This window comes from Rhinoderma darwinii, chromosome 13 (genome assembly GCF_050947455.1).
Source record: "Rhinoderma darwinii isolate aRhiDar2 chromosome 13, aRhiDar2.hap1, whole genome shotgun sequence".
Lineage (NCBI taxonomy): Eukaryota > Metazoa > Chordata > Amphibia > Anura > Rhinodermatidae > Rhinoderma > Rhinoderma darwinii.
Genome location: NC_134699.1, coordinates 13,332,573 through 13,435,553, shown reverse-complemented (window position 1 = coordinate 13,435,553; position 102,981 = coordinate 13,332,573). Strand labels below are relative to the sequence as shown.

General features: G+C 43.4%; 2 protein-coding genes across 6 annotated transcripts; one reads left to right on the top strand and one right to left on the bottom strand.

Annotated features, from left to right (window-relative positions):
* Positions 1 to 2,744: 2,744 nt before the first annotated feature.
* Positions 2,745 to 23,632, bottom strand: SERINC3 (serine incorporator 3). Its single transcript, XM_075845865.1, has 10 exons — positions 23,477 to 23,632; positions 21,871 to 22,032; positions 18,687 to 18,880; positions 17,989 to 18,068; positions 16,781 to 16,918; positions 16,527 to 16,696; positions 15,837 to 15,927; positions 12,802 to 12,985; positions 5,381 to 5,605; positions 2,745 to 3,875 (listed from the first exon to the last, which is right to left on the bottom strand). The coding sequence occupies exons 1-10, from the start codon at positions 23,513 to 23,515 to the stop codon at positions 3,737 to 3,739; spliced, it is 1,422 nt and encodes a 473-aa protein (XP_075701980.1). The 5' UTR covers positions 23,516 to 23,632; the 3' UTR covers positions 2,745 to 3,736.
* On the top strand, positions 23,438 to 101,652 carry PKIG (cAMP-dependent protein kinase inhibitor gamma). 5 transcript variants are annotated; one of them, XM_075845866.1, is made up of 4 exons: positions 23,438 to 23,777; positions 42,208 to 42,350; positions 99,368 to 99,545; positions 100,880 to 101,652. In XM_075845866.1, the coding sequence occupies exons 3-4, from the start codon at positions 99,398 to 99,400 to the stop codon at positions 100,954 to 100,956; spliced, it is 225 nt and encodes a 74-aa protein (XP_075701981.1). In that variant the 5' UTR covers positions 23,438 to 23,777; positions 42,208 to 42,350; positions 99,368 to 99,397; the 3' UTR covers positions 100,957 to 101,652. The 5 variants fall into 5 exon arrangements, with proteins under 5 accessions (XP_075701981.1, XP_075701982.1, XP_075701983.1 ...); XM_075845868.1 differs by lacking the exons at positions 23,438 to 23,777; positions 42,208 to 42,350 and adding exons at positions 82,138 to 82,267; positions 84,981 to 85,026; XM_075845867.1 differs by lacking the exons at positions 23,438 to 23,777; positions 42,208 to 42,350 and adding an exon at positions 70,521 to 70,694.
* Positions 101,653 to 102,981: the final 1,329 nt, after the last annotated feature.

Sequence of the window (102,981 nt, the reverse complement as noted above, 5' to 3'; positions counted from 1 at the left end):
CAGTTTCCATAGGGGAGATTTATCAAAGTGTACGCACGCCATTTGACATTTTTCATCCCTCGCCATTTTTTGAAAATTAGGTGGGGTTTACAGACCGCAAATTAAGTTTTCCTAGAAATTTGGCACAGATCATAGCTCAAATCTGCACCTGCTCACAACAGATGTAGGCTTCAATTTTTGGCATTAGAACAGTAAGATGTGCCAAATTTATTGAGAGGCGTGCAACACTTAATAAACTTTGGCGCATTTCACGCACTTTTTCGTTTAAGACTAGTGTATGAAACTCCAGTCTAATAAATTCCTCCCCATGTCATCTAAGGCCCCATTCACACCACCGTAATTTTGATCTGCAAATACGGATCCATTGATTTCTATGACCCACGGACACCTTCCCGTATATGAAAACACAGAAAAAGGCCATACTTACAAATGGACACAGCCAGGTCAGAAACGCTGATGGAGTGAGCAGGTGCTTTAAATAATAGCCACTCCCACTGGTCTTGAGGGGAGTGGTATGTGGTGCATGGGATGTGTAGTAAGAAATAATAAATGAATAGTGTATGTGCAAGTGTAATACTATAAGTGAAATATAGGGGGCAGTAATGAGTGAAGTGCCTCAATAGAAATAAATGGATAATGGGGTGCAAGTGAGTGAAACATGGAGGGATAGTGTGTACGTCATGAGGCACAACGTGTATAGCCAGGTAGAAGCCTATTTGTGACGCCTTGATAATTCATAGAGCGGGCTACCCTGCTTGCTATGCCAAACAACAACACACCATGCTCTCCCAGCATCAAAGACCTGGCTGTGTCCAAGAGAAGCGAATATACGTAGTAATGAAAAATTCCTTGTCGTGGATTGCGAGCTTGCGTCCTTTTGGCCAAAATGATTACTAATACCCCAGGTATTTTTCATTACTACGTATATTCGCTTCTCTTGGACACAGCCAGGTCTTTGATGCTGGGAGAGCATGGCATGTTGTTGTTTGGCATAGCAAGCAGGGTAGCCCGCTCTATGAATTATCAAGGCGTCACAAATAGGCTTCTACCTGGCTATACACGTTGTGCCTCATGACGTACACACTATCCCTCCATGTTTCACTCACTTGCACCCCATTATCCATTTATTTCTATTGAGGCACTTCACTCATTACTGCCCCCTATATTTCACTTATAGTATTACACGTGCACATACACTATTCATTTATTATTTCTTACTACACATCCCATGCACCACAGACCACTCCCCTCAAGACCAGTGGGAGTGGCTATTATTTAAAGCACCTGCTCACTCCATCAGCGTTTCTGACCTGGCTGTGTCCATTTGTAAGTATGGCCTTTTTCTGTGTTTTTGTATATCTTCCCTTGTTTTTATCGGTTCTGTCTGCACCTTCCCGTATATTTACAGGTAAGTGTCCAGGCCGTAAAAATGACGTCCTATTTTTTTGAATTTGCGGACCGAGTCTGCGGCCATCCATGCCTGTAATCAGGCTGTGATTACGGCTTCGGCTGTGTGCAGGGGGCCCTCAGAGTGAGCACAGATCTCTAGAGAAGGGAGGAGGATAATTTTCCGGATTGGTAGGGGTGCGAGCAGTTGGATCCCTCGATATACTAGTGTTCTACTTCATGGATTCTCCTTTAACACATAAATGATCTAGTTGCATTGGGTGTCCATGTAATAATGAGCGGGGTGTAGGGTGTCATTCACAGCAGTATTAGAGCTGTAGCCATTTAATAGGTCATTTATTAGAACATGGCACCATATTTATTTCGGCCGGATTCTGTATAATTTAGGCAGAAAAAAACGAAATCTCCATATAACATTGGAGGCATCTCGGCACAACACGACTCCATTGATGTCTACGGGTGCGATCGTATAGCTCTGTACAGCGCCATAATACAGCCAAGTGCAAGTCCTAAGCGTAAGGCCTGATTCACATCACGTTTGTGCGCTACATTTAATATATACGTCGGGAAAGCTTGCGAAGTGCGCAATAAACGTGTTCATGGGGCTCCATTAGACAAACAGAAACTAAAACCGTGTCCTTTTGGCCTTAGTCGGTGTACTTTTTATTTTTTTCTTGGTGGATGGAATAATGTAGTAGACGACGCAAATCCATCCTGAGGGATCCCGCTAACTTTTTTTTTAGACCGTACAATATATGTTTTATAAAATAGGAGACTATGCCTGACTGATGTCACTGTATGGCATCAGTAACCGGTATACGTTAAACATATACCTCAGGGAGATTCCCCCCATTGTCGGAGTTCCTGGCCAGAGCATTGGGTAGCACTCGGCCTGGACATTCTGGCCCTGAGGAAGCCCCCAACTTCCCTCTCCATAATATGCTCAGTCACATTAGGGGCTCCCCCGGGAGCTGAGTCCCCAGCCGGGGATTCCAGCATCTCAAAGCTCCTAATGTCACTGCATATATAGACCGGGACGTTAACAGCTTTCCCAAGAGAGGAGCTTCCAGCCAGAGGGGCTGCGATGCTGTAGACTACGGAGCCCCTGGCATCACCATCTATATATGGACAGTGATGTCAGGGGCCTCACGGGGTGCAGTGCTTCGGTTAGGAAGTTCGGGTGACTTCTACCTTCCATCGGAAGGGTAAAAACGGGATATGAATCAGGCCTAACTTTACATTTATCGTCTACAGCAATGACATCACCAAAAGACGTTCTAAGGGATTAAACCGAACAGACAAATCATGAGGACGTGAAGCAAATGCCTCCAGACGTCTTGATTTAAAGGGTAATTTTATTAAATAATCCTTTATTAAACAGTGTATACATTACAGTGCAATTTTGAAGATAATCTAGACACAATGGAGGCAGCACCCCAAAATCTGGGCTAAGACATGGTAACAGTGATGTCACCGATACCTTGTTAAGACTTCATTCTCCGCCATATATCGGCTTCCGCCACCGTGTACAGGCATCTGAAATTTAGGCAGCATTAATCACATATTTTTTTTTAATAGCTACACTTGGGGAAACCAGCTGCATGGCAAGAGTTCGTAGTGAAGTTTTGTAGTGCCCTCAACCACAGTCAGGCTGGTCTCAGCCGGCAGGAACACCTTCACAACACCCCACGGTTCTACTGAACCCAACTTGGGATCATCCTAAAACCCAATAGTTATCTAAAGTTTTATTCCATAGAACCACTGGGGAAAGAAGTGCCCGAAACTTCCCTACGGCTGCGGAACGCAATTGTATCTGGTCCCTGTGAGGCCCGTGTGTTTTTTGCCAAAACCAGGGAACGATCCCACCAGAGTCGAGCAAGAAAACATCTAATCCCAATATATGACTGTGTGAATGTAACCCAAGACCCATACCTTTTATAGTACCCAACTACACAGATATGGCCCTGGCACAGGAGACACCTTTATTACAAGGAGCAGCTGGGAAGTGTCCAGCGAGGGGGTGCAATGCTCTGCATCACAACGCACCATCCAATCAAACACTGAATACAAAGTAAATCTGAGCATAAAAATCAGAGCGATAGACGTGTACGCCTTTATATAGGAAATGTAAGCAATATATTACTGACAGGAAGGTAAAGGACGCTGCTCCTTGTTACATTCCAACTGAAGCAGATGAGCAGCAGGACACACATTATAAAGCTTCAAAGTAAAAGGAACCGTCAGGAAACAGGACAAGCAGTAAAGGAAAACGACTTCTGGAATTGTCTAAGCAGAACTTTGGAACTGGAAATCTTCCAATCAGAGGCATCTAACTGAAGTCTCGGCTGGGGAGGAGGCAGGGGCCGACGAGGGTCCAGGTGTAGATGACGAGACAGAACCAGCTGGACCCCATCTTCATCCAGACTGCTGGCCACTTGCTTGTTATGGTATTTAAGTCTGAATCCGGGCTGTAATTTGAGAAAAAAAAATACCATGTGATACAGTAGACACATCTGACCTGTAGGGGGTGCTCTAACTTAAAAGAAAATACCGGGGCAGATTTAATACGGTCTGCGTCTAAACTTGTAGAAAAATGTGCCAAATTTAATTTGACTAACTTAAGTTTGCGGTTTGTGCCTCATGAGACACTTTTGTAAAGGGGCGTGGCTTAAATGTGCCAAAGGAAAACTAAGCCAACCAGGAGTTGGCATAAGGAAAAGGAGTTTAGCAAGATTCATGCGCCACTGTGCTGAATTTGTCACTTTTTCAGCCTGCCTGGTTTATGGTGTCTATATCTTTGACAGTTTAAGTTCATCTGCTCCACTCTAAGTCTAGAACAGGCCAGAGAGGGCAGAACACCTAAGGAGTCATGCTCCGCCCCCTCAGGCCCAGCACTCTGCATGAAACGGGTTATCTGTTTTGCTGGATTTTTTTGCTAAAATAAAGACCATTCTGTGGTTAAAGCTGAACCGGCGTCTATTAGGGCGCAATCACAGGCGGTAGATTTTGTTGCAGAGATTAATGTAATTGAAAATCCGTTCTATTCATCTGAATGGAACTTTCAGAAATCCCGGCACCTGCTGCAGAAACAACCAATCGGATGAAGGGAACAGGTTTTAATTTACATGGATTCCTGCGACAGAATCTGCTGCGTGTGACTGTAGCCTTAGGGTATGTTCAGTGTGTTTTCAGGGCGTAAAACGCATGCAAATACAGAAGATGAACGCCTCCAAACATCTGCCCATTGATTTCAATGGGAAAAACTGTGTTTCGTTCAGACGTGGCGTTTGTTACGTGGCAGTTTTAAAACACGGCGCATAAACACTCCGTGAACGGTGCATGTCACTTCGAGCCGTCTTTCATTGTGTCAATAGAAAAAAGAAACTCCAAAAAAATGTGATGCTTTAAAAACAGCTGAAAATCAGAGGCGGTTTCCCCCTGAAAGCAGCTCCGTATTTTACAGCTGCTTTTACTTTTGCGTGTGAACAGAGCCTTACAACTCCCACAGAGCAGGTCACCCAGCTTTACCAGTCTCCTGACTTTCACATTATGTAACAATGCTGGAGCAGGAGGATAATCACTTAACACAGTGAGTTTGCTATTTAGAATTCGGAGAAGAAAGGGGACAACCCCACTATGGGAGCAGTAATGGCAGCGATTTTCCCAGAAACATGATTTAAAGGGGTAGTCGTAGTCCCAGCTTAGACTTCTCCATATGATATGCAGTAGATGTGGCTCCCAGCTCTGTGACCCGCACCTATTTAGAGAACGAGAGTCACCCAACGCTCCTTATTCAAGAAAGAATCCATATATACTGGGGATTGAGAGTGCGATAACATTGCAAGTCTCCAACCCTTGTGGTGCTGAGTGACACCGCTGCAGATATCTAAGGAACGGACAAGATCTCTACAAGATTATATGGACGCCAGGATGCAGGAAACGTGGAGAGCCCAATACAATCTAAAGGTCTCACCTGTACCAGTTGGTGAGAGTCATCATAACATAGAGGGAAGCGAGGCACAGCATGAAATGGAAGAAGGAATAATTGTACTGAACCGCTTCCTTCTCATTATCCACAACACGCCGAACCTCTCCTTCCTCCGCATCGCCGCCATTTCCACTGGTGTCATCCAGCATAGCCGTGTCCTGGCCAGACAGGGTCAGCTTCCGTACTTGGCTGCTGCTGGAGTTGCGAATACTGGAGGGAACATAGAAGGGCAAACGTATGGAATCAGGTCAGTGAGAGTATATGACACGCTATAAGAACGTACGGATGTAAGTAGGGACGCACGATGCATCGAAACTGGTCAATACCGTTATTTCATGTATTTCGATACAAAGATGTGAGGCCGCACAGCTTAGCATTGTAACACATGAATGTTGTTAGAGCGGGGCTGCGGCTGTGTAATACAGTCATTGCCCCGCTCCGGAGTCCTGACAAGTGCGCGTGCGACCGACCAGCGCTGCACTAATGATTGGCGGCACTGAAGACAGAACATGGCGGCCGCACACTGAAAAACACCCATGTTCTGTCTTAAGTGCCTGTCCGCCGCTCATTAGTGCACCGCCGGCCGAATCACCTCATGCTGACCGCACGCGCACTTGTTGTCAGGAGCGGGGTAATGGCTGTTTTACCCGCTCGAAACAGCGGAGATCAGAGAAACCTCATCTCCACTGCTATTCCCCTGAAGGCTGCGATCAAAGTGGACCACAGCATCCAGGGGAAAATGAGAAGGGGCGATGCCCTTTGGATAGTGTCACAGGGAATCCCTGTCAAGTGATGGAGGGACATACCATATATGGGCAGACAGCCCAGGGTCCATAGAAGAACCCCAGAGCTGTCTTACCCAATTTCCTGTTAGGACATACTTGGTACACAGGCAGTTGTTAGGACAGACCTAGCAGTATATAGATATATGCCAGTACATTAAAGTTTGTAAAAGAAAAGCATTAAATAAAAACACACATTTTTGTTACAATAAAAATTAAAATAAGTCTCAATACATAAAATATACACATTCAGTATTGGCGCGGCCGTAATAACCTGAACAACTATTTTTTGGGGCATTTTATGATGTGTACACTGTAAAAAAAAATAAAATCAAATCTTTTCTTTAACTTATTAATGTGAGATACGAGGTGTGAGGAATTTAACCTCCATGTGCCTCACATTAATAGTAATTAACCCCATCATGTACCTCACACATTAACCCATTATGACTGAGAAACATGATGGGGTAAATTACTATTAATGTGAGGCACATGGAGGTTAAATTCATCATCACACCTCACATCAGAAAATGGAAGAACTTTTTTTTTCTTATTACTGTTGGCAAAGTATCGTTTTGGTATTGAGAATCGCAACACTACACAAAGTATCGGTGTCCAAATTCTGGTATCGTGACATCCCCAGACGTAAGATCGAGGAATACAGTGAAGGCGGGTAAGTGAGAACTGTTCTGTGCATACGAAAAGTGTGTTTACTATACTACAACTATGTACTACAATACTGCCCCCTATATACAAGAATATAACTACTATAATACTGCCCCCAATATTCAAGAATATAAACTACTATAATACTGCTCCCTATATACAAGAATATAACTACTATAATACTGCCCCCTATATACAAGAATAGAACTACTATAATACTGCTCCTATATACAAGAATATAACTACTATAATACTGCCCCCTATATACAAGAATATAACTACTATAATACTGCCCCTATATACAAGAATATAACTACTATAATACTGCCCCCTATATACAAGAATACAACTACTATAATACTGCTCCTATATACAAGAATACAACTACTATAATACTGCCCCTATATACAAGAATACAACTATTATAATACTGTCCCTATATACAAGAATATAACTACTATAATACTGCTCCCTATATACAAGAATATAACTACTATAATACTGCTCCCTATATACAAGAATATAACTACTATAATACTGCCCCTATATACAAGAATATAACTACTATAATACTGCCCCCTATATACAAGAATATAACTACTATAATACTGCCCCTATATACAAGAATATAACTACTATAATACTGCCCCCTATATACAAGAATATAACTACTATAATACTGCACTCTATATACAAGAATATAACTACTATAATACTGCCCCTATATACAAGAATATAACTACTATAATACTGTCCCTATATACAAGAATATAACTACTATAATACTGCTCCCTATATACAAGAATATAACTACTATAATACTGCACTCTATATACAAGAATATAACTACTATAATACTGCCCCTATATACAAGAATATAACTACTATAATACTGTCCCTATATACAAGAATATAACTACTATAATACTGCTCCCTATATACAAGAATATAACTACTATAATACTGCTCCCTATATACAAGAATATAACTACTATAATACTGCTCCCTATATACCAGAATATAGCTACTATAATACTGCACTCTATATACAAGAATATTACTACTATGATACTGTTCCTATATACAAGAATATAACTACTATAATACTGCCTCCTATATACAAGAATATAACTACTATAATACTGCTCCTATATACAAGAATATAACTACTATAATACTGCCCCCAATATTCAAGAATATAAACTACTATAATACTGCCCCTATATACAAGAATATAACTACTATAATACTGCCCCCAATATTCAAGAATATAAACTACTATAATACTGTCCCCCTATGTACAAGAATATAACTACTGTAATACTGCTCCTATATACAAGAATATAACTACTATAATACTGCCTCCTATATACAAGAATATAACTACTATAATACTGCTCCTATATACAAGAATATAACTACTATAATACTGCCCCTATATACAAGAATATAACTACTATAATACTGCCCCCAATATTCAAGAATATAAACTACTATAATACTGTCCCCCTATGTACAAGAATATAACTACTATAATACTGCCCCTATATACAAGAATATAACTACTATAATACTGCTCTTATATACAAGAATATAACTACTATAATACTGCTCTTATATACAAGAATATAACTACTATAATACTGCCCCCAATATTCAAGAATATAAACTATTATAATACTGTCCCCCTATGTACAAGAATATAACTACTATAATACTGCTCTTATATACAAGAATATAACTACTATAATACTGCTCTTATATACAAGAATATAACTACTATAATACTGCCTTATATACAAGAATATAACTACTATAATACTGCCCCTATATACAAGAATATAACTACTATAATACTGCCTACTATATACAAGAATATAACTACTATAATACTGCCTACTATATACAAGAATATAACTACTATAATACTGCTCCTATATACAAGAATACAACTACTATAATACTGCCTCCTATATACAAGAATATAACTACTATAATACTGCTCCTATATACAAGAATATAAATACTATAATACTGCTCCTATATACAAGAATATAACTACTATAATACTGCTCCTATATACAAGAATATAACTACTATAATACTGTCCCCCTATGTACAAGAATATAACTACCATAATACTGCCTCCTATATACAAGAATATAACTACCATAACACTGCCCCCTATATACAAGAATATAACTACCATAACACTGCCCCCTATATACAAGAATATAACTACTATAATACTGCCTCCTATATACAAGAATATAACTACTATAATACTGCCTCCTATATACAAGAATATAACTACTATAATACTGCTCCTATATACAAGAATATAACTACTATAATACTGCCCCCTATATACAAGAATATAACTACTATAATACTGCTCCTATATACAAGAATATAACTACTATAATACTGCCCCCTATATATAAGAATATAACTACTATAATACTGCTCCTATATACAAGAATATAACTACTATAATACTGCCCCCTATGTACAAGAATATAACTACTATAATACTGCCCCTATATACAAGAATATAACTACTATAATACTCCTCCTATATACAAGAATATAAGTACTATAATACTGCCCCTATATACAAGAATATAACTACTATAATACTGCCCCTATATTTCAGGAATATAACTACTATAATACTGCCCCTATATACAAGAATATACCTACTATAATACTGCCCCTATATACAAGAATATAACTACTATAATACTGCCCCTATATACAAGAATATAAGTACTATAATACTGCCCCTATATACAAGAATATAACTACTATAATACTGCCCCTATATACAAGAATATAGCTACTATAATACTGCCCCTATATACAGGAATATAACTACTATAATACTGCCCCCTATGTACAAGAATATAACTACTATAATACTGCCCCCTATGTACAAGAATATAACTACTATAATACTGCCCCCTATATACAAGAATATAACTACTATAATACTGCCTACTATATACAAGAATATAACTACTATAATACTGCTCCTATATACAAGAATATAACTACTATAATACTGCCTCCTATATACAAGAATATAACTACTATAATACTGCTCCTATATACAAGAATATAACTACTATAATACTGCCCACTAAATATAAGAATATAACTACTATAATACTGCCCCTGTATACAAGAATATATCTACTATAATACTGCCCCCTATATACAAGAATATAGCTACTATAATACTGCCCCTATATACAAGAATATAACTACTACAATACTGCTCCTATATACAAGTATATAACTCCTACAATACTGCCCCCTATATACAAAAATATAACTACTATAATACTGCCCCCTATATACAAGACTATAACTACTATAATACTGCCCCCTATATACAGGAATATAACTACTATAATACTGCCCCCTATATACAAGAATATAACTACTATAATACTGCCTCCTATATACAAGAATATAACTACTATAATACTGCTCCTATATACAAGAATATAACTACTATAATACTGCCCCCTATATACAAGAATATAACTACTATAATACTGCTCCTATATACAAGAATATAACTACTATAATACTGCCCCCTATATACAAGAATATAACTACTATAATACTGCCCCTATATACAAGAATATAACTACTATAATACTGCCCCTATATAGAAGAATATAACTACTATAATACTGCTCCTATATACAAGAATATAACTACTATAATACTGCTCCTATATACAAGAATATAACTACTATAATACTACCCCCTATATACAAGAATATAACTACTATAATACTGCCCCCTATGTACAAGAATATAACTACAATAATACTGCTCCTATATACAAGAATATAACTACTATAATACTGCTCCTATATACAAGAATATTACTATAATACTGCCCCTATATACAAGAATATAACTACTATACTACTGCCCCCTATATACAAGAATATAACTACTATAATACTGCCCCTATATACAAGAATATAACTACTATAATACTGCCTACTATATACAAGAATATAACTACTATAATACTGCTCCTATATACAAGAATATAACTACTATAATACTGCCTCCTATATACAAGAATATATCTACTATAATACTGCCCCCTATATACAAGAATATAGCTACTATAATACTGCCCCTATATACAAGAATATAACTACTACAATACTGCTCCTATATACAAGAATATAACTACTATAATACTGCTCCTATATACAAGAATATAACTACTATAATACTGCCCCCTATATACAAGAATATAACTACTATAATACTGCCCCTATATACAAGAATATAACTACTATAATACTGCCCCCTATATACAAGAATATAACTACTATAATACTGCCCCTATATACAAGAATATAACTACTATAATACTGCCCCTATATAGAAGAATATAACTACTATAATACTGCCCTTATATACAAGAATATAACTACTATAATACTGCTCCTATATACAAGAATATAACTACTATAATACTGCCTCCTATATACAAGAATATAACTACTATAATACTGCCCATTATATACAAGAATATAACTACTATAATACTGCCCCTATATACAAGAATATAACTACTATAATACTGCTCCTATATACAAGAATATAACTACTATAATACTGCCTACTATATACAAGAATATAACTACTATAATACTGCTCCTATATACAAGAATATAACTACTATAATACTGCTCCTATATACAAGAATATAACTACTATAATACTGCTCCTATATACAAGAATATAACTACTATAATACTGCCCCCTATATACAAGAATATAACTACTATAATACTGCCCCCTATATACAAGAATATAACTACTATAATACTGCACCTATATACAAGAATATAACTACTATACTACTGCCCCCTATATACAAGAATATAACTACTATAATACTGCCCCTATATACAAGAATATAACTACTATAATACTGCCCCTATATACAAGAATATAACTACTATAATACTGCCTCCTATATACAAGAATATAACTACTATAATACTGCTTGTATATAGGGGTAGTATTATAGTAGTTATATTCTTGTATATAGGAGCAGTATTATAGTAGTTATATTCTTGTATATAGGGGTCAGTCTTCTAGTAGTTATATTCCTGTATATAGGGGCAGTATTATAGTAGTTATATTCTTGTATATAGGAGCAGTATTATAGTAGTTATATTCTTGTATATAGGGGTCAGTCTTCTAGTAGTTATATTCCTGTATATAGGGGCAGTATTATAGTAGTTATATTCTTGTATATAGGGGGCAGTATTATAGTAGTTATATTCTTGTATATAGGGGTAGTATTATAGTAGTTATATTCTTGTATATAGGAGAATATAACTACTATAATACTGCCCCCTATATACAAGAATATAACTACTATAATACTGCCCCTATATACAGGAATATAACTACTAGAAGACTGACCCCTATATACAAGAATATAACTACTATAATACTGCTCCTATATACAGGAATATAACTAGTATAATACGGTCTCCGTAATTTATATACTTTATTAGGGAATTCTGAGTTAATAGTGGGGTCCTCTGTCCAGGATCCTCATCTCTTGGTCAGAGTGGTGAGCGGTTACATAGAGCGTCTCTCATCTGGAGGACCTGTCCTGTCCAGCATTACAGACAACACATTGATATAAATGGACATCATGTAATGCTTAATATTCCCCATGTGGTGGCGCTGCAGGGAAATTGGAGATTGACTGTAATTTTCCCTACAGATTACAGATGATCGCTGGAGGTCACAGTAGAGGGATGCTTTGCGCTCATCATATTGTCAAGAGATCCTTCTAACAAGTAGGGATTGTCCAAGGTGAGAATACTTTTAATCCCAAAAAAATGAAGCATCGGAGTCTGAATGTTTAGCATGTATGGCCCAGGCCTGGACTCTCACCTGGAATACAGGAGACACAGCACAAACACCACCAGGCCGATGATGCTCTGCGTGTCCCACCACTGCAGGGATTTGGGTGGCTCCGGTGTGGGCACGTGAGGCAGTGCGGTCACATTGACTGGACTTACGGTGGGGGAGGTGATTTTGTTCAGGATGCTGATCAGGCTTGGGTTACAAGTACGATCTAGGGAAAAACAAAACACAGAAGTGTCCGGATAAACGACACTTATGAATATCGCAGTTGACTGCGGTATTGAGTCCGTAGAAGCGACGGAACCCTCGCACAACGGAGACAGACGGAAACTATTTGCACCGGATCCGTCAACATTGAAATCAATGATGCAAACAGAAACTTCTCGTTCATGTGTTCCCCTGATGGAAATCACCAACGGAACCCCTGATCGGAGCCCTGACGCAGATGTGAACGAAGCCTTAGGCTATATTCACACAGGCTATTTTCGCCCATGTGAAAAATTGGAAGCAGAACGCCTCCAAACATCTGCCCATTGAGCTCAATGGGGAAAACGGCATTCTGCTCCGATGGGCCGTTTTTTTACACGTCCGTTTTCAAAAACGGCCGCGTAAAATAACGGCCATGAAAAAGTGCAGGACACTTCTTGGGACGTTTTTTGGAGCGGTTTTCCATAGACTCTTGAAAAAAAACGCAGCGAAAATCGCCAGTGGCTTAAAAAACGTCTGGAAATCAGGAGCCGTTTTCCCTTGAGAACAGCTCCGTATTTTCAGACGTTTTTGACTCAGCGTGTGAACACAGCCTTAGGCCTGATTTACACGAGCGTGTGCGTTTTGCGCGCGCAAAAGGCATTTGACAGCTCCGTGTGTCATCCGTGTATGATGCGCAGCTGCGTGATTTTCGCGCAGCCGCCATCATAGAGATGAGGCTACTCGACGCCCGTCACTGTCCAAGGTGCTGAAAGAGCTAACTGATCGGCAGTAACTCTTTCAGCACCCTCGACAGTGAGTTCCGATCACAATATACACCAACCTGTGAATCAAAAAAAGACGTTCATACTTACCATGAACTTCCTGCTTCCTCCAGTCCGGTCTCCCGGCCGTTGCCTTGGTGACGCGTCCCTCTCTTGTCATCCGGCCCCACCTCCCAGGATGACGCGGCTGTCCATGAGACCGCTGCAGCCTGTGATTGGCTGCAGGCTGTGCTTGGCCTGTGATTGGCTGCAGCGGTCACTTGGACTGAATTGTCATCCCGGGAGGTCGGACTGGAGGAAGAAGTCGGGAGTTATCGGTAAGTCAGAACCTCTTGTTTTTTTTACACGTATATGTATATTGTGATCGGAAGTCACTGTCCATGGTGCTGAACCAGTTTAACTCTTTCAGCACCGTGGACAGTGACTGTCTCCTGCCGTCGCGTACCCGAACATTTTTTGCCGGGTTCGGTCAAAACGAGTTCGGCCGAACCCGGTGAAGTTCGGTGCGCTCATCTCTAATTTGACACTCCGTTTGGATGTTTGTAAACAGAAAAGCACGTGGTGCTTTTCTGTTTACATTCATCCTTTTGACAGCTCTTGCGCGAATCACGCAGTTCGCACGGAAGTGCTTCCGTGCGGCATTCGTGGTTTTCACGCACCCATTGACTTCAATGGGTGCGTGATGCGCGAAAAACGCACGATTATAGAACATGTCCTGAGTTTTACGCAACGCACTCACGCTGCGCAAACTTCACGCATCGTCTACACTGCCCCATAGAGTAATATAGGTGCGTACGACACGCGTGAAAAGCATGCGCGTATATTACGCTCGTGTAAATGAGGCCTTACTCTCGGACAACCTGCAGCCCAGCCTCCACGGACGACGTTGCTGCAGCGGTCACATGGGATAAAACGTCATCCCAGGAGGCAGGCCTAGATGATGCACAGAATTCTGGGTATTTTTAAGATTTATTTTTTTTCCTCAGTTGCGATTTTTGCGGCGGAATCCACCGCAAAAGTCACAACATCTGCTATTTGTTGCGGGTTCTACCTCACGCTTGACTACAATGGGGAAAACCTGCAACAAAAGCAGTAATTGCGCAAATACAATCGACATGCTGCGGATTTTAAAAAAAACGCACCGTGGGTCAATTTGAGCGGTTTTCCATTTACGCGTGAGGATGAGATTTGTCATCCACTCTGCGGATTTTCAGCAAAGAAAGGAGTTGCTGAAAATCAGCAGCATTTACGCAACGTGTGGACTTACCCTTAAGGCTAAATGCACAGGTTGCGTATGTGGACGCATAAAACCTGCATCAGAACCGCAGATATACGCACATAATTCCGCACCTTTTTAATGGTGTTTTTTTTCTGCATTTCTAGGTGCGTTTTTTACATTTTGATACGGAAATAGATGCGGTTTTATGCTGCGTACTTTGGTGCGTTTTTCTTTATAACTAGTCCGCTACAATTCGCAAGCGGAAACGCAGGATAAATTAACATGCTGCGGATTTTAAATTACGCACTGGTCAATTTACGTGCAGAAGAAATCTGCACCGTGTAGATGAAGTCTTAAAACTGTGCTGTATTACATGACGGATGTGCAGCATACAAAATACGCTCGGCAAATCCCACATAATACGCATCGTGTGCATTCAGCCTAAAGGGACTGTCGGCAGGTTCCCTCTGAGAGCGGAGGTGGAGAGAAGACAAATATGACAACTGCTTTAATAGCAGGACCTTACAAACTTTGCTCCATGATAACACTTGCTGTTAGGGTTCAACGGTGTTGTCATAGGGACAAATCCTGACCAATTATAAGGCTGCATGGACACGGATGTTCCGGAGCTCCGTTCTTCCATCCGTCATTACTTACCAAAAATGATAATGTTCCCATTTTTGTTAAATACGGAGAGATGGGAGAACAGATTTCCTGCGGGCAGATCGTCTTATTAGATTAGTCAGTTTCGAGATTTCTATTGGTCTTTCCAATGTCCCTATGACAACACTGAACCTCCAGAACACAAAGGAATTTTCAGCACCAACAACAGGAAGTCGGCTTACAAATCATTAGGTCAGGTTTCCACTTACCGGGCTCGTTGGACATAGCGGACCAGGTCAGGTATACGATATACAATGTAATTATGGAGGACTGCAGGAGGCCGGATCGCGGCTGATACTCCTGCAATGTGAAGAGAACAAACACGTCCATGGATGTAGACAATACGGAGCCTCATAGATCAGTAAATTAAACGGCCATAGGGAGGTCCTACGGTTGGGTTGTGTACTGGTCTGTCCATAATACTCCAATGTAGGACTGCCACCATATCGTGATTCCACCACACTCCGACTTTGGAGTATTTTAGGCCCCACATTACCCTTGGAAACCGTCCTCCAGACTTGCATGGAGGGAGATCGGGAAAGTAAGTACATGCAGAGGCCACCATGGAGCCAACAAGCTGGAATCACTTGGTATGGGGGTTGTCTCAGTACAGACATAGCTGGCATATCCTATTGATATCAATGTCCAATAGGTGCGGTTTCCAAATCCAGTCACCCCTGCTGATCGCTAGAATGAAGTGACCGCAACTCTCGGATAACGCTATGCCACTTTGTCTATGGACGGCTTCACCTGTTTTTTTCATTATAGTCAATGGCCAGTCACGCGCCGCCACCCCACTCAAAAAGCAGAACCAGCCGCGGTCGTTACACAATGTCTATATACTAATATTAAGGGAAATTGGCCGACCGATACAGCTTCACAACCAAAATGGACCGTACCTGTACTCTGGGAAAAATGGAGATGACGGATACGATCAAACACAGGATCATGTTGAAGCTGATGAAGAACTTGTTCTCGTTGCAGCCGCCCGGTACGGTGTAGAACACATAGAAGAGGACGATGCCAATAAAGGAGAGGACGTACAGCAGGCTGGTGACAGACAGCAGAACTACACGGCGCAGAAAATAATAATCATTACATCAGTCCCAGCCACACAGATCACACCGCCCGGTTCTTACTCCGCTCTCCTTACCTGCGTACCAGCACTTAGAATTCCCTTCTTCCATGCGCTCCACCCACGACTCGTTCAGTGAATGAGCAAAGTCAACGAGCAAAACCAACTGGATGACGATGAAGCAGCCGGCCCCAGAGAATCCGATCCAGAACCATGCTGAAATATCAAAGAATGTGAAACGATGACCCCATTACATTACTATGCGGCTACCCTACAGCGCCACAAGACGACCCGCACCAGAGAGTCAACGGACATTGGCAGGCTCCGTTTATGCATCTAATGTCCCATAAGAAAATATTAAGTCCTAGGCTGCACGTGACAACAGCGAAAGTCGCAGCTGATTCCTCGCACTAAAAAAGTGAAAGATACCAAGTATCACGTAGTCCGCAAGGTGGATCCCAGAATCTCAAAGATACTGATGAACATGTACAAGACCATTTACACGTATGGATCAGTTTGGCCATTGGTAGACACACATAGGTCATTTAACTAGGGTCTTTTTTTTCTCCAGCGACACTTTTGTCCATGGGCTGTGCCTGGTATTGCAGCTCAGCCGCATTCACTTCAACGGGGATGAGCTGCAATATCAGACACAACCAATAAACAAGAGTGGCGCCATTTCTAAAAACAAAAAGCAAAACTTTTTACAGTGACTCCAGCAGCAGAATAGTGAGTGCAGCTCTGGAGTATAATACAGGATATAACTCAGGATCAGTAATGTAATGTATGTACACAGTGACTGTACCAGCAGAATAGTGAGTGCAGCTCTGGAGTATAATACAGGATGTAACTCAGGATCAGTACAGGATAAATAATGTAATGTATGTACACAGTGACTCCACAAGCAGAATAGTGAGTGCAGCTCTGGAGTATAATACAGGATGTAACTCAGGATCAGTACAGGATAAGTAATGTAATGTATGTTTCCAGTGACTCCACCAGCAGAATTGTGAATACAGCTCTGGAGTGTAATACAGGATGTAACTCAGGATCAGTAACATTGTATTTACTACCTTATATGTAGATTGTATCTCTGTGAACTGCTAAATACACTATAACCACGGACTACATGAAGTCTTGTATCCCATTGTTTCTAGAGGCAACTTCACTCCTGCATGTAATATGTCCATAAAATACAAGGACAGAGGTCAGGAACACTAATAGGGAAACCATACTGCAATCCCGTATTTCCTAATGAATAAGGACGGTGAAGATTTCTTATTTACCTCTAGTGAAAGGTCCTTCTGGAATGTAGAAAGCTCCCACCATGATACCAACAATCGCCAATATCTTAAAGAACCAAAATCTAGAGGAGATAAAAAAAATATATATAGAACGTATCAAGAATCCCCGCAAGACTAGAAGGAGCACAAAAGTGTCGCTTTTGCAAAGCATAATGTAACCACTAATTCTGATTATATGCATGTACTGAGTATGAGACAGCGCCACACGTGTCCATTGGTCGTGTCTGGTATTGCATTCACTTGGATGAGTTAGTGTTGAAGTACCAAGCAGAGGCCAATAACAGGAGGGGCACTGTTAAACAGCCATTTTTTTTTACTCCGATGCATTTATTTTTTTAAAAGGCTCGTGTAGTTTAGACAATTTTATAAAGGTATTATGGGGTTGGGGGACTCTCCGTTCAAGACCCCCCTCATCTATCAGGCAGATAACTACTTCAAAGAGCGGCTCCCATTCTGTAGAGCCTGATACAGCTGTGCATCAGGGGAATGAGGACTTGCTGGCGCCTCATTGGACACACGCGATTGTGACAGCGCCGCCTCTTTTAGGGCTTCATGGACCCGAAATATAAATGTTATAGGATTGCCCACAACGTTTCTCTGCCCGTTTATTGGATCCATAAAAACTAAGGACTGGGTGAGGCTGTTATTATGCGATACCAACCCAACATCACCCATTTTACCCATTGTGTAAAGCAGCTCGGGGGTCTTTGCTCGACTTGACTCCAATCATCAGCAAGGAAAAGACCAGGAAGAACATGGACATGGCAAAGCTGACGCGATAGACGGCCTTGTATCCAACCAGCACGTTACAGTTCACGTATCCGTTCACATGGGGAAGTTCTGTGCCAAATCCTCCTTCACAAAACCCTGGAACCTGCAGAAGAGAAAACATGGGATGAGACGGGAGACAATCACATCACGATCCGCATATCAACGTGGTGGCCGAACCTTCAAAAACCGTCCTGACGTAGAAGACGTATTTACCAAGCCTGCGACTAGGGAGCTTAAAAGGGGTATTCTCATCTCGGACATTAATGGCCTAGCCACAGAATATGCCAAAAATGTCTATGCGAGTCCCACACCTCTCTCTAAAACGGGGCCCCCTGTCCTACCTTCTGCCGCTGGGCTCCGGCTACCGCCTTACGAGGTGGCCAAGTTTTCGGTAAACAGCCGAGCGTGTTTTGCAACTATTTCCGTAGCTCCCATAAAACAGAATGGACAGAGCCATATACATGCGCAGCCGCCTCGCAATTCATTCCCCGTCTGGATGCTGGGATAGGGTCGGATGATCCCCATTCTGAAAATAGGCACGGGGGCCCATGTCTATCAGACGTTTATGGCATAAATATGCCCTAAACGTATAAAATGGGAATACCCCTTTAAGATTTAATCAAGCTGTAGATTTCCTTTTCTGGTGCATGGCCAGCGATGCTCCCAATTTACTAAGCAGAGTGCGTCTCTTAATAAATTAGGCACATTTTACTCCAGCGCTTTCTAGAATAAGACCTGCATGCGGAACGGCAGTATCATTAAATTCCCCCTATTTTTATACCTGTGTTAGGGTCTTATGACACACCCCGATATGTGCCGTTAAAAGGACCGCCAATCGACAGCTCATCGATTGGCGCTTGTTTTCTCCTTTCACAAGGAGCAATGATTGGTTATATATGGTGACGAGCGATCATTACTACGATCGTTCGTTCGTTCGTTCGTCCCCATACATTTTCATTATGTCGGCAGCACATCAGGGAGATCCATTTGATCGGCCGCATTAACGAGTTGATCAGCCGATGAGCGAGATTTTGCTCGACCATTGGCTTGTGTAAAAGGGCCTTTACTCTTCTTGGTTGCAGCTTTCGGGGTGAAGGAAAACCTAAAGGGGCTTTCCACCTTCTGACAACTGATGGCCTATCCACCAAATAGGTCATCAGTTTATAATCGGTGTGGGTCCAACACCCGGACCCCGCACCGTTATGCCTCTCCGGTGGCCTGCGGGCGCCGTATGTTATGGAGCATAATGCCATGTACGGGGCCGGAAGCAGTTGGCTCCGTACATAGCATAGTGGCCGTGCTGCCGAACTCCAGCTCTGCTCCTATTCACTTGGTGCAGCTCAGCCGCTACTCGGGGGCCGGAGCCAACTGCTGCTGGCATGTACATGCGATGCTCGAAGCCACTAGGCCAGCTGATCTGTGTGGGGTCCGGGTGTGGGACACCCACAGATCATGTACTGATGACCTATCCGGTGGATAGGTCATCAGTTGTCAGAAGGTGGAAAACCCCTTTAATTACAAGGTATTTCCATGAGCCGGTCTGGTATTTCTTGGTGGGGACGTAGATAACGGGATCTGAGAAATACCAGATGGCTCAAGAAAGCATCTCCATTGTGCCACATTCTTGGTCATATATTAATTATTGACTATTAGAATATAACAATAGACGAGGATGTCAGTTATGTCAAATATTCACGTGGCTGCCAAACAAACTTAAAGGGGTTTTCCAGAAATGGAAGTTTATAGGAACGTCTATAATGTTGCAGTAAATATAAAGTGAAGCCACTCATTTGTTTTTATAGAAGCTTCCCCCTACAATCCTCACTGGGCCCTCTTGGTAAATCCAACCGCCACCTGTAAACAACCGCATGTCACCGGTTATACGAAGTGATGTCATACACTGTGGTCATGTGACTTCACCGCATATACAGCGCTAAAGCCAGTAGTCAACTGCTCATGTGATGTCGTCGCACAACAGTCTTGTTTACATCAAAAGGCTGAAAGCCTGTACAGACCTAATACTTCTCACAGCTGAGGGTTTGCTACAATTGTATCCACTGTGAGCCAAAGAGCTCGGATTCCAGCCTGATACATTGTAGCAAACTATCAGGACAGGAGAGCGATGTTGATGTATTTATCTCACAAAGAATTACCTGGAGTGGATACAATGGCATCCAGCTCATTTATATAAACAAGACTGTTCCTATTCACTGAAAGCAAGCAGAGATCTTCAAGAAAAAGTAGATTCTTTAAGAGAGACTTGGATAAGTGAAAAAAGTCAATAAATATCTGTAAGAAAACATATCTGATGTCTGTAGACAGCATGACATATCATGGGCTCCGAGTAATGTCATGGAGTAAGAGGCTCATCATGTGACAGTTATGTAGATTGCGGCTTATTATCTTCTAATCTGGTGAGGTCACTAAAATGTATGGAAGATGAGGCGGAGGGAACGATGATGTCATCACATTCCTCAATAGATGTAAAGTTTAGCTTCACCCACACATACATTAGGCGCTGTGCTCCCCAACATGTGGCTGTACAGCTGTTGCAAAACTACAACTCCCAGTATGCCACGACAGCTGCAGGGAGCCACGCGTTGTAGTTTTGCAACAGCTGGAGACCCAGATTGAGAAATGCAACAGCATATATAGCAATCCCCTAATACTTTATTAATGGGCATGATCCAATAATAGAGCGGGCGGCAGCAGCATCATTGTAACTACCAGCCCGTGTCTGCTGTGCCACAGACAGTTTACCGTGGCCAATAGCGGCCTGCCACAATAATCTCATTTTTGGTGATGTCACTATAACGGAGCACGGCGGTCAGGTGACATCTCACTGTAAACAGCTGGCAGCAGTGCAGGAACAGTGGCCGAATCCTGACGCGTGCTATATATATAAGCCCCATGGCAACCAATAACATCACATCCATTACTAATATGACCCCCAGTGTTGGACGAGCCCCGTCGGTCTAGGCATTGGTGGGATTTCCAGCAGTCAGGGCACCGTCACGCAGCATAGCAGATTTGGGTGGGTACAGCCCCTTGTATGGCATTGCAGGAAGGCTATGGTGACATCATAAAACTTACTCTCTTTAACTGGTCCGATATTCCTGGAGACAACATTATAATGGAGAGCAGCGTCCCCAGAAACATGAGGAACGCATAGATAAGACGGGTCACGGTGGAATTGCTGGAGCTGGGGCAGCAGCGACATAGTACACACGAGGCGCTGCTACACAGGCACGGAATCTGCAAATAAAAGGATACACCGATTAATGGGGTCACATCCGCCAGCTGATACTCACATGTAGGGACGGGAACAGTCCCAGAATACAAACCACATGAGAAGCCGTGTAACAAGACAACCAGAGGCGGAACCTCAGCCCCGAGGGCCCTCACCTACCATGTATAATACTGGTACCTTATGTCCTCCGTCACCAGGGACTGCCACCTCTGATCTCACCCACTGGCAGTTGATTGCAAAAATGTTATATTAGGGAGCTTGTAGGACTTCTTAAAGGGGTAGGCCACGTTCTAAAACGCCCTAAGTTGCTGTGTGTTGACAGCGCCATCACTTAGTTTCAGGGCCCCCTGCTCCCCCGGAATGGCTTAGATAACAGTGGACGGTGCGATTATGCCATCCACAGCTTTCAAGATGGCCGTGGTTAGCTCATATGTGAACAGGGTCTTACTCTCCTTAGGGCACACGGACGTCATAGCGGGGGAGGGCACCCTGACCTATTAGCCAGAGCAGATGCAAAGAGCAGCTCCTATTCTGGAGGACTATGCGGGTATTTAATGGAGGAGATGTAATACCACATTTTTACTGCAGAGGGCACCAGTAGCTTTCCCTGCCGAGAACAGACGATCGCCACCAGATCCTCGTGTAGACAAAGGGGTGTCCAGGTGAGACTTCCCCCTTAATAATAAATTTAGATGGAAACTCCCACTGGTATGCCGACTCAGAACTCCTCTCTATCAGCGCTTTCTGCTCTGGAGGACAAAGTAACTTTCAATAACATGACGCTACACAACGCTGGTTACGGGAGAGCTCACCGGTCTCCAGACCTCTATTCCCCCATATGCTAAATCATTACCCCCTATTAGCGTAATCAAGAGCAAAATAACAGCCGCAGAATAATACTGAAAATATCTGCCACAAAGCTACCCTGTCAAGCTGGGAATTGTAGTCTTGTTACCGTTGGAGACCACTAGATTATGGGATGACGCCTATGTAGACATATCAAAGGACAATAAAGATTTGACTTCACACCGGTCACCATGACGTGCGGATGTCAAGGGTTTCAGCAGCATCATGGAAAGGATTCTTTACAGTTAGAGCAGTCACACTGTGGAACTCTACCCCAGGATGTGAGGACGGTTGATTGGTGTAGACTGGAAGGTCGTTATGCCCCGCCCCCTGTGGTACAAAATGCACAGGCCTTGAACGTTACCCATCACCCCCCTCGGCACCAAACTGCTCCCATACACTACCCCCGCCCCGTATCAACAGGAAATAACCCTGACCCCAAGTACCAGAACCTAACCCTATGGCAGTGGTCACCAACCTTTACCCTCCAGCTGTTGCTGAACTACAACTCCTACCCTGCTGGGAGTTGTAGTTTAGCAACAGCCGGAGAGCGGTTTGAAGACCACGGACCCGGTCACATGACATCGACATCCATTTCCTTACCCAACTGGCGACAGAGCAGATCCCCAGGATTCCCCCCATGGTACAATCCGGCAATCACAAGACTTCTGTTTACGAGAACACAGCACCGTCTGTCTCCTTCCTGCCGTCCCAGATGCTGCGCCTCTCTGCGTAATGACGTCACCTCATCTGCAGCGCGCCGCCCAGAATCTTTAGCAGGGAACACGATTTACGCATGCGTACTGGGCGGATGACCGTGAGACTCGGGGAATTTCTCTGAGGCGTCGTCGTGTCTGTAATGCGCATGCGCATTCCTTTATGAGCGTTAAAATCGCTCAATTGTGTAAGTGCGCGGCTTTTCGTTTTGTGTGGTCTGTTATTAGTATGCGCAGATACCGATAAATGGAACCTACACCCAAATTATATGTGTCATTGAATACAAGCTAGTGATCTGTGTTATCAGCCATTTCCAGTTTAGCTAGGGATGATTGTAGTGTTCTGCAATGGATTCACTAACTTAGCGAATTTGATAATGAAGAAGTGTCACCTACAGATGTGACCCCATAAGTTCCTCAGACATAGATGTGACCCCATAAGTTCCTCAGACATAGATATGACCCCATAAGTTCCTCAGACATAGATGTGACCCCATAAGTTCCTCAGACATAGATGTGACCCCATAAATTCCTCAGACATAGATGTGACCCCATAAGTTCCTCAGACATAGATGTGACCCCATAAATTCCTCAGACATAGATGTGACCCCATAAGTTCCTCAGACATAGATGTGACCCCATAAATTCCTCAGACATAGATGTGACCCCATAAGTTCCTCAGACATAGATGTGACCCCATAAGTTCCTCAGACATAGGTGTGACCCCATAAGTTCCTCAGGCATAGATGTAACCCCATAAGTTCCTCAGGCATAGATGTGACCCCATAAGTTCCTCAGACATAGATGTGACCCCATAAGTTCCTCAGACATAGATATGACCCCATAAGTTCCTCAGACATAGATGTGACCCCATAAGTTCCTCAGACATAGATGTGACCCCATAAGTTCCTCAGACATAGATGTGACCCTATAAATACCTCAGATATAGATGTGACCCCATAAGTTCCTCAGACATAGATGTGACCCTATAAATACCTCAGATATAGATGTGACCCCATAAGTTCCTCAGGCATAGATGTGACCCCATAAGTTCCTCAGACATAGATGTGACCCCATAAATTCCTCAGACATAGATGTGACCCCATAAGTTCCTCAGGCATAGATGTGACCCCATAAATTCCTCATGCATAGATGTGACCCCATAAGTTCCTCAGGCATAGATATGACCCCATAAGTTCCTCAGACATAGATATGACCCCATAAGTTCCTCAGACATAGATGTGACCCCATAAGTTCCTCAGACATAGATATGACCCACTAAGTTCCTCAGACATAGATATGACTCCATAAGTTCCTCAGACATAGATATGACCCCATAAGTTCCTCAGACATAGATGTGACCCCATAAGTTCCTCAGACATAGATATGACTCCATAAGTTCCTCAGGCATAGATATGACCCCATAAGTTCCTCAGACATAGATATGACCCCATAAGTTCCTCAGACATAGATGTGACCCCATAAGTTCCTCAGACATAGATATGACCCACTAAGTTCCTCAGACATAGATATGACTCCATAAGTTCCTCAGACATAGATATGACTCCATAAGTTCCTCAGACATAGATATGACCCCATAAGTTCCTTAGACATAGATGTGACCCCATAAGTTCCGCAGACATAGATATGACCCCATAAGTTCCACAGACATAGATGTGACCCCATAAGTTCCTCAGACATAGGTATGACCCCATAAGTTCCTCAGACATAGATATGACCCCATAAGTTCCTCAGACATAGATATGACCCCATAAGTTCCTCAGGCATAGATGTGACTCCATAAGTTCCTCAGACATAGATATGACCCCATAAGTTCCTCAGACATAGATGTGACCCCATAAGTTCCTCAGACATAGGTATGACCCCATAAGTTCCTCAGACATAGATATGACCCCATAAGTTCCTCAGACATAGATGTGACCCCATAAGTTCCTCAGACATAGATATGACCCCCTAAGTTCCTCAGACATAGATATGACTCCATAAGTTCCTCAGACATAGATATGACCCCATAAGTTCCTCAGACATAGATATGACCCAATAAGTTCCTCAGACATAGATGTGACCCCATAAGTTCCTCAGACATAGATGTGACCCCATAAGTTCCTCAGACATAGATATGACCCCATAAGTTCCTCAGACATAGATGTGACCCCATAAGTTCCTCAGACATAGATGTGACCCCATAAGTTCCTCAGACATAGATGTGACCCTATAAATACCTCAGATATAGATGTGACCCCATAAGTTCCTCAGACATAGATGTGACCCTATAAATACCTCAGATATAGATGTGACCCCATAAGTTCCTCAGGCATAGATGTGACCCTATAAATACCTCAGATATAGATGTGACCCCATAAGTTCCTCAGGCATAGATGTGACCCCATAAGTTCCTCAGACATAGATGTGACCCCATAAATTCCTCAGACATAGATGTGACCCCATAAGTTCCTCAGGCATAGATGTGACCCCATAAATTCCTCATGCATAGATGTGACCCCATAAGTTCCTCAGGCATAGATATGACCCCATAAGTTCCTCAGACATAGATATGACCCCATAAGTTCCTCAGACATAGATGTGACCCCATAAGTTCCTCAGACATAGATATGACCCACTAAGTTCCTCAGACATAGATATGACTCCATAAGTTCCTCAGACATAGATATGACCCCATAAGTTCCTCAGACATAGATGTGACCCCATAAGTTCCTCAGACATAGATATGACTCCATAAGTTCCTCAGGCATAGATATGACCCCATAAGTTCCTCAGACATAGATATGACCCCATAAGTTCCTCAGACATAGATGTGACCCCATAAGTTCCTCAGACATAGATATGACCCACTAAGTTCCTCAGACATAGATATGACTCCATAAGTTCCTCAGACATAGATATGACTCCATAAGTTCCTCAGACATAGATATGACCCCATAAGTTCCTTAGACATAGATGTGACCCCATAAGTTCCGCAGACATAGATATGACCCCATAAGTTCCACAGACATAGATGTGACCCCATAAGTTCCTCAGACATAGGTATGACCCCATAAGTTCCTCAGACATAGATATGACCCCATAAGTTCCTCAGACATAGATATGACCCCATAAGTTCCTCAGGCATAGATGTGACTCCATAAGTTCCTCAGACATAGATATGACCCCATAAGTTCCTCAGACATAGATGTGACCCCATAAGTTCCTCAGACATAGGTATGACCCCATAAGTTCCTCAGACATAGATATGACCCCATAAGTTCCTCAGACATAGATGTGACCCCATAAGTTCCTCAGACATAGATATGACCCCCTAAGTTCCTCAGACATAGATATGACTCCATAAGTTCCTCAGACATAGATATGACCCCATAAGTTCCTCAGACATAGATATGACCCAATAAGTTCCTCAGACATAGATGTGACCCCATAAGTTCCTCAGACATAGATGTGACCCCATAAGTTCCTCAGACATAGGTATGACCCCATAAGTTCCTCAGACATAGATATGACCCCATAAGTTCCTCAGACATAGATATGACCCCATAAGTTCCTCAGGCATAGATGTGACCCCATAAGTTCCTCAGACATAGATATGACCCCATAAGTTCATCAGCTGCAGATATCACCCGTTATGTACCTCATCCACATATGTGTGTTCATGAAAACTCACCACCAGATGGCATCAGTGGGATGTTTCATCATTTTATATCTGCATATCAGCGTCTGTTCACACAGCTTATTTTCAGGCTTATTTTGGAGTGTAAAAGCCTTGTTTACCCTCCAAAATACACTTTTCATTCGCCTGAAAACAGTTTCGCATTGACTTCAATAGGAAATACACTGTTCTGTTCACATGAGGCGTATTTTTACGCTGCTGAATTTAAAAAACGCCTCGTAAAATGAAGTAGCATGTCACTAATCCATTGACACTGTGAAAAACGGCTGTTAAAAAAATACGGCTCAAAATAAGCTTCAAATTAAAAGAAACTTTATTTTCAGCTTTAAAAACACCATGAAATCAGAGGCCTTTTCCCCTTGAAAACAGCTCCGTCATTTTCATCCACTTCTTTTTGTTCGTGTGAACATACCCTACAGATAACAAACACAATGTAAGGGTATGTTCACATGGCAGCCTCCATTACGGCTGAAATTACGGAGCTGTTTTCAGGAGAAAACAGCTCCGGCATTTCAGACGTAATGGCAAGTGCAGGCGCTTTTCGCGGCGTCCATTACGGACGTAATTGGAGCTGTTTTTCTATGGTGTCAATGGAAAACGGCTCCAATTACATCTCAAGAGGTAACAGGCACTTCTTTGACGCGGGCGTCTTTTTTACGCGCCGTCTTTTGACAGCGGCGCGTAAAAAAAATGACCGTCGGCACAGAACATCGTAAAGCCCATTCAAATGAATGGGCAGATGTTTGCTGCCGCTTTGGTGCCGTATTTTCGGACGTAATTCGAGGTTAAAACGCACAAATTATGTCCGTAAATAGGGTGTGTGAACCCAGCCTAAGTGTCAATTTGTCAATTTCAATGTTAAGTGTCAGTATGTCATTGTTCTAGAATCCTAAGGGTATGTGCACACGAGAAGTGCCTTTTACGTCTGAAAAGACAGACTGTTTTCAGGAGAAAACAGCTGCCTCTTTCAGACATAAAAGCTCCTCCTCGCATTAAGCAAGGCGTCTGTGATGCTCGTAAATCTTGAGCTGCTTTTCATTGACTTCAATGAAGAACGGCTCAAATTACGTTGCAAAGAAGTGTCCTGCATATAATGTATATAAGTGTCCTGCATGTAATGTATATAAGTGTCCTGCATGTAATGTATATAAGTGTCCTGCATATAATGTATATAAGTGTCCCGCATATAATGTATAGAAGTGCCCCGCATATAATGTATAGAAGTGCCCCGCATATAATGTATATAAGTGCCCCGCATATAATGTATATAAGTGCCCCGCATATAATGTATATAAGTGTCCCGCATATAATGTATATAAGTGCCCCGCATATAATGTATATAAGTGTCCCGCATATAATGTATAGAAGTGTCCCGCATATAATGTATAGAAGTGCCCTGCATATAATGTATATAAGTGCCCCGCATATAATGTATATAAGTGCCCCGCATATAATGTATATAAGTGTCCCGCATATAATGTATATAAGTGCCCCGCATATAATGTATATAAGTGTCCTGCATATAATGTATAGAAGTGCCCTGCATATAATGTATAGAAGTGCCCTGCATATAATGTATATAAGTGTCCTGCATATAATGTATATAAGTGTCCCGCATATAATGTATATAAGTGTCCCGCATATAATGTATATAAGTGTCCCGCATATAATGTATAGAAGTGTCCCGCATATAATGTATAGAAGTGTCCCGCATATAATGTATATAAGTGTCCCGCATATAATGTATATAAGTGTCTTGCATATAATGTATAGAAGTGGCCCGCATATAATGTATATAAGTGTCCCGCATATAATGTATATAAGTGTCCTGCATATAATGTATATAAGTGCCCCGCATATAATGTATATAAGTGTCCCGCATATAATGTATAGAAGTGCCCCTCATATAATGTATAGAAGTGCCCCGCATATAATGTATAGAAGTGTCCTGCATATAATGTATATAAGTGTCCCGCGTATAATGTATATAAGTGTCCCGCATATAATGTATATAAGTGTCCCGCATATAATGTATATAAGTGTCCCGCATATAATGTATATAAGTGTCCCGCATATAATGTATATAAGTGTCCCGCATATAATGTATATAAGTGTCCCGTATATAAGTGTCCCGCACATAATGTATATAAGTGTCCCGCATATAATGTATATAAGTGTCCCGCACATAATGTATATAAGTGTCCCGCATATAATGTATAGAAGTGTCCCGCATATAATGTATAGAAGTGTCCCGCATATAATGTATAGAAGTGTCCCGCATATAATGTATAGAAGTGTCCCGCATATAATGTATAGAAGTGTCCCGCATATAATGTATAGAAGTGTCCCGCATATAATGTATAGAAGTGTCCCGCATATAATGTATAGAAGTGTCCCGCATATAATGTATATAAGTGCCCCGCATATAATGTATATAAGTGTCCCGTATATAATGTATATTAGTGTCCCGCATGTAATGTATATAAGTGTCCCGCATGTAATGTATATAAGTGTCCCGCATGTAATGTATATAAGTGCCCCGCATGTAATGTATATAAGTGTTCCGCATGTAATGTATATAAGTGCCCCGCATGTAATGTATATAAGTATCCCGCATGTAATGTATATAAGTGTCCCGCATATAATGTATATAAGTGTCCCGCATGTAATGTATATAAGTGTCCCGCATGTAATGTATATAAGTGTCCCGCATATAATGTATATAAGTGCCCCGCATGTAATGTATATAAGTGTTCCGCATGTAATGTATATAAGTGCCCCGCATGTAATGTATATAAGTATCCCGCATGTAATGTATATAAGTGTCCCGCATGTAATGTATATAAGTGTCCTGCATGTAATGTATACAAGTGTCCCGCATGTAATGTATATAAGTGTCCCGCATATAATGTATATAAGTGCCCCGCATGTAATGTATATAAGTATCCCGCATGTAATGTATATAAGTGTCCCGCATGTAATGTATATAAGTGTCCTGCATGTAATGTATACAAGTGTCCCGCATGTAATGTATATAAGTGTCCCGCATATAATGTATATAAGTGTCCCGCATGTAATGTATAGAAGTGTCCTGCATATAATGTATATAAGTGTCCTGCATATAATGTATATAAGTGTCCCGCATATAATGTATATAAGTGTCCCGCATATAATGTATATAAGTGTCCCGCATATAATGTATATAAGTGTCCCGCATATAATGTATATAAGTGTCCCGCACATAATGTATATAAGTGTCCCGCACATAATGTATATAAGTGTCCCGCATATAATGTATATAAGTGTCCCGCACATAATGTATATAAGTGTCCCGCATATAATGTATATAAGTGTCCCGCATATAATGTATATAAGTGCCCTGCATATAATGTATATAAGTGTCCCGCATATAATTTATATAAGTGTCCCGCATATAATGTATATAAGTGCCCCGCATATAATGTATATAAGTGTCCCGCATATAATGTATATAAGTGTCTCGCATATAATGTATATAAGTGTCCCGCATATAATGTATATAAGTGTCTTGCATATAATGTATAGAAGTGGCCCGCATATAATGTATATAAGTGTCCCGCATATAATGTATATAAGTGTCCTGCATATAATGTATATAAGTGCCCCGCATATAATGTATATAAGTGTCCCGCATATAATGTATATAAGTGTCCCGCATATAATGTATAGAAGTGCCCCTCATATAATGTATAGAAGTGCCCCGCATATAATGTATAGAAGTGTCCTGCATATAATGTATATAAGTGTCCCGCGTATAATGTATATAAGTGTCCGCATATAATGTATATAAGTGTCCCGCATATAATGTATATAAGTGTCCCGCATATAATGTATATAAGTGTCCCGCATATAATGTATATAAGTGTCCCGCATATAATGTATATAAGTGTCCCGTATATAATGTATATAAGTGTCCCGCACATAATGTATATAAGTGTCCCGCACATAATGTATATAAGTGTCCCGCATATAATGTATATAAGTGTCCCGCACATAATGTATATAAGTGTCCCGCATATAATGTCTATAAGTGTCCCGCACATAATGTATATAAGTGTCCCGCATATAATGTATATAAGTGTCCCGCACATAATGTATATAAGTGTCCCGCATATAATGTCTATAAGTGTCCCGCGCATAATGTATATAAGTGTCCCGCGTATAATGTATATAAGTGTCCCGCATATAATGTATACAAGTGTCCCGCATATAATGTATATAAGTGTCCCGCATATAATGTATATAAGTGTCCCGCATATAATGTATATAAGTGTCCCGCATATAATGTATAGAAGTGTCCCGCATATAATGTATAGAAGTGTCCCGCATATAATGTATAGAAGTGCCCCGCATATAATGTATAGAAGTGTCCCGCATATAATGTATAGAAGTGTCCCGCATATAATGTATAGAAGTGCCCCGCATATAATGTATATAAGTGTCCCGCATATAATGTATATAAGTGTCCCGCATGTAATGTATATAAGTGTCCCGCATATAATGTATAGAAGTGTCCCGCATATAATGTATAGAAGTGTCCCGCATATAATGTATAGAAGTGTCCCGCATATAATGTATAGAAGTGTCCCGCATATAATGTATAGAAGTGCCCCGCATATAATGTATATAAGTGTCCTGTATATAATGTATATTAGTGTCCCGCATGTAATGTATATAAGTGTCCCGCATGTAATGTATATAAGTGTCCCGCATGTAATGTATATAAGTGTCCCGCATGTAATGTATATAAGTGCCCCGCATGTAATGTATATAAGTGTTCCGCATGTAATGTATATAAGTGCCCCGCATGTAATGTATATAAGTATCCCGCATGTAATGTATATAAGTGTCCCGCATGTAATGTATATAAGTGTCCCGCATGTAATGTATATAAGTGTCCCGCATGTAATGTATATAAGTGTCCCGCATATAATGTATATAAGTGTCCCGCATGTAATGTATAGAAGTGTCCTGCATATAATGTATATAAGTGTCCCGCATATAATGTATATAAGTGTCCCGCATATAATGTATATAAGTGTCCCGCATATAATGTATATAAGTGTCCCGCATATAATGTATATAAGTGTCCCGCATATAATGTATATAAGTGTCCCGCATATAATGTATATAAGTGTCCCGCATATAATGTATATAAGTGTCCCGCATATAATGTATATAAGTGTCCCGCATATAATGTATATAAGTGTCCCGTATATAATGTATATAAGTGTCCCGCACATAATGTATATAAGTGTCCCGCACATAATGTATATAAGTGTCCCGCACATAATGTATATAAGTGTCTCGCACATAATGTATATAAGTGTCCCGCATATAATGTATATAAGTGTCCCGCATATAATGTATATAAGTGCCCTGCATATAATGTATATAAGTGTCCCGCATATAATTTATATAAGTGTCCCGCATATAATGTATATAAGTGCCCCGCATATAATGTATATAAGTGTCCCGCATATAATGTATATAAGTGTCCCGCATATAATGTATATAAGTGTCCCGCATATAATGTATATAAGTGTCTTGCATATAATGTATAGAAGTGGCCCGCATATAATGTATATAAGTGTCCCGCATATAATGTATATAAGTGTCCCGCATATAATGTATATAAGTGCCCCACATATAATGTATATAAGTGTCCCGCATATAATGTATATAAGTGTCCCGCATATAATGTATAGAAGTGCCCCTCATATAATGTATAGAAGTGCCCCGCATATAATGTATAGAAGTGTCCTGCATATAATGTATATAAATGTCCCGCGTATAATGTATATAAGTGTCCCGCATATAATGTATATAAGTGTCCCGCATGTAAAGTATATAAGTGTCCCGCATATAATGTATATAAGTGTCCCGCATATAATGTATATAAGTGTCCCGCATGTAATGTATAGAAGTGTCCCGCATATAATGTATATAAGTGTCCTGCATATAATGTATATAAGTGTCCCGCATATAATGTATATAAGTGTCCCGCATATAATGTATATAAGTGTCCCGCATATAATGTATATAAGTGTCCCGCATATAATGTATAGAAGTGTCCCGCATATAATGTATAGAAGTGTCCCGCATATAATGTATAGAAGTGTCCCGCATATAATGTATAGAAGTGCCCCGCATATAATGTATAGAAGTGCCCCGCATATAATGTATAGAAGTGCCCCGCATATAATGTATATAAGTGCCCCGCATATAATGTATATAAGTGTCCCGCATATAATGTATATAAGTGCCCCGCATATAATGTATATAAGTGTCCCGCATATAATGTATAGAAGTGTCCCGCATATAATGTATAGAAGTGCCCTGCATATAATGTATATAAGTGCCCCGCATATAATGTATATAAGTGCCCCCCATATAATGTATATAAGTGCCGCATATAATGTATATAAGTGTCCTGCATATAATGTATAGAAGTGCCCTGCATATAATGTATAGAAGTGCCCTGCATATAATGTATAGAAGTGTCCTGCATATAATGTATATAAGTGTCCTGCATATAATGTATATAAGTGTCCCGCATATAATGTATATAAGTGTCCCGCATATAATGTATATAAGTGTCCCGCATATAATGTATAGAAGTGTCCCGCATATAATGTATAGAAGTGTCCCGCATATAATGTATATAAGTGTCCCGCATATAATGTATATAAGTGTCCGGCATATAATGTATATAAGTGTCCCGCATATAATGTATATAAGTGTCCCGCATATAATGTATATAAGTGTCCCGCATATAATGTATATAAGTGTCCCGCATGTAATGTATATAAGTGTCCCGCATATAATGTATATAAGTGTCCCGCATATAATGTATATAAGTGTCCCGCATGTAATGTATATAAGTGTCCCGCATATAATGTATATAAGTGTCTTGCATATAATGTATAGAAGTGGCCCGCATATAATGTATATAAGTGTCCCGCATATAATGTATATAAGTGTCCCGCATATAATGTATATAAGTGTCCTGCATATAATGTATATAAGTGCCCCGCATATAATGTATATAAGTGTCCCGCATATAATGTATATAAGTGTCCCGCATATAATGTATAGAAGTGCCCCTCATATAATGTATAGAAGTGCCCCGCATATAATGTATAGAAGTGTCCTGCATATAATGTATATAAGTGTCCCGCGTATAATGTATATAAGTGTCCCGCATATAATGTATATAAGTGTCCCGCATATAATGTATATAAGTGTCCCGCATATAATGTATATAAGTGTCCCGCATATAATGTATATAAGTGTCCCGCATATAATGTATATAAGTGTCCCGTATATAAGTGTCCCGCACATAATGTATATAAGTGTCCCGCATATAATGTATATAAGTGTCCCGCACATAATGTATATAAGTGTCCCGCATATAATGTATATAAGTGTCCCGCATATAATGTATAGAAGTGTCCCGCATATAATGTATAGAAGTGTCCCGCATATAATGTATAGAAGTGTCCCGCATATAATGTATAGAAGTGTCCCGTATATAATGTATATTAGTGTCCCGCATGTAATGTATATAAGTGTCCCGCATATAATGTATATAAGTGTCCCGCATGTAATGTATATAAGTGCCCCGCATGTAATGTATATAAGTGTTCCGCATGTAATGTATATAAGTGCCCCGCATGTAATGTATATAAGTATCCCGCATGTAATGTATATAAGTGTCCCGCATGTAATGTATATAAGTGTCCCGCATGTAATGTATATAAGTGTCCCGCATGTAATGTATATAAGTGTCCCGCATATAATGTATATAAGTGCCCCGCATGTAATGTATATAAGTGTTCCGCATGTAATGTATATAAGTGCCCCGCATGTAATGTATATAAGTATCCCGCATGTAATGTATATAAGTGTCCCGCATGTAATGTATATAAGTGTCCTGCATGTAATGTATATAAGTGTCCCGCATGTAATGTATATAAGTGTCCCGCATATAATGTATATAAGTGTCCCGCATGTAATGTATAGAAGTGTCCTGCATATAATGTATATAAGTGTCCTGCATATAATGTATATAAGTGTCCCGCATATAATGTATATAAGTGTCCCGCATATAATGTATATAAGTGTCCCGCATATAATGTATATAAGTGTCCCGCATATAATGTATATAAGTGTCCCGCATATAATGTATATAAGTGTCCCGCATATAATGTATATAAGTGTCCCGCATATAATGTATATAAGTGTCCCGCATATAATGTATATAAGTGTCCCGCATATAATGTATATAAGTGTCCCGTATATAATGTATATAAGTGTCCCGCACATAATGTATATAAGTGTCCCGCACATAATGTATATAAGTGTCCCGCACATAATGTATATAAGTGTCCCGCACATAATGTATATAAGTGTCCCGCATATAATGTATATAAGTGTCCCGCATATAATGTATATAAGTGCCCTGCATATAATGTATATAAGTGTCCCGCATATAATTTATATAAGTGTCCCACATATAATGTATATAAGTGCCCCGCATATAATGTATATAAGTGTCCCGCATATAATGTATATAAGTGTCCCGCATATAATGTATATAAGTGTCCCGCATATAATGTATATAAGTGTCCCGCATATAATGTATATAAGTGTCTTGCATATAATGTATAGAAGTGTCCCGCATATAATGTATATAAGTGTCCCGCATATAATGTATATAAGTGTGCCGCATATAATGTATATAAGTGCCCCGCATATAATGTATATAAGTGTCCCGCATATAATGTATATAAGTGTCCCGCATATAATGTATAGAAGTGCCCCTCATATAATGTATAGAAGTGCCCCGCATATAATGTATAGAAGTGTCCTGCATATAATGTATATAAGTGTCCCGCGTATAATGTATATAAGTGTCCCGCATATAATGTATATAAGTGTCCCGCATATAATGTATATAAGTGTCCCGCATATAATGTATATAAGTGTCCCGCATATAATGTATATAAGTGTCCCGCATATAATGTATATAAGTGTCCCGTATATAATGTATATAAGTGTCCCGCACATAATGTATATAAGTGTCCCGCACATAATGTATATAAGTGTCCCGCACATAATGTATATAAGTGTCCCGCACATAATGTATATAAGTGTCCCGCATATAATGTATATAAGTGTCCCGCATATAATGTATATAAGTGTCCCGCATATAATGTATATAAGTGTCCCGCATATAATGTATAGAAGTGTCCCGCATATAATGTATAGAAGTGTCCCGCATATAATGTATATAAGTGTCCCGCATATAATGTATATAAGTGTCCCGCATATAATGTATATAAGTGTCCCGTATATAATGTATATAAGTGTCCCGCACATAATGTATATAAGTGTCCCGCACATAATGTATATAAGTGTCCCGCACATAATGTATATAAGTGTCCCGCACATAATGTATATAAGTGTCCCGCATATAATGTATATAAGTGTCCCGCATATAATGTATATAAGTGTCCCGCATATAATGTATATAAGTGTCCCGCATATAATGTATAGAAGTGTCCCGCATATAATGTATAGAAGTGTCCCGCATATAATGTATAGAAGTGTCCCGCATATAATGTATAGAAGTGCCCCGCATATAATGTATAGAAGTGTCCCGCATATAATGTATAGAAGTGCCCCGCATATAATGTATATAAGTGTCCCGTATATAATGTATATAAGTGTCCCGCATGTAATGTATATAAGTGTCCCGCATATAATGTATATAAGTGTCCCGCATGTAATGTATATAAGTGCCCCGCATGTAATGTATATAAGTGTCCCGCATGTAATGTATATAAGTGTCCCGCATGTAATGTATATAAGTGTCCCGCATGTAATGTATAGAAGTGTCCCGCATATAATGTATAGAAGTGTCCCGCATATAATGTATATAAGTGTCCCGCATATAATGTATATAAGTGTCCCGCATATAATGTATATAAGTGTCCCGCATATAATGTATATAAGTGTCCCGCATATAATGTATAGAAGTGCCCCGCATATAATGTATAGAAGTGCCCCGCATATAATGTATAGAAGTGTCCCGCATATAATGTATATAAGTGTCCCGCATATAATGTATATAAGTGTCCCGCATATAATGTATATAAGTGCCCCGCATATAATGTATATAAGTGTCCTGCATATAATGTATATAAGTGTCCCGCATATAATGTATATAAGTGTCCCGCATATAATGTATATAAGTGTCCCGCATATAATGTATATAAGTGTCCTGCATATAATGTATATAAGTGCCCTGCATATAATGTATATAAGTGCCCTGCATATAATGTATATAAGTGTCCCGCATATAATGTATATAAGTGTCCCGCATATAATGTATATAAGTGTCCCGCATATAATGTATATAAGTGTCCCGTATATAATGTATATAAGTGTCCTGCATATAATGTATATAAGTGTCCTGCATATAATGTATATAAGTGTCCCGCATGTAATGTATATAAGTGTCCCGCATATAATGTATATAAGTGTCCCGCATATAATGTATATAAGTGTCCTGCATATAATGTATATAAGTGTCCCGCATATAATGTATAGAAGTGTCCCGCATATAATGTATATAAGTGTCCCGCATATAATGTATATACGTGTCCCGCATATAATGTATATAAGTGTCCTGCATATAATGTATATAAGTGTCCTGCACTTCTTTGCCGAGGCAGTCATTTTATGCGTCGTCGTTTTAAAGCTGTCAAACGACGATGCGTAAATGACAGGTCGTCTGCACAGTACGTCGGCAAACCCATTCAAATGAATGGGCAGATGTTTGCCGACGTATTGGAGCCCTATTTTCAGACGTAAAACGAGGCATAATACGCCTCGTTTACGTCTGAAAATAGGTTGTGTGAACCCAGCCTAAGTGTCAGTGTGTCCTTGTTCTAAAATCCTAAGTGTCAGTGTGTCATTGTTCTAGAATCCTAAGTGTCAGTGTGTCTTTGTTCTAGAATCCTAAGTGTCAGTGTGTCATTGTTCTAGAATCCTAAGTGTCAGTGTGTCATTGTTCTAGAATCCTAAGTGTCAGTGTGTCCTTGTTCTAGAATCCTAATTGTCTGTATGTCATTGTTCTAGAATCCTAAGTGTCAGTGTGTCTTTGTTCTAGAATCCTAAGTGTCAGTGTGTCATTGTTCTAGAATCCTAAGTGTCAGTGTGTCATTGTTCTAGAATCCTAAGTGTCAGTGTGTCCTTGTTCTAGAATCCTAATTGTCTGTATGTCATTGTTCTAGAACCCTAAGTGTCAGTGTGTCATTGTTCTAGAACCCTAAGTGTCAGTGTGTCATTGTTCTAGAACCCCAAGTGTCCGTGTTTCATTGTTCTAGAACGCTAAGTGTCAGTGTGTCATTGTTCTAGAATCCTAAGTGTCAGTGTGTCATTGTTATAGAATCCTGAGTGTCAGTGTGTCATTGTTATAGAATCCTGAGTGTCATTGTTGTAGAATTGGAAGTGTCAGTGTACACTAAGGGTATGTTCACATATGTTGATAGGAAAACAGCCTCAAATTTTCAGCCGTTTTTAAAGCATCAAGCATTTTTTTAATACGTTTTTTTTTAGCTGTTTTTTTTTGCGCTTTTTTTTTCTAAACAGCTGTGTAAAAAAATACCCCGTCAGAACGAAATGCAATCAATGGGCAGATGTTTGGAGGCGTTCAGCTTCCGCTCTTTCTGGCGTTTTTCAATGTGTTAATGCCCTGAAAAACGCCTAAAAACAAGCCGTGTAAACATACATTGTGTCTGTACTAGAATGCTAAGGCTGGGTTCACACGAGCATGTTATGTCCGTAAAGGACAGAACGTATTTCGGCCGCAAGTCCCGGACCGAACACAGTGCAGGGAGCCGGGCTCCTAGCATCATACTTATGTACGACGCTAGGAGTCCCTGCCTCTCCGTGGAACTGCTGTCCCGTACTGAAAACATGATTACAGTATGGGACAGTTGTCCTGCAGCGAGGCAGGGACTCCTAGCGTCGTACATAACTATGATGCTAGGAGCCCGGCTCCCTGCAGTGTGTTCGGTCCGGGACTTGCGGCCGAAATACGTTCCGTCCATTACGGACGTAAAGAGGTCGTGTGAACCCAGCCTTAGTGTCAGTGTGTCATTGTATTACAATCTCAGGTGTCAGGTGTGTTATACAATCCCAAGTGCCATTATTCACCGTGTCTCCATGCTCGTCAGTATATAGGAACATTATAGGATCCTAAATAAAAGCACTTCTCGGACTTCCACTACTTGTGCACAGCTGGATGAGAGTCCCATATATAACCCAGCTGTTATATGATATGTCAGCATCCTTCTATAATATCCTCAGGACTGGTAAATAATATTACATACATTGTGTATCCAATATTTTATCTCTGCCAAAGTTGATGAAAAATGACTGAATTAAGAAAGACTCCTTGTCAGTAAACAATAGCGGTTCAGTGCTGAGAGGGGAATTCCAGCAGTTGTGTCTCCTACTAAAATGTGCCCCTGGGAACCGCCGGCAGAAGAACAAAGTCATCTTTATGGACTCCCTAAATAAGCCACAAGGTGTCCATGGCGCAGGGCATCTGATTGTAAGCACTTCCATCAGAACTATCTTTATTACTGATCTCGTAAGTAAGCCAAGGAAGACTGGCACCCCCAACATACCCTGCCCCTACCCCAGAAGATAGAGGGACACTGATCCTGGGCGGTCACAACCACCAGACCCTTAATGATCAGCTGATCACCTGCGTTACTGCTATAAAAAATGGGGCGATCTTCATTGGACAACCCCTTTAATGACTTGAGAACAGTTTATGACTTCCATAGTAGTTATGGAGCCCCCGCTAATGGGCTGCAGCTCCAGCTTTCTTGGAGCGGGGTCAATGATAATGGATGCCCCCCTTTAATACACAAGTGCAAAGGAAATGTGGAGCTGTTGCCCATAGCAGCCAATCAGGTTCAAGCTCTCATTTTTCATAGGCCCTTTTAAAAATTGAAGAAGCATTCTGATTGGTTGCTATGGGCAACTGCTCCACTTTTCCTTTTGCACCCCTTTTGATAGATTTCCCCAAATGCATTTACTCTACTCACGTCTGTGCCAATAGGTTTTAGTGGTGACATTCAAGACCAAGAATACAGAAGGACAACACAGAAGCCACGGCACCCAAGTTTATTTGTCACCATCCGGTCGGGGACATTCCAAACTAATTATCTTTGTAAAACTTCCTCAGCTGATCTACAGCCAAATCCCAGCGAGGAACCTTTACGGAGCTCAGACAGACGTCGCTGGATCTCTCTGCTCCGGAGTCTCCTTCACAGGGCAATAGATGGGATCTGAGGAGTTTCAGTCACGACTATTGCAAAGACGAGGGAAAAACCCCCAATTTTCTCGGGCCACATTCACACCGTCCTTTCTGTTTGTCTATAGGATTTACGGGGTGCTCGGCCCTATCCATAACTCCCATAGACATAGACTACATAGTCATCAATAGTAGAACCGGGGTCACCCTTCAAATATTTACGTTATTAATGACGGGAATATACCTTTAAAGTTCAATTTTATTTGCGATTTGCCGCGGTTCCTCAGCTGGTAAAAACGCCGGCACAACCGCACTGTGTGAGTATGCCCGCTGTTTTCACACGTAGCGGTTTTAACGCCTTTTCCATTGCGTTTTTATGTCTTAAAAAAATGTAAAGCGCAAAAGTCTACGTAATTGCGTCGAGTAGTTTGACCGTCGCGTTGTTACGCCGTGCGGTTTTGCCATGCAGTTGTGGTCTTTGAAAAACGCTGGATGTCCTTTTCCATCACGTTCATTTGCGGTTTTATCAGATTGACTTAAATGGTAAAAACCGCCACCACAACGGAAACGGCATTGTATTTAAATGTGTGGTTTTCGACTGTTTTCCTTTGCGATTCTGGAAGCAAAATAAATAAAAAAACAAACAGAATCGCAATGGAATTGCGCCAAAAACATATACAATTAAGTTCACATAGAAACCGCAGCTATTATTTCATAAACGCACGCGGTTTTACAATGCGTAAAGGCCTGTTCACATCAGCGTTTGGTCGACTATGCTATTGATTCCGCCCCAAAAAACGGAAACCATTAGCAACGGAAGCATTACCATTGAAGTCAATAGTAACGCAAACGGAAGCGATGGTTTCCGTTTGCCTTTCTGTTAATGGGTTCCTCAGATGGAAAGGTCTGACGGAAACCGCACGCTGATGTAAACACGTTGCGTTTTTAGTGCGGGAGTATTCAGACGTTGCGGTTGAGGCACAGTTTTACCACAAATTACCGCAATTACGCCGCTAGCACAGGCGAAGCTCATTCAAAGTGCAAACCCCGGCAATTCACTGTAAAATCGCATGCGTTTTTTGGCCACGTGGCAATAACCGCACTTCAACCGCCACGTCTGAATACACCCTGACAAACAGAGGATGAAAACTTGTCCTGGTCATGTGCCGCTCGCACAGCTGCTCGGCTCCTTATAATTACAGAGCTGCTGTAACGAGCTGTGCAGCTGTGCGAGCGGCACATGACCAGGATAGTGCAAGTAAAGAAGGTTCCTATTCAATGAATGCAAGCTGAGGTCTTGAGGACTGTCTGTGAGGAATAAGAGATTTGTAGAAACAGGAATATCACGTTACCCAGAAGGAAGACTACAGGCTGTTTTAGGGCAGGTTGCTATAATGGCTGCTGTATCGGATCCCTCATAGCTGCTTCTTTATTTGCTCGCTGGACTATTATATAGTTATTGCAGACGCTTTATTACATTGTGTGTGAGATAATAGTTATTATATTATTTCTTCTGCCTTCCTATTGGACTACACAGAAGATTTTACACTTCGCGGAGGAAGAAGTTTGTCCCACGCGGTGGCCTGTAGCTGCCTCGCTGGTTACTATGGTAACGCGTTGATCCGCGAAGCGGCTCAGTCTGCGCACAGACCGCCAGGAGCCGGTTCTCTGCCGGGAGAGGTAGGAGGACGCGTTGTGTTGTGTGTCTCTCTATAACGCTGCTAATAATGGCGGCTGTCCTGTTGTTATAGTTCATGTGAGGCTGTGAATCAGAATGACTGACAGTCCGCAAGCTGCCTCTTACTACTGATCGTGCTGGCTGTCAATCATCCTGAGTGATGGACCTATCTCATACTGTCCTTATACTGAAGGCCTGTCAATCATTTTGATTGATGGGCCGCTGCATGTCAATCATCTGCACTTCCATGTTTTTCATTGTCTTCCATATTGTGACTTTTCTGACATCCTATGGGTTGTATCAGTGGTTCATGATACATCTGGTCAAAGACTTAACAATTTACTGCCCAGTATGACGGGTACGTGAACATCAATCGCTACGGTCCCCAGACGGCTGGAGATGTAAAGGCGGCCGTAGACGCAGTGATAATACTGACACACGGCTATAGGAGTCGACTGATTAATAATTTATACAGTGGTCATTTGTCTTGACACCGTAGCCACAAGGGGACATGGAGCCAATGGAGATTTAACCCCTGCCCTTTGATTGCCAAATTAAAGGGACTGCAGCACCTGAACTGGGGCTGGGCAATTAATTGAAATTCGGCGCAATTAATCGACGTCGTCTTGCAAATTTCGGTTTGATCACTTTTTTTTTCCTGGTTTAAACTGTATCTGCATCTTCATGACGCAGATACAGTTGAATCCAAAGGTAGAGCAGGGAGCAGTAAGGTCCCTGCTCTACCATTCACTATGTATCGCTGGACGCGAGGCAGTGACCTCATCGCACCTGTCTGTGCCGCGCAGACCAGAGGGATCTCCTCCACTCCTCAGTGGAACGGGGTTAGGGGAGTATGTATATTATTATTATCAGGCACTATAGAGGGCAGCTGTGGGGGCATTATACAGTGTAAAGGATAGTCCTAGGGTCATTATACGGTATGAAGGATAGTTATAGGGGCGTTATACGGGGGGGGGGGGCAGTGTCTGGGTATATTATATACAGAAGGCTTGGGATAAATATGAATACATTTTTCACGTCCGTTTGACGTTTGAACTTATGTTTCAAAGTGATTTATTGAATTACAACAGAAGTCGGATATACAAGAGGCAATTTCCATATGCAGATGATCATGCGAGGCTTCACGCAGGGTATATGATTTAAAAGAACGATATAAAAGCAAACCGTATAAACATGGTGTCTGGTATAAGACGCATGCAGAGAAAAAACATGCCTAGAAACGCAGAGCGTCACGTGGGTGGAGGAACCTGGTCCAAATCACAGTCTTGATAATAAGCAAGGCAAAAAATAGGGATAGGGACCCGAGCACCCCCCCCCCACACCGAGAGAACATTATATTACCAAATAATAAGAGAGGTTTGGGACCGCCATAGCTCGCAGCCATGGGGACCAAATCTTATCAAATCGCGCTACCGTATCGTGTCAAACGGCAAACCAACATTTTATTCATACGATTTTTTTTTTTTACTGCTGTAATTGAAAGTGACGGCCGTCTCCAATTTTGAGCAACGTGTATGCGAGCGGCCGTCATGAGGAGTTGAAGCAATTTAAAGGTAGAGTCCGAAAAACGGTCTGGTTTAACCCCTAGTAAGCAAACCTCCGGGGTTAGTTCTATGTGAGTATTCAGCACGGAGTTCGCCAGAGAGCAGTCACAAGATGACATTTCCCACCATCTTCTCTGCACTTGTGCTCTGGACATGATGGAATAAATAGTTTCCGCTGTAAAGCCGCGGACTAACACCAGGTCACAATGGAATCTGGAATATTTCCCAGCATTCCTCAGTGGAAAGTTTACACCAAGTCCTGCCTAATCCAGGATCAGACCAGACATTCGTCAATTCATAGTGACCACTGTTACTCCATGAGGCCACGCCTTTTTTGGGTAGCCACACCCACTTTGGGTAGACGAATGTTGAGACCGTTTTTCAAATATGTGTACTCTTAAAGGAGCCTGCGACATATCCAGTAGAGACCTTGACATAAGTACTGGGGTGGTAGAGGTAGCAAGTACAACCAGCCACAAACGCCTAGAGATGGCATAGGACACGTGGGCACCAGGAAAGAGTCGTGCTGACATACTACAGTCTATTCATCTCCTATACAGTATCCCACAAACAACCCTTTAAAATGAAAGAGGTGACCGCGATTAGGCTATCGCTGTGGGTCCGGCTCCTCATGTCCCGGGTTCACAGCTGTAGTTGCGGTCAGCTGCTTATTTTCCCTGCAGCAGCCACTACAGGGGAAGTGCAGTATTACAAGTGGTCATTCAAAAGAGCCATCTGGGCTGAGTCCTCCAGAGCAAGAGTCAGGGCTTGTTAGGTGCTCTGGCTGATAGAAAGGGTCTCGAGCCGGAGCACCCCCTCCTCTAAGATGTCCATTTTCCCTAATAGGGTATATGGGAAGAGGTTGTCACGACATTAGGTAAAGTCTCAGTAATCTCATCCGATCATTTTTTCGTGGTAATGTCTTACATTCCTCCAGCGCTGAGGGCACATTCTTTGGAGATTTGTTTATTTGACTGTCAAAACAATCCTATTTTATAATTGTGGTGTGTGAAACCTGTGAAGGATGTTCAATCTCCCGGGGGGTGCGCGAGTGAGATGATGAGACGCTGGTGAATTACAGGAGAAGCGTCACGATTCATATCATAAACCCCCAACAGCGAGGCGGCTCTCCCAGGGACGTGGAAGCCTGGACAGAATGGTTTGTCTCCCACGGCTCTGTGTGTGATGTATTGTATCTGACAGTGATGCCACTATATACAGTTTTTATTTATTTTTACTGTATTTCTCTATACAGAGCAGCGTATACGGTAAAATAAAAAAAAGTACAGTTTTTTGGCATACGGGGCCCTATGGATTTGTTCAGTCCATGCAACGGGAGTTTTTCCTGCGTATATGGCAAACGTAGTTCACAAATGGCATGCGAGCCTACGAAAGAAATATTAAAGGGGTTGTCCACTTTTAGCAAATGTTATTTTTTTGTAAAATTAAAAGTTATACATCTTTGCTATATACTTTCTGTATTAATTCCTTGCGGTTTTTAACATCTCTGCTTGCTGTTATTCAGAAGGAACATTCATTGTTTATTTCCAGTGGATACGATTCTGTCCATGGTCATGTGATGGACACACAGGTGCATGGCTTGTAACCAAGTCATGTGATGGACACACAGGTGCATGGCTTGTTACCGGGTCATGTGATGGACACACAGGTGCATGGCTTGTTACCGGGTCATGTGATGGACACACAGGTGCATGGCTTGTTACCGGGTCATGTGATGGACACACAGGTGCATGGCTTGTTACCGGGTCATGTGATGGACACACAGGTGCATGGCTTGTTACCGGGTCATGTGATGGACACACAGGTGCATGGCTTGTTACCGGGTCATGTGATGGACACACAGGTGCTGGGATCGTTACAGGGTCATGTGATGGACACACAGGTGCTGGGATCGTTACAGGGTCATGTGATGGACACACAGGTGCTGGGATTGTCACAGGGTCATGTGATGGACACACAGGTGCTGGGATCGTTACAGGGTCATGTGATGGACACACAGGTGCTGGGATCGTTACAGGGTCATGTGATGGACACACAGGTGCTGGGATGGTTAGATGACACAACTGATACTGTAACGAGCTGTGAACCTGTGTCCATCACATGACCATGGATAGCATTTTATCCATGGAAAGTAAACTATGAATGTTACTACTTTATGACAACAAGCAGAGATCTTGAAAACCATGAGGAACTAATGCAGAAAGCATATTGGTAAATCGTATAACTTGTCATTTTATAAAAAATAATAATTTAATTAACGTGGACACCCCCTTTAACCTTAAAAGCACTTTATGAAACAGTGTTGATATATTAGGGGTTGAAACAGGACGTTGATATATTAGGGGTTGTTTGGGGGGTCCTCACGCTGTACAGCTGTTTTGCCTGATCCTTTGCTGCTTGTGGCATTGTGGGTACACTGGAGTCACCCAGATTTATTTTCCCTGACTAACGATATTGCGGCTTTGCAGGGTTAATGAGTTAGAAAAGAAAATCCCTGATGACTACAATGTGCCCGCCGTGTCACAGGCCGCCACAAGGACGTAGCTGAGGATCCCATCAAACCGCTCCCCATATCTCCGCTTCCTAGGCCACTGTGAATTGGTACATTAGGGGGTAAGAAGGAGATTTGGGGTTAACTGCCGTCTCACTGAATCATTGATTTGGGTGGTTAGACTTTAAAGGGGTTGTTTTGGTTTAGAAACTCCTATCTATTAAGCTTTATTCAGACGAATGTGTGTGAAATCGTCCATGCGGGATCCATTTTCACGGATCCCTTAGCCTAGAGTCTGTTGAGGGATCCGTCAAAACGGGCAAAAATAGGACATGTCCTATTTTTTCGCGGGACCTTCACACGGTCCGTTAAAACAACGGCCGTGTGAATAGCCCCATAGACATACATGCCGCTGCGTGACGACCATCACACAGACTATTTATATGTTCATCTGAATAAGCCCTTACCTTAAATTCGGAATTAATAAGGGGGGGGGGGGTCTGTTCAGGCCCTTTATTTGTCAGCCAAAGAGGAGAGCAGCAGCTACAGAGACTCTAACTCTGAAGGACCCCACACAGGACGTGCCTACCACCATGAAATAGTGCCCCTAGTGGCCGTGTTATTTTGGAAGTGTGGAATGATTGGCTAAAAGAGTCCAGGACTAGAAACACATGGCTGCTTTCTTCCCAAAACAGCGCCACACCTGTCCACAGGTTGTATCTGGATTTGGAGCTCCGCCCCGTGCACATGTAACAGACTTTCATTTTCATCCTACGGCTGCTGAGTGTTTTCCGTGTGGAAATCGGCGCAATCTTCAGATTTTCAGATCCTACCACGTTCACTTTGTTCTAGATATTTACTACGAGTTTCACCCTTTTCAGTACAAAAGGTGTGAAACCCGCACGTAACGCTGAGGAAAATTACTAATCCACGACATGTGAGCTTACCATAATCGAGCGGAGCTGCAATACCAGAATCAACCTGTGAACAGGTGTAGCGCTGTGTGTGGAAGCAGCCATGTTTTTCTAAGCCAGTACAACACCTTTTTAATGTTAAAACCTTTGCAAGATGGCGTAATCTGGAGGAAAGCTGCCGCTTCTTATTAATATAGGTGTGTACTTTTAACCCTTCCCATTCCAACACACTAAATGCTTGTTTTGATGCCCCGAGCTGTGTCCTTATTGTAAGCCATTGCATTAATATTACGGTGTGCGTGTTTTTCTTTTTGTTATGAAATCGCAGATCGAGTCTATTTTGATCGCACACCACAATAGCTTCTATTAAGCAGGGCGCAGGAACGAGGAAGTGGGGCTAATTATGAGGGCTCGAGGGAACCCCCCCACTGTGCCATACTCGTTGGCACAATACGGAACAAAAGAGGCATTCTGTTCAGGGCACTGGAAGGGGATGTTATGACTCTGTAGTTGGGTTGAATAATAATTCAGATTCCAATTAAACATGACATCAGCTGTATATAGGAATAGTGTGGGTTACTTGGAAAGGGGGGACTGCTCTTCTTACATTACTGATATTTTATTTTCTAGGCCAGTGTTTACCAACCAGGGCTTCGTAGATTCCTAAGATTTTATGGTGGCACCCTAACCTTTATTGATAACGCCAATTGCCGGCATTACCTGGCTGCCACTAATAGCGGCAGCGCTTTATAAATCCACTGCGGAAGACTGTTGCAAGCAAGTGGATGAGATTTTAAAAATCCAAAATACCCGATCCAGCCCTTTTCTTCCCGATACCGACCGCTGTGGGACCGCCCCCATATACATTAGATCTCCTGCCGATCCGGTTGGGTTCATTCTGGACAGTTTTTTTATTAAATCGCGTCTACGTGCACCCCTTGAACTTGGCATGTATCAAACATGATTATTATACCAACCGCCACCATGTACATATCGTCCTGGGGCCCCCAACATAATGCATGGGCTCAGTCTACTCATGATGCTAAGCATCCGAAGACCGTGAATGTACATGATGGTGGTTATTTAGGAAGCACTTTTTGTTTTTTTCTTTAGAGGTGATAGTAAGGACCCCTGTAGCTGTATATGTTGTATGTCCACTCCTGTTTATTATAATTGTATCATGTGGCCGTGCCCCTGCTTATTATAGTTGTAGCATGTGGCCACGCCCCTGCTTATAACTGTAGGCTCTGGCCGCGCTCCCGCTCGTTACAAACTGTAGGATGTGGCCGCGCTCCCGCTCGTTACAAATTGTAGGATGTGGCCGCGCTCCCGCTCGTTACAAACTGTAGGATGTGGCCGCGCTCCCGCTCGTTACAAACTGTAGGATGTGGCCGCGCTCCCGCTCGTTACAAACTGTAGGATGTGGCCGCGCTCCCGCTCGTTACAAACTGTAGGATGTGGCCGCGCTCCCGCTCGTTACAAACTGTAGGATGTGGCCGCGCTCCCGCTCGTTACAAACTGTAGGATGTGGCCGCGCTCCCGCTCGTTACAAACTGTAGGATGTGGCCGCGCTCCCGCTCGTTACAAACTGTAGGATGTGGCCGCGCTCCCTCTTATTATAACTAGGATGTGGCCGCGCTCCCGCTCATTAGAACTGTAGGATGTGGTCGCGCTCCCGCTCATTAGAACTGTAGGATGTGGTCGCGCTCCCGCTCATTAGAACTGTAGTATGTGGCCGCGCTCCCGCTCATTATAACTGTAGGATGTGGCCGCGCTCTCTCTTATTATAACTGTAGGATGTGGCCGCGCTCCCTCTTATTATAACTGTAGGATGTGGCCGCGCTCCCTCTTATAACTAGGATGTGGCCGCGCTCCCGCTTATTATAACTGTAGGATGTGGCCGCGCTCCCGCTTATTATAACTGTAGGATGTGGCCGCGCTCTCTCTTATTATAACTGTAGGATGTGGCCACGCTCCCTCTTATTATAACTGTAGGATGTGGCCGCGCTCCCTCTTATTATAACTGTAGGATGTGGCCACGCTCCCTCTTATAACTGTAGGATGTGGCCGCGCTCCCGCTCATTAGAAATCTAGTACTTGGAGAACATTGTCCTAGCTCACGTTGAGACCACTACAATGGCGCTTGTCGATAAAATTACTTCAATCTCCGCAGACTTCCTGATACTTCCGCTCAAGGTAACATGATGGAGCTTTTTCATATCCCACGCAATAATTGTTAAATTAACCCCATATAGTTTTACTGCTCTGCAAGCCTTGTCTTCAAGGTGCAATTACAAAGCAATTACTCTTTAAAACCGGGGAAAAAATCCTCCCGTCCTCAGCAGAAGGAATATTATGTTTCAAAGCAATTATACCGTAGTGCTGGGGTTGTAATGAAATATTTAAGTCCAGGAATTGTTTCGCTCTTCCCGTGTGATAGCAATTTGGGCTCCTTTACAGCAAACCTTGTAGTGATCACTTAGACCAGTGTGTATTAAGCTTTACAACATCTGTTCTTTTCTGCTGTACTAATGCCATGGTCCGGTCCGTGTCCAAGTGCCTGGAGGATTGACCGGATCTTGCAGTGCATTATTTCTGTAGTGAGGGGCAAACTAATTGCCAGGATAAGAAAAAAGTCACATTTATTTTTTCCCAGAAATGGCACCAATCCTGACCAATGCCTCTGGTATTCAAGTGAATGCAACTTTGCTTTAATACCAAAGGACGAGTATCGCTCCCCCCCCCCCCCTTAAAAATGTAGACCCCTTTTTTTTTTTTTTTTTTTTCCTCTATTCTTGGACAGCCCCTTTAACAAAGACCTTTCCGCTCTCTCAATATGTCTGTTTTAGTAAATACTCGCTTTCTCCATAAAATAACTTATTTTTTTCTTAGAATTCTGAGTTGTACTGCTCCTCTGTTATTCCTCCTGGAAAAGTATGAATACATTTACAGTTGGGTGTTACTATTCTCCTTGTCGATGGGGCGCGTCCCTGCACGTTCTGACACTGTCCGAGCGATCTTGAATGCATCAGATGGTGTACGGTCATCCCCCTACTGGCGGGTATTTGTAACACCCAGTGCCAAATTTATTCATAAATTTCCAGGAGGAGTAACAAAGGAATGCCACAATGCGGAGTTCTAGGAAATAGTTGTTACAGAGTTATTTGATTCGCTAAAAAAGACATGTCAGGAGAACTGACGGGCCCTCTTTCTCCTGTTCTCTTATTTTATGACCTGTCACTTAGACCTAGTCTTGGGTACAGGAACCCTCACTAATTCCTTGAATAAAAGGGTTCAGACGCCCTTGGCTTTGATTGGTCCCTTCTCGTTTATATTTATACCTTGGCATGGCTGAACTTGGACATGAATGTTAAGATCAATGTAGAAAACTTTATGAACAAGAGGCCAGACAGAGTTGAAGAAGTGTGCCCCTGTAGCAAGTGTCAAGGCTTCGTTAGGACCATATAGGGGGGCGGGGGGATTGGTTGTTTGCTCAATCTCCTGCTTCTGGTGCTGTCAGATTCCAGATCATGTTCTAGTTCTGAGGTAGAAACACATGCCGGACTACTAGATGCTGGATTAAAGGACTTTTAGCTTCACTTGTTACTTCTCATGTTTGATAGTCCCTAATATGGCAGACAAAAGTATAGTGTCTCCTTTAATGCAAAACGGCTTACCCCCAGAAGAGAGAGAATTCTTTCTCTAGTACCACCTATAGATGACTACTCTGTAAGTCCATATCTAAGCCTTGGAGTACGACTCGGGTTAATAGCCAAACCAGAGACCCCATCTGTAGACAGAACTATTTCAGAGTTGTTGCTCCTCATCAGTACAGAGTAGGGTTATGGCTTCCAAGGGCTGCTTAAAATGCAACTTAACCAGAACCATTCTACGTACTGATGAGGAGCAACAACTCCAAAATAGTTCTGTCTATAAATAGGTGTCTCTGGTTTGGCTATTAAATCCCAGTCATGTGTCAAGGCTCTATAAAGGGTCGGACATTGACTTACCTATAGGTGGCACTAGAGACAGTTTTCTTCTTTTTGGAGTAGAGCTATTTTGCATACTCTTCCCAGGGAGCATTGCCCTAAAGACTCCATACTAGCTGGATCCCCGCAAGGAGAATAAGCACCTTCCAATTCCAAGAGTTTCCTTCTAGAAAGCTCAATCCAATCTTGGTTTTGAAGAAAGTCCTACCAGAAATACCTATATCCTCCGGTGGCCTCGCACATATACGTTTTCTTCTGACGTGTCTGTAATTACGAGGGATAATTACGCCGCTAAAGTGTGTTACTAAGTACAGTACACTGGAAACTTAGAACAAAGCGATCTTATTAGCGCACAATTACTCATCCTCCACTTGTCACTTGTATCAGCATAGAAAGATAAAAACAGCGCAGAATCTTACAGTACGTTTACTGACTGTCCGTAAAGACGGAGACCTCTAGATAAATGTGCTCCGCAGAACAGGGCAAGCTAATATGGCATAAAATGGGTTGTGCCCACTGCATGGTACAGATATTTGAGACCGTGATGCTTTACTGCAGGTGCTATTAGGGCAGGAGAACTCTGTGTAACCCCTTTTTTGCTCTCTGTGGAAAGGGGTGACTAGTGCTTGCATAACTTATTACAGTATGGTTCTCTGTGTCTTAGCTCCTTGGGGAACCATCTACCAAGCTTTAAGGGGTATCTTCATATAAGACGTTTATAGCATATCCATGGGTGAAGAACCAGTGGCACCGCTAGCGTCTTCAACTGAGACAAAGTGACGGATTTCACCATGATCTGCCAATTATAAATTATACAACATTTTGGCGCTTATGACTTAATGGCCGGGGAGCTTCAGATTGTAAGCACTGGGTGACCCAGAGATGTGACTGTTACACCCAGGTCTTGGTGGCTGCAAAGCTCCGAAAGCTCCTCTACTACATAAGAGACCTGTGTTATAAATGGCACATGGAAGGTGGGGTGCCCTAATGTCGCATTTGGCCCAGGAACTTCTAGTTACGTCTCTGGGTGGCCACAATGTATGTTGCTTTTTTTTTAGTTTCCTGCTGAAGAGTAGAAGATCTTCATTGATGTCTTTGACACTTGCAAATTTTTTTAGATGTACAAGGCTAGGAGTAGGAAAGTAAATATCCACTACGCCACTTATTGGAAGTATAAGATCCGCTGATTGGTTTTGACAAACAGAAGATTGTAGTGGATTGGACTGTACTGTAAATGCCTGTATTTCCTATTTTCAAATACTATATGGGGGGGATCTCTCCCGTTTAAGACCTTGGCTCTCTTGCACAATACCGAGTGACCCTCGGGCCGTTTTCAACTGCATCCGAGTGGCACCCAATAGTTTTCACAGATCATTCACTTAAGTGGGTGACTCTACGATCTGTGAAAAGTTAGAACATGTCCTATCTTTTCATGGATCACAGACTGTCGTGTGCAAGAGCCCTAAATCCATAAGCCATAGTGGCTACAAAGAGTGTCTCTTACTCATCACGACCCATCACATCACTGCATTACACATACAGCCCGTTAATTTCAATGAGATCTGTGTAATGCTTTATTTTCCCTGTGGTGGCGCTGCAGGGGAATTGAACACTTGCTGCCAAGTTCCTTCACATACTCCAACTGATCGCCTGAAGTCCCAGCATTGGAATCTCACACTGTGTCAAAGGAATGAGTGTCTTTTTTTTTTTTGGGGGTGTAGTAGGAACCTGGAGAACATACAAACTCCATGCAAATGTTGTCTCTGGTTGGACGGCAAGGCAACAGTGCTAACCACTGAGCCACCGGATTGCCTACAGTCCCACAACACGGTCGTTTGGATGTTGATGGGGATTGAGCTACAAAAAGGAAAACCTCTTCGCACCATTATGGGGCTTCCAAAGTGATTACCACCATGTTTTCCCCCACAGCAGCAGAGGTGGGCAACCGAGATCCCCAAGCCTGGATGGACGAGTCAACCAGGCAAGGAGACGTTCAAGTGTTATTTCCATCACAAACAGTGTTGGCAATTAGCTAGGATATGTCAATGATTTTAATGGAGGTCTGACCTCTGGGACCCCACCGATCCTGGGAATCAACGGGCCGCAGCGCTGGTTTAGCACCGTAGCCCTTTAATTTTTTCCCCCTGCACAGCTGCGCTGCTGGCCACCTGCAGCACAGCTCCATTAAAGTGAATGGGGTCTTGCTACAGTTCCCTGCACAGCCGCTGGCAGGAAGCGCCGTTGTGCGGCGAGAACGTTTGACGGGGGACGCAGCTCTAAATTGGCGATCGGTGTGGGAACCAGAGGATATGTCATTAGTTTCTGGAGTAACCCTTTAATTTCTATCCTTCTACATGAAGGTTGATTGGAACCAGTGCACTTTGTCTATTTCGGTCATTTCCTTTTTTTGGGAACCTTTTTGTAGACTTTATTTTATGGCAATATTTTTGCTGCTTCTATACTTAGAAATATCCATAACTCTAAAAGTTAGCCAGCTTTTCCCTAGTAAATGCATGTGGCACATCGCTGTCATGCTGCCCATTTTATCTCCGCTTACCAGCTGTTGCCATTTTTTTGCCTGCTCGGCTTGCTCTACCCATCTTGTTGATTCTATAACAAACCAATGCTGAGTGACTAGAAGTATGTTTGTTCCTCGGGAAGACGAGATGTTTGTGTATAGCGCTATTCGCTGATGTGAGTGGAAGCAGCTGTTGTTTTCTTATTTATCACATAGAAATCTTTTGTGCGGGTTCCATGGAGCCAAATAATAATCCTAATGTTCCCACAATACTCAAATTACTCACGCCGTGTTCTGGTGCTTATTTCTGCACCAACATATTCTGCCAGGCCATGCCCTGAGTTTATTCACCCATGTGGGTCATCTATAGGGGTACCCGTAGAGCTCACAATATAATTTCCTTCTCTCTGTACATACAGATTCTTGGGCAGTGTCTTAGGTAACCAAAGCTTTTGTAGTATAGGAGGAAACGCAGAGTGGAAAAGTTGCCCGAATAGCCCTGGCTCTGGCAGCAAAGAAACCCTATAGGCACGCTAGAAGAGTATATGAGGCTCACAGACTGCTTTATCAGGAGCGCATTCAGGACTTCTTTCTTGCAGACGAAGAGGCAGAAATTTTAAAAGATTAGTGTTTTGCCGATTGAGGGCACTGCGGATGGTATTGAGGGACTATGGCTGACTCTTGGGCGTTGTGACTTTGTGGCTGGCACTGTTATGGTGGCACTGTGGGACCATAAAACATCTACATGTTCTTTTTTTGGCATGGATGTCGACCACTGGTAAGGCCCCTGGGAGCAAATGTTTGAGAAGCCCTGGTCCAAATTATAACAGGAAGGGCACTTTGCCACTTGGCCATAAATTCTCTTCATAGGTGGCCACCAGTTAGGAAAACGGTCTCCTCGTCTATAGCCACTTGATAATATAATGCCTCCTAAGGTTCTGTTCAAATCTGTGCTACTATTTCTATTCATATAATAAAGGACATAAACGGCGGAATCTGCAATGGAAACTCCAACGCAGATGCTGCTGGCCACTAAGGAATGGTTGGCATTGGACGTGGTCACCAGAATATTGCCCGATCAATCAAGGAGAGGAATTTTATGGTTCAGAGTGAGATTGGGAATCGGTCACAACTTTTTAGAGGTGTTTGATCAGGACGGGTTTTGTGCTCTCAACTACAGGCGAGTCACATTATAATGACCATCTCCTACTTTCGACGTCTGCAGCGCGTAGCCCATGAAGGAAGTGACGTGTTGGGGGCTGGCTTGGTGGGTATATAAGGTGTGCAATAGGCTGTCTGAACACATCACCCGTTGTTGCCATGGGTGAAAGGGGCGATTTATCAGAGTTGCAAAAAGGGATGATTATTGGCTTTTGGGCCAAGCGTGGCTGTATTTTTCATACAGTGCAGTTTGTGAACTGTTCGCGCGCTGCTGTGGTGACAGTGTATCGTGAGTGGACAAATTCCACCATTGGGAATAACCGGCGTGGAAACTGCGGAGCACCGCGTGCCATTGATGTGAGAGGTGAATGTCGGCTACGAAGGTGCGCGAGGGCCGAATGACACGCTACAGTGGAGCAGCTCACCGGGAAAATCAACCAGGAGGCGACCAGACGTGTGTCTAATACAACAGTTCAGCGAACCCTACTGGGTATGGGGCTCCGAAGAAGACGGATAATCACTGCTCCTATGAAAACAAAGGTGCATCGGAAAAAAAAAAAGGCTTTCAAATTTGCGCGGCAGTATCTGATTTGGACCCCCAATGATTGGCAGAGGGTTGTCTTCTCCGATGAGTCACGTTTTCTGCTTCATCCAACAAATGGACTTCGGCATGTCAGGAGAGAAACATCAGAGAACAAACACTGATTGCTGGAAGACCACGAGCCGGTGGCAGCAGCTTTATGGTCTGGGGGATTTTTTCATGGCATTTTCTGGGCCACTCATCCATATGGAAGGCTCTGGATCGATTCGGGTATGAATCCATCATTGCAGATCACGTCGTCGTCGTCCCCCCCCCCCCCCCCCATACATGCAGTTTGTCTTCCCTGGGGTAGATGGAATCTTCCAGCAAGACAATGCGACAAGTCACATGGCTAGAAATGTCCGACAGTCGCTGGAAGCGCATGACCAAGACTTCCAAGTACTTCCCTGGCCGCTAATTCACCTGTGGGACCTCGATCATCTTGTTCGCTCTATGGATCTCCCCCCCCCCCCCCCCCCCCCCCACACGCGCCCTCCAGAAAATGTGGGATGCTCTGCAGTCAGCACGGCGCCAGATACCTGAGACAGCCCACCAGCACCTTGAGTCACCCACCGCCTGTCTAGCTGCTGTCCGTGCTGCACACGGCGGGTACTCTGGGTATCAGCTGGTGGTCATAATAATGTGGCTTGGCTGTATAGTACAGTGTTACTGATTGGGTTTCGTAGATTTCAGTTCCTCCACTATTCTCACACAGACTAATGGCTGATTTAGGACTACACTCTTTAGAATAATTGAATGTTCTGTGCTTAGTTTGGAGCCTTATTGATGCCAAGAAGTGAAGCGGGACTCAGTCGTGACTCCTGGTAGATGATATTGTGGATTGGCTGATCGCAGAGCGTAAAGCAATCCTGCCCTAACATATCGCATCTGATAAATGATGATCGCCGTACTGTGCATGGAAAGGAAGGAGCAGACGTTCCAGGCTTACACCAGCACACAGCTCATTTTTGTTGCGACAGGTTGGAGTTTCTTGGACCCGTTTTTTCTTCCAGACCGGTGGGATAAAAATGACACTAAGGATTTATTAATTTAAGTTCAGCTAAGGATACATGTATCCTATAGCACTGGGATGCAGGCCTGGTCTGTCCAGTATATTAGTATAAAACAAGGGTACTTAATTATTTTTAGTGAAGGTCCATTTACCTGGGTCTGCTGTCAGATGAAGGTCCAAGCTGAACGCAAACAGACTATATTCATAAGGGTCGTGTATGCCATGGGCAATTCTGACCTGTGCAGCTGCGGCAGAAATCAGAGTTTTATCTTCCACCATGCCGCTTGTAGAGATTGCCACACATAGTACCCGCTGTAGATAGTTGCCAGACAATGCCCCTGTTGTCAATGCCATACAATGCCTCTTGTAGATAGGGCCACACACAGGCCCCTGTAGATAGTGTCCCCAACAAATATAAAAAACTTGTACTCACCTAGCCCCGTACCCACGACAAATGGAGCTGCACAGGCTCCTCAGCCAGGTTAGGCCTGTAGCCTACAGTATGATACGCCAAGACAGGACCCTTGCATAGGCTGGCACAATGCAGTGACGTCATTGCCCTGGCCTGCGCAGGAATCCTGCCCCGGCGTCTTATAGGCTGCAGGCCTGACGTTGCCTGGTGAATGGTGGAGCAGGGAGCTGATAGCACCCTGCTCCGCTGTAGTATTGATTTGTATCTGCATCCTGATAACTTGCATCTTGGTAACTTGCGTCTAGATATCTTGCAGACTCTAACCTTATGAGCTTTTTCCAGAAACGGTGACGCTCTTGCCCATAGACTGTCTGGTATTTCAGATCAGCCCCATTCACTTGAATACCAGACCCTCCCTTCTTTATAATTTTAGACAACCCCTTTAAAGCGGATCTGTCTGCATAATATGCTGTCCCCTTTAAGGGTAGCCTTGTTCTGGATACTTCTATTAGCACAAGTGGCACAAAAAATATTGGGCGCGTTGGCCAATAGAAATTATCCAAGAATAGAGCGGACTAAGGCTGGCCCTCCATTTTAGATAGCGGTCTGCCAAAAATAATCTTTTTCTCTCTCCCCCCCCCCCCCCCCCCAAATTCAGATGTTAGGGTTTTGCTGTGTCCATAGACGTTTGATAGTCACCAGATCCTACCAACTTCATCAGGACCTGCCGGCCAAAGCATAGTGTTTATAGCCGTCTTTTGAGCCTTTGCCTGATTAGACCTATGACATGGAAGTTCTATCATCTCCTACCATGAAACACATTCATTTCATTGTCTGATTGGCCTCCGGTGGACCAAGGGACAGTCGTTCAGAAGTCACGTTTAGGCCGATATGCTTCTCCTTTACATAGATTCACTGACCCGTCCCCTCATGACGAAGACCTATATAAAGCACCTGCTGGCTTTCTTGCTGTATCCACAAAATTATACACGTTTTTGCATAATCGCATGCAAAATAATTGTGGTTTCCTCATGTGCTTTCCATAAAAGGATGTGGTCTACCATAAAGAGTGGTCTGATGCGTTGCAGTGTTACACCTTCTTGTCTATAAATCGGGCTCGTCTCCCACCTAGCCACAAAAGGCTTAATTCTCCTAGATTACAGGGAAGGGAGAGGAAATGCTACTAGTCGTGGTTTCGAAAGCAAAGTTATTATTCTGCTCTGGTCGGGGCAGTTTGATTTAATGTTGTGCCAAAGGGCCAGCAAATGCACTGTGACCGAGGTTGTGCGAGCCTGGCCTTCCAAGTCACTTGAGTTTTTCCCACCCAGTAGTCAAAATAGAGCCCTCCCTAAATGGTAGTCCCTGCAGCTGCCCCTTGTAGTACTAAAATGTATGTCCTCCACTCGCCCCTTGAACGATCACATCAACCCCCATTTCTCTAGTGATCTCCGTTTCCCCAGTAGTCACAGCAGGGGGTCTCCGTTTCCCCAGTAGTCACAGCAGGGGGTCTCCGTTTCCCCAGTAGACACAGCAGTAGTCCATTTCTTAGTTGCCAATTTTAGTTGTTTGGTATGAACTGGCTGGTCAGACCATTGTGTAGTTTTTTTTGTTTTTTTTTGCTGTTCTATTGCTGGACCCACGAGAAGATGGCCGGATTAGGTTGTAAGTGGTCTCTATGAGAGCGCTCCTTCCCTTTTTGTGCGGCTGACATTCCTACAGAGTCACACTTGTCTTTTGAATGTTTTATAAAATAACATGAACATTCCTGGGCCCTGCTGATAACTTATATTTGGCTTTAGGAGGAGCAGGCGGCCATGCACCTGTTTGCATGGGGTACAGGAGGATGTCCCGTCCTGTCTGCTTGTCATCTAGAAGAATAGGGCACCATATGAAGGGGTCTGGGATCCTCCTAGTTCATCTGGTACGCCGGTTTTAATTCTCTAAATTTATATTATTAAAATAACTAGACAAGCAAACCAGAAAATACCAGGATATATGTCACCGGATAATAGTAGAAGCTTCACTACAGCCCTCCCAGGACCGGTCATACAGTGATGTCACAGTTTAGGCGGAGTTCACATCTGCGTCGGAGTCTCCATCAGAGTCCGTCATATTTGTCAGATAAAATAGCGCTGCGCTAATTTGTCCAGCAAAATGATGATGGGACAGAATAACTGAAGTACGAGCGCAGATGTGAACAGAGCCGTAGCCGTTCGCTTCCTCTGGGTTGTGACCATTAGAAGCAGGTCACCATGTGAATGACAGGTAGGGGGCGCCAATATCAAGCTCGGGGTCGAGGGTCCGAGCACCCCCTCCATCCTGCTTCTGGATTAGGAGGTAGAAGTCTGTATATGATTTCCCATCGTTATGGGCCGTTCGCATGATTAACCCGAGATCTTCTATAAAATATTTTTAGATATGCATTTATATATTTTTTTTTATTTTTAAATTTAGTGGCGCAAAAATAAAAAAGACCTCAATTTCTGGTGACCGGTCTCCTCCTGTATAAAATACTAAGTAGAGTAAGTGATGGATCCGATCGCCCGCGTCTTTGGCCGGATACTGCGATAATTAAAGGCAATCATCCCTGTCTGTTACAGAATGTCCTCGAGGCTCCGACACCAAACTCATCCCTGTATTGTGTTATGCAAAAGGGTAAAGACGTTTTGACGAAAATGCAAATCCTGACAAGCAATTTCAGGAAGGAGGTGAAGAGCCTCATCCAAGAGGACAGAACACCATGTTCTAATCAGGAGATAATCCTGATTCATAATGGGGGTCTATCATAATGGGGATTATTATCCCAATATGATGGAGCTCACAATCCAAATGACAGGAGTCCTATCTGGCAATAACAGGGGTCATAATCCTTATGTAATGGGGTCAGAACAGTGATCAGGATATCTCAGAATTATGACTACCTCCCCTTTATATCCCGATTTATCAGATTACTAATATGACCCCCTTAATTTTAGGATTAGGACTTCTATATAACAAAATAGTGATCTATAGTGAACGGGGGAAGACCTAATCCTAAAATTAAGGGGGTCATAATGGTGAAGTGATCGGGAAATAACGGGGCGGTAGTCCTAATGCTGGAATAAAGGGCGGTAGTCCTAATCCTGGAATAACGGGGCGGTAGTCCTAATCCTGGAATAACGGGGCGGTAGTCCTAATGCTGGAATAACGGGGCGGTAGTCCTAATGCTGGAATAACGGGGCGGTAGTCCTAATGCTGGAATAACGGGGCGGTAGTCCTAATCCTGGAATAACGGGGCGGTAGTCCTAATCCTGGAATAACGGGGCGGTAGTCCTAATCCTGGAATAACGGGGCGGTAGTCCTAATGCTGGAATAACGGGGCGGTAGTCCTAATGCTGGAATAACGGGGCGGTAGTCCTAATCCTGGAATAACGGGGCGGTAGTCCTAATGCTAGAATAACGGGGCGGTAGTCCTAATGCTGGAATAAAGGGCGGTAATCCTAATGCTGGAATAAAGGGGCGGTAGTCCTAATGCTGGAATAAAGGGGCGGTAGTCCTAATGCTGGAATAAAGGGGCGGTAGTCCTAATGCTGGAATAAAGGGGCGGTAGTCCTAATCCTGGAATAAAGGGGCGGTAGTCCTAATGCTTGAATAAAGGGTCGGTAGTCCTAATCCTGGAATAACGGGGCGGTAGTCCTAATCCTGGTGGTTCATAATACTATATAGGAGGGTTATTATGTTGATATAATGGGATCATAATATTGGTATATAGGAGAGGCTCATAATTGGGATATATATGGGGGGCCATTATCGTGAAATCGAGGATGTGGGTGTTTCAATCCTAAAATCCGTGTCATAAATATAAGGGGAGACGGGTTATGTAAAAAAACAAAAATAAACCTGTGGAGAATAAAAAAAAAAAAGTGATGTTACCGGTGACAACCAATCAGATTCTACATCTCGCCAGTGACCGAAGGAACCTGATTGGTTGCTTTGGATTATTTTTCGTTTGCTAACCCCAATCCCCTATTTCATAATTTTACAGTGACAAATATTTTTGTATTTCCTTCTTTAATTCTGTATATACAAATATTTCTCAGTCGGATGTAGTGAAAGCTTCGCCTTCGGTGCCGTGTACCCTTGAAACGTTGCGGGATACTTCTCGGATCTGCATGGCCTGTGTTATGTAGAAGTCTATGCCCGTGACCGGGGCCCATGTCTTGTAAAGGCATTCAGCCTGTGGGTGAATTCCTCCAAACAGATCTATAAATAACCAAGTGCCGGCTTATTATCTGCTCGCAACGCTCTTCTTAAAGGGCCCCGACATAAGTTTCTGAACTATTTGCAGAAATCTTTTATAATTGTGCTCCGGAATTTATCTGCAATGTGGGGACGTCCAAGATTTCTGGATCTTACAGCACTTGCGGCAATCGTCCTTCCTAATATAGCTTGCACTTTTTGGGGTGTTCTCTATGGAAGTTCTTATTGTCTGGAAACTAGAAAATGACACTGGCTCCGAAGGTCTATATAATTATTTTTTTTCTCCATCCCTAAATCTCAAGATTCGTCCCGTACAAAGGGATTCCGTAAAGAAACAATGCCCTGGAGCCATGTTCCCTATGGTGCTGACCGAGTGAGACTGTGTCGGGATACACCCCATTGATAAGGGGAATGGTAACGCCCAGTTGCCCTTTTATTTATATATTTCCAGGAGGAATAACAGAGGAATGGCAATTCAAATTTCTAAGAAAATATGTTACAATTGGTATTTCACGGCTAGTATTCTAATGGGGTTGAGCTGCAATTCCACACACAGCCCATGGACAAGAGTGGCGCTGTTAGTTAAAGCGGCCATGTTTTTCTAATCTCGTACAATGAATACATCTTAGAGGGTACAGTTCAGTGTTAATGTGAGTTCTCCTCCTAACAGCAGAATATGAGGGCAGTGATCACATCCATTCCTGTTCTCCCCGTAGCCACGCTGCCTATGGAGCGTCCCTTTAAACTTGATTGCCACGTTTTTTGTTTCTGTTCGCTGTACAGCGCTGGGTCTGTGATTTGAGTGGTCACTGACGTGTTGTGCACTAGCAGAGACCCTCATTATATCTCCGATTCCCCCGGGAGAGGGTTGTACAGAACGGCTGCTTGTCACATTACATTGTACATACTCTGGTTCTGTCAGAGAATGGAAATGTTTGTGCTCTGCTGCGTGCTTAGGGATGTTCAGGGACCTGACTTTATATGGGACTCATCCAGAACGTTTTTGGAGGCCAGGCGAGAATCGGGACTTGTAGAGGGAAGATATTGAGCATTTTTGACAATCGGGGTTGCTTGGTAGCACATTAAAGGGTTTCTGACATTTTGGGTTGGGTCATAGTGCCCCCCCCCCCCACAAGCACCAGTCCTTTGACATGTGTAGTCCCTGCGTTCCCAATAGTTACCCCATTGCTACCCTCCATTGATCAAAGCGTGTGCTTACCCCGGACCAGTGTCCTTACACCAGATCTTCAATTCATAGTCCTCCGTACTTTTTGTTGCAGCGATGGTAGCGCGTCCAGCTCTTAACAATGGGCCCGAAAGGTTCTGCCGAAATCAACCTCATTTGCAGGTGACTTTGGAGCCACTAGGATTGATTTCTTATAGGGTTCACATTGAACTTATTAGACCTTATTGCTGGGGGTTCATCTAGCACCCGTTACTTAAAGGGGTTGTACAAAATTAGAAAAAACATGGCAGCTTTCTTCCAGCCACAGCGCTACACCTGTCTTTAGGTTTTGTGTTGTATTGCAGCGTCGCTTCATTGAAGTCAATGCGGCTGCGCTGCAATATCACACACGACCTGTGGACCGGTGTGGCGCTGTTTCTTGAACGCAGCCGTGTGATCTAATTCTTTACAACTCTTATAATTCATGCTTCTGCAGGATGTTCGTAGCGGATGTAAGTGATAGGACCTACTTATAATGAAATTGTGAAAAATGTATCGTTTAATTCAATTTAATAAACCTGACCTGGTGGGGATTGTAGTTCTCTAGAGGAACCAGCCCTGAAAAATGCAGACAATAGGAGTTGGTGATCCTGACGTCTGATACTTGATACTACAGGCCCTGTGTCCTGTATTGCTGTATATGGACAATAGCTATGGTCCCTGGAGGTCCCCTATAGAGGCTTCCTGAGAGAAAGTGACCAGGTCTAGATTTCTATGGCAAGACTATTGTTTGTGCCAAAATCCCTGCCCTGAGCGAGGAGCAGCTACGTTGTTATGGGTTATTCCGGGGTATGCACTTCTCTACTCTTTTCTGAGGAGGCTTCCCCTACAACCTGCCGATGTATATTACTATGTGTTCAATTCCCTATGTTTTGGCTAAGGGACCGGAGGTGTCCTGTTAGATCCAGGACTTCTCTACATACATCCACCTTGTATAGGTATTTTGTGGACGTATTTAACAGTCTTTATTCATCAGATTGACTGTTTTTACTATTTCGGAAGAAAATGGTTGGTGTAGTGACCTATTAGGCCTGACACCGGGTTGATTTCAATAGTTTCCATGTCAAGCGTCTGTATAAATTTAAGTTCTATCATAGCGGACAGCCGGTCATCAGGACTCCAAGGTCACCTGGGAAATTTTTTATATGGAAAGGTGTTCTCCAAAGTGGCCAATACCTTAAAGAGAACCTGTCACCTCTCCGGACATGTCTATTTTCCAAAATACTTGTATTCCACATAAAATAAAAATTCGCGTACATGTATTCTTAGAACTCTGTATTGTGCTGTTCCTCTGTTATTCCTCCTAAAAATGTATGAATAAATCACAACTGGGTGTTACTATTTCCCCTTGTCAAAGGGGCGTGTCCCTACAGACTCACTCTGTCAGCACTGATTGGACATTGTCAGTCTGTGTAGGGACACCCCCCCCCCCCCCCAACTAGTAACAAAACAGAAAACTGCTGTAAATGGGAAAACGGCCCCTGATTTTCAGCCGTTTTTAAAGCATCAAACGTTTTGTGATGTGTTTTTTACAGGCTGTTTTTGTATTGACACCATGAAAAACGGCTCAAGAAGTGACATGCACTACTTTTTACGGTGCGTATTTTTTACGCGCCGTTATTTCAAATGGCTGTGTAAAAAAAAAAAAGAAACGCCCCGTCAGAACGAAACGCTGGTTTTCCCATTGATATCAATGGGCAGATGTTTGGGGGCGTTCAGCTTCCGTATTCTCAGCCGTTTTTCGGGGGGCGTTTATTTTCAGCCGTGTGAACATACCCTTAATTGTCAATTTCTGTGTAAGTTTGTAGGAGGAATAACAGAAGGACGGCACATTGCAGAGATGCTCCAGTATTGGGTGTTTTATGGGGAATACAAATGTTGGCAGGTTATAGCAAAAAGGGCAATTGAACAACCACTCCATCCATACCCCACTCCCAGAGGCCCTGCCTGAAGTTCATATTCGGTAAATCACTTTCTGCTTGACTGCCAACCGTCCAATAGACTTTCCTACCGAAAACTTAGTGTGAAAAAGCTGATGATGTCATCGATCCCAGGCAGCCTTCAATATCCTATCACGACATCCTCCCCATGGGATAGGAGATTCAAGCACTTGTTCCATCAACTCCTTCCCATCTCTTCTACAAGTTAATGGTGGCATGACTCTTCGTTCCCTTCTCCATGATTTGCTAGCATTGTAGTCCTTGTGGAGTTAGGCATCCTTCTGCATGTTCCCCCTTTCATTGAGACCCCCCCCCCCCATTAGACCAACCAGGACTGCTACCCGCTCTCTGGCCATCACAGCACCTGCATATAGTCCCTATTAACCTAGCATCTAATGGAGGACTTTTATTTAGGACCTCAAGTCTAATTGTTTTTGGCTATGTGTGGAACCCGTTCTTTCACGTGACCTGTATAAGGCTCTTAAATGACTTCACTCATTGACATTACACTCTAATCAAATAGAGCAGAAGTGTTGTGAGCCATAAATTCTTCATTATTGTTGTATAGAACCATAAAATGGCAAATCTTGGCCACCTGAAGAGCAGAACTTGAGGTCTTTATGGTGGTGTTGAGGTGGTCCACAATGTGAAGACTCGTTCTCTGTACACCGTTTCTTATCATAATTATATTTAGTTTTGTCCTCAATTACAGGATTGGGGGCTGTGACGGATAGTACTGGTCAACACTTACCAACATAGGAGCCATTGTATAAGGGGACGGTGGGTCCAAGAGTTGACCAGCGCCTTTAAGAGCTTTTGAAGTCAAACAGAACCAGCACAATGTTCCAGACCGTGACCACTAATGTGCGGCTTATCTAAATGGCTTCTATCCGCTGTCTAGAAATAGAGTTTAATTCCTAATTAAAAAGCCCCATGGATCCCCAGATGCAGGACTAGAAGCTTTTGTCTAAAAAAGGCTTTCAAGAAGAAAACATTCTTGGCTTTAGAAATTGTATGTCAAATACTTTGTCCTCCACGAATAAGATGTAGAAACCTTCTCCACTCTCTGTGAAGGTCCCATACGATTTGCACCATAGACACATCGATTATCAACGTGGAGACTTGGTATCCATTGGTTCAATCTATATATCTGTGTGTATGGTCACTTCTCATAAGCCATATTCAATAGATTTCTTCCGTAGCAAGTTGCGCACTGATGGCGTTCGTCCCGGCGGCATATTTAAAGCTCTTCACCTTTTCCTGTGGATTAAGGCGCTTCTGTTGAGTTGGTTTTCTTGTGTATTACTCTCACTGTAACCTTGCCTCTGGATTCTGCTCTTGTCTTTTGTCGCCTGGTACGGTCCGACCTCCTAGTTTGACCCCTGGCCTGTCTGATGATTTACGTCTTGGTCTTCTCTTCTGGTTTGTGACATCCTGAACGCTCTCCGGTTGACTACCTCGGTTTCGTTCCTGACTTTGCCGTGACTCTAGATGTTTCTAGCAGCGTACTTGCTGTCTAATCGGTGGCTACTCTGGGGACTGGAAATCCATCCAGGATAGCCCATATCTTTTTTGTGGGGAGTTGAGGGGGAAGAACCTGGAGATTGTTTAGACTCCACACCTCAGTTTAGCCAGGCTTTACTTCTCCGGTTAGAATCGTCCAGGAGGCTGAGAATTGGGGTGCTGTTTTATAGGTGGGGCTGTTCCTGCAGAATGGAAGTGATCACCAGGGATCTTATTTCCCTGACTAAATAGTGTCTTGAAATGGTCAATGTGGACTTCTTAACTCTGCAAAGCGATATTTAAGTTAAAAAAAAATATTCATAGACGGTTCTACAGGAAAAACATGGTAGCTCTCCAGTCTGAGGAACCTGTAAGTCCCTTCACGTCCCTGGATCCCTATGATGGGGATTGGGACCTCTTACGCAATCCACCATGGTGAGGGGCCCACAAGAGTCTTCCAGGATTTGAGGTGTTGGACAATGTGTTCAGTCAGGCAAGAATATAGATCAAAGTAATCGATGCTTTGTAATCTCACAAATTGTGAATGGAAAATAATACAGCCTAATGCACACAAGTCAAACGTGGGACTTTTCTGCTTCTCAGCACCACATTCAATATCTCGGTCTAGAAAAGTCAATACAATTATCAAACCATTTTTATACTTCCGCAGCCGGAGAGTAAGAGGGATCAATGGTCGTCTCCGTACTGGCAAAGACTCCAGCAGGGGAGTTACAGAAATGATCCATGATACTGGGAGAGCACCTCGGGCCAATACACTTGTTTTCTTAGCCGGTACGGAAACCATGTTTGCACCGTTCCTATTCACTCTCTTTCTCCGGTATTCAATTACAAAGTTTGCTAAAGAAATGCTACCATTTGTAATATCGAATAGTGAGTGGCATGTTATCTGTAAGTCTTAAGAAACCTCCAACACCACCCGTTGACCTTGGAAGCTACGCAGAGGATTGGTGAAACCTCCAAGATTTCCAGTTGATTTTGACTTTCCATTACTAGACATACCATGGCCTGGATGGATGAAAAAAATGGTGGACCACGTTCGTCCTACTACTCTAGGATGGATATTTGGAGTCTTTTCTTAACCCAAAGCATCAATAAAATCAATCTTGCCCAAGCAAACTTACTTGTCACATGGCCCTTCGTCTTTTTTCCCCCCTTTATATAAAGTAATGTTTTCCATTGTCTAGGGTTTTGGTGTTGGGGTCCTGGTTTTGGTTATTGTGGTATTTGAAAGCCAGTTAGACCCCTCCAGGTACCACCTTTGACTTTTTTAGTAGTAGTCTATCATTATTCATTATGAAGCTTCATAGACCAACAGAAAATAACCTAAAAAATTTGTGTTCAGCAACGTATTTTTAGATGCATTGACTACTTGAAACTTTGTCCTTCCTTATTGACCTCTATTCTATGGGAGGTTGGTATAGACTTGTGTGTTGACCTACTATATTAGTAATGGTCACCCAGCTTTGAGCTACTGGCGCATCCTCCAGGCATTTTAACTTTTCACCCATGAGCACTTGACTTCATCCTTTAGAAGTGATGGGTTCCTGCAATTGGTTGGTTCTTAATCCAGACTTAGACATTAGGTAGTGGCCAACATGCACAGTTAGTCCAACCAAATGTTGATATTTACTTCAATGGAGGCTTGCAGGTCAGGGACTGAAAGCAAACCTGGCCTAATTCTCCCCCAAGAGCAGACTGGCAAAGAGCAACTCCATCAAAAACGGTAGGAACTGTGTGATGTGGGGCTTTATAGCCTTGCGCTCCTTCCATTCTGGACATCTTTGGTCATGATAGCACTGTCTTTAGTAAAATATCACCCCCCCGCCCCTCATTTCTTACAAGCCGCTCGTGTCATTGGAAGACCTTTTATGGAAGCCGGTTATCGTTGGCGATCTGTTGGGTTGCACGCGGACTCTTTAGTTGCGATGGAGCCTGGTTTTGAAATGAATGTGGCCTCTGAAGATCCAGCCCAGAACAAGGCTCTGTAAATACAAGTGACATGCTGAAAAATGACCCCGAGTGCGTACTCGCAGATATAAATAGTGGCTGGAACATCTCCTGAAGGAAGCTCTGCTGACCTGCACAATATCCCTGAGAAGACAGACATTGTATGGTTGCCAAGAGTCATCAAGATGATCTGAAAGTGTCACCACTGACCATTTGGTGAGGAAAACTAGTCCCACAAATTGTCTCTCATTGGTCAAATTTCAATTGGTTAGACGTGCGGATCGCTTCTACTAACACACAGTATTGGTCGTGTCATCCCAATGATGTGTCTATTACTAGCATTACCCTGATTATATGATGGCACCAGATCTTGCTTTTATCTAAGAATTTTATGTGGTTTATATCCAGTCTAGACAACAATCCTCTGCACGCCATGCTCAGGCACTTTTTTTTTTTTTTTTCCTACACTGACACATTGTAGCAAACGATCAGGACAGGAGATGAAGTTGTGTAGCTGCTGATGTGTTTAGCTCTCAGAGGATTGCCTAGACCAAGGGTCAGAAAGATTCGGCACTCCAGTTGTTGTGAAACTACAACTCGCAGCATGCCCTAGCAGCCGAAGGATGTAGTATCCCAGCCAAAGGTTGTTAGGGCATGCTGGGAATTTTAGTTTCACAACACCTGGAGTGCCGTAAGTTGCTGACCCCTGGCCTAGACTGAATAAAATTGGAGCAAAAGGTATTGGGTCTGTATGGCTTTTCAGCCTCTGGATGTAAATAAAATATTCCCATTCACTGACCGCAGACGGAGATCTTGAAAATGGTGAAGAATAGAAACCCAAAGTTTAAATCCCTGTATAATGTCGATGTTCTAGAAAATACAAACGCACTTCTGTGTTTTTAACCCTTTGCATTTGGAGAACTTGATCTGTGTTTTTACATAGACGAAGCAACTGATAAGTCCTCTTTCCCTCCCCCGGGAAATCTCCCAGCTGTCATTCGCTGCTCACTTGCTTCCTCCGAATCGTGGTTGTGGGAAGCAGGTGGATTAACACTGACTCATTTTACCGCATCCCATACACAGGATAGAAGTTAGCGCAACTTATTTAAAGGGGCATGAAATGAATATCCTTCCTGTTTTCAGCAGGGCATTGTCCTCTCACCCAGCGGTCATAGGGTGGATGTGGAATTGTGTGACGCTCCTTCCCATGTCAATCCGCATTGCTATCACTTTAAAATAACAAGTCTGGATCTTTCTAGCTGCCCTCAGGGGGTTCACTACGATCAATGTGTAAATGGGATAAACCCACAGGAACCAACCGGATGTTCCTATAGTATTTGGATTGTTGGAACGTGACCAAAGTTAATCGCTGATGTTGAATAAACTTCAGTCCCTGTTAGTCTGTGTTCACACACAGGTCAGATTTCCCATAGACAAAAACTTACATGCTGTGATTTTTAAAATCTGCAGCATGTTCATTATTCTTTACAGATATTTTTTGCACTGCATGTGAATTGGATTACAAAAACGTCGGAACGTCAGCGGATTTGGTGAGTATTCTCCACACCTAAATCCTCATCAAATCCTGAATGTGTGAACATGACCTTACTGCGAAAGTGTTGTGTTGCTACATCGGCTTCAGGGCGCGTGCACACGGCCGTATTTCCCGTCTGGTTTTCGTCTGCTTATTTCTTGCCATAAAACAGGAACAGATCCAAGCAAAGGAAGTTAGGAAAACGTTTCCCAAACATCTTATTGTATCACAATGCATTTAGTCAGACGACCGGATCGGCGCTCGGTTGACCGTCTCTGTGCTGCCTAGTATAACATTCTTGGCTCTGCTGCATCTATGTATATCCGGGCCATGTTAGACCGCATCTGTTACGACTTTAGTATTTGGAAACAAGGAAGGGGTTCAGAACACCCCGAGAAGGAACACTCGACGTGTTTGTCTTGTGTGTGTGTATATATATATATATATATATATATATATATACTGGTTTATTAGAACGACGCGGATTTGTCACAGAAATATATTCACAGTTTGGCGCAGGATACTACACTGATCGTAGCTTCATGACTGGCACAAAACTGGCACGCAGCTTGAGTTGCATGATGTGGCTTTTGTGCAGTTTGGGGACCCACTTCCCCTCCCCCCTCCTTGGCCATGTAGATTTGCTTTCTTAATGTGTGTATGTGCATGGGAAATTAGATTGCAAGCTCTTTGGGGACCGTGACCTAAGAGATTAAAGTCTATAAGCAAAATAAATGTCAGGGCAGATCGGGTGGACGCTCGAATGAACCCCCATGAAGGGACACATGACCTCCATAATTGATGGTGGGGGACAGTATGCACTGGCGGCAGAAGTCCTAGTCTCCGGCTTCATGGGCACAAAGAATATCCCTAAAAATAGTAGTAGGACATGGGACATCAGCGACCATTATACCCATAGGAGTCTTCGTGTGTGTATTGCACTCCGCATAGCAGAGTTGTAGCGCAGAATCCCCGAGGCACTGACTATACAACTAATCCCCAAATCGCAATGATAAAAGGCACAATGGAGAGGTTCCTGGAAACGCAGGGATAAAATGCGGGGACAATACAGAGCTGTTGGTACACGCAGGAGGGATCTTTTGTGTGGTTGGTGACATCACTGAGTCTAGTATTGGATTACAGCAAACACAGGAACCACCCACTGCAGCCCCAGTATCCAGCAGTATGAGGCGGACTGCCCGGACGCTGGCACCCTGGACTCTTCCCTACTGATCCATCCAAGTTCACTCTGCCTGGGGGAGATCCTGCTCTCTGTAAGTACCACGCCATATTTTACATAACCCAGGGGCAGCTAAGTGCCCGCGTCCAGGTGGCAGGAGCCGTTCTGTGCCCTCTATGAATACTTGTCACGCTTTGCAATCTCTTGTGCATTTTAGATCTCGCTGGTAACTAAAAGGTTAATTGCACGAATAAAAGATTCCTTTTGCTAGTGCTTTATATAGTCTTGGCCGTCCTGTATGTTGGGAGGGCTTGCTGGGACTTGTAGTTCTACAAAGTATGGGCAGCTGGTTTGTGTCCTAGACTGCAGTCCCTTTTTACTTTTTGCCTTTTATGTCCCTCGTTTAGTCCGTTTGCAGTAGATTCAGGTTTAACTCTTTCCTGTAACCTGTAGCTTTCCAGCTGTTGGAGGGGGCCTGCTGGGGATTGTAGTGCCACAACCGCCATTGAGCCGCGCTTTTACCATCACACTGTGCAGAACTTGACTGTATACTTTACGTACCGACGTAGATTGTTTTCAATGCTTTATTGTAATCTTGGCAACCTGTAGTTCCCCAGCTATTTGGCAGGGCCTGCTGAAACCTGTAGTTCCCCAAATTCCATGAATCCACTGGTTCATGTTGCATGTCTATGCTATCACGTATTGTGATACTTTACCGTGCATTTTATGCCCAATAGTAGCTAAGGAGTTAATTGCATTTGGTAATACAAAAATCTCGGGCAACTCGTAGCTCTGTTTCCATTGGCAGAGCCTCCTGGCGCCAGTAATCCAACAAGCCCCGTAGTGCCACAGGTTGCAGCTGTCAGACTGGCAATGCTGCACCCGGGCAACTCTGTGTATCCAGAAGAAGTCCTTATTAATCCTGAATTACACTATCTTATATAGTGTCCTAATAAGGCAGTCCCTGTTATTCAGATGTAGCAGAGGGGAGTTTGTTGTATGGCACATCTCCTGGTGAAATTTTTACATGGGGCTGCCGGTGAACCTACTGCATACCTTTTTTTAAAAAGCTATATTCATGCAGCTCTGAAAGTCAAATTCAGCTCTGCTACATTTGTTCGGAAATTGTTTTGCTGTTGTGGTTTCCAATGTTTTCGGATAAGTTTGGTGGAGTCTCCCGGGTGTCAACGTCGCGTTTCCAATCTGCATTGAACTCTGCTTTGTGACCTTTTGGCGGCATGGGGCATCTCGTGCTTCTGTGTATACACGGGGCTTGTGGTAAAAATAAGGTAGTATTTACCAAATCTGCTAATTGGATGTTGGCACCGGACACAACGTGAATATGAGATGATCCATGCGTGTATTGGTGGGTGAGCTTGTCCTCCGGTGCTGAGACTTATGGGAGGACTCTCACTTTCACTAATAGAGGTGGGTTCCTATAGTGAGAGCCCCCTAGGAACTAAACATACACTAAAATAATATAGACCCTCTTGGAGCCATCCTGACTACGTTTCGTAGATCCCGATAAACCATAAAGTTGGGCTTTGGTGGCAGGCTTCTAGGCACATTGGTTAGGTGGCTCCTGGCATTCATGCAGTCCTGGTTTAAGGTTCTGACTAAGGCGTAGGGCCGATTGCTCCACAGTACTTGAGGGGCATCTCTCTAGAATTTTTTTGGAGAAGTGACCTGTGATTTTTTTTTTTGTTGGACCTTGTGTCGCTGTGCTCTTAGTCTCATAAGGGAACGGTTGTGGGGGCTACCGGGGGGCCACCTGCTGATGCACAGCTGTGGCTAAGGATATAAGTGCCTCTCACATGCACTGGAGCTTTACTGTACACGTGACTATATGGCTCATTTGGAGAACTTTGAAGAACCTCAACATGCATTGTGGTGGAATAGGTCGGGGTGGATTACTTGGATAAATTATTCCTCTAAAGGCAACTGTATTACGTGATGGCTATACCCGGAGTAATGGAAGAATTTACAAGGACCCAGCACTGAAGTAGAATCATACAGCAAAATCAACTGGTGATATATCCATGGCCGTCTGACTGCAGCTATAATGGGACGCTGGAACGCTACATATACGGATATTGCCTTACAATATCCGTGCCTATACAATAGTACAAGACACAGTGCGATTCATAGTTCCCATTAATAGTGTTAGCTCTATATACTCCCAGCTTTAGGGCCCTAGAGTGTACCACTTCCAGCTGTAGTACTCGGAAATAATGCACAAGTTATACAGATAAACCATGCCATACAGTGTCCAGATAATGAGCGCCATACATTGCCCGGATAACCCATGCCATACAGTGTCCAGATAATGAGCGACATACATTGCCCAGATAAACCATGCCATACAATGTCCAGATAATGAGCGCCATACATTGCCAAGATAAACTATGCCATAGTGTCCAGATAATGAGCGCTGTACATTGCCCAGATAAACCATGCCATACAGTGTCCAGATAATGAGCGCCATACATTGCCTGGATAAACCATGCCATAGTGTCCAGATAATGAGCGCCATACATTGCCTGGATAAACCATGCCATACAGTGTCCAGATAATGAGCGCCATACATTGCCTGGATAAACCATGCCATACAGTGTCCAGATAATGAGCACTGTACATTGCCCAGATAAACCATGCCATACAGTGTCTAGATAATGAGCGCCATACATTGCCTGGATAAACCATGCCATACAGTGTCCAGATAATGAGCGCCATACATTGCCCAGATAAACTATGCCATACATTGCCCAGATAAATTGTGCCAAAGTGTCCAGATAAATGGCAGTGGCCGAAGAAGACCATGTATTGTCCAGATAAATCGTGCCATACAAGAATGCTTCTGCTATATAATCGCTAAGAACCCCTATAAAATATATGTGTGGAAAAGGGACTATTCCTTATGACAATAATCAAATAGGGGATTTATAGTTTTATAGTTTTTTGTTTTTTTTTCCCCCTAAACTTTCTGCTGCAGAAACCACCAATTATCTTACACACAATCCGAAAGAAGAGGCAGCACTCCAGTATCCATCATCTCATGGGTCATCCTCCCTTCCTACAGTACCTGAGGTATTTTTCTCCTCGGCTTCCTCCCATGTTATGGATTCTTGGGCTGCCATGATGAATATGAGAACCAATGTCACGTAGGTTTGGATGATGGCTTGTCCGAAGTCCACGCTTTGTCTGGGTTTTACCATAATAACACCACTTATACTGCTGCCACCACCCAAGTGATTGACCGCTCCGTTGCCTAGCACGGGTGGTTAGATGCCACGCGGGTATATGCCACCCTCACATCTGATCTGTGGTTTATTACAGGCATTGCCACTTACTGTGTAACAAACCTGACCGTTTCTGAGCGCTCCTGGGATTGTTCCTCGGTGACATATGGTTTGGATTTATCTTTTTGCATGAATAGAATAATATCGAGCTGTTGCCAGTAACGGGTTTGCTATTTTTTTGCTCGCTCGACTCATTCGACTTGTTAGATTTTTTTTTATTTATATATTTGGGTGTTATGTGATGACGAGGCCATAATTATATGATTCATCGTTTTATATCTATTGATAGATAAAAATGTTTGTATATTAACTTTTGCCACGTCCTGCAACGAAGTCTCATAATATTTACCCTGACTGTACAACTGGCCGGGGCGGGAATAGAGGGTGCGGTTTGGTGATCTTCTAAAATGAACGTCCCCCAAACAAGGCCGGAGTGTAGAATGGGGCAATTGCACACGGGCCTCCACCACCTCATCCAGTCTACTCTAAACCTCTTCCACGTTTCATCTGTTGTATTAAGCCATGTGGAATCCCTGTTATTCTGCCCTCCATGATCCGGCCCTGCACACCAATAGCCTGAAGAAGAGCGTGGCCATCTACTTTGGGCAGCGCAGGAAGTCCTCTGAAGAGCCGCCTCCATGATGGTCCGTTTGGATACTGATATACACGGATATATATTTTTATTACTTACTGCCTAACAAATTGACAGAATTCAGCATCACAAACGGATTCTAATTCTTGCACTCGGCTGTTTTATATCCAAGAGGCCTCAGATTTTTCCTGCTATGATGTCATTGAAGAATAACTGAATTTCTGCGAGTATGGATTTTGGGACGCTGCCATGAAAACATGGAGGAAATGGCCTTGTGCCCCCCTCTCGCCGCTAATGTGTCATCAGCCATGTGGTCGCTGCTCGGACTCCCGATTCACTCACTGATTGATCCATCACACGTTCTGATGACAGGAGGCGTCACTGAGGACAATGATGTAGCTGACATCAGCAGTGTGTGCTCGTGCTGCAGCCGTTGCTTGTGTTTCCAGTGGACGCTCTGTATGTATCAGTCATCCCTATGTAGGTTATCCGAGGTATGGAGACCATGACGTCATTACTAGAATACAAGGCCTTGACATTTTGTGCAATCCCCCATTACATTCCAGAGTCCTTTTATTGCTGAGCATTAACTCCTAGTGCGCTATATAAATATGCAGTGTGTGTTTGTGTGTTTAGATGTGTGTGTGTGTGTGTGTGTGTATGTGTATATATATATATATATATATTCTCCTCCTCAACTCCATAAATTCTAAGAACTTCTGGTTACCCTTGGAAACAGACAGCGGCTTAGCTCTACTCTGCTGTCAGACATGTGACCTGACTTTGCTCTAACTGCACTCCGGTAACGGGAAACTAGCAGAATTCTGAATTTAGCTTTAGTCCTGAATAGAGAAGAAAACACTATAGGGGGGAATTTATGAAAAAGGTCTAAAATAAAAACTGGCCTTGTTGTCCATCGCAACCAATAAGAACTCCGATTTCATTTCTAAAACTACTATGAAAAAAATGAAAGCCGCACTGTGATTGGTTGTAACATGGCTGGTCCTTCTGATAGTTTTGATGTGGCCTAATGAAACTAAAAATCTGTGCAAGACAAGCAAAGGATGTACAAAGTTACGCCAACGTTTTTGGTGATTTCACTTTTGCGGATTCAGAGCAATTTACGTCCCACATGGAAATTATACCTATCCGTGTTTTTGTCCATAGGGGGCAGTAGTATGGCAGTGCTGAAAGAGTAAAGATATTCTACTTAGGATGTCATTAGGAGGCGACACTGAGCAGGGGATAAAGGTCCTCCCACATGAAGAAGATTTGTAAATCTGTGCTCCATCCTGAGGCATGATGGGAGTGAAATTCATAATAAAGGTGTTTAGCAAAACCTATGCGCTAACTATTTTGGGCTCTGGCAGGCAGTCCCCCAGCATCTGTCATCAGAGCAAATAAAGATTTTTACCAGTCACGTATTTTGCTTCCCCCTAAAAATAGCAGCGCCAGAGCTGTATGGCGCCGCTTATCTCCCCTCCATTGTAATAACTATCTGGGGGTCCCACTGAAAACTCTGTCTATGGCGAGCCCAGACTTTTATACAACATGCATTTCACGGCGTAAATCTTGATAAAATGTTGAATATTAATGTTATTTCTTTATATATCGTCAACATATTAGGTAACGGGGCTATGAGGGGGTTAACCTGACACCAGCTGCTTAGAATTCGAGCAGCTGCTCTAGCAAAGCATCATGGGAGGTCACATTTGATCAAATTACCATAACATCTCGCCAGCAGATGTTTTCACAACAATTGGCGCAAAACTTACGACGTTATCCGGAACAGCTGAAAGTTATTTCCACAGACCCATCTATTCACAGTAAGGCCTCACGCACACGACTTGTTTTCTTCAGTGTCTTATCCGTTTTTTTGGCGGATAGCATACTGAACCATTCATTTCTATAGGGTCATGCACACATCCGTTTTTTTTTCTTTTGCGGATTCGTTTGTCCGTTCCACAAAATTACAGAACATTTCACCCATTCTAGTGTATGAGTCTGCAAAAAAAACAAAAAAAAAACGTACCGCACACAGAAGCCACTAGGATCCATGCTTTGCGGTACACAACGGAAACTGTCGTGTGCATGATTCCTTATTCGTAGATGTCACGCTAGAGGCAGCCGATTTGTTGGCCAAGACCCAGACGGTCACCGTAGCACAAATGTATGTCATCTTTGTTATTGCCGTGTTGGCGTTCATATACGGTTCAAATGCTTAAAGACGTAAAGCGCAAAAGAAAAAAAAAATAAAAGGAACTAGAAATAGAAATCCTTTCAATATACGACTCCCACATGGGTTGTCGCTCAGCTACCCCAAACTATGCCTAAGGATAACTCTCCCAAACTACTAAACTTTATCTGTCCAAGACTCTTAAGGAGGGGTTGTTCAAACTTAGAAAAACATGGCTGCTTTCTATCAAAAACCTGTCTATGGGATGTGTCTGATATTGCAGCTCCATTGAAGTGTAGAGGGCTGAGCTGCAATACCATACATAACCTGTGGACAAGTGTGGTGCCGTCTTAGGAAGAAGGCAGCAATGCTTTTCTAATCCTGGATAACCGCCTTAATGACCATTAATGTTTGATCACCGTGGGTCTGACGCTTGGGACCCCTGCTGATCAGCAAATGTTTTGTGTAGCCCATGTAGCAACGCTTTTTTTTTGTCCTGACACACTCTCCCTGATACCTGCGTATGACCGCGATCTCCAGCCATTGCGAAACTGCAACTCCTAACGTTTTTGGACAGCTGGAGGTCAGGGGATGCTGGTAGGTGTAGTTTGCAACAGCTGTAGGGCCGAATGTATCAAATCACTGGCACTGATTTTAATTCCAGGCATCGATGTATCAATAGGATTTCTACAAATAGTATTGAGTTTGTGTTGTTTTTTTGTATGTCGTCCGTATTGACGTAACCGCCTTAATGTCTGTCCTGTGAATTTCATTGGAAGCGTTTATTTAAACCTCTTTTATGGTCTTCCCAGCCTAGATCCAGTAATGTTAATAGTAACGCTAATAAAAATGTTTTATGAAACAAAGGGAGAAATCCTCCAGCTCACCTGACACAGAGATTTGAGTGTCGCTGTCAGCGCCTGGATCTTTTTCGTGTCGGCACACGATACAGGAACAGAGGTAACAGAAAAAAATGGTCCAGCGCTTAAGTAGTAGTAAAATAGAAAAAATATTTTCCAAGTTTAATGAGATTGCTTTAAAAAGTCCATTGTAGTATGGTCTCGGTGTGTGGATAGAAGGAAAGAATGATCCTGTTAGCCTACGCGTTTCGGACGAGGCAACGTCCTTAGTCTTGGCTGTAGTCAAGACTAAGGACGTTGCCTCGTCCGAAACGCGTAGGCTAACAGGATCATTCTTTCCTTCTATCCACACACCGAGACCATACTACAATGGACTTTTTAAAGCAATCTCATTAAACTTGGAAAATATTTTTTCTATTTTACTACTACTTAAGCGCTGGACCATTTTTTTCTGTTAAAAATGTTTTATATGTTCCTGGTTATGAGCTTGTACATGAGCAATAAATAAACTACATCTCGTAACGTTAATGTGTGGATGGAGACTGCTCTTAAAGAGAAAAATACTGTTCTGGACATCACCTCTCATAGAAAGTGCAGTACATACAGTTTATTATCCATTAGTTTATATAGCGCCAACATATTTTGTACACAGTCCCGAATGGGGCTCCTAATCCCTTTTATCTCTTCTACCATGCCATACCTCGAAGATTTCCTACTATAAACTCTGTATCGCCAACTCTCACTGTGATAATTTTCATGTTTAGATCATGAATACCTCCCTGACTGGGTTTTTTTAGATTAAAATTGAGTTTGGCACTATTAGGGGTAGATGTAGGACCCATGGCAGTTCCAAACAAACAGGTGCCAATGTATTGTCCTCTGCACAGTAAACCACTGTCTACCTCTAATATTTCCAATCAAATGACAGATTTTATATAATAGTTCTCAGTTATTATACAATAGATGTCTGTTCGTGAACTATTCCTTATATAGAGGTGCTTATTCTGTTTTTGCTTTTGGCCAGTGCTGTACTGTCTTCCCTTCTACTCTTCTTTTATCTCTATCCATTGTTCATGATTTACTATTGCAGCACGGAAAACTGTCATGTTGTGTAGAAATAATTATCTTTTTTGCTTCTGAAACGTTCCCTGTTATGGCATGATTTTGCTTATGAGCAGTAATTTGATGGGGTTTTAGATTATTGTGTGATTGGCTATGTAGAAAGTCATGAGGCACCGTAATGGTCCGTCCTAAGGATTGTGTATTTTTTCTATACCATTATTATTAAGGGAGAAATTGACTTGGGTTTAGTTTTGGCAAGAATCTGTAACCGTATTCAACCCTTCAAGAGCTCTTTTAAGGTCCGTGATGATCAGGGTTAGTTGGGGGAACGGACTATTGAGCTTCATATGCCCCATGGGACTTATTTAATCAAACCGTTTATGTAAAATTGGGCAATTATCAAGCACAACAACCTCATGATTGATAGTCCTCTGTTTAGGCCAGTCCCCTGTTAATACTGGGGAGGACTGTCGGAGGACATTCGGCCCAGTCTAGTTTGACTACTGATGCATTATTGGATTTGTTTTCTTCAACAACAAAAAAACTGCACCACACCCAGTGGTGTAACTACCTCTATGGGACCCACAGCATGAAACGGACCTGTGCCACCCACGGCACGGGCCCCCCCCCCATGCCCGGTGGCGCCGCTATGGCTGTTGTAGCGGTGTCACATTCAATAATATCTGCTTCCTTAGGACGCAGATACCATTGAACACTATGGCAGAGCAGGGAGGTATCTCCCTGCTCTGCCATTTACTAGGCTACAGGCTGTTTGGCAGACGTCACTGGATCACGCTGGCCTACGCAAGGATCCCGTCAGCGTTGTGGAGCAGCTCCTTTCGTTGGGCCTAGGAGAGTATAATTTTTTTGTTTTATTTGTTTGGGGGGCACTGTCTACAAGGGGGAGGTGGGGGCTGTATGGCACTGTCTACAAGGGGGATGTGGGGGGCTGTATGGCACAATCTACAGTGGGGAATTATCTACAATGGGGAGTTGTGTGTGGCACCAAGGGGAGGGCTCAGGCAAAAGTTTGCTATGGGGCTCAGTGTTTCCTAGTTTCGCCCCTGACCCCGCCTGTACATGGATTGTGTCTGGTATTGCTGTAATACCTGACACATCCCATGGACAGCTGTGGCATGAGGAAAAAAATAAAAAAGTAGACCTATTTTCCTAATTCTGGACAACCCCTTAAATCCAGATTAACCAACATCCTCCATACTGATGCACCCAATTTAATCCAGCCTAATGTCATGCATTGTACTGATTGTAGGCCCTACATTGTTTATTATAGGGCCACTGGTCGTCACTGGTTTTTACATTTTCTGACTATTCCAAGAAGGACATTGAGCGTTGATGATTCCTTCTTTTTCTATTACAGGCCACACTTTCTTCAGAACACAGGATTCCTATGTAATGCGTCAGATTACATTGTTTTCAGCTTTACTCCGCAGTCCGTCTTCTCTATTGAATGTGTAGCTCGTTCTGGATTTCAGGCTAGGATAGTGTCTTCATCTTGGTATGGTACCTAGACCCCCTGAAGAGATGGTCGGAGGACCACACTCGAGAGCCGGTGTATGTCTAATGCATCGTGAATGTCATTGCACATGTCATAAGAATTAACAGGTTATATGTGATATAACCTGAGGAGGCGTTAAACATCTGGTGATCGGCTCCGTCGCCAACTTCACATGGGGTTGTCCAGTTCGGAACCCTTCTGGGACCTGTGACTGTATAGAGATGTGCTGCCTCTACTACTTCTTGGCCTAGCACTCCAACACTGCACAGAGCCCCAAGTTGTGTTCTTACCGTTTGTTACCTCTCCTCTCCGTTTGGTCTACGATCTGTTGGTGGATAATTTTCCATCTTGGTTACAGTATGTTGCCATATTTCCTATTCTCGTGAGCTTCGTCTTCGTATAGCTGAAGAGTTTGGACTCTAGACTGATTAATTTTACTTGCATTGATACATTGTAGCAAACGATCAGTTTGTTCCGCTGATGTATACACCTCACAGAGATTGCCTAAGAGTGTTCTGTCTGTAGCGTTTTCAGTTTATGAATGTAAAGTAATGTTTCCATTCATAGACAACAAGTAGAGATCTTTAAAAAGGGGGATTGAACGTGAGGGGAAGGCGGTTGTAGGCTTTAAAAGTCAAGCTCTTAGAACACATTTGTGGCTGTCACTTTTCGAGGACCTTGCGTTCTTTTGGGTCTGGAAGATTGTATGCAGCGCCCAACCGCTAAGCGACAGAGTTCGGAATATGGGAACCGTGAAAAATACAGATCTAGATGCTGAGATTGTGGGATCTATTTTGGACATGCCCTTTAAGAGTCTTGGTCATCTATGAAGTGTTTGTTGTGTCATTTACTTTCAATACGAATTAGAAGCAGTATGTAAAATCGCACTTAAAGGAATTGTCCTCTTTTGGAGGACCCTTTCCATAAGCCCCCAGTTACTTACAGGCTTAGCCAGACTTGGAAACCCCATTAAGATGGGGTCTGGTATGAACGCCAGTCCTGTCTTCTCTCCCAAGCTTCTTATTCAAAGGTCCGGCAGATCACCTGTCACGTCCGGATATTGAGCACGTGTACAGAATGCTGATCAATGCGGTCTCGAGTATTTTAAGAAACGGTTACTGGGGCCTGTCCCTTTCTCAGTCCTTGGCAGACGTCTCCTCTCTCGCAGCGTGTGGTTAGATCCTTTTAGATGACTCTTTCCTCATGTCATTCTACTTGGTAATCCAAAGAAAACGAGCATCCCAGCGCTGCAGATTTAAAGGGGTTGTCCTAAATTCTACCTGTGCCAAAACCTAAAGCACAATCCACTTACTATAGGACTATATATAAAGACATTTCAATTTACTTTTTATTATTATTATTTTTTAAAAAAAGTACAAAAATAAAATAAAAACATACAACCCAAACTTCTTTTTTTACAGTAAGTGCCATTTGCCTAATAACGGCCACATATAATATAAACTACATATTTTGGATCCCCGTAACAACCCGTGCCATACAGATTTAACCTTTTGTGGAATGTGGGCCAAAAAAATTAATTATTATTTTGGTCTCATGATAGACATTGATGGTGTTTTGCTAGAATATGCCAGCCATGTCCGATCAGTGGCGGTCCTAGTGATCGCTAGTGTCAGCGGCAGCTGTGCCACTTTGTCTTCGGTTGCCACCACTGTGTTTTCTCCGGGAGACCACATTGACTAAAATGGCCAACCATATGGCCGCCCAGAATAACCTGGGCAGACAGAAGGTGAAGTGGCCCAGTGCTTTTCTATTGCGGCTGCCACCGCGATCTACCGATCGGCAGGGATCACAGTGGTCAGACCCGCCGATAGAGATTGGTGGAAGATTACTAGGATATGCCATCAATGTGCGATCATGAGACAACCCGTTTAAGGGGTTAATATTGCGCTTTTCAGGGAGCCTTTTATTTTGCTCACAATGATCCTGGATGACATACCCGTCTGCATTGTTGTGTCTGTTTAAACAGGTTATTTCTCTTCATGCATTTCTCATGTCAATAAGCTGTAAAGAAGAAAGCCGTGACCTGATGGGACCGACGGGGTTAACGAAGCTGGGCTTTGTGATCCTTTGTGGCTACACAGCGCGTCCCGCCGTACATCATATTAAAGTGGACTGGCACTGGCAGATATGAGCTGGCACAGGTACCCATGTCTGAAGCTTCACGACGCTATAATGTGTGAATACAAACCATTTTGGTATTGACGTGTAAGGAGACTTATGGGGGGTCGTTCCCCCCCCCCCCCCCGTGCAGCTGATGTGGGTTTTGAGTCACCAGAATTACATGTGAATGACGGCGCCGGACACAAACCTGTTCTATAACTTCATTCTCTGCCTCGAACACGTTAACCCTCAGGGGACTGCTTTCATGGCGTGAGATTTCTGATTGGGTTAGGGTTGCGCCTGGCTCGTATAGAATCCTAAATGGAAATTAATACCGGCCCAAGGACCCATACATATACGGACTCCAGATTGCTTCACCTATATTTACCTTTTTGTATTCTATCTACATTTGATTTGATTTTTTTTTTAATGGAGATTCCCACTTTCAACATTCGTTTTCATCCGTTTATATTGCTGCTTTCAAAATTCCGCTGGTTGCCCTTGGAAACAGACAGCAGTTCATCTCCTCACAGCTGTCAGAAATGTATGAGATTAGAAAAAATGGACCTGATTTTTTTTTATTTTATCCCCCCCCCCCCTCAAGGAACAGCACCACACTTGTCCATGCACTGTCTGGTATTGCAGTATTTAAAGGGGTTGTCCAGTCCCTAAAACTTGATAGCCTATCCTCAGGATAGGCCATCAATAGCTGATCGGTTGGGGTCCGACTCCCGGGACCCCCGCCGATCAGCTGTTTTGAAGGGGTTTCATTGCTTGTACAAGCGCTGCTTTCCCTTAATTTCTACTTGCTCACCGTGAATTACCGATACGGATGTAGCAGCGATTCACAGGCATTGCAGCCTCCTCCTATCGACGTGAATGAAAGAAGGCTGCAATACCTGTGGATCGCAACTACAGCCGTGTCGGCGATTCACCATGAGCAAGTAGAAATGAAGAGGAAGCGGCGCTCGTACGAGCACTGCACCCCCTTCAAACCAGCTGTACGGCGGGGGCCCCGGGAGTCAGACCCCAACCCATCAGCTATTGATGGCCTATTCTGAGGATTGACCATCAGTTTATAGGGACTGGACAACCCCTTTAAGTGACTGGGGCTGAGCTGCAGTACTAGTCACAGCCCATGAACAAGAGTGGCACGGTTTCCCTTTTCAATTACCCCCGATTTGGTACTTACTCTAGGCCATTCTGCAAAATTCTATTCTGAAAATGCCCAGTGTTGGCTGTACTGCTATATTGGAGGTGGTGGAACAGCTGGCACAAACTGGTGCCCAGAGTGGCTGTCACCGTCTGCCAATTACATTCATACTCCTATGTAAGTCTGTAAGAATAGCAAACGCTAATTTAGCAATGGTATAAAATAGACCTAAGGAAGTGGCAGTCTTTTCAGGCACAGTCATACTTAGGCAGTGCAGGATCGCAGCGTCCGGTACCATAATCCAGCAGTTCTTCTCATGGACCACACACACAACCCCCACTTTATGAGACCTATATAAGAGCGCACACATTATAAATGGTTTCCAAGCTGCTAAATTACATTTTATAAAAACATTTCTCCATTCTGAGGGTTTTCCAGCGTTTTATTGCCCAGAGTTTATAAAGGAAAGTTATCCTGTTGTTCCACAGAGACTTTAGTAGCTGGGCCTGCCAGTACCACTGCCAACCTGATGAGGGTAAGAGGCGGGCACACATCTGTCAGTCTTGAAGACCTTCCAATAAAAAGGAGATGTCCAAAGTGAAAATCCCTAAAGGGGTATTCCCAATATTCGTATTTATCACCTATCCACGACCCCACCGATCACTAGAATCGTGGTCCCGACCCCCCCTCCCCCTTTATAGTGAGGAGGCGCTCGAATTGGGACATTGAATGAAAGGGCAGCGCGCCTTCTCATCTTCCTTTTCCATTAGAGGGTTCGGGATCCCCATTCTTGTGATCAGTTGTGGTCCCATCGATTAGACCTCTCCTGTGGATAAGTGATAGGTCCGTGCCAGAGGCGCATTTATCAGCGTGAGGCTAAAGACAGTCCGAGGCCAGCGTCCTCGATTGAGACCAGGCTAGCTGAAGACTGAAAAGGGCCGGATCATCGCTGGAGTGTCGGCGGCTAACAGAGCGGGACTCGGCGGCGGCGGAGAGGGCAGGACGCTGGCCTAAGTTTGTATTTAGGAAACCGCCTCACGCTGATAGGTCAGTGTCAGAGGCTCAGTGGTAGCTCCGCCCATAGAGAAACGCTGGCGGTCAAACCCTCTTGGCTAGCCAGGGGATCATTTGCATATTTGTGGCAAAAAGAAGAGGGGTCTACTATCCTGTAGGACCTAGTGACCGGTCCCCTTTAAGGAGGGTTGGGGCATTTAGTGGGTGCATGCAGTGACTAGTTCAGCCCTATAAGGTCATTATCCTACAGAGTCTTCCCTATGACCGATTCCCTTTAAGGCCAGTACATAATAGATGTCGTCTTTATAAGCCGCTTTTCCTGTGACCGGGGACGAGACATTATTTCATCCTTGCACAGATGACTCACCTCGTGGACGGACTGCAGGCTATACACGGAGCAGCTCATCAGGGAAAACAAACTATTTCCAATTTTCGCTTTCTTGTTAACGTGTTTTGATGGACCGTCTGATCTTCATGAAACCGACAGTCCCCAAGTTCAGTCCCCAAAAATCACAGGTATTTGTGTGACGTATATACGACCGCACATTTCCCGACACCTCCTCATCACTGCCTCGTTCTTTATATAGGATTCCTCTGCTCCCCGGATATTGATGTTGAACTGCTGGAGAACTGGTGAGTTGTTCAGAGGCATTTTATCTATTAATTGTTTCATTATTATCATCATTTTACAATTTTTCTATTTTTTTTTTTTTCTGGTATTACATAGTTACATAGTACGGTTGAAAAGAGACACATGTCCATCAAGTTCAACCAAGGGATGGGAAAGGGGAAGTTTAAAAATTTCTACTCATAGGAGCGGATACTTTTTTGTTCTAGTAAATTCTCTAAGCCTTCTCCTGTCCCTGCTGTGACGTAGATTCTCCATGCCCCTTATTAGCTTCGTTGCTCTTCCTTTTGTATTTTTCATCCTTTCTATGAACTGGAGCCCAGAACTGAACTGCATATTCTAGATGAGGCCTCACTAATGCTTTGTAAAGTGGTAATATTAAATCCCTGTCCCGTGAGTCCATGCCTCTTTTGATACACGACAATATTTTGCTGGCCTTTGAAGCAGCTGATTGACATTGTGCTGTTATTTAGTTTATGATTTACAAGTACACCCAGATCCTTCTCAACAAGTGACTCCCCCAGTGTAGCTCCCCCTAGGACATATGATGCTGCAGGTTGTTCGTACCCAAATGCCTAACTTTACATTTATCTACATTAAACTTAATTTGCCAAGTGGACGCCCAAACACTTATTGAGATCTAGTACTTTTTTTTTTATACATTATATAGATTATAAGCTCTTTGGCACAGAGGCGCGCACACACACACATTTTAGTACGCTATATATATATTTTTTATTGCTCCCATGCATCTATAATATAAAATATATTTTATGTATACAGCTCCTATGCAGACCAATGTGTCTCCATGGTTCCAGACCACCAACATACCATGTGTAGTCTGATCCTGCAGTCATACTCCCTTCCATGTGCCCCCTCTTCTTCGGTCTGTAGGTTAGCAAACATTAGGATACAGGTGTAAGGGAGGATCCTATGGCTGCAGAATTAGACCACACAGGGTTTGTTTGTAGTCTGTAACCATGGAGACACATTAATCTGCACAGAAACTGTAGACTCAAAACAAGAATATTTTAAATCCAGACCATTTGTAAAGTTGCTTTTTTTTATGGTGAATTATTAGATTTCTCTACATTTACAGTAATCAGGCATTTCATTTCATAATTTGTTCATGAAATGTAATTTTTTCATGAAAAAGTTGTCACCGATCCACCCAGTTATGATTTGAAGGAGTATTCCATTAAGCATTTATGACCTATCCACAGAATATGCCATAAATACATGATAGATTTGAGTCCCACCACTTGAACCCCCAGCTATTAGAAGATGTCCGTTTGTCAATTGCCGTCTGCTGCAGTCTCCATACGTTTCAGTAGAGTGGTGGCTTTGCTTGCTCGCGGCCCTCTCTATCGAGATCTATGGGCGTTACGGAAAGAGCTGTGCTGCTTTAATTCACCTCTCCATTGAACCGTATGGAGACTGCAGTGGCTGGCTTATGGCAAATGGGCCCTGTTAGAGACTGCTGGGGGTTGTAGTTTCCCGACAGCTGATGAGCCACAGGCTGCAGACCACTTATGTAGGGGGAATATCGTATGAACATGTGTCTTACATTAGGCTCCACGTCCTCGGTCTATGTCCTGGGTCTCATCCTGAATGTTGCCTGAACACGAAGTCCTAGACCTGGCTGCTTCACGTCATTCCAACACCCCTCAAACTATTGGCAAATTTAGGAGGAAAATAACTATGTGGTAGATCTCTGGTAAGCTGGCATGCCGGGGACTAGCCATAACCTAGATTGTGTTATTTTGCAGGCTGATGTTCAAATTCTTACCCATGTCCTGAGGTTCCCCTACTTTAGACCCTTAATGTGCCGAACCATTGGGCGCTTGCATCCTAGTATGGCATTGGGATTATTTTGTGTGTCACCAGATTAGCAGTTTGTTTTTGCAGACGCTTCTCGCCTTTGACATGTGACATTCCACTCTTTGTGATATTTGTGCTGTATTCGCATAGTAAACATTCCTTTTAAATCCCTAGACAACAAATACTTGGCACAAAATCATATTACGGAGATGCAGCAAACTCAGACTTTTACAGAAGTGCATTTTTAATCCGAACATTGATCCTCAAAAGTTGAATTTTAACCCACCCCCAAATATGTCTTGGCTATATAAATATTTATGATAAATACAGGAAGGGAGGGCGGGGGGCATAAAATGTTGTGTTTGATCTAATCTGTCTGGTCTTGACTACACATACCAATCATTTTATGAAGTTTTCTTACTGGCCACTAGATGTCAGCACAGACTGTTCTGGAAAAAACAAAACTGTCTCACTGTACAGCCTGCTGTGAAGTTACTGTTCTTGCATTATAGCTAGTAAGATAGCATTTTAATGACAAAAATGGCAGTGTTTGTGCTGCTGAAGATCAGATCTACAACGCTGCGCCTAGAAAATAGAAGAGTACATTACGTTTTAAAATAATTGTATTACATTTATTCCAATCTGATACATTGGAGATTAGAGATTCTGCATACAGACGGCATCTATTGTAGAGACAGCTGGGTGTGATATGGACATGACATTTGAAGTCTTCCTTATATCATTTAGGTGTCTGCAGGCTTTGCTGTGGGAGGGCACCTTCTTGTATGGATGTGTTAATTCTGGATTTTATGTGTAATTAAGATGTTCCCTTGTCCTCCTACTTCGATAGTTTCTAGTCTGTACAAAGGGCAGAATAACATTGACGCATATTTACTAAATGGAGCTTTTAGCCACCAGGACATTCTCATGGTTGTCCCTTACATATTCATTTATAAGCTTAGTGACCTCATTCGATCAACACCGTAGTTACATGTTGGCACCTGAAGCCTTGCCAGCTGTATTGTATTCAGTGGGTTTAAAAATGGGGTCTAAGGCCCCATGCACACGACAGCAAAAAACCTCCGTTTTTGCGGACCGCCATTGCGGTCCGCAAAAACGGAGCCATTCACTTTCATTGAACACTGACACCTTTCCGTAGCACTACGGAAGGGTGTCAGTGCCGTGGAAATGTTCCTGGAATTATGGAACATGTCCGTTCTTTCGCATTTTGCGGGCCGTGCTCCCATACTTTGTATGGGAGCACGGCCCGAAAATGCGGCTGTCAGTCAGCGGCCGGCCGTGCCCGCAATCGCGGGCCGTGATTGCGGGCATGGTCGTGTGCATGGGGCCTAAGAGATTGGAAAAGGTCACTGTCAATAGCCTGTGTACAGGATTACATTAATTTGAATGGGGCTAAGCTGCAATACCAGGATCGGCCTATGGGAAAGAGTGGCGCTGTTGTCTAATACCGCAGAGTTTTTTTTTTTTAATCTCATACTAACCCTTGTGTGAACAAACCTCGTTCAGCCAGAACATTAAAACCAGAGACGGGATGTGAAAACTATTGATTATATTGTTACAATGAGCGACTTTGACAAGGGCCAAATTGTGATGTCCAGACGACTGGGTCAGAGCATCTCCAAACGGCCGCTCTTGTGGGGTGTTCCCGGTATGTAGTGGTTAGTACCTAACAAAAATGTTCCAAGGAAGGCGAACCAGTGACAGCAGTGGGTGCCAAAGGCTCATTGATGCGCGTGGTGAGCAAAGGTTAGCCTGTCTGGTCCAATCACCGTGAAATTGCTAAAAAAAATAATACTTGCTATGATAAAAAGGTGAGAGCATGGCAGCTGTATGTGAGCCATAGTTCAGTTAGAGTACCCATGCTGACCTCTGTCCAAAGGCAAAAATTAAAACTTGACTGTGCCCTAATGGCCAGTATTTTGCATGTAAACTCTGTTCCCCTGGCTTCAGTTCCTAGGACAGGAAGTAGCTGTCTGACAGCCAACATTGTCATCCATATTAGTCCTCATGGGGCTGCTATTTCTGTCACCCAGTCTATCTTCCTACTCCTCCCTCTCCCAGATCGTCAATCACCATAAGAGAACTCTTTTCCTCCTATCCCTCTCAGTAGATAGCCATGCCTGATCGTATCGATGTCTGTAGTTTGTGAACCATGATCCGGTCTCGATGCCCTAATATCTGATTGTACATAAGGAATATATCAGGCCGAGCACGGCCTTCACTTTAATCATAGCCTATAACGTTGGAAGTTATATGTCGTGTTCGTTTAAAAGCTGGGAAGTGGATTTCAAAGGTTACATCAGTGGGGAAGGAAGTAGCTAACTTCTTCTCCTGCTTGGGATTTAATAAATCTCAGTATAGCAGGCAGCCTGGAAAATAAGTACAGAAGGCACGGCACGACTCAGGATTTTGTATTTTAATCTACACACATTTTAATCCGTAAGATGATGGGAAACTGAATTGAGCAGCATCTGATGGAAACTGGCGCCGTCTGTTTTTTTAACACAAGGGTCGTGTAATGCTAAAATATTCCTCTAAATCCCCAGTTCTCATTCTGTAAGCAGTCGAGGCCTTTTAAAGTCATCACGCTTTCTCTAGCAGCGCATAATTTGAATATTTGTGAAGCTGCGCAGGTCACGGTCGGGATAATTTGCCTGTTGTTATGGATATTGACCCATTAGGGAAATTCTAAATATAGAACGGCGGCTTTATAGCGAAGATGCGGTGGATCGGCTGCTCCTGAGATAGAGCCGTGGTCATTTCTGATTGGCGGGAGTGGAATGGTAATGAGAAACGTACTGTGAAGGACAGAAGTATTTGCCTGCAAAAAAAATAAATAAACCCAATTCCCTCTGCAGACCGATCCTGCAGATTATATACGGTCACTATTAACCACGATAGTTGGTTATTACATTACCTTTTATAATAGCTAGAATATAATAACGTAAAGGCAAATCAGAATTTAAAGCAGCATTCCGTTTTTTTCAATGTACTTTCTGTATCCATTTCTCACTGTTTTCAGGATCTCTGCTGCAGCAATAGAATAAAAACAAATCTGTCTTGGTCACGTGATGGACATCAGAGTTGACCGCTGCACAGGGCGTCACAGTACAGTTATCAGAGCTCTGGAACGATCTGTACAGCTGTGTCTATCAAATGACCATCACAGATTTATATCCACTGGAAGTAAACCGTGAAGTTCTTATTGAATTTCAGCAAGCAGAGATCTTGAAAAATGGGAGGATTTAATACAGTAAGTATCTCGGTGAATAACATAACCTTTCATTGTACATAAATCAGAATGCCCCTTCAAAAGGGTTGTCCCAATTGACCAGCTGTGGGTGACCGCTACGTTCCTCTCCTGTACTCTACTCCGCTGTCTCCGTGGCAGGACGCCTGCTTGCGATCGTGTAGTGAGGAGGAACTGGGCGTTCTGGTCCCCGTTCTAGTGATCGTAGGGGTCCCAGCGGTGGGGCCCCCAGGGATCACGACTCAACTTTGCAAATTGTCTTATTTAACAATATCCTACAGTTTTGTGTCCACAGCTCCTATATGAACATGTCTCCATGGTTACAGACCACAAACAAACCCTGCGTAGTCTGATCTTGCGTTCCATTCATCGGTTTCTGTGCTTCTTCCTAATCTACAGACCGTAGTAGAGGGAAGGGAGTAACAGGACTGCAAGGTCAGATTCCACGCCGCCCTTGATGTGTCTGTAACCATGGAGACACACCGGTCTGCATTGGAGCTGCAGACACAATACGATAGGAGATTTTTAACCAATATTTGCAAAGTTGCCTTATTTTTCGATCTTCGATGCATTGGCTCAACAAAATAATTTTTAAACGTGGGAGTTTTTCTTTTAAATGTGAAGTTGGTTGTCATGGATTCCAGGCAGTATACAGGATTCCTGCAGATTGTCTAATGTTTAATTTGGGGAAATTACTAAATTACTCAGCACAGGTGATGAGGGAACGTCTGCCCCATGCTTCAGTGATGTCCCCGGCTCCCAGTACCCATCAGTGTAAGGCCTCGTTTACACGAACGTATTATACGCGCGTGCGACGCGCGTGCTTTGCACGCATGTCGTACGCACCTATATTAGTCAATGGGGCTGTTTAGACGATGCGTGAATTGCGCTCAGCGCGTGTGCGCAGAAAAAAACTCACGACATGTTCTATAATCGTGCGTTTTTCGCGCACTCACGCACCCATTGAAGTCAATGGGTGCGTGAAAACCACGCATGCCGCACGGAAGCACTTCCGTGCGAACTGCGTGATTCGCGCAAGAGCTGTCAAACTCCTGAATGTAAACAGAAAAGCACCACGTGCTTTTCTGTTTACAAACATCCAAACGGAGTGTCAAATTCGAGATGAGCGCACCGAACTTCACCGGATTCGGCCAAACTCGTTTTGACCGAAACCGGTAAAAAATGTTCGGGTACGCGACGTCGGGAGACAGTCACTGTCCACGGTGCTGAAAGCGTTAAACTGGTTCAGCACCATGGACAGTGACTTCCGCTCCGAAAATCCATGAACCTGTAAAAAAAAAAAGACGTTCTGACTTACCGATAACTCCGGTCCGACCTCCCGGGATGACAGTTCAGTCCAAATGACAGCTGCAGCCAATCACAGGCCAAGCACAGGCTGCAGCCAATCACAGGCTGCAGCGGTCTCATGGACTGCGGCGTCATCCTGGGAGGTGGGGCCGGATGACAAGAGAGGGACGCGTCACCAAGGCAACGGCCGGGAGCCCGGACTGGGGGAAGCAGGAAGTTCTTGGTAAGTATGAAAGTCTTTTTATATTCACAGGTTGGTGTATATTGTGTTCGGCATTCACTGTCGAGGGTGCTGAAAGAGTTACTGCCGATCAGTTATCTCTTTCAGCACCTTGGACAGTGACGGGCGTCGACTAGCCTCATCTCTATGATGGCGGCTGCGCGAAAATCACGCAGCCCCGCATCATACACGGATGACACACGGAGCAGTCAAATGCCTTTTGCGCGTTTAAAACGCAACAAGGCTGCGTATACGCAGTGCATACGCCATACAAACGTGCGCAAAACGCACACGCTCGTGTAAATGAGGCCTAAGGATAATGGCATCTCATAATCCAGTGAAGCAGCGAGCGTGTTGCGTGCGTAGAGGTTATCCGGCGACACGTCTGAATGCTAATTCTGTCGTATTGATTGCTTCACACCCGCTTCCAGCGTGAAGGTAGTCGCTGTGCCGGCACAATGCATAGACAGCCCACAGCAAGACGCCTCCTAGTGAACAAAGCGGAGCAGCCATGCGTGCCGGCCGTGTGATGTACGAGGAGGCTCCTCTCCCCCTCTCAGCGCTTTATCGCTCCATGTTTTTCTTTATTTTTATTATTTTATTCTGTAGAATTCTTCTTTTTATCTATCCGGCTGTTTCTGATAATTTGTTCCCTGAAATAATTAAAAAATATAAAATCTCTCCAATAAATCTTCATCCTTGATCCGTACTCTTATAACTAGTGATCTCCTGCCACATTTGTTTTAGTAAATAATTGTATTCATGAAGTAGCAATGCTGGAGCATCTTTTCTTTAGAACTCTGCATTGAGCCAGTCCTCAGTTATTCCTCTTGGAAATGTATGAATATATTGACAAATGACCATTCTCCTTGTCAATGTGTGTCCCTAAACAGTCTGATATTGTCCAATCTAATAGCTCTCCTGTGTGGTGTAGTATAGAGGATCTGACAGATCCTCTATACTACACCACACAGGAGATCTGACAGCTCCTCTATACTACACCACACAGGAGAGCTGACAGCTCCTCTATACTACACCACACAGGAGAGCTGACAGCTCCTCTATACTACACCACACAGGAGAGCTGACCGCTCCTCTATACTACACCACACAGGACAGCTGACAGCTCCTCTATACTACACCACACAGGAGAGCTGACAGATCCTCTATACTACACCACACAGGAGAGCTGACAGCTCCTCTATACTACACCACACAGGAGAGCTGACAAATCCTCTATACTACACCACACAGGAGAGCTGACAGCTCCTCTATACTACACCACACAGGAGAGCTGACAAATCCTCTATACTACACCACACAGGAGATCTGACAGATCCTCTATACTACACCACACAGGAGATCTGACAGCTCCTCTATACTACACCACACAGGAGAGCTGACAGCTCCTCTATACTACACCACACAGGAGAGCTGACCGCTCCTCTATACTACACCACACAGGAGAGCTGACAGATCCTCTATACTACACCACACAGGAGAGCTGACAGATCCTCTATACTACACCACACAGGAGAGCTGACAGATCCTCTATACTACACCACACAGGAGAGCTGACAGCTCCACTATACTACACCACACAGGAGAGCTGACAGATCCTCTATACTACACCACACAGGAGAGCTGACAGCTCCACTATACTACACCACACAGGAGAGCTGACAGATCCTCTATACTACACCACACAGGAGAGCTGACAGATCCTCTATACTACACCACACAGGGGAGGTGACAGATCCTCTATACTACACCACACAGGAGAGCTGACAGCTCCACTATACTACACCACACAGGAGAGCTGACAGCTCCTCTATACTACACCACACAGGAGAGCTGACAAATCCTCTATACTACACCACACAGGTGAGCTGACATCTCCTCTATACTACACCACACAGGAGACCTGACAGATCCTCTATACTACACCACACAGGAGAGCTGACAGCTCCTCTATACTACACCACACAGGAGAGCTGACAGATCCTCTATAGTACACCACACAGGAGAGCTGACAGCTCCTCTATACTACACCACACAGGAGAACTGACAGCTCCTCTATACTACACCACACAGGAGAGCTGACAGATCCTCTATACTACACCACACAGGAGAGCTGACAGATCCTCTATACTACACCACACAGGAGAGCTGACAGCTCCTCTATACTACACCACACAGGGGAGCTGACAGCTCCACTATACTACACCACACAGGAGAGCTGACAGATCCTCTATACTACACCACACAGGAGAGCTGACAGCTCCACTATACTACACCACACAGGAGAGCTGACAGATCCTCTATACTACACCACACAGGAGAACTGACAGATCCTCTATACTACACCACACAGGAGAACTGACAGCTCCTCTATACTACACCACACAGGAGAGCTGACAGCTCCACTATACTACACCACACAGGAGAGCTGACAGATCCTCTATACTACACCACACAGGAGAACTGACAGATCCTCTATACTACACCACACAGGAGAACTGACAGATCCTCTATACTACACCACACAGGAGAGCTGACAGATCCTCTATACTACACCACACAGGAGAGCTGACAGCTCCTCTATACTACACCACACAGGAGAGCTGACAGCTCCTCTATACTACACCACACAGGAGATCTGACAGCTCCTCTATACTACACCACACAGGAGATCAGACAACTCCCCTATACTACACCACACAGGAGAGCTGACAGCTCCTCTATACTACACCACACAGGAGAGCTGACAGCTCCTCTATACTACACCACACAGGAGAGCTGACAGCTCCTCTATACTACACCACACAGGAGATCTGACAGCTCCTCTATACTACACCACACAGGAGATCAGACAACTCCCCTATACTACACCACACAGGACAGCTGACAGCTCCTCTATACTACACCACACAGGAGAACTGACAGCTCCTCTATACTACACCACACAGGAGAGCTGACCGCTCCTCTATACTACGCCACACAGGAGAGCTGACAGATCCTCTATACTACACCACACAGGAGAGCTGACAGATCCTCTATACTACACCACACAGGAGAACTGACAGATCCTCTATACTACACCACACAGGAGAACTGACAGATCCTCTATACCACACCACACAGGAGAGCTGACAGATCCTCCATACTACACCACACAGTATAACCGACAGATCCTCTATACTACACCACACAGGAGAGTTTACAGCTCCTCTATATACTACACCACACAGGAGAGCTGACAGATCCTCTATACTACACCACACAGGAGAGCTGACAGATCCTCCATACTACACCACACAGTATAACCGACAGATCCTCTATACTACACCACACAGGAGAGTTTACAGCTCCTCTATATACTACACCACACAGGAGAGCTGACAGATCCTCTATACTACACCACACAGGAGAGCTGACAGATCCTCTATACTACACCACACAGGAGAGCTGACAGATCCTCTATACTACACCACACAGGAGAACTGACAGATCCTCTATACTACACCACACAGGAGAACTGACAGCTCCTCTATACTACACCACACAGGAGAGCTGACCGCTCCTCTATACTACACCACACAGGAGAGCTGACAGATCCTCTATACTACACCACACAGGAGAGCTGACAGATCCTCTATACTACACCACACAGGAGAACTGACAGATCCTCTATACTACACCACACAGGGGAGCTGACATCCTCTATACTACACCACACAGGAGAGCTGACTGGTACGTTACAGGGCATTTCTTGGTTATATCGGTTTCTGGAAAAGCTGAGAGAGGCAATAGGGCTGCTATTACACCTCCCACAGGGGCTATAACCCAGCTTTCCAAATACACAGCATGACAAGTCTGACTAAATATTATTACATACTCTGCTCCTGTGTTGTACTATTCAGGGCTCTAGAAAAGACTTCCCAGGTTCAGACCTCCAGACAGTGAATCTTTCCCCTAGGCTATAAGGGCTCAGTTGCCCGGCACTACTGTGTTATGACAAGTGACAACCTGATTGATACTTTTTTCTCTTGGTTGTTCCAGGAGAATAGATACAGCATTGCTACTCCTCTCCCCTGTTCAGGAATAAAATTCCAGAACTGCATAATTGACTGACACAGATGCAGAGCAGAAAGCTAGGGGAGAGTAACTGTAGGACTTGTAGAAAGCTGGGTGAACCTTTAAGAGCAATGTAATGGCTGCTATCAGTGGTTGTCACCACACAATGGACCGTAAGCGGAGGACTTGGTGATTTAGATGTCTAGGGATATCGAGGCATAAGGTCCCTTTAAGAAGACCCTTCTGATGCGCTCGTTCTCCTGATCCAGCAGCTCTAAAGTGCCTGCAATTCAATGATGACTTCACAGCTTATAAAGTGGCAATATTTCATGTTCCTTTGCTGGAAGAGTATTAGGCTGGGCTAAACCTCATTGTGTAAATATTTGTACTTCTCTGGAGTTGTATCATGCTTTATACTCCAATCACATCCAAAGCTGCATTCAAAAATCTTGCCGGATACCTGTGAGTTCTTACTTTGCACATCAGTATCTATACAGAGCATGTAGCACATGAAATCTATACAGCAGCAGAAAACCAATGCCATGTCTGACCAGCAGGGGTCCAACTAAAAGGGAATGGGGCAGTGTTGCTTTACTGCACTGCAGCGCCTTCATTCCAACAGCCTGAAGATTGAACTCGATTGCCTTATGGCTGCCACCAAGCAAGCACACCTAGTAAAACATCTATCATTCAGGAGCCTAGGAAAGCTGAATGACTATGTCTTAGCCATGGCACTCGTTCATGAGTGAACCTAGCAATACTCCTGGGGCACGTCTATGGAGTCGTCGTCCGTCCCCCGTCCCTCCCCCAGTTTGATAAATGTTGCTCATGCATTATACCATTTTATTCTGTTGTGCCCCCCGGGGATCTATGAGCAGTCGCTGTCCTGTAACCGTACTTGTTCCCCATCATCCACCCCTGACTACAGATGTCTCATGGCCTCATTGTTCTCCTGTATACCGAGTGCGGGCACCTGATCCAGCCACAATGACCCTCATACAAAGGGCCAGGCATTAGTCCCTCATAGTCCTCATTGTTCTCTGCACTTTAGTTAATGTTTGACAGTATACAGAACCATAGAAAACGCACGTTGTCACGTCATCCGCTGCATTGGCTTCCATTATAATCTTGTATACACTGCGCCACATGTAAAACTCTATTTAAACAACTTTTCTCAAATTTCTCTGGTCACATCCAAAGCTGCCTTCAAAATTCTGATTTACCTCTATTAGCACTCCGGTTACAAGGGCTCACAACTCCTCCCTGCTGGGTCTCTATTTGTACTGAACGTTCCTTGAGACTTCTTATGGGAAATGTAGTCTTTTCTACATCGAACCCTCATCCAAAAAGTAAACCTCCCACAATGCACTGCAAAAAATGCATGCTAGACGCTCCGTTATGCTGTTAGGGGCGTGGTTGTTGGCAGATTCCCTGTAGTTGGCCAGCAGAATTTTGATTGCAGCTTTGGCAGTGAATGGAGTATAAAACGTGATGTAGTTCCAATTCAGTAGAAGGAAAGGGAAGTAGCTGAGTTGTCTGTAATAGATTGTAAAAGGAAGATCAATGACCACACCGGCCTGGTCACATTGTACCCCGGGCACAGAGGATTGACTGCAGATCTGGTTGTTCAATCATCTGATGACATCATCCCCTTCCACTTTCACACAGCGTTCAGCTGCACCAGGCAGCAGCTCTCAGGCTTTTCTAGAACAGTCCGTCCTATATACACAACCGCCTGTAGTGATTGTTGGTGGCACCGGCCCTGCGGGCGCTTCCTCGGAGCCCACTTCAAAGTCAAATGTCCCTATAATTCAAGGACATGACTGAACTTTGAAGCCGGAGCCAGGACATCTTGGATCATCTGCAGCTCATGATAAATACAGCTGGAGGGAGTCTTATTTATGGACTGGTTTATAGGGACTGTCCCAAATATTAGTATTATCCGTTATATCATATGCAGCATAATGCAGAGTATTGATGTGGACCCCCTGACGCAAGGAGCTTACAATCTAATGTCATTGCCAGAGTTTAAAGGGAGAGGCTTGACCGTTCTTATCTGTGGTCCGGATGTCACTGCCGTATCCTGTAGGTTTCTGAATAATAAATGATCAGGGTGTCGTCTATCAATCCTTTCTGACCCTTCATGCAGTGGGTTTGGGTTGGCACACTGCCTGTGACATGCCTGCTGCTGCACATGGCGCAGTCTGCCACCTCTCCTGTGCTCTCCCACAGGTATAATGTGGATTAGGTTCAGGGCTGGTGATATGATCACATGTGGCTGCTGGAGTTTTCCTTTTAAAGGGGTTGTCCACTTTTACACTGCCCTTGTAGCCTATCCAATCAACACACAGGAAACCGAGCTGTGCAGCCGCTCCTGCTGTCTTCATCGTCCGCGTCTCTCTCCGTCGTCAAGATACGGACCGTGGCTACTGGTTAGTCTGATTCCCGCCAATCGTGATAGCACAGCGATATATTGAAAATTAGCCATGGCTGTCAGTGAATGAAAACATTTAGAGGCTGAAAATGCAGCTAAGTTTGTTACAGTGTATCGGTATAGACAATCTTCCTTGATTTAAAAGCAACAGCAGCACAAATCTCCCTTCTGTCCTGGTCTCCAAGCTGATCGCTCTTAGCTAAACTGATGCATTGTAACAAGCCCAGCAGCTGTGTGAGCATGAGTAGGTTTTCAGCATTAAAGAGGACATCTCGCTACAGCTGGCATATTGCTAGGATGTGCCATCAGTGCCTGGTCAGTGCCGTCGTGACCACTAGATCAGCGCACCGCCTCCTCGGCTCTGCTTTGTGTTGGAGGCCCCATGATTGGCCGTTGACTGTCCGATAGTTCGGGTTGGACTATCAGATGGCGCGTTGTAGGGATGTTCCTGTAATGATATAATGTATGTGGGTTGGAGGCTGAGTGCGCAGTGTACACGCTCATGTGATGTGTGTTCATTAGCGATAAATTATGTATTCGCTGAAAGCATTAATGGCGGCTGACTTGTGCGGTTGATCCATTTTTGCCCTGTGAATCGTATCAGCAGATTTTTAGATCAATTACCCCATTAGTTTTTGCAGATCTTCATCCCATCCATCACCTCTACTGGGGACAGGACTGCTACACTGCTGACATCTGCTGGACAACGGTCATACTGCATTTACCCTTCCAAATGAAAAGACCATACAATGCCAACAAGAACTTCCCTATGAGCGTCCAGCTCACTGGACAATTGTAATAGATCCATAAAGATGTAGCAGAGCTGAGTTTGTCATTTAATGCTAATGTGCCACTGTAAGCAAGTTTATTTTTTTTTTTTTACACGTTTTTCCCACTGTATTAAGTTATGGCTATTACAAGCAATCGCTTTCTTATCAGGGAGGGGGGTCCTGATGCTGGGACCTCTACGAATGGTCTGTAGCACTAGTACAGCACACGGTCCTGTTTGGACTTTTTCTTTAGCGCTGGGCAGAAATTGCAGCTCCATCCCATTTATTTGTTCAGGCCAAAGGCGCCCGCAGCCTCGTTATTTCTAGGGATCGGTGGGGGTGCTGGAGGTCGGACCCATGATCAGTACTTCTGTCATCTCCTAGCGATGTTGAAGATCCCCCTATAACCTGCATATGACGTCTGCCGCTTCTTTCTCCTTTTTAGAGCGAATACATTTGATATGAGAGCGACGTTATGGACTTGGAGTCTGCATACACTGAATTCATAACCTGCGACCGGACCGGCAGACGGAATGCAGTACCGGACATCAAAGGGGAAGGTAGTTCTTCGGGTGTGAAGGAACTGTCAGAAAACCTGGGAGACATGTCCATCCAAGGAGCAGGTGAGTCACTTACTTACTGGTGGACATGACTTTTGATGGTCTTTTGGACTGACACAATATGGAATGGATCTTTAAAGGGGTTTCTAATATACTTTGTGTTTCAAAATCTCTGATTGCTGCCGGAGACTGAAAACATTGTGAAATGAAAACAATATTTCTGTTGCCACCAGGGGGAGCTCACTGCATGCTGATTTTATTGAGTTCAATGGGAGCCGTATAAATTCCTATGCAGTGAGCTCCCTCTAGTGGCAGACAATTTTATCATTGAACTGGATGGTTGTGTGACGAGAAGCGGAGCTCTGTATCAGACAAATAGAAATCTGACTCCTATAAGAATGCAGACCACCCCCACCACCATTAACCCCTTCACCATCCTAAATCCTAGAATTATGTCTTATTATTATTATATAATGCTACAGAGGTGTTTCCATCTTCTAAAGTGATGGCATATCCCATCACTGTGATCGGTGGGGGTCCGACCTCTGGGATCCCCGCTGATTCTGAGAATAAAAGGGGCGCAGTGATAAACTTAATTCTGCGTCCTATTCTAAGTGTTGACGGCTGGACCACCATGAATAATGGATAGAATTATTAACCATTTCGTCACCCTAGACCACCACAGATACTCGATATTAAATGTGAAGTCCATTTTCAGATCCCATTTAGTCATCGTATAAAGGTGGTAAAGTGATCAAATTGGATGCCCTCGCTGTCATGGGCATCAACACCTTTGGAAACAATCCTATCTAAAAATTAGCATTTGCCCCCCTGCAGAGGATTGTCTGGACTGGGTACAATTGTAGCAAACCCTGAGCTGCAGGGGCGTAGCTAAAGGCTCATGGGCCCTGGTGCAAGAATTCAGCTTGGGGCCCCCTACCCCTCCCCAACACCAACAGACTCATGCGCAAGACTATGCCCAGCTGACTTGTCCGACAAACCCCATGAATGCCCCCCATGAATGCCCCCACAGTATAATGCCCCCCATAGCTGACCACCACAGTATAATGCCCCCCATAGCTTACTACCACAGTATAATGCCCCCTCAGCAGCTACCATATGACCAGCGCGGTCAGCACTGTGTGGCAACGCGGGCCCTCCAGGCTTAGGGGCCCAGTTCGCAGTTGCGACCCCTATAGCTACGCCACTGCTCAGCTGTGAGTATTCGTATTAGATGTGTACTGTTCAGCCTCTGCATGTAAAGAAGAATGTTCCCATTCACTGACAGCAAGCAGAAATAAAATAAAGAAATAGCTATTGAAATAAAAAGTCTACTAGAAAGTTGCAGAACTCTCTAACGTATACAAGAATTGATCCCTTTTTATATTTCTGTCTAGAAGGACAAGCAGCATCATCCTCCAACAGCGGACAAGGACAGACCCCCGAAGCACAAGGTGGCAGCTCGCCGTCATGAACTGCTTAGGTCCTCCAGACGTCAATACTGAGTGACTTTTTGTATAAAAAGAGACAACAGAACTGTCACATTCTTCACCCGGAGCTTCGGAGTGGTCCAGCGATGATGAGAGTGGAATCACAATGCAGGACTCCATACGCCACCTGGTGGTGTAACATGGTCATAGCATCTTCTCAGACTCCACCTGACCTAAACTTGCCTTAGCAGATCTTTTCTTTTTCTTTATAGAAGAATCATATGCAATATTCCTTTGGGGTGATATTTTGCGGATGGTACTGCCCAACGGCCCCTTCTATAGATGTAAGGGATTATTTATTGTCCATAGAGAAGCATTCTGAGATCTGGGTCAAATAGGAGCGGAGATCACTATACATATTACTGTACTGCCTTATAACCGACCAGTGGACCAAACCAATCTCCGTACTGACGCCGGGCGTCCATGGCTCATCTATAGTCCAGACGGCCAAGTTTTTTTTTTTTTTTTTTTTATTTTGTCCACATTTTTAAGTGCTATATCTCGGATTGATATGAAATTCCGACTTAGAATGGATATTTAGTTCGCACAGAAAAATAATGGTGTCTTTTTTTTAAAAACTTTTTTATTTTAGTTTATTCCGTTCGGAAAAAATATATAATTTTTGCCCCCAAAAATATGATTTTGTGTGACTGAATAATCTAATAAACACCATTAAGACACCAACGTGTAATCATTGCCTCCGTAGAACCACAAGTGCCAGAGAAGCCAAGACCGTTATTCTACAGGTAGGAACACTGTTGGCATGCTGGGAGTTGTAGCTTCACAACAGCTGGAGATTCACAAGTTGCAGACCACGGCTCTATTCAATGCCAATATCATGTGACCATTTCTGTGCCGCTTCTATAGGGGACGACTGTTGCTGAGATGGTCATCAGACTCTAAGGTATAATATGTTAAAATACTTCCCAGATGTAGCAGAGCTCAGTTGGTTGGGTAACTCTTTACAGCTGTATAGGGTATTTAAAGAGGTTTTCAACTCTCTCGGGATGTCCAGTAGACTCCTGCAAAAGGGGAGAGCACCCTAAAAAACAGGCAAATTTCCCTGGTGCCTCTAAAGTATACCCGCCTCGCCCTGTTCCTGTAGTCCTCTTCACTCCCTGACACCGCTGCAGATAACGTCCTCATGCTGCGACGCGCCCGGGCATGAAGATCATTACAAACTGCAGGGACGAGGCAGAGTCTGGCCTGGGGTCTGTATATAGGAGTTCGGCCTGTATATAGGAGTTCGGCCTGTATATAGGAGTTCGGCCTGTATATAGGAGTTCGGCCTGGCCGGGGGTCTGTATATAGGAGTTCGGCCTGGCCGGGGGTCTGTATATAGGAGTTCGGCCTGGCCGGGGGTCTGTATATAGGAGTTCGGCCTGGCCGGGGGTCTGTATATAGGAGTTCGGTCTGTATATAGGAGTTCGGTCTGGCCGGGGGTCTGTATATAGGAGTTCGGTCTGGCCGGGGGTCTGTATATAGGAGTTCGGCCTGGCCTGGGGTCTGTATATAGGAGTTCGGCCTGGCCTGGGGTCTGTATATAGGAGTTCGGTCTGGCCGGGTGTCTATATATATATATATATATATAGGAGTTCGGTCTGTATATAGGAGTTCGGTCTGGCCGGGTGTCTATATATATATATATATATATATATATATATATATATATATATATATATATATATAGGAGTTCGGTCTGTATATATGAGTTCGGCCTGGCCTGGGGTCTGTATATAGGAGTTCTGTCTGGCCTATCCTGAATGGGGTTGTTTGCACTATTTGTGACAAGTTCTATGGGTTCTGGGTGAGTTTTATATATAATATTCCTCAACATTGAAATTGCAGCACCAGGAAGGGTACGACGTCCGGTTATACAAATCGAGATCTGCAAATGATCAAGTTCTCAAGCGCTGAGCACCAATCTGTGTCATGTGGGAGAAGCATAAAAGTCAGATTGAAAGCAAAGGTTTTTAGCCACATGAAACGAAGATTGGGTCAAGTGATGG

Bases quoted from the DNA above. Each gene is read 5' to 3' on its own strand.
- SERINC3 (XM_075845865.1), bottom strand. From the start codon at position 23,515: ATGGGGGGAATCCTGGGGATCTGCTCTGTCGCCAGTTGG. The intron at 22,033-23,476 runs GTAAGGAAATGG...TTTTATTTGCAG, and splicing joins TCTGCTCTGTCGCCAGTTGG to ATTCCGTGCCTGTGTAGCAG. The intron at 5,606-12,801 runs GTGAGAGTCCAG...TGTTCCCTCCAG, and splicing joins CTGTGTCTCCTGTATTCCAG to TATTCGCAACTCCAGCAGCA.
- PKIG (XM_075845866.1), top strand. From the start codon at position 99,398: ATGGACTTGGAGTCTGCATACACTGAATTCATAACCTGCGACCGGACC. The intron at 99,546-100,879 runs GTGAGTCACTTA...ATTTCTGTCTAG, and splicing joins CATGTCCATCCAAGGAGCAG to AAGGACAAGCAGCATCATCC.